General features: G+C 43.2%; 2 protein-coding genes across 3 annotated transcripts in view; one reads left to right on the forward strand and one right to left on the reverse strand.

The window, feature by feature from the left end:
- Positions 1–27,327: 27,327 nt before the first annotated feature.
- Positions 27,328–114,758, reverse strand: TAP46 (2A phosphatase associated protein of 46 kD). 2 transcript variants are annotated; one of them, XM_086492243.1, is made up of 9 exons: positions 114,180–114,758; positions 113,974–114,096; positions 29,380–29,466; positions 29,184–29,288; positions 28,939–29,100; positions 28,724–28,759; positions 28,576–28,623; positions 28,039–28,313; positions 27,328–27,961 (listed from the first exon to the last, which is right to left on the reverse strand). In XM_086492243.1, exons 1-9 carry the CDS (start codon positions 114,312–114,314, stop codon positions 27,727–27,729), a joined length of 1,206 nt encoding a protein of 401 aa, XP_086348369.1. In that variant the 5' UTR covers positions 114,315–114,758; the 3' UTR covers positions 27,328–27,726. The 2 variants fall into 2 exon arrangements, with proteins under 2 accessions (XP_086348369.1, XP_086348368.1); XM_086492242.1 differs by having other exon boundaries at positions 28,564–28,623; positions 114,180–114,756.
- Positions 114,759–143,876: 29,118 nt separating this feature from the next.
- POR (C-CAP/cofactor C-like domain-containing protein) overlaps positions 143,877–144,179 on the forward strand; it is a 1,331-nt gene continuing 1,028 nt past the window's right edge. Inside the window, exon 1 of the mRNA XM_086492244.1 lies at positions 143,877–144,179. This exon is cut by the window's right edge and continues 1,028 nt beyond it. Within this exon, the coding sequence (XP_086348370.1) occupies positions 143,960–144,179 (220 nt within the window). The 5' untranslated portion in view covers positions 143,877–143,959.

Consider the following 144,179-nt stretch of genomic DNA (forward strand, 5'->3'; position numbering starts at 1 on the left):
GATATACCTTGACTCGTGGCACTATATGGTGGTCTCGGACTGTTAGACTGCTCTTCTCTCTCACTTTGAGGGGTTGGGCTTGGTATACCTTCACTCTTAGCAGTATCTGGTAATGTTGTGTGTAATCAAGGGTTGGACTGAGATTAACTGTTTGACTTTGTGAGGATCCTTTCCAATGATTGATACATACAAAAGGTAAGCTATCTTATGGTGGTCTTGACTGGTTTTTTTGCCGACTGGTTTTTGCCGAATCTTGTCAATATCTGGTAGTGGTATAGTGATAGGGTGACTGGCTTTTCCGACTGGAGTACTGATGAATTTTACAAACTATTGCCTAGATTGAATGGATGGTGGTAAAAGGTTCTTCTTTCTGCTGATTATGGTCTCGGATCATGTTCGACTTTGTGAGGATCCTTGCCGACGACTGATATATGTAAAGGTAAGCTATCCTATGCTGGTCTAGACTATCTGATTATGTTCGATTGTGTGAGGATCCTTGCCGAGGGATGGGATATGTAAAGGTAAGATATTCTTTGCTGGTCTTGACTGTTTTTTGGGCCGATTGGTTTTTTCCGACTCTTGGCACTATCTTGTAGTGGTATATTGGATAGAATGACTGGCTTTTTCGACAATATTGCTGTGAATTAAACTGCCACCTAAACCGAATGGCTGGTGGTAAAAGGTTCTTCTTTCTGCTGATTATGGTCTCGCATCATGTTTGACTTTGTGAGGATCCTTGCCGATTGACTGATATATGCAAGGGTAAGCTATCCTATGCTGGTCTAGTCTATCTGATTATGTTCAACTTTGTGCGGATCCGTGCCAATGATTGATATATATAAAGGTAAGATATCCCTTTCTGGTCCTGCCTGGTCTTAAGGAGCATACCTTGGCTCTCCTTCCTCTCCTTGTGTGTGTGTGTGTGTGTGTGTGTGTGTGGGGGGCGGGGCAGAAAGAGAGAGAGAGGGAGAGAGTGGGTTTACCTCTTTTGCTCGAGCACCGAAACTCAAATCTGAGATCTGACTTTTTGGCGCTCTCGGTTTATTTTTTACCCCTATCGGCGTCGCTATGTAACAAAGAAAATAGCGACGCTCATAGCGATGCCGTGGATTTTCACTTTTGAGCGTCGGACTACGAGCATCGCTAATGTGAAGTACCTCTTGTAGTGAAACAACCACAACAAGAGCAAAGCCTTATAAAAAAAGTGAATATAGAAATGACCATAAGAACTAGCCCAGTACAACAAAGAGAATCAATCAAGGGGGCCATAGCATAGACCTACAAAACACTCCCACAAGCTTAGATGACCAATTGGCCGAGGTCCAGAGGGTCTATAAATAATAATCTCTATTTTTGCCCAATGTCAGAATCATTGATTTCATTAACATGATCACAAACACGCAAACATGTTAATAACGTTGAGTGATCAATTTCTAAAACAAGTTAAATATTCAGGTGACCTTCTTGTTAACTTGCAAAAACTACCAAAATTGGTAGACCGTCGAGCCTTTTTCATATCTCGACGGGCTACCTTTATAAATCAAAAGGCTGACATATTTAACCTTTTGGCAAGGCAGATCCCTAGTGTACCCTTGTGCCAGATAGAGTTATTTCTCCTTGTGAATTGACCTAAGGTTACTGACACAGGTTCTAATATGGGGCTAGACATGATTCTTAATATGGTAACCACGTCATAAAATATTAAAAACCTTGGCATAAGACAAAGGTATGATACAGTTGCCGTCCCGCCATAATATTTCGGTAAAAAGGAATATTTTTTCCTTGAACTTTTCGGCGAGTAATTTTTCTTCATGCACAATGGCTTCTCCTCATAACAGCGGCCTTACAAATGTGCGTTTTAATACAAAAAATTACAAGGGGTAAATCACGCTCCATATTTAACATTGCACATCATCACAGAGCCCAAGAGTGCATTTTACGAATTTTTGAGGTTGCAAACATACTATGATGGATATTGAAGCCTGATTGTTGTGATGGATATTTAAGTCTAACTATGAAAATGTTTTGGCCATTAGCCAAAGAGGTGGTAGAATTTTGGAGGTCACTCATCAGCCCAAGAGCGCATTTCACAAATTCTTGAGTATGGATCTGGAAGTGGAGCTAACATCGATATCAAGCACTTGGCTCAAAATTGAAGATATAAACGCTTGGCACCTGAGTTACAAGTTGTGCTATGGGTGTATGGTTTTTCTAATGAGCGAGGACTTTCCACAAAAAACCTACTTGTAGCCGTCCGTGTAGGTGTGGATGGCTACATGCAATTGTTAAGGTTCACGAACGTTTTTCTTTGAGTGCATGGTTTTCATTAGGGACCTACCTGTAGCTGTCCACGTCGGTGCGGATGGCTACAGGCAGTTGCATTTTGTAACAAAGACTTATGACCCTTTAATTCATATCATTCACATGACGACCAATGGATTGAATTTTTTTTAACGAAGTCTTTTCCTCGATATTTTTAGTAGGGTTTCTAATTATAGAATATTTTACCCATACACATCAAGGCATTTTACCATTTCTTGCGAATGAACATTTGAGCTACCCTTTTAAAAACACAAAAATGCTAATAAAGAACTCACAAAATTTTAAAAAATTGAAGGAAAATGGTACCCATAAAATATCAACTATCGTGATTCTCATGTACCTTGCTTATGCTCTAAAACTTGTTTGCACCAGATGGCATCAACATAGATGGCTAGAGACACAACATAATGGGCATCATTGCCATCATTGATGGTTATAAAACATAGCACTGAAGGGGATTATTATCACCCTCATTTTAATGACTTGAGTTAACCTACATAGATGGCTAGAGACACAACATAATGGTCATCATTGCCAGCATTGATGGTTATAAAACATTGTTTCTCAACTATGTTTTTCCACTGTAGATGCATGTATGCACTCTCTCTCTCTTTGCACACATTGACTACATGGAAAATGGAGATCTCCCCATGATGCATTAATAATGCAACATGCCATGTGATTGCACAAAACATAGAGTTGTATAATACATTGAGAAAAGGCATAACATTTGACAAGCCACTACTTCCACATATTGACAAGGTGCAAGTTTGTAAGTGCACTTCTATTTGTGATGCTCTCAAATTGCAAGGTATGAAAATATGACACACTCTCTTTCATACAAAACAAAATAGATAAGCAAAAGCAAATACTTGAAGAGACGACACTTGATGGGCATGCACCATTTTGACAAGGTGGTTGTTCATTCAATAATTTTGATTGAGTATTTGTTGTCTCATGTGTAGTATCATCTTTAAAAGAAATAGCTTGCTTACTATGAAAAAATTGCCCTTGTTTTGTTGCAAAGGCGATTCAATAGGTTGGGTGACAAAGTATTTTCATACATCGGACTTGTTGCTTAATATTTTTAGTATGGTTCTTCAACAATTTTCCTTTTGCTATCTTGATTGTTTGGGTGATTGCATTGAGGTAAAGTATGCTTGTACTTTTAATGGCAATTAAATCATATCAATCCTATTTTATAGATCATACATTGAGGAGGACAAAGATCGTTTAGATCCTTACATCTCAATAGAGTTAGGAGCCAACATGTTACCTATTCATGTGCTAGTAGATTCAGGTGCACATTTGAATACAATTAGTTGGGATCTATATCAAAAAATGCCAAAGTTGGTCCTACAACCATTGAAACAAAAGTTCACAGGATTCAATGGGACCATCGGCACTGCCCTAGGTTATGTGGGGCTCATGCTACACATCATAGGATTACCATGGCCCCATACTTTTTCATACTACCTCCAGACTCCCATGATAATCAGCTAGTATTGGGTGCACCATGGCATTGCAAAGGCGTTTATACATTGGGAGGAAATCCAAGTGTCTTTTGTAGTAGAAAGTTGAGTACAATAGATTGCATTTGCTTCCCTAGAAGATACCAAGTATCTCTTCAAGGATGGTGACAAATAAAAGAAGGATTCAAAGGATACCATCAATGCAATAGATGCACAACAAAACATTACAATTGTCATGCCCAAAATGACACCTATAGAATCCACTGACATCCATAACTATGCATTTGTAGTTGATCCACTCCCTTTAGTATAAACCCTTGAGACAAATCTACCTGCTACACATCCTCAGTCAATCATCAGACACTCAAGGATATTGAAATAGCCCACTCAAGTTAACCGTCCCAGACATATTTGGGTATCAAAGAAGAGACAGGACAAGGTCACACGAAGACAACACCAAACATTCTCAAGGAAGCAAATATGGATACCAAAGGATACCCCAAGAATTAATGCAAGCTTCATTTGGGTGCCAAAAGCCTAATTGCAAAGTTCTTCTCAGCACGGTCAAAGTCAACCACGGTATTCACCCAAAGCTACAAAGGAAAGTTGAGAAACCAAGTGTTATCCACCACCAGTCATCCATACTCCAAAGGTCAAGAAAACAAAAGTAGTCAAATACAAACAAGTATGGGTACCTAAGAAATTGGTTACCGCTTAGAAATCAACACACAGGCTGTGGGTTCTAAAATAACAGTCATATTCATCCCCCCATGGCGACCACAATCCCTGGAAGTGCTTCAAAGACATCACAATACTTGCCAAAATTAGAACCCACTATAATGGTGTGGCATCCTAAACTTCCCACACAAATTCAAGCTAAGAAACAATTTCAATCTTCATTGATTTTAGAGAATGATGCCGACTTACAACACTTGTTACATGGTACCGAGCATGGTACGTAGTCATTAATGTAGGACCAGGTCAAACTCGTCCTTGAATGCCCTTAAGTAACTAGCTTAAGACCCACCTCTTGCACATTATTAATTTTTTCATGCATTGATTGAGTATGCATACATAGGGCCACATTACAAGGCCTTGCATAAAGCACTGCTTTTTTATGTACCACTATCTTGATGCTTTCTTTAACCATACAAGCTCTTTCTCAACCTGCACACCCTTTTCTTCATACTTCTTTTGTTGAAGCATGTAAATATTCTCCTCCAAGTCTCCGTGAAAGAATGTCGTGTTTACATCCACAAGTCTTGAGCAACCACAAGGCCTAAAACAAGTCTAATGGAATTCATATTTACATGAGGAAAAAATATTTCATTAATATTAATAAGGAGAAAACTCCTTTACCACAAGCTTAAACTTGTATCTCTTTTTCCCATCTTCTTCCTCCTTCAACTTTTACACGATCTATTTTGTAAAGCTCGTTTACCTTTAGGCAAATCAACCAGTTCCCAAGTTTGATTTTGATACAATGAGTCCATCTTGCATGTTCTTTGTCCATCCTCTTTGGATTCATGCTGCATGGCTTCTTCATATGACTCTGGCTCTCCAAAATCTGTGACCAAGAGTGGTTGAAGAAATGAATCTCTCTGGAGGTCTACTAACTCTCGTAGACCTTGGGGGTATAGGTTGAGGTTCCTCATCTTGTTGGCATTGTTCCAAGTTGTCACCACTTGCACTCTTTGAGTTTTCATTGTCCTCAAGCTCCATGTACTCATCACCTGCATTCTCTATTTGTTTTCTTTCCAAGTAGTATCTGTATATATTATGTTCATTGAAAATAACATCTCTACTCTTAAAGATTTTATCATCTTCAGGATCTTATAGGCGATACCCAAAATCCGCTTCTCCATAGCTAATGAAAAAACATATTTTGGACTTTGCATCGAACTTAGTCCTTAGACTTCTATCTACGTGCATGAAGGTTTCACATCCAAATACTTTGAGAAATGCATAGTTCACCTTTTTACGTGTCCATGCATCTTCTAGAATTATCCATCCAATCCTTTTGAGGGTGGTCAATTTATGAAGTAGATGTATGTACTTACTACTTCTACCCAAAGCGCAAATGGAAAATTTGCATGTAGCCTCATGCTTCGTTCCATGATTGTCCTATTCATCCTTTTTGAAACTTTATTTTGTTGAGGTTTCCTTGGGGTTGTCATTTACCTGCAAATGCCATTGCTAGCACAAAAGCTTTCAAATGTTTGGCTACAATGCTCTCCTCCATTCTCAAATCTAAGCCATTTTAGCTTAGTGCTTGCTTCATTTTCCACAAAGGCTTTCCACCTTTGAAATATAGAAAACACATCGCTGTTTAATTTCATCGGGGATAAACCCATGTCCTCCTAGTTGCATCATCTATATATGTCACAAATACAATGATTCGCCAAGGGATGGTATACTAGCAAGCCCCAAACATCAGAATGAACTAATTCAAGATTTTGATTTCTCTTTCATTTCTAAAAGTTTAAGAAATTTTACCCTCCTTTGCTTTCCAAAAACACTGTCCTCACGAAACTCCAAGTCCACTCCTTCAAACCTGGTAGAAGTTATTTTGACACTCATGCCATACCGTACCATCAACTTTTGTAGAGGTTGCATAAATGGAAGATTGTGTGCTAAACGTACAGAACTAAAGCGTACCCACCTTGTCGTTCTTTCCAATGACCCAATATTCTTTTGAGACCTTGCATCGTGTGTTTTTGAATGCAATGCTATGGCCTTTGTCATCTAATTGAATTATGTTAACGAGCGCAGAGCATGAACCTACTCTATCTTAAGAGAGATGACAAGAGGCATGGCCGCATGGGAATGAAGGGGTGCGCATATCCTATATGAAGAGGGAATTGCCTCATGCTATGTATCACACAGTCAATAAATCAATTAGCTATGGCTTCTCTGTGTGTGTGTGTGTGTGTGTGTGTGTGTTCGAGCATGGACTTGTAGAGGGCGGCAACCCCGAGCCCTCTACACTTAGTGACCACTATCTACAAATCCCCTTTATGGTAACAAAGTCTCGATCCTTTCAAGCAAGGCACACAACTGTCGGGTATGCATACCTTTCATTTGTGATTTTGACCTGAGTGGAGTGTGTTATTCTTGTTCTTGTGCCGTCATAATTTCCACCAATTCTTGCTGTCATATTCTATGGTACAGTTTTTCAATGAAAGAAACTCTTGGTTCTATGAACAGTTACTTTTGCACAGCCTCGATGCACAGCCTGCCACTTTCGTACACCTATGCACTGCTGCTGTGTACCAAGACGATGGGGTGGATCTTGTTTGTTGTGTGGGGTTGTTGTTGGTTACCAAGTTTGGACCTAATCCCAATCTATTGAAACTTTCTGTACTGCTACAAGTTCTCTTGCATGTGCCAGCAGGTAGGTTGCCTAATTTCGTAGTTGTCATCAAATATTATCTTTGGTGAACCAGCAAGGCCTTAATTGCCTCTTGAGCTTCAATAGATAGCTACCTCATAAAAATAAAAGTGGATGTAAAAGGGGAGAAATTATCTAGGTTATGCATCCTTAGCCATAATACACGATCAAACCATAGGTTGTTCCTATCTATACAAAATTCCTTGTCATGCTAAGGGCCAAAGGCCAAGAGGGCAAATTTGAACTAAGCTCACGGGTGCCTATATAAGAGGCAGAGGTTGGGTGGAGAGATGGGTTCAGTACTCCCTATGGTCTTAGATTGGTATCAATGCTAAGCTTGGAAATGTAGGGCATGGAGCTAATTGGGGAAAAGTGGTGCATGAACTCTCTCTCTCTCTCTCTCTCTCTCTCTCTCTCTCTCTCTCTCTCTCTCTCTCTCTCTCTCTCTCTCTCTCTCTCGGAGGACACAATGTGGGCATGGTTGCTTAGAGGGGGAGGAGCAGCCTCTCAGCCTCTACCTAATTAGGGGATTTAGAAGGTGTGTGAGTAAGCCCAAGACTTAACATCTATCTGAGTTTAATGGGAACAACATTATCTAGTTGTAATGAGATAACATCCAAACTCTTTCTTGAAACCTATCATACCATCAAGACAAACACAATTTTGAGGAGCATTGATAGAAAAAATGTTTTTTTGATTGTAGAGAAAAATTTTCAAAGGTGCATCAGAAGGCCATGCAACATATAGTTATCGCACGCATGATCATTCTTAACATGCATGCCAAAGAAGCAAAATCCAAAACTCTACATGAGACTGTATATATCCATGGAGGGGTTCAAGAACCTAGTACAAACAAAATAGTAAGTGCTTCTCTTATTGCCAGAAAGGAGGGTCAATCTACCATTAGTATCTCTATAGGCTTGCACATAATTGATATACTAATTATTTAGCATTGTGCATACAAGCAAGGTAAAATCATGTCTGGCTCTATGTGGGGAAATAGAGGACTGTGAAAGGTGGATAGGGTAAGAAGATATGTTTGTAGGAGCATGGAAACTACCATAAGAGTCCACTGGTAAGGAAGCTTGTTGTTGCATATGGGGGGGAAATGTTGAATAAGTAGTCCTTTGTGGTATAGAAAATTCTCCCTCTTACCCTAGGGTCCTTATTGCGGTGTCATTTATGTCACTCTTGAACCTCCCATCATAGGAATTCTCCTTAATACGTAGAATGGCCATTCTAATGAATATTTCTACGTATGTGATTTTTCTAGAGGAAGGGGGGAGTTGACCAAAGAGGCCAAAGTGTTTGATGGCCTCTTGTAATATCTTCTGAGAACCAGCAAGGCCTTAATTGCCTCTTGAGCTATCTCATAAACATAATAGTGGATGTAAAAGGGGAGAAAGTATCTAGGTTATGCATCCTTAGCCATAATGCACGATCAAACCATAGGTTGTTCCTATCTATACAAATTTCCTTGTCAGGCCAAAGGCCAAGAGGCTAGTTTGAACTAAGCTTAGGGGTGCCTATATAAGAGGCAGAGGTTGGGTGGAGAGATGGGTTCAGTACTCCCTTTGGTCTTAGATAGTATCAAAGCTAAGCTTGGAAACGTAGGGCATGGAGTTAATTGGGGAAAAATGGTGTATGAATTGTAATGGAAATGGCCCATGAACTTTGAGAATAACGGAATTAGGAGAATTAAAGAGAGAATTTTGTGAGGCTACTTTGAGAACATAGAGGGTAAACTTAATTAGAGGTAGCAACATAGCCATTATACTTAATTAACTTGGCATTAACAATAATTTTGCAATAGAGAGAGAGAATTAGAGAACTTGACAATAGTTGAGGACCGGATTTATGTGGAGCCCATCCCCCCTCCAATAGGCTTTTGTATTATAGATTCTCCCATAAAGAGAGACTTGGTATAATACAATCTTTGTGTTCCTTGTGACCTTGGTGATGCTATGAAGATGGAAAGCTTCATGCATCACAGGTATAACATAAACTTTGTAAAAGCATTAACCATCCCCAGCCTCAGTCCCAAGGCCTCAAACACCTTCGATGGTGGAGAGAGATAGCGGGGAATGACGGTAGGGAAGAGGAAGAAGAATCATTCATAGGAGAAAGAAATAGTTTCTCACTTATCATCACTCTCGCTAGCATACATAATAGCATAGTAATGAATATGGAGAATATGGAAAGCTGAAGCATTGAAACATGGCTCTTGGTTGGATTTACATTCCATAGCCAAGAGTGTTGGTGTAGGCTCTCAACTTCTTAGCAAGCTTGGAGAAGGAGATGGAGTTCTTGCACTTTCACCAAGTGAGAATGTGTGAAAAATGAGTGTGTTAGAGAGTGTATACCCCCAAGCACACCCCTTCCTTGTAGCTCAAGCTTGAAGCTCATTGGACCCCTCTAAGCCTAGCCAATCACATGCATAATTGCATTTCAAGCAACATGGGTAGCATTAGGACAAGTGTCCTCCTTACCTCTTTGAGAGGGAGAACTTGAAAATATCTAGATATTTATTGAATTGAACTAGAAGCTCATTGGACTCCTCTTTATCCAAGCCAATACGATTCAAGCACACCATGTGGCTAAGCATAGGGAGAGCTTGACATGTGTCCATGTGCCCCTTGAAAAAGGGGGTGCCCTTTGGGTGAGTGGGAGGTTAAGTCAAAGATTCCCCTAGCTTTGGGGATTTCCTCTCCTTTGTAGGGTCTCTTTTTGACTCAAGCACCTTATCCCCCATGCATGGGAAGCTTCTCAAGCACCTTCCTCATCAAGCATCATGACAAGCACCTCAAGCACCTTAGTCAGCAAGCACGACAAGCACCTTACTCATCAAGCACGACAAGGACCTCAAGCACCTTAGTCACCAAGCATGACAAGCACCTCAAGAACCTTACTCAACAAGCATGACAAGCACCTCAAGCTTGGGTTGCGTTCCCACCTCAAGCTCTTGCCTAAGGTCTAAGGACTTTTAACACTAACCTTTGGAGGTCTTTCATGAACCTAACCCTAAGGTCTTTTAAGCTCCATTAGATGCACGCTGCTCTTTGGTAGACTATCTCCTTTTGGACCCCTATTGAGATGTAACCATCTCTCCTCTTTGTCCCCTGCTGAGATAAGTCTAGAAGCACTTATTATACATTGCTCTTTGGTAGACAATCTCCTTTTGGATCCCTATTAAGATGAAACCATCTCTCCTCTTGGTCCCCTGCTGAGATAAGCTAGAAGTTCTTATTACACATTGCTTTTTGTTGGTAGATAATCTCCTTTTGGACCCCTATTGAGATGTAACCATCTCTCCTCTTGGTCCCTTGTTGAGATAAGTCTAGGAGCATATATCTCTATTCTAACTCTTGTTCCCCTTTTATCTTCCTATATTAAATGACCCAAGAAAGCTAGCGGGTTGCTTAGGGGCTATACTCACCCACACATACTCACACATACTCTCATTGTGTGCTATGCAAGGTGCAAGAGCTCCATCTCCTTCTTCAAGCTCCTTGAGAAGTTGAGAGCCTACACCAAAACTCTTGGCTATGGAGTGCAAATCCAACCAAGAGCCATGATTCAATGCTTAAGCTTGCCATCTTCTCCATCTTCATTGCATCACCTAGGTCACAAGGAACACAAAGATTGTATTGTAACAAGTCTCTCTTAATGGGAGAAATCATAATACAAATGCCTATTGGAGGGGGGACCGGTTCCACCTAAATCTGGTCCTCAAATGTTGTCATGTTCTCTAAATTCTCTCTCTTGAAAAAGTATTGTTCATGCCAAGTTAACTAATTGCTATGTCTATGTTGTTATCTTCAATTATGTTCACCTACTATGCTCACAAAGTAATCTCTCAAAATTATTCTCATTGATTTCTGCTACTCTCAAGTTAAATAGGCCAATTCCATTACATACATTCTCTAAGCAATTCAAGCGTGGGAACATATTTTGTATAAGAAAGGTCATTTTTGGCAACAAAATAAGAAACCCGAAACAAATTTTTCATACTATCCTCCATGCCTTCGAGAATTTGTAGGTGGTAATTACGGAAAGGACTATGGATCTCTTTTCCTTATTTTCAAGTGTTGGGGGAAGGGGCCATCACTTGCAAGCGATAGTGCCCTACAATGTATTCAAAGGATTGTGCATGTGGTAGAAATTATTGTAGCTGACTTGGCATGTTTGGATTGGCTTGGTGACGATCGACCAAATTTTGGGTAGTGATGTGGCCAACATCAAGCGGCTCGTGGATGCAACATTCTTTGGCTAATGAATCGATAGAGATCAAGCAATATTTGTGGCTTTAACAAATGCTAAGCTGGCATGTTTTGGTTGGCAAACACTATGGAGTATTTTGGCTGCTGATGGAAATCTTGTTGTTGAATGGAGGGTTCTCTAAATTCTCTCTCTTGCAAAAGTATTGTTCATGCCAAGTTAACTAATTGCTATGTCTATGTTGTTATCTTCAATTATGTTCACCCACTATGCTCGCAAAGTAATCTCTCAAAAGTATTCTCATTGTCATTAATTTCCACTACTTTTAAGTTAAATAAGGCAATTCCATTACATTAGTATCAGAGCATTTGGTTTCTCTTTTCTTGTGTAAGAAAGGAGGTCCTTAAGTAGCCTATAAATGGTTGATGTTGTTAATTATATTAGGGTAAGTGGAAATCGGATCTATTATCGGTTTTGTTGAGCTTGCTATGTGGGATATGGTGCACACCTCGGGAGCTTTGGACTTAATAATGGAGTCTTTTTATACTTGCCTACGACTTTACCATTATTGAGCCATAAGAAGTCCGAAAGGAGCTAGCCCTCAGCAACTCTGCTATGTTAGACCTACTCCACTATAATTAACCACTTTGAGCCGTGGGTGTAGATACTTAAGAGCCAATTTTCAAAGGCTAAGAGGAGTAGCAACTAAAGTTTTGAATTGCCAAAGCATACACTAAGTACATGCATAAATTTTGTTAACATGGCTGACAATAATCAAGAGAGTAGAATGAACATTGATAGCTTTGATTTTACACATGAAGGTGCTAATGATGATGCCCCCATGTTTGTCAATTATCTCGTTACTAGGTTGCAGCAAGCTATGGGCAACCCTGCTTTGCAAGCCGAAGTTACTCAACAACTTTGTGCTTATGGAATTTTCCTTCCTCTCCAAGAGGAGAGAGAGCCTCTTGAAGAGACCCCCAAAAGAAGACTCTCTCCCATTCAAGAGGAGGAATCCAAAGAGCAAGAAAGCAATGAAACATTAAATTCCTCTGAAGATGTGGCTCCATGAAGATGGCGGTCTAGGCGATCGCCCACTCCTCCCAAGAGGAAAAGATCAACACACAGTCCTTCTCCTCGTCATTCTAAAAGGGAAGAGTAGAAACAAAGGAAGAAAAGGGCTAAAAAGAGGTCACCCTCTTCTCCTTCTTCTTCACCTTCCTCCTCTTGCGATGAAAGCTATGGCTATTCTCCTAGAGAATACAAGAGGGGAAGACATCGCAAATCATTCTCTGCATGGCGAAGGTCACAAAAGCTAAAGAAGTTCAAGGAGGGAGAAAAAAGTATCTCTTTTCTCACTTATGATGGCACCTATGGTGCTACCGACAAAGTGTTGGCCTTCATCCAGAAAGTTGATGCGGCCTTTGGAAACGAGGGCTTTACGGAGTCCTCCAAGCTACACCATGTAGCTATGCACTTTCAAAAATCAGCTCGACAATGGTGGGATAGCCTTTGTGGAAACACCCCAAAGACATGGAAAACTCTACGAGTTTCCATCATGAAGCAATTCCGTGCAAGCGATGCAAAGGACAAAGTGCTTACCGAATGGTGCAGTCTAAAGCTTCTCTCTCATGAGTCTATCCACAAGTATGTAGACAAGTTTTAGGATTTACATCTCAAGGCTACTGTCTTTCAAAAGATAGACTTTGCCGAGCAAAGATAGCAATTCTGTGTGGGATTAGCTGAAGACATGGCCAAATACATCAACTCTCAACGGCCTGGTACTATTAGCAAAGTAATCCATCACACCATGGTTGCTTATGCATCAATTTCCATCAAGGGGCTAGAAGGAATGTCAAGCCCATGGAAAACAAAGACAAAAATGATGCAAAGGGGAAAACCAATGCTCAAAATTCTTCACAAGGCACTACCAACAACAACAACAACAACAATCGGTCCAAGGAGAAGGGAGTTTACAAAGGCAAAAAAAAACTCTCCCCTGAAGATCGTGAAGCTTTTCGCAAGGACCATAAGAGTTTCAAGTGTGGGGAGCAAGGACATGGCTATTGTTCTTGCCCCAAAAATAATTCTCGCAATGAGACTCCTAGGGCGTCCACCATCAAAGCTCCAAAAGAGGATCCTCATTGCAAAGGATCATCACTTTCCTATGCTTGGGGAAGGTAAGAGAGCATGATGCCTTCATCTTGTTTGACCCTGGCTCTACTCACAACTTCATATCAATGGAGTTGGCCACCAAGTTGGGCATTCAAGCTTTCGAGATGGGAGATATGGTAATGGCTGACACAGATTTCAAGGGATAGCAAGCCTTCGTTAGTCCCTTGATTGGGAAGTTGAAGCTTCGTCCAAAGCTATGTCGACAAAGAAGACTTCTTCATCTCTCCTCTCCAACATGAGGATGCTATCTTAGGGGCACCATGGTTTGATCGCATGGCTGCCAATATGAAGTTCCCTGAAAAGAGAATCTACTTCACCTACAGGGGAAAGAACATGTATATAGATGCTAGCGATCATAGTTGCACTATCCCACTTGTAAATCCTCCTGCTTTTGATAAGTCAATGAAGAGCTCAGTTTTTGTGTACATGATTTTTGTCAAAGAGTCTCTAAAAGATCCTAATGTTTCATCAAATGTAAATGGTAGGAATCAAGAAGAGTTAGACTTGTCTAATTTTCTAAAAGGATTCCAAGATGTGTTCATCAATGATATCCCTATCGACTTACCTCCAAAACGAGGGGATGATGGCCATCGTATTGAGCTCCTTCTAAGAAGCTCACCACCTAACAAGCCTCCTTATCGAGTCTCACAAGCTCAACAAGAGGAGATCATGAGGCAAGTACAAGAATTGGTAGACAAAGGGATGGTGAGGCCTAGGTCCTCTCCCTTTTGTTCTCTAGTCCTTTTAGTGCAAAAGAAAGATGGTACATACCGTATGTGTGGGGACTATCGAGCAATGAACCATATCACTATCAAAAATAAATTTCCCGTGCCTCGGGTAGAAGATCTGTTCGATAAGCTACAAGGATCTACCTACGTCAGTGGGATTGACCTTAAAAGTGGCTATCATCAAATAAGGATAGTGGATGAAGATATCCTAAAGACCGCGTTTTGCACAACGTTTGGTCTTTATGAATATCTAGCATGCCTTTTGGCTTGACTAATGCACCAGCTACGTTCAATCATCTAATGTATAAATTTTTTAGACCTTATCGTAAATTCACTAGAGTGTTTTTTAATGATATCATCATCTACTTTAAGTCTTTCGAGGAATATAAGCAACATCTCTATGTGATTTTTCAAGCATTGAGGGAAAACAAGCTTTTTCTCCACCAAAAGAAAAGCAAATTTTTCCTTCAAGAGATTCAATACCTAGGTCATATTATCTCTCAAGATGGTATCCGTATGGATCCATCAAAGTTTGAGTTAATAAAAGCATGGCCTAATCCAAGGAATCTAAATGAGCTAAGAAGCTTTATTGGTATGTGCGCATATTGTAGACGCTTTATAGCAAAATTCTCTCAAATAGCAGGACCACTATATGACTAAACTAAGAAGAACGTTAAGTATGTATGGACTGCTAAGGAGAAAAAATCTTTTGATAAGCTCAAGAAGAAACTTATCTCGCAACCAGTCCTCATGCTTCCGGATCTCTCAAAGCCATTTGAGGTTCAATGTGATGCTTGTGGTGATTGCCTTGGAGCAGTTTTGCTTCAAGAAGGGCATGCCATAGCATATGAGAGCCGAAGGCTCAATACAGATGAACGAGTCTTGGGCATTTATGAAAAAGAGCTTTTAGCTATTCTACATGCCCTAGACACATGGAAGCACTACCTATTGGGGACTCCATTTATCCTACGAACCAACCACCAAAGTCTCAAGTATTTCATGACGCAAACCAAGCTTTCCGACAAACAAATGAGGTGGGAAAATTTTCTTTCGCAATTAAATTTCCATATTGCTCACATTGCTGGTAAGCACAATCAAGTGGCCGATGCACTTTCACGACGACCAAAAGTTAATGCGACATCTATAGCTACTCACAATGATCTATCTTCTATGATAGATGAGTATGCTTGCTGACCCTGACTTTAGAGACATAATGTCAACCATTGCTTTGGGGAAGAAAGAGGAACCATTCACCTTGCAGGATAGTTATCTTCTTCACGGCAATAGGCTATGTGTTACACATTCTCTTCGTGAGAAAGTTAGGTATGAATCCCATGCTCCTCCCTATGCGGGGCATAGAGGTATTCAACCTACTCTTCAAGGAGTAGAGACGTATGTCTATTGGCCTACCATGAAAGTGGACATACAAGAGTATGTTCCAAAATGTGTAGTATGCCAAAAGACCAAGTATGATAGAGGGAAGCAACTTGGATTACTCTAGCCATTGCCTATCCCAAATTCACCATGGGAGAGTATATCCATGGATTTCATCTTTGGATTGCCCAAGTCTATCCATCGGAATACGGAAATATGGACAATAGTCGACAGGTTTATCAAGCAAGCACACTTTATTCCTGTCAAAAAGACTATTAAGGCACACCACAAATGGCAACTCTCTTCATATCTCAGATTTTCAAACACCGTGGATTACCCACATCCATCGTGCAAGATAGAGATCCTAGAATGTCAATAATTTCTGGAAAGGTCTCTTTGAAAATCTAGGAATAAGATTGAATTTCCCTTCAGCCTATCACCCACAAACGGATGGCCAAAGTGAGATAGCCAATCTTCCGATACTCGATCTACTCAAGACTTATGTTATCAAAGTAGATCAACGCTCACAATGGGAAAAGTACTTACTTCTTGTGAAGTATGTCTACAATAATAATGTACATACTTCTACAAGAAAAGCACCTTTCGAGATCATTGAGGGAAGACCTAAAAGTCCCTTGCTACTCAAAGTACATGGGAAGATCTTCGCCGCCGATGAGTACAGCCGTGACCTACAAGAATCTTTTCAAGAGATTAAGAAGGCTATATCCATCTCTCAACAAAGGCAAAAAGCTGCTACTGACAAGCACAGAAGGGCCTTAACATTCAAAGAAAATGATTGGGTTTTACTTAAGGTTCCTAAGGCTCGATAAAGGCAAACGACGAGCAAAAATCCTACGGGCCATCAAAATCATTTCCAAATTTTGAAGCCTATCATTGAGACGGCCTACCAACTCAAATTGCTCAACCATTGGCTCATCCACAATGCTTTCCAAATGAGCCTACTCAAGCCCTACAAAGGAGAACCACCAAGTGAACCAACTATTTGAAGACCCTCCCGAAGTTGAAGACCAAGAAGAGGTGCTACAAACCGAAGCTATCCTTCGGCATGAAGACAAGGTACTATGACATGGTAAGATTATCCAATGGTATCTTATTAAGTTCAAAAATTATCCTTTTGAAGATGCTAGATGGATGCAAGGAATACAACTTAAGGATAGAATGAACCTTGTCAATGCTTACAATTCTACATTAGAGTAAGTAAATGTACAAATTTCTTTTAAATGACCCATGTTTTTGTCTTATAAGACTAGTTCTCCCCTTTTTTAATTGTGCACAAATTTAAATAGTATGCATGCTTAGAATCATGTTTGTGATGACTCAAACACCAAGTAGAATTTGTCACTCTACTTTGGGAGAATGAAATGGACTAAAGAGCAGACATGCTTGTGGCAGCTATGTCTCCCAAGCACCAGATGGATTAGTCATCCATCTTGGAAAGATGTCGCAGGGTAAAAAGGGATCCTCTACCCGCTAAGTACGATTGACTAATGACTAAGGCTTTATCTCTTCTACCTCATAGTCGAGGACGACTATGATTTCAAGAGAGAGGTAATGTCATAAAATCTAATATCTAACCAGCCCAAATGATTTTCTCATATTAAACTGATCACTTAATGTGGGAGAATAAACGGGAACAAGGGTTAAGATATAGACATGTGCTTACAGATCTATCTCAACACGGGGCCAATGGTAAAGGGGCCCAAATGAGAGATGGTCTATCAAAGAGCAAGGCTAACCAATGGAGCATAAGACCTTAGGGTTAGCTTCATTGCAGACCTCCAATAGTTATTGTAAAAGTCCTTTGACCTTAGGTAACCTAGGGTTGAGGTTGAGGTGGGAACCCGACCCAAACTTGAGGTGCTTGAGGTGGGAAACAAAATTTATGGTGTTCCTAAGTTATCTCAAACCAAGCTAGGTAGTAACGCCTTCTGTAACTCCACAAAATCCATCTCATGAGGCTTCTTCCTCTTCGACATCTCCACAACTTGATAAGGCTCCTAGGGGTATTATTATGTCTTCCTGCATTTCTTGAAGAGATTATATTCTTCTTGTTTTTCTCATGACACAAATTGAGGAGAATTTTTCACCTCTTGGGCTATAAGTATGTGAGTGGACCAAAGCGATTGAGAACCAAGAAATAGTATTGGTTTCTAATGGGTGCTTTTTTTTCTCTGGCAAAACTCACAATGGTGAGTGGATTATATTAGAAAAACCAATAAACTACAAATTCCAGTCATGCTCGTGATGAGACATGAATTCTCCTAGCTACTACAAATGTATTGCTTGATAGGGGGGCCACCCCAAAACACTGATATAGGCATCAGAAAGAGTCTAAGCTGGCCATTCCTCAAACGAAAGAGGATTCATCAACTAACTAGTCGTTGCGGCATCAATCATCATGTTTCATTCATCAAGTTTTGTTTGTTTCTCAATGGTAAGCAATCGCTTCTCTGCTTTATTGAATAATCTATGAAAAACTAGTTGTTTTCCAGGCTTTCTCAAAGATCTGACAGTTTTTGGTCTTTCACATGTGTTTAAGGTAACAATATCTAACAATTTGTGTCTCGATAAGTAATGCTTGACTTTTGAATACCTTTCCACCCAACAATAGATCATTCTTAAAGAACCCTACCTTCCAAGTCTTTTGAATCCACTTGCATACCTTCCATGTCAGGCCGCAAATAGTCGGGTACTATTTGAACAAGTGAAGGAGGTCCTCACTAGACATACTGCATTGTGAGCACCTATTGGACCAATACAACTGTTTAGGATCTTCACACTAGTAGGCAAGGCTCCCCAAAGGACCTTCCACAAAAAAAATTCCATCCCTAGTGGCCTTTGTGGATACCAATTGTTCTTCACAATCGACCTCCATCTTGATTCCGGCCATTTCTTACCCCACTATATTTTCAAGGGAATAAACCAATATGATCATAAGGGTGTTATATACGTCCTTGGTTTGTGATTTTAGAAAATGTTTGCTCATGGGCCACCACCATGCTTTCCACTCGAAATTGGAATCGCAATCAGGCAGCCAACATCTATCAAGCCTTTCTAAAACTCTATTAGTCAGCAATCTTTTAGTTCCATTGAGGTGAAATTGTAAGGCCAGTTGGTCTATTCCTTTCCAGCTTCTACTGCTTCTATCCCAGAATTGGTGAAGTCATTGTAGTCCTTTGTTATTGATCTTTCTAGCCATTTCCCTCCAGAAAGGGTTTAGGACACTCCCTGCCTAAGATAGCCAAGGGGATCATTGAGTTATTGAGTTGATAATGGGTGCTAACTTCAACATAATTACCTTGCGAAAAGGGAACCTGAATGATCAAATGTTGTTCAAGGGCCTTTGATCAAAGAGTCCTATGTAGTGCTCGCATGTCCTAGTTTGGAGTGAGAACTTCTCAATTGAAATTGGAAGAGTTATGCTATAATTTCTATTTGGAGTATATATTCAAGATCAAATTTTTGGCATTCTTGTTATATCTCATGGTAAATTGCTTTGTCGAAATCAAAGTTTTTGAACTAGCGAACCTAGAAGACCAAAGGCTGAGAAAGAAACTTTCTTTGAGGATTGCAATGTCACCATCATGCTCGAGGAGCAGAGCATCTACACCCTCCATTCAACAAGATTTCCATCAGCAACCAAAATACTCCATAGTGTTTCCCAACCAAAACATGCCAGCTTAGCATTTGTTAAAGCCACAAATCTTGCTTGATCTCTATCGATTCATTAGCCAAAGAATGTTGCATCCACGAGCCACTTGATGTTGGTCACATCACTAACCAAAATTTGGTCGATCATCACCAAGACAATCCAAACATGCCAAGTCAGCTACAATAATTTCTACCACATGCACAATACTTTGAATACATTGTACGGCACTATCGCTTGCAAGTGATGGCCCCTTCCCCCAACGCTTGAAAATAAGGAAAAGAGATCCATAGTCCTTTTCGTAATTACCATCTACAAATTCTCAAAGGCATGGAGGATAGTATGAAAAATTTGTTTCGGGTTTCTTATTTTGTTGCCAAAAATGACCTTTCTTATACAAAATATGTTCCCACGCTTAAATTGCTTAGAGAATGTATGTAATGGAATTGGCCTATTTAACTTGAGAGTAGCGGAAATTAATGAGCATACTTTTGAGAGATTACTTTGTGAGCATAGCGGGTGAACATATTTGCAGATAAGAACATAGACATAGCAATTAGTTAACTTGGCATGAACAATACTTTTGCAAGAGAGAGAGTTTAGAGAACATGACAACAGTTGAGGACCGGATTTAGGTGGAGCCGGTCCCTCCTCCAATAGGCATTTGTATTATGATTTCTCCCATTAAGAGAGACTTGTTACAATACAATCTTTGTGTTCCTTGTGACCTAGGTGTTGAAATGAAGATGGAGAAGATGGAAAGCTTAAGCATTGAAGCATGGCTCTTGGTTGGATTTGCACTCCATAGCCAAGAGTGTTGGCGTAGGCTCTCAACTTCTCATGCAGCTTGGAAAAGGAGATGGAGCTCTTGCACCTTGCATAGCACAGAATGAGAGTGTGTGTGAGTGTGTGTGGGTGAGTATACCACCTAAGCAACCCCCTAGCTTACTTGGGTCGACCCCCCTTGTAGCTCACGCTTGAAGCTCATTGGACCCCTCCAGGCCTAGCCAATCACAAGCAGGAGGCATTACAAGCAACAAGGGTAGCCTTGGGACAAGTATCCCCCTTTCCCCTTTGAGAGAGAGGACTCAATAAATACAAAGACAATTAATTAATTCTCCTAAATTATCATTGGACCCCTTGGGTGGCCAACCAATAGGCTTCAGGCACACCATAAGGGTAGCATGACGAGGAACTTGACAAGTGTCCCCTTTGCTTTCTTTGTACTAGGCATGCCTTGTGTGAGTGTGTATGTGTTGTCTCTCATCCCCCCTCATGTAGGGCTCACCCCCTCCTTGTAGGGATTAGATATTTGACTTTTGACACCTTAAGCCCCTCAAGTCTAGGCCCAGTTCCCACCACAAGCTTGGCCCTTAAGCACTTCAAGCTTGGGCTGGGTTCTCACCTCAAGTACAGCCCTAGCATCTCAGGCATGTCAAGCACCTCAAGCATCTCAATCATCAAGCACCTTAAGCTTGGGTGGGGTTCCCACCTCAAGCACCTCAAGCTTGGGTCGGGTTCCCACCTCAACCTCAGCTCTAGCTTACCTAAGGTCAAAGGACTTTTTAACTATTGGAGGTATTCAATGAAGCTAACCCTAAGGTCTTATGCTCCATTGGTTAGCCTTGCTCTTTGATAGACCATCTCTCATTTGGGCCCCTTTACCATTGGCCCCGTGTTGAGATAGATCTATAAGCACATTGGTTAGCCTTGCTCTTTGATATACCATCTCTCATTTGGGTCCCTTTACCATTTGCCCCGTGTTCAGATAGATCTATAAGCTCATGTCTATATCTTAACCCTTGTTCCCGTTTAATCTCCCACATTAAGTGATCAGTTTAATATGAGAAAATCATTTGGGTTGGTTAGATATTAGATTTTATGACAATGTAACACTTTGAACATCCCAGAGACCATGTATAACAATGATAAGGCATGTGCTTCTTTTGTGCACTACATTGGGAAGGGACTTGAGTTAGAGTATTTGGCTCATGTTCGTGAGTCTCCATGTTTTGGTATCATGATAGACAAATCAACCAATATTTCAATAGATGAATATTTGATTGTTTATGTTTCTTGATCTTTTGGAGGTACATGATCAAATATCTATTGGATTATTTACCTCATTGAAATATTGTTGTTAGATTTTGGCTTAACTGAAAAAAAATTAGTAAGCTTTGGTTCAGATGGGGCAGCCGTAATGATTGGCAAAAAATCAGGGGTAGCACAAGGTTGAAAGGTGCATATCCTTTTTTTGACTTCCATACATCGTGTGGCTCATCGCACTAATTTATGTGCTAGTAACACCATACGTGAATTTCCATTTGCAGTGTATGTTGATGCTACATGGAATGAAGTGGCTACTCATTTTAGAAAATGTGTAGCTCGCTTAGAAAAGTTAAGATCTTTACAAGACGAATTTGATCTACCTTTTCTTGATAGAGGGCATACATACAATTCACTGGTTGAGTAGGCATAAAGTCCTTATGAAATTTTGCTTGAACCATTGCTTGACTATTTCAAAAAGGAAAAACAAAGCATTTTTGCTAAAATCTCTTCATTTGCATTTGTGTATGTTGCACATTACTTGGGTGACTTATTCTCTCATTTGACAAGTCTTAGTAAGCTCTTTCAGTGCACTTATGTTGATGTGACTGCTATCTCTGGCATAGTGGATGCCAAAATTGTGGCAATGGAGAGTGAATTTGTGATGAGACCTAGTCTTGATCTCAATTCCTTAGAGTTAGATGGCTATGGATATCCTATAATTCCTGATTATGGGCCATCCAAAGGACTTTTATATGAACTAAGATCGTCAATGCGAGGCTCAAATTTTAGAAGTATTGAACTCACTCGAAAAAAAGATTGCTCTGATCTTGAAAATGCAATAGTCTTTCAAAAATCTTTCACAAACCATATAATTGAGAATTTGAAAGAGAGATTTGAGGATACCTCTATTTTGAGCCATTTTAAACTTTTATCTCCTTCTTGCTATCCTCCCACAAAAGATTTAAAAAACTTTGGTGGTGATGGGATAGAGGAAGTTATAAAGTTCTATGGTCAAAGTCAAAGGTTGAAAGGGAAGGGGGGGGGGAACTTATTGAGTCTTTCATTGTATTTTTTTGTTGAGGAAAGAATTGCAAACTTTTAAATACCAAGCATACAATGAGTGGAAGGGGTGGAACTTCAAAAATACATGGTGCGATATTGGTAGCAATGAAACTTTGAGGGAAAAGTATGCATCATTACTATTGCTTGCTCAAACACATTGGTACAATGTTGTAGTACGGCTATTTGTGAGCGTGGCTTTAGTGTTCAAAATATTATCAAATCAAAGCTTAGGAATTCTCTTACTACTAAGAGCATGTGTACTTTGATGAAAATTTCTCTTGAAGGGCCTCCATTGGAGGAATTAAATTTTGATAAGGCGATTGGATTATGGTGGGATGATACAAAGACATCAAGACATGCATTTAGCTCCATTGAGAACTAGATTGTAAGTTTTTATATCTTGTAAAGTTTAATATTTTGAATTAAATTTCTAAATTTCTTTATAATAATTTGTCTTTATGTTTTTTGTCGAAGAAGAATGGATCAAATTTTGTTGTTTCATCTTTGAGATCGATGAAAAGATTCCTCTTTCTATGAGTTTTCATATGAAGCTCTCCCTTGCCAATAGACATTTTGGTGCCTCTCTTTCTAATAAAAAATGGATCAAATTTTGTTCTTTCATTTTTAAGATAAGAGAAAATCTTCTCTTGCTATGAGTTTCATATGTAACTCTCCTTTGCCAATAGGCACTTTGTTACCTTGTTTTGTAATCAATTTGATTCAAATTAATGAAATTTTGCTCTCTCAAAAGTTATTGTTTATTTGAATGTCATGTAATTTTTTATTTGTTACTTTTTTTGTTTATTAGCTCTCTCGCTTGCCAATATACATTTTGTTGTTTCTCTTTGTACTCAATTTTATTCAAATAAGGAAATTTCTCTCAAAAATTACTTTCTAATTCTCCATGCCAACAAAAATTTTATTGGCTCTCTGTATGGTTTAAGTATTGCTCAATTTAGAAATAATCTAATCATCTCAAAACTTAAATGTTATTCACAATAGGAGTAAATCTACAAAAAAAATATCATTTTCTTTCTTCTCGCTTTGGAAAATTTAGAGAAGTAGGTTTTTTAAGTATAAAAGTTTGGGGTAAACTTAATTCACCCATGTCTATAGGTTTTCTACTTTTTTTACTCAAGACACTAGAAGAAAACCTACTTCCTTCAATAGTTGTAGGTTTTATAAGACTAAAAAATAAGGTTTTTTTCAAGCACTGCTCCCAGCCTCTACCAGTCGTCATGCAGTTGCACTAATTATAGGAAAAGGACTGTGAGCATCATGTCCCTACATCATCAAGGTCGGGGGTCGGGAGGCTAAGCATCCTAGCCCTCCATCTACTATCACTTCTGAGTAGGAATCCCAACATGCAATCAATGGGTGTCTAGAGGCTAAGCATCCTAGCCATCCATCTACTATCAATTTTGAGTTAGAATCCCAGCATGCAATCAATGGGTGGCCACCACATAAGCACCCGAAATTTTTATAGCTTGTAAGACAATCATGCCACTCTAGGTCAATGCACAAAATGCAACGGGGTGCAGACACCTCACGATCGGGAACGTTGTCCTGCAAGACAATGATGATCGTCTAAATCAACGCACGGAATTCACATATGGAGGTGTCTTGCATGAAAGCCTCCCACATCAATAGCAATTGGGATGATGTGCACTATGGCTACTGACCTTCGCCGATCGCATGCAATCACGGTGATTTGGGAGAAAGGATGTTCACACCATCATCTCTGTGAGTATTATACACACTTGACTATATTGGATTGTAGGCTTTGTAAGGTCTATATTATAAAACATGTAAGATCTCTTCCCTCATACGTTTCTTGGTAGACTAGAAAAGACTTCAAAACTTTTAAGCATGTCAATTGTTCTTGTAACCCTACATAAATACCCCGGGTTAATATCTTGAGTCAACATAATTTCTAATGCCTACAGAAATACTGCATAGGCTGATGTAGCACAATTCTACCGTTTCATCAATCTTTGTTGACTTCAACTTCTTATTTCTTGTACAATTTTCACCATGGACTTCATCACCATGGCAAAGGAGCCAATTACTATCTTCATATTTTGCATGCCTTTTAAGCTATTTATCACATGCCTTTAAACTTGATCTCACTTCATGGACAGACTCTATGATACAAGTTTTAGGCATCAAAATAAAACGGTTGATGAAATGCAGCAAGTCACCTGCCAACAACACTATGCATATTTCAGTTGCCAAGAGATTAAAATAGCTTAGGATCGTGGGAAGAGTCATATAATTCGAAGAAACCTTTGAGGTTGATTTGAAGGTAAGGACGTCTAAATTGAAGGTTCTTCTAATAGACATATATACAATATTTGTAGTCATAGTTTAATATCACGCTAGCTTGAGATGGAAAGGTATCAAATTCCACATAAATTTTGAACCCTTGTCATGGCCTAGGACATTCCTCAACATAAAGTATTTAAAATATCTCTCGTACGTCCCCAAAGAGTCGGTCTAACGGTAAGGCTTTGGCCTCTCAACCTACGAGTTGTGGGTTCAAATCCCCCATTGGGTCACACTCTAGAGGGACACCTTGCTCATTTGGTGTTCATGTTGCTAGGGCTCTTGCCCTTGGACACTCGAGTGCATCCTCCTCCTCTGGTGGGTCACCCGAGGAGGAGGTTCCTAGCTGGTTGCTACGAGTCTCTCCATCGTTCCCAACACGTGGTGCATCAATTAGGTGGCCATGGTGATACCTACGCATGGCTTTTGCCCGATGGTACGTGGCCCTTGCCAAATCATGTAACATGGCTAATGTTTGGAAGGGATAAGCACCTCTTCCTGTGGGCCCTCTGGTGTGTCGAAAAAAAAATCTCTCCTACACACACTTACATATGATAGAGAGCACATATATTAAAATTCAATTAGGGATGTAAGTGTGATATGTAGATTATTTCTCTCAAAGGGGCTTTTTTCGATTTTTTACAAGTTTTAACAAGCCCTTGCATTACTTGTCAAGAAGTAAGTGCTCATAAACTTGCTTTTAATTATCATTAGTGCATAAAAATCTATGAAGCCCATAACTTTTTGAGAAGGGTGATCATAAACTTGCTTTTCATTATCATTAGTGCATAAAAATCTACAAGGTCCATAACTTTTTGAAAAGGGTGATCAAGAGGCATGCTACGTGTTGCAGGTCTTTACTAAAAGTAACCTTCAAATCCATCTAAGGTTAATTATAGATTACTTTAGGACTACTAATTTTGATAATCCTTTTTGAGAGGGATCTCTTTGTTTAAAAAATTCAACCCAAGGGAAATAACTAAGAGAGAACATGTTCCTTGTAAGACTTTCCAAGCTATAACTTCTTAGCATTTGCTTACAACTTTTCTTTATTCTAGTCTTGAAAAGTGTTGTTCGAATTAGAAAAGACAGTATTTTTTTATTAAAAAAAAGTAAAGTTTCACCTATAGACCTTGAGCCACCAAGGAAGTGTACCATATTATGCGGTAATGATACGTGCACGGATGAGAAGAGTCAATGATATTGAGAGCCCATAACCAAGGAAGATGCTTTTTGTCATCAAATGACAAGTACAAATGGTTGAATTGTAGCAAAAGTCTTCCTCTATTACTAGAGATATGATTTGTGATACAGAACAAGGAGGAGGGCACAAGAATTTTAAAGTCCAAGTTTTTCATCCCTTCATTGAAGAGCCTTAAGACTTCCTTTTCAACTTTTGTTTTAAAAAGATGTATCTTATTTCTTAAGTGGCTTGGTGATCATAAAACTTAATGTTTGATCTTTCACTAATACTTGTTTGAGGTGTCTTTGATGGTAATCTAATTTTTGCAATGATGATTCATAAGGTTATAAATACATTTAAATTGATGCTATGATTTGTATTGAACCAATAATGATAAGATCTTAACAAAAACTTTCCAAGAGGGATCGCCGACGTATCAAATAGGATTGCATTGTGGTGTGTCATTGCTAATGGGAGGGTATATCAACATGACATAAGGATAATACTTGGACCTATTTGTAATTCTTTGTTATTCATGTGTTGATGTTGCATGCCTATCATTGTTAAAAACCAGCCAAATGTGAAGCACAATCTTCTCGAGTCGGGCAAGAGGTCAGTTTCCATCCAACGCTTTTTTAGTTATGACGACGGATATCGCAAAGGGAAAGTTTTGGTTTGTTTAGTATCCAACTTGATGTTGAAGGGCAAAGATGCTTAAGCCATTTGTTTAACTTAGTATACACATTTTTGTTTCTCTCAATATTTCTTAATGGGCAAGGCACATGTGTTTATTGCTATTAGAAATCCATCTAGGGAGATCGCTTACTAATACCCAACCTATCACTTCCTAAGCAAAAGACAGATTTTTTCTGTGTTTAAACCTCCCTGCTTTATTACTCTTTTGGTAATGAGCTGGGACCGGAGATTTTAATTGTATGATTTCTACCATTGACAAAATTGTCCTTTAAAGAAGTGTTCAAGCCATTAATTGATAGAGGCTTTCATACAACTGTGACCATCCGAACCAAGCTCGCAACATCCACAACATGCACAATCTCCACACTAGCAAACTGAAATTTCAGCATGCTATGTCAAATCTTCAATGGAAAATAAACAAGGTGAAGGCTCACATTAACATTTTAAAACAAAGTGGGATTAAAAGAGAGTGGAAAAGCAGCCCTTGAGACCCTTAATTGAAGAGACATTTTACAAGCTAAACAAAGGCCCATTTAAAACAAAAAGTTGAGATGGAAGTCATGAGGCCCTTGAATGAAGGGTCCCATTCAGTGTGTATCAACAACTTTCTTAGATGTCACATCACTCTTGTTTCCAACCAAAAGTTCGTTCACATTTTCGCGAGGATAATGATCAATTTCATTCAACCACTGACTGCTTTACATTGTTGAAGCTTTCCTACAAACAAAAGAAAGGCATTCAAGAATTTGTACGCCTTTCTCCTTTCCTCGAAGAAATGTTTTAACAGGCCAATATAAGCACATCAATATTGTCTGTATGATTGTCCTCAAATCACTTACACAAGTTGAACTTCATTCCATCTGATCATACCCATTCTGTCTAAGAAAAGCACCTTTCTTCCGTTAGTACATGACGACATTCAGTAAGACATTGCATCTACATCATCAACCAGGAAACCTTAGGTTCAATAATGTCAACCAAGGCATCTTGATGGACAACATTGTCGTCCGGATGTAAGCATTGTCGTAAACGCCTTGCATGTTTAAACAGAGAAGAAATATTTAGCCACAGGGTGTAAGCTTCTTGTTTCCAGATCCCTTGGGATTTTCATCCTTCCAATCATCCCATGCCCTCGCCTTGTACTCAGCAGCCTCATCATCACTCTCATTATCCTTCTTTGTTTCCCTTGCCCATGATGAGTTTGCCTCCTCTTGGAGTTTTGCATTCCTCTCTGTCCATTCCTTCATTATTTTCATTTCTGTCAACCCTGCTTCCTCAATGCTCATGGTTGGCAGCCTGCAATAGACGAGTCTTCCAATCAATATGAAATTCCTAGCATTGTGGCACTAATAATATTAAAAAATGAAACAAACCTGTGACTCGGTTGGAACACTTGAGCTGCCATTCTTTGCCTCTCTGTTGAAATGTCCCCAACAAGACTGGCTGGACCAAACAACGGTTGATGCCGGTGATCGTGACCTTGCCCTATACTGGCTCGTCCTTCAATCACATCTTGAGCAAAAGTGGCACAGGTAATTGGCTGAGGTGGTTTTGCCGTCCTTGCTCTCGAAGCTGCATCTTTATGCCAAGCCTCAGCCTTGGATGCCCTCTCCTCTAATGTAGCCCGAGTAGGAGTATCCTGTTCATTCTGAAGCAAAGGCAAAATCACCCCTTCTGTTCAACTGACTTTCTGGTCTCTGACACACACACACGAGCACGCACACCCACATGCACACGGTCAACAACCCCCCCCCCCCCCCCCCCCCCCCCCCCCCCCCCCCCCCCCCGGCGAACCGTGCATAGCCAGATGCACCTGTGGTTGCATGCTCACCACCCCACGTGCGCATGCACGAAGGCAGAAACATGCATGCGCACACACACTCCTGCAAAAAACAAACCTCATGACGTACAGCTAGTAGCTCTGCCTCTAGTTTCAGCATCTCTAGGAGGTCCAATGCCTGCCAAAGAGTTCATCAAAAAACTCAGTCTCTTCACCTCTCTTGACAAAAAAGAGAAAGAGAGAGCTAGCTGCCTTCAGAGTTATCGCATAAAACTCACCTTGCATAAAGAAAGAGCTATCTGTGCCAACCAAGCCTGCAGAAGGGACAACAAAATGAAACTTGCTGATCTCAAAAAGTGATGATTGAGCCTAGAGTGCGTCCAACATTGCAAATAAAGGCATTGAATACAAAAATAATTAACATTTGTCCATTTCAATGTCACCTACTAAATACTGCATGTCATGTCCGCCACAATATCTTGTGTTCACATACCTCACGTTCTTCTTCCTCAAACTCGTCTTCAGTATGATCCTCCCCGTGATCTGTTACGGAACCTTTTGCAGCAGCCCCTCTTGAACGGCCTCGTCTCTCTCGCCTCTCTTTGATATCTTGAAGCTTAGATTCTGCTGCCTTCACACGCTTGAAACGTGCTATCTGAGCAAAACCAAGCAAACCAACTGATTTCAGGAAGAGCATTCCTCCATGAGAAAAACTTCATGCAGGCAACATATCCTCACTTTGGTTGCCCTTCGCCTTTCCGCTGTCATTGGAGCCTCTTGGTTAAAAGCACTCATCTCTGCATCAGGTACAAGATCCAACCTCTCACACGAGGAAATAAACATCTGGGCACCAAAAGATTAAAAAAATTCTGGCATGACATGAAGAATCAGAGAGACTACATAGACTCTTTTTCTACTCAATAAAAAGCTAGACCTTTAAATATATGCTTGCTGATTTGATACCCTGCAAACGATCTGAACTTCCAGCTCTCTCTAAAAATTCTGCTTTGAAGTAAGGCACCTGCAACGGTCAAGGGCAAGAATAAAACATCCAACTCTGGAGTACAACAATATTGCAGTCGAACAAACACAAAAGAGTATTGTCACTTAAACAAATCCAACATGAAAGCATCCAGCTGTGGATGAAAGACAATTGCAGCCGTGAAAAACACACAAAAATGTTGTCAACATTAAAAGAAAGTTTCGGTGGTATCATCCAGGTGACTACATCAAAATTTAAATGTGAATCCTCGACATCAGAATGTTGATGCTTATAGTAGGTGCGCGCGCGCGTGTGTGTATGTGTGTGTGTGTGTGTGTGTGTGTGTGTGAGAGAGAGAGAGAGAGAGAGAGAGAGAGAGAGAGAGAGAGAGAGAGAGAGAGAGAGAGAGAGACTTGGACACCCCAAGCCGAAGATCAACTGCAACACATGAGAGAAACTGCAAATAACTTGACTAGAGAGAGAGACAGAGAGAGAGAGAGAGAGAGAGAGAGAGAGAGAGAGAGAGAGAGACGGCACGGCATAGTTCCGTGCACAGATACACTGGCCCCAAAGGCTAGCGCCCCTTCTCTCGGTATTTCTTTATTTTATGCTTCATAAAGTACAACGTCCGAGGGTCTCCTCTCTGGTGATGTTCCCAAGAGAGGCAAATCCCACCGCAAAAGACGGGCGCCCGTACAGCCTGTCACGTCCGCACTTCATGCGATTTTGGGGTCCTAGCTTTATTTTTTAATGGTTTAGGCCCTCGACCAGGTTCCAAAAGTTGGGAGGGGTAGGCTTTTAATCCCTAACCCTCTGGGCCACTCAATAAGAGCCTGTAAATTGGAACAACTTTTGGTGCTTCATTTCATTGGACCCCTCGGTTGGGCTCTGTCCTCTAGGCCATGCCACGTCAGCGCTTTGTGACATACCCCCCTCTTGAAAAAATTGTAATCGCCCTCGATTACACCTACAAAATAGACATAGGAGTTCAATAGACAGTGACTCTGAAGTATTAACGTGCTAGACCACACATATCCAACACTTGCACGCAGACGACGGTCACTAAGCATTCACATCACTATCCCCGTCGAGATCTTAGGTGAGAAGCATGATCATTGTAACTTATTTGGCAATCACATCCAGACCGCACTGATCTTTTCACGGATGTCTAGATCTACTAAATCTCGTCACCACATCACCCCTCGGCCCACCAAGACAAAATGTTGTTGTCGTTTCGTCTTTCAAACACGTCCTCAAACAATCCACACATGAGAGAGCACATGTAACAAATTTATGTTAGAAATTCCCATTTAAAGTACTTTTTTACATATAGTCATTCAGCAGAATACTCTCAGCCTGTCATTATCCCTGAAATCTCAAAAAAAATTAGTGACTTTGTTCCCATCGAGGTAACCTATGACAAAGGAGCGGAGTAACACCCCTCTTGTGCAATCCGCACCACATCAGATTCAACCTGCGGATTCATCGGTCACTCTTGGAATAGTTGGTGCTAAACCAAAAGCCTCAAGGTAAAGCTCTAGTATCCGAGGAGTATCTGCTAGGTCCTCCTCCTCCATCCTGACCAAATACCGTGGTGTCAACGTACCCTTCGCTTTCCCTTCCTTGTGATCTAGAACCTGTTCGAAAATGAGTATCTCTTCCGTCTCTTCCACTTTTGGTTGCTTGTCTGGCTCCCTCTCCACTAGCACTTCACCTTTGAAAGGTCTTAATAGACTCACATAAAATGCATTGCTTCCAAGTATCTGGTAACCTCAGTCTGAAGGATACATCATTTATCTTTTCTTGTATTCGGAAAGGTCCATAGTATCACATACTTAGCTTTGGAAAAAGCCTCTCTTTACCCTTCCACTTCGGTGATCGTGCTTTCTCAAATGTAGCACCCACTCATCTTCCTTCAACTGCAAGTCACGTCGATGCTTGTCTATTGCCTTCTTATGCCATGCTTGAGACTTCTCCAAAGCCTCCCGTACCTTAGCAAAAGCAGTGTCCATATCCTGTGTATACTCATCTGCTTCAAAAATATTTTCTTTGGTGCTCAGAATGGGTGGAACCTTTCTCACATCCTTGATAATCTCAAATGGTGCCTTCCTCGTAGACGTGTTGTTATGTCCCGCTTACAGGAGAGGGGATCTAGCCCAGATGCCGTCGAGATGGGCGTCCAATGTCCGGGCGGTCGTAGTGTGAACACGGCCAGTGTGGCCGGCCATTATTATAAAAGGGAGGCCAAGGCCTCATTTGCAGTTATCGACCCCCATTGGCAGCGTGCCAGTGGTTAGCCCGCGAGGCTAGGAGTGTGCGAGGTCACCTCGAAGAGGTGAGGCCGGGTGGTATGGGACGCTCGGTCTTACAGGTACACGCCTACGTCCTCAGACGCTGGCCCCAGCACGGGGGAGCTACCGGATGGTGGCTATGGTCGGGTGGTATGTCCTACGCGTCTGTAGGTGGTTCGTGTGGCCGAGAGATCCATTCTTCTCATTCGTTTCACGTGTGAACTGTGTTGTTATAAGCAAACTCCACTAAGGGCAATAACTTTTCCCATTGAGTCTTCTGGTCAAAGATGTAGGACTTCAACAAGTCTAAAACCACTAAATTGGCTATCTCAGACAACCTATCTCTCTGTGGATGAAACGAGGACGAGAATTTAAGTCGTGTACCTAAATTCTCCCATATTGCTCTCCAAAACAAACTCGTGAACCAAAGGGTTAGGACTCCCTAAACCTAACCCTAGCCAACCCGCAAATCCCGACCGTGGGGCCTAAACCCTAGCAAGAGGAGCAAAAACAGAGCAATAACCAACTTATGAAGTGCGGCCGAGTGAATCCGAATAATAATTGGGTTAGGATTTTTAATCCTAACCCCCAACAACTTAAAGAACCTTTGTCGAGGGGCCTAAGGTCATAAAATAAAGCAAAACTCACACACAGATTGCGTGGGAGATGATGACATGGTAGCTGTATGGATAGTCCGCGTCTTGGGCAAGTACCTGATGACGTGGCAGCATGTACAGATCAACCCTATGGACGTTGGCTTTAGGACACAGAGCTTTTAGAAGTGTTGCATTTCATGTAATTACTTTTAATACGCCAAGGGCCTTTGAATATGAATTGAGGGCTCTCTCTCTCTCTGGCATTCTACCGGGAGGTGAGGCAAAGCAGACATAGTTACCGGGGAACGCCCCCTAGCCCCCGTTCCGGCGTTCCGCGGGGCAGTTCCCTTCCCGAACGTTCCGGAACGTCCCGGAATGTCTGACGTTCCGGGTGGCCAATGCAAACCGGAACGGCCGTTCCGGAACGTTCCGAAACGCCCCCGGACCGTTCCGGAATGCCCCTGGAACGGCCAACGGCTACAAACAAATTTGGCAAAAATTGAAAAAATTGAAGTAAATGTTTGGGCTTCTTTTGAAAGTGTGCAAGGCCTCCAGGACTCATAAAATGCACCCCCCTCCCCCTTTCTCTTCAGTAGCTAATCCTCAAGGCTCAAGCTCTCTCCCTCTCACTCTCAAGATCTCTCCCTCTCAAGACTCACTCTCTCAAGCCTCAAGGCTTCAAGCCTTCAAGCTCTCTTCCTCTCCCTCCCACTCTCTCAAATCTCTCCCTCTCTCTCTCTCTCTCTCTCTCTCTCATCATCTAGTCATAGCAAGGTTGAATGGTCTTCAAAACGAGTTTTTTGTGAGTATTAGAGTCAAAGCACTCTAATACTCCTTGTATTTAAACACAAGGAGCTAAAAATTGCACTATTTGGGTGTTTTTTATACCTCCCGTTCCGCGACGTTCCCGTTCCAGACCCCTAGCCGTTCCCTCGTTCCGCGGGGATCCCGTTGCCGTTCCTGTTCCGCATTCCGGGTAACTATGAAAGCAGAGCCACAAAGAGTTATACCTTGTTGAAGCAATATAGAGAAATACCGAAAGGAGCGCCACAGTTTGGGGCCAATGCAATTTGGGGGTGAAACTATGCCACTCCGTGTCTAGTGTGGATTCTCTCTTTCTTTCCGTTCAATTGTTTCACGTGCTAAACGTCTATCTCGGTCTATTCTTTCAGTTGCCGCGTGGTGTCATCCCGTTACAGTGGTATCAGAGCTTGCTTCTCTAAAAGCATGCCGGTCCCTAAAGAGCAGATAGAGCAAGATGGTGCTTTCAGAATCTCGAGAGAAAACCGGACCTACATGAACCTACAGATGGAAGCTATGGGGTTGGATAAAGAAGAAACGACAAGAGAAAAAGGAGATGAAAGAGGAGTTCGTTTTTGCCCTAAAAAGCACAAAAAACATGCTTTTCTATTTTGCAAAGGTCTATACAAATATCTTCAATGGTTAATAATTTGGATATGCAACAAAAGTCAAAGTTGATCCTCTTGACGAGCCCTACCCCTTAACGAGAGCGGATTTTGATTCCAACCATTATGAAAAAACAAAATAGGATTAACGCGTCAGCAATAAATTAGGGTTTCAGCAAAAAAAAAAATCAACATGTAAAAAATTAATGTTTTTAGAAGCTCTTGTTATTTGAGCGTAGAAAACAAGTTTTAGGAGCGACGAATAAGCACTTGGGAGCATGAAGCCACTCTATTGTAAATAAAGAGAAGCATCTCTTTGAAACTTTGCTTCAAAAGTTGTTTGAAAATACTGTTTGGAAATAGAAATGAGCTGTTTTGGTGCCGATTTCAGAATGCTTAGTTTTTGATGCACTCTTTTCAATATCTTTGGCTCAAGCTTTCTTAAGAGGAGTGTTCATGTTTGATATGGAACCTTTGAACGACGCAGACCGGTGGTCTGGGGAGCGCTTAGTTGTACTCTGGAAAACCTCTGAATGACGCAGGCTGGTGGTTTGGGAGCTGATTGTATTTGGAGCCTCCAAGCGACGCAGGCTGCGGTTTGGGGAGCATTTGGTTATCTTGTAAGCTCGTGGCTTGGACCTTTTTAGGTTATTTGCGGGGAAGTGAGGAGGTAGTCGTTGAGCATCTTCATGCCTAAGACCGTCTACCTAGGAGGAGTGTTTAGCAACGACGTTTGTTTTTATGCCTTGTAACATGCATATGTAAGCATCTATGTTGCATCGTGATATGTCAAACCACTAAATATTCCTAATCGGGTGAGATTGCCTAGGTATGTAACTTTAGTGCATCGAGACACCCCTTTAAAGATCAGCGCAATCTCGGGGTGATGGCTAATTTTGCTACACCACCATATCAAGAGCTCCCATACGGAATGAGAAAAGTGAATGATCGACCCTCAGAGTGACCCTCAGATATTTGCCACTTAAGATTAAGAGGGTTAGGACTTCCTGAGCCTAACCCTAGCCAAAACCTAGCAAAAGGAGAGAATTACCAACTTATGAAGTGCGGTCGAGTTGACCCGTCACCCAAATAATAATTGGCTTTCGATTAAAAATCCTAACCCGCAACAACTTGATGAACCTTTGCCGAGGGGCCCAAGACTATAAAATAAAGTACAACTAACACACGATCGCGTGGGAGGAGATGACGTGGAAGCTGTACAGACAGCCTACGTTTTGTTGAAGTACCTAATGACATGGCAACGTGTATGGATCAGTCCTATGGGCGCTCGCTTTTAGAAGTGATGTTTTTCATGTGACTGCTTTTAGATAGGCTGAGGGCCTTTAAATATGAACTGTGGGCCCTCTCTCTGGCATTCTACCGGGAGGTGAAGCAAAGCAGCGCTATAAAGAGTTGTACCTTGTTGAAGCAATATAAAGAAAAACCAAAAGGGACGCCAGACTTTGAGGCCAATGCAGTCTGGGGATGGAACTATGTCACTCCGTGTCTCGTGTGGATTCTCTCTTTCTTTCTGTTCAGTTGTTTGAAGTGCTAAACGTCTATATAAATCTGTTCTTTCAGTTGGCACTGTTAGAGTTCTGATTCTTGTTCGATGGTGGCTCAAATATCTCCCACGAGCAGTTTAGGGAGTGAGGCCTGTTTTGTGCCTGTGCTCGGCCGTACTTAAGGTAGACGTACCTGTTCACGGCAATGCACTTCACGGTGTTGCTCACCCGGTAGGCTGGCATGAAGCGGAACCCCGTTCCTAGGGTTTCCCGAGGTCAACATTTTAGGCCATTTATCTCGAATCATGGGGTTTTGCAGAAGGTAGGGCAAATCTGGGATTTGCCTATATATGCAACCCCTCCGCTTGTACTTTTGGCATGGGTTATGCAGTGCAGAGATCCAGTGTTTGGACACTCTTTTTGCAGTTTGCTATCGTTTTGTGTGTCACATTCTCTCTCTAGCATTTTCTCTCTCCACCATCAATCTCTCTCTGGCGTTTTTCCTCAACGATCCAACTGACGCTCCCTCTCCCTTGCCGTGTTCACACCCTTGCATTTGTTGTGCAGTGTAGAGATCCAACGTTTGGACACACTTTTTTGCAATTTGCTATCGTTTTGTCACATTCTCTCTCTAGCGTTTTCTCTCTCCAACATCAATCTCTCTCTCTCTAGCGTTTTTTTCTCAACGATCCCTCGTTCTACAACAAGGCAATTTTAACATGGATGGTTTTTCCAACCTGCACGCACATATGGCACCAGTGACGCAAAATGTCAATGGTCAAGGGGCGTCGATGATCCCTATTACAATACCCATGTTGCAAAACAATTCCCTATGAGAATTTGGGAGCTACTAGAAAAGCCAAAAGCCTACAAAGAAGGTGGTGCAGCTGTCAAGTTTGAAACTTTCAGTGGCTTTGAGGATAAGGCAAAGGCTCTTGCTTTCCTCCAGCGGGTTGATACAGCTTATGCACGGGGGAATTTTACAGAGGCCTCCAAGGTTAGGAAAGCTGCCACTTTCTTAAAAGGCAATCCGCTTACATGGTGGACGACATTGTTGATGCAAGGACAAGCACCCACCACATGGATATACTTCAAGCAAATGTTTTCATCTGCATGGCTGTCAAATGAATTCGAGGCCGATGTCATGGCGGATTGGCACCAACTCACTGCGACTACTTGCAAGAGCCTACAGGAGTGCAATCAGAGGTTTTGTAAAGTGCTGCTCTCAGTAACCTCCTACAGGTTTGTGCCACTGATAGTGCAGATTGAGAAGTATTGTTGTCGGCTGCCTAAAGGGCTTCGAGATTACTGTACAAAGAACAAAGTGGCTACCCTCATTCAATTGATGAAAGTTGCCAACACCGGTCTTGCCTTGTTGAAGGGAGAGGACAATGGGTTTCAAGGCAACCTAAAAGGGGGTCATTAAAAGAAAAATTCAACAAAGAAGCCCGTTGTAAAAGTGACTCCTGAAGCGTCCCAAGTGTGAGAGAGAGTTTTCTTTCCGGATCAAAACTTTTAGACCACTGTATGCCAAAAAACATATCACATCCAGACAGAGGAGAAACGACAAACTTAAGGCAAAACCCTATGTTTTGGACTCATACTGTCACCATTATGACATTTATGCATGAGGAGTGCATGCCAGAAGCAAATCCAGATATCACAATGGGATCCACTGAAATAGCTTCTAACAGTGCACTCTTCACAAGAGAATCACTAATCACATCATGAATACTGCCAGAATAAAAAAAGATCACAATACGCTGACCATTCACATGATCATAACACTCATGAGAGACTCATCTAGATGATCATTAGAAACTTAAGGCACATTAGTTTTCTCATGTATGACACTAACATAAGATGTGGGTTCTGTGGGTTCGTTTGTGGATTCTTTGGGTGCGTTCTGAGGACAATCTCTTTTCATGTGACCTTTAGGGTGACACTAAAAACTCGGTTTGTTCTTCAAGACTTAACCAACCTCCTACTATTCCTTGAGCAGATTTTTCATCAAGTGTCAACTTAGGAATTTCCTATAGTTTAGCCTTTCCTTTATTATCACTGTTAGGTGACGAGTGTTGTGCTCTAGGTTTAGTAGAAGACTCGGAAGAAAAAGAATTACCATTGTCCTTACCATTCTGTTAGTTCTGAGGGGTATTTAACTTGTTCTCTTTCGGCTTACCTTTGTTGTGCTTCATTTCCTGCGCAAGAGCGATTCTGACGGTGTGAAGAACACGCTTACTATGTGTGTTTATTCATACTTAGACTTCGACGAAACTTAACTCTGAACAGAACTTGAGAACAAGAGACTCAGAGACTGAATGTGTTTGATTGATTCAAATGTGTTACAATGGCATTCTTATATAGAATCTGAAGAGACACGATAAAGAGACATGACCATAGGTCCAAAGACATGACTCTAGGACAATAGTCGTATGTTGCTCAATTGGCTTTATCTGACAAGAAAATAATTATCAATGAATTATTGGATTTATAAGTGAGGGTTTTCTCGCTTGGAACACCAAGAAAAATAATTCTAAATGAATTATTGGAATTTTAAGAAAGAGGGTTTTTCTTACTGGCGACATCCGAGTACAAAGTATCCCTAGTGCGTCATTCAAGGTAATGACGGGAGCACTTAGAACGGGAATATCTGTATGGCCACCGAAACGGGTACTTCTGATGCATCACATCGGATGGGTAACAAGGAGCATCGGACAACTCTGATGCATCATAGGATGGGCGACATAGAGCATTACGAAGGAGATTGTACCGTAAGTTCGGTAGCAAGTGACTAGGTGATGGGTATTCCTGATGCGTCACAAGGTGGGTGACGAGTGCATCGGAAAGGGGATATGCATAGTCGAAAGGAAATTCCGAATTGTGTTGGAATTGTGCAGAAGGAAAAGCAAACACCTGAATGAAGATGGACTTTGAGGAAAAAACGGATGCTTTCTAAGAAAGCGGGTTGCTTTTCGGGAAAGAAGATGCTTTCTCACGAGGAAGTCTATGTCTGCATTGCAATTGTGCATGTGATTGCATCCAGGGACGCCTGGGAAGTAATGTGAAAGCATCATTTTTAACTTACAAGGTTTTAATGAGTTTTTGGGCAGATTCAGACCATTTTTTAAGGTGACCAGCCGCCCACTTAATAAGTGGGCAACCTATGGTTAAATAAAAAAGTAAAAACCAGCCAACAATTTTTCTCTATCTTTTTCTGGCAGAACAGCACCACATAAATTCAAAAAAAATTTAAAAAAAATACGGCCGCGATCTCTACACAAGCAGCCAATGCTCTGCTATCTTTGCCATGGCCAGGGAGCCATAAAAGCATCACACTCTCTCTCTCACAGAGGAGATCAGTTCTTGCAAGAAGAAGATGCTACTGCAGATTTCATCCGCAAAGAAGACGTTGCTGGTGATGCCTATGGCTGCCCCAAGTGTACCAGATGTCGCCAAGACCCAGTGCGCGAGTTCCCTCGCGAAGAAGTACCTACGGAGCATGTTTCCATCGCAACAAGTTGCTGTTTTTCTCTGTTTTCAGCCCATAAACATCGTAGACGGGGCTGATTTACGAGAAAGAACCCAAGAACACACCTCTTTTGTGTGTAGGATTGGAAGAGAGGATTTTCTATGTAGAAATCTTTTGGGGAATTGCTTTTTCAAGAACCGAGTTGCGTTTCGAGCGTCGAGACTTTGAAGGTAACGATTTTCATGTTATGATCTCTAAGTATTTGTTTGCAGGTGTACTTCCTCTTAGTTAGGGAGTAGGAGCACATGAAGGCATGAGCCTCTCCAAGAGAAAAGCGCTCTGAGAAACTAGAGCCAGATCAGCCCAAGGGTTTCGTACCCAAGTTTGGGAAGTAGATCCTACGAATCGGAGAGAGGTAGTCTCTCGAGTTGTGATCCGAAAGTTGGGATTCCCAAGAAGGACTTCGTGTTCGGGAAAGCAAAGTTGTTCTGTGGGAAGATGTCACCAAGTGATGACGTGGCGGACGGCAGAAACCCTAATTTCTGTCAAAAACCCTAAAATTCCTGCAAACCCTAATTTTTGCCAGAAACCCTAATTTTCGAAAATCGCGAAGGCTGAATAAAAAATAAAAAATTTAATGACGAGCGACGTGAATCTTGCTTTTTCTCTACGCCATGAGAAAGAGAGAGAACTTGCTTTTTTTTTAAAAAAAAGAGACTCTCTAAGAGAGAGAGAGAGAGAGAACTGATGCTTCTTTTATTTTTAAAGGCTTTTGGGGCTCTGCTTTTGGGCATCCCTTGTAACCTTTAAATTAGTGGTGAGGGCCTCACTTCTCACAGCATCTGGACCGGAGTCTGAGAGTGAAACCCTAGCCACTCTCTTGTAATTTGAACCGATTAATATAAAAAGAAATACCGAAAGGGGCGCCAGTCTTTGGGGCCAATATCTCTAGGCACGGAACTCCGCCCGGCCAGTGCAAATCTATTGTAATCTGTGAATTGTTTTGAAGTGGTTATTTGGTGCTGTCGCGATTGATTTTTGACTTGGAGTGTCCAAGTCTGTTACAATGGTATCAGAGCACGGCCGATTTCTCTTCTACAGGAAATCCGATCCCCGAAATATTTTTTTTTTTTCCACGGCACCTATGGCTTCAGGCAATTATCAGTCGACTCCCTCTGCATCTGGAGATGCGGGCTGCGATCACAACGAAGATTCAGACAGAGAGTATGGCCCGCCTCGGCCTACTCAGGCGGAGCAACGAGAGATGGAGCGTCGTCAATTGATTGGCGATGCAACACAGATGATGCTCAATTTTGTCAAGGACTCGAAGATGGCAAAATATATGAACCAGACCTCTTTGGAAGAGGTATAGATGGAGTGGCAAAGAACCACAACACCACTCCCGAAACCCGCTCTCAAGAAACCTTCTGCCTCCAAGAAATATACGGAGAAGGAACTGGAGAACGTGGTTGATGCACGGATTGCTCAACTTTTCGACGTGCAAAAGAAAGGCAAAAAGCACGGCAAAAGGCAGAAGAAAGGCACTGACTTCCCCGGATATTTGGGTTGTTGGTCGACATTTGACAAGGGAAAGAAATTGAAGAAGCGCGTCAAGTTTGAAGACCTACCCAGTTCTTCTTCTTCTTCTTCTGACAGTTCTTCTAGCTCTTCAGACTCGAGCGAAGAAGACAGGAAAAGCAAAAAGCGAAGAAACAACGCTTCGGAAAAGGCAAGAAAAAGGCAAGGAAGTCTAAGTCTCGCCCAGTGAGTGACACTTCTACAGAGGACTCGTCTACGGACAGTTCAGACTCTGATAACGGAAACTTTTATGCGAACAAGAAGAATTTTTACAAAGCCAACCAGTATGACTTTCTCGAAGATAAAAGCAAGAAAGTCCGAGAGTTTAAGGAAGGTGGCCACTCGATCAAGTTTGATACTTTTTCAGGATACTAAGATGCTTCGAAGGCTTTGTCTTTTATACAACAGTTTGAAATCGCTTTCGCAGGAGGACGCTACGGAGAGCTACCTCTTACTTTAAGAGGAATGCTCGTACTTGGTGGTCCACTCTTCTTTTAAACAAGATTACGCCAGTTAAATGGCTGAAATTTAAGGAGCTTTTTATTTCTTCTTGGTTAACGCAAGAATATGAATGAGATATACGAGCTGCTTGGAACCATCTTCGGATGACCAAGGAAGACACAATCAATGCTTATTGTAAAAGATTCTGGAGCTCTTTTCTACCCGCCTCTTCATTCACGAAGATCTCGTTCAGAGAACAGATTGAGCAGTTTACCTTGGGTCTACCTACAGAGATCCGAGATCACTGCTTAGAACAGAAGTCAGCTTCTATTCAAGAGTTGATGAGTCATGCGAAGCAGGGCTTTGCCATTCACTCTGGCAGTCTGACCTACCCCACAGATGAGGCCATGACACAACGAGCCGAGCAGACTTCTGGGAATGAAAGTAGAAAGAATAAGAGCAACCCAGAGAAAAAGGATGCACAACCCAAGCTTACTCCTGAGGAGAGAGCTCGCTTCATCAGAGAGGGGAAGTGCTTTGGATGCGGGGAACATGGACATATCTCGATGAAGTGCCCTAAAAAGCCACAGAAAGAATAGAATGATAAAGACGACGACAGACCTGAGAGTTCGAGAGCAGCTGAGGAACGTGGCAGAAAAGGCAGATAGAAAAACAGAACTGGTACCACATGGCGTGGAACCTGCACCGAATGTAATGAATGAAAGTACAAACTTTGCCGCTTTTAGGGCAAAGTGAAGGATCAGGAAGCTCTTTTGAAGGAGCCAAGGCCAACTTCTTTTCACTTGCAATTGGCGGCTTGATTTGGAATTACGCCCGACAGACTGACGCCACAGGCGGAGGTAGTTCGACTGGCACCCGGATGGGATGTTGCCATTACACCGAGCATTGGCAAACTTCGCTTGCAATGAAAGGGGTGTTCAGGGCACGCGAGTGACGTTCTACTCGGGATCCCTTGGTACCACAAGAACTACGCCGTGGTTGACTACCGGGCCGAGAAAGCGACTTTGATAAATGAAGGGCTTAGAGATTGTACTTGATGAACTTCAGTTTCTTACTCATTCTTTTGGGAGAGAACTGAACGATGGATAAAGGTTGAATATGTTTTAACCTGATCAAAAGAATGCCAAGATTTTTCTCCACACTCATGCCGATTGCTTTTCAGAGGGCCTGAAGATCAAACCATTGATCTGATACTTGGAAGCACGCAACCGAATCGGCCACCTTACCGTGTGAGCCGAGTACAGAATGAAAAGATTATGAACCAAGTGAAAGACCTCTTGGAAAAGGGTCTTGTCCAGCCTAGTACTTCACCGTATTGCTCTCCAGTGTTGTTGGTTTTGAAGAAAGACGGATCTTGGAGAATGTGCATCGATTATAGCAATCTCAACGAAATCACCATCAAGAACAGATTTCCGATTCCTAGGATCGATGATATACTCGATAGGTTGCAGGGATCCTCGTGCTTTAGCAGGATTGACTTGAAGAGTGGATATCATCAGATCAGGATAGCGTCGCGAGACGTCTACAAGACAGCTTTTCGGACGACTTTTGGGTTATTTGAGTTTTTGGTGATGCCTTTTGGCTTAACCAATGCTCCTGCGACATTTAACCGGATGATGGACAGGATTTTTCGAGGGTACAAGCTATTTGTTGGCACTTTCTTTGACGACATCATTGTTTTCTCCAAGAATGAGGTAGAACACAGAGATCATCTGCTTCAAGTCTTTCAGGCATTACGAGATCACACGTTAGTGATTAATGCAAAGAAAAGTGACTTTTTCCTACCAGAGATACACTTTTTGGGACACATTGTGTCAGCAGCAGGAGTGCAAATGGACCCGGCCAAGATAGAGACTATCCGTGATTGGCCCGATTTGAAGAATGTCCATGAAGTTAGAAGCTTCTTGGAACTGTGTTCGTACTACAAGCGGTTCATACGAAAGTTTGCAAAGGTTACTTCCCCTTTGCATACCTTGACACAGAAAGGAGTACCTTTTTCGTGGGGACCCACAGAGGTGACTGCCTTTCGGACATTGAAAGAGAAATTGACTACGGGACCTATTTTGACTTTGCCGGATTTGCAGAAGTCATTTGAAGTATATTGTGATGCTTGTGGTCGTAGTCTGGGTACGATCTTGATGCAAGAAGGCCATGTCATAGCTTACAAGAGCCGTTTGTTCTCTACGCCGCAGACGACAGCACAGATTTATGAGAAAGAGCTTTTGGCAGTTATCCATGCTCTTACTCAGTGGCGGCACTACCTACTCGGAGCGGATTTTACTGTCTTTACAGACCATCAGAGTTTGCGCTACTTCTTGTCACAGAAGCAGCTTTCGGAAAAGCAGATGCGATGGGCGAACATCTTGTCACAGTTCCACTTCCAGATTGTACATGTGTAGGGACAAAAGAATGTGGTGGCAGATGCTTTGTCTCCCAAACTGTTGGTTCTGGCTATTTCCGCAATACATCATAGGAGCTTCGAGGATATGGTCGATCAATATGCCACAGATACAGATTTTGCAGATATTTCCACACGGATACGGGATGGGGAGACAGTAGCGGGATACTCCGTTCGGGAAGGCTACTTGATGAGAAAGACTATGTTGTGCGTTACACAGCCGTTGAGGGATAAGGTTATGACTGAATGCCACTGTCCACCTTTTACAGGTCACCGCGGCATTGCTACCACCATGAAAGGGGTAGAGAGATACTTCTTTTGGCCGTGACTCAAAAAGGACGTGGAAGAGTTGTGCGCAGTATGCCAGAAGGTCAAGTTTGACAAGCATAAGACACAAGAATTGTTACAGCCTTTACCCATACCCACCCGTCCATGGGAAAATATTGAAATGGATTTCATTTTTTATCTCCCGAGAACAAAGAATGATCACGATGATTTTCCGATTACATGGCACGTCTGAGACGATTGTCTCAGACAGAGACCCCAAATTTATGAATTTGTTTTGGAAGGCAATTTGGGCGAACATTGACACACGGTTGCAGTTCTAGTCATCGTTCCACTTGCAGACTGACGGGCAATTAAAGATTGCCAATTCAGTGATTTTAGATTTATTGAAGTCTTGTATCTCGGATCAGAAGACTCAATGGGAATAGAACTTACCTTTGGTGGAATTTGCCTACAATAACACGATACACTCTTCGACGAGGAAGACGCCATGTGAGATTGTTGAAAGTGCTACGAAGGTTCCATCCTTCCTGAGGACGAAAGATTAGATTTTTGAAGCGGATGAATATTCACGAGATTTGGATACGGCTTTTGCCAAGGTTCGCGAGACTTTGCAGGAGTCTCAAGAACGACAGAAAAAGGCAGCGGATCGCCATCGTCGCGACTTGAAATTGAAGGAGGATGATTGGGTGCTCTTACTTTTGAGAAGGCACGCCTACGAAAGAAAAAGGGAAAGGAGAGGCTTTTTCCAAAGCTTAGTATGCGATACTACGGACCTTTCCAGATTACTGAAAAGATAAATGATGTCTCCTTCCGATTGAAACTGCAAGATACTTGGAGGATTCATAATGCATTGCATGTGAGTCTCTTGAACCCGGTTAAGGGTGATGTGCCTGATGATGGGGAGCCTGATGAGCAACCCGAAGTGGAAGAAAACGAGGAGATCCTTGTTCCTGAACAGATTTTGGCACATAACGATCCAAAGAAAGGTAAAGTCCGAAGGCGGTTCTTGGTTTAGTTCAAGAACTTTCCTGCATTTGATGCGAAGTGGATCGAGGAGGAGGACCTAGCAGATACTCCTCGGATTGTGAAACTTTACCTCGATGTTTTGGTTTAGCATAGTCTACTCCAAACGGAACCCAGAAACTCAGCTTGGCCGAAGATCTTGTGCAGTGGGATGCACAAGAGGGGAGTAACTCCACTCCTTTGTCAACAGATGCCTCGATTTTGATACTAAAGTCACTGATGTCTCTTTGAGCTTCATGGATACTGAGAGCTGACAATATTCTGCTGAAGGACTTTATGAAATGGAATTCCTGATTATGATACTGATTTGTTCTTCACTTCTTGTGAGTGCAGGAACTGATAGACGAAATGACTACAGCATTTTGGTCTGATTGATCTCGAATAGACATGGTTGCAATAGGGGTTAGTCAATCGGACATCGATGAGGTCCCGATTGGACCTAGATGTGATTGCTAGCTACATTACCGATAAATCATGGTCTAAGATCCGAATGAATGTTGAATGTCATGTGATGTCCTGTGATGTCTGGTGATGTCCTATGATGTCGTGTGATGTGACTGTCGATTTTGTACATGTGCTAGATGGGTGTTCCTACTACGTAGGTACTAACAGTCAGTGTCTGCTAAGACGGTTTATGGCTTTTGTCGGTTTTGCACGCGTAATCGCGGTCGATTACAATGCTTTCAAGAGGGGGGTATGTCACAAAGCGATGACGTGGCGGACAACAGAAACCTTAATTTCCGGAAATTAATGACAAGCGACACGAATCTTGCTTTTTCTCTACGCCATGAGAAAGAGAGAACTTGCTGTTTTTTTAAAAAAAAGAGACTCTCTAAGAGAGAGAGAGAGAGAGAGAGAGAGAGAGAGAGAGAGAGAGAACTGATGCTTTTTTTATTTTTAAAAGCTTTTGGGGCTTTGCTTTTGGGCATCCCTTGTAACCTTTAAATTAGTGGTGAGGGCCTCACTTCTCAGAGCATCTGGACGCAAAGTCTGAGAGTGAAACCCTAGCCACTCTCTTGTACTTTGAACTGATTCATATAAAAAGAAATACCGAAAGGGGCGCCAGTCTTTGGGGCCAATATCTCTAGGCACGGAACTCCGCCGGGCCAGTGCAAATCTATTGTGATCTGTGAATTGTTTTGAAGTGGTTATTTGGTGCTGTCGCGATTGATTTTTGACTTGGAGTGTCCAAGTCTGTTACAGAAGAGGACTCTGGAAACAGAGTGGGAAAAGAGAGTTGCAGGGATGCCACGCCCTGAGTCTGGAAGGTCAGATCCAAAGGCGAGAACCTTGATTCTCGAGGATTTGGAATAAGGAACGGAAGTTTCTTGGAACAGGGTTTTGCCCTAGGAATAGGAAGCCGAGGCTTCCAGGAACCATCAAATCTTACTCTAGAATGAACGTGGTAATACGTTTGGTTCAAGTGCTTGTATAGACTTCTCCTAGTAACAAAGATACTATTACAAGGGGAGACCAACCCATCTTCTGGTCCCCAATACTGTGTCGATCTTCTCTCTCTCTCTCTCTCTCTCTCTCTCTCTCTCTCTCTCTCTCTCTCTCTCTCTCTCTCTCTCTATTTCTCTGTACATCCGTTGGCTCAATAATACGTGATAAATCCTATTTATCCGAATGTATATTATATTATATTGCTATGCGCTCTCGTTTGTGACAATGGTATCAAAGCATGGTCTCCTCTCTTTCTCTGTAAAGGACGACGACTCTAGGAAGATACAGGAAGAAGCCATGACAAGCCAAGAGAGAAGTAAGCAGGCGGAACCCTAAGTCCTGCAAGGAAAAGCTCGCAGAGTTAGAAAAAAAAAATCTGTAAGAAGTCGACACAAGACTTGGGATTCTCTGAGAAGGCGACAAGAGCATGATACTCAAGAACCTAGAGAATCCAAGAAGCGGAATGCTCAAGATCCTTCAAAACCCAGAAGATATCCATGAACATCAATCCAGAACCATAGCCAAGAAATCCCGTCATTTCGGGAAGGATATGAAGAAGGTCTTTAGACCTCAGAACCCTCCGGTCAAGTTTGATACTCTTGACGGAAGGGAAGATGTCCCAAAAGCTACCGCTTTCATTCGACAGTATGATTGCCTTTGCAAATGGCAATTTCTGAGAAGCGTCGAAGATGAGGCATGTGACCAAACACCTCAAGGGGATTGCAAGTACTTGGTGGTATACCAAAGCTCTACAAGGAACTTACAACAAGACTTGGATTCAATTCGAGGCTGAATTTTCCGACAAATTTTTTTCCTCTACGCTTTGAGGAAGGCATCCAAGAAGATTGGGATCGGTTTGCCCAATAGGAACACAAATGAGTCAAAGCAAGTAGTGGTTCACTCTTGCCAAGGTAGCTCCACTCTTGATCCTCTCTGAGGAAGGAAAGATAAAGAAATTTAACGAAGGACTTTTGCCCGAATTTAGTAGACGCATCTGCAAGATACTTTGCAGCAGATGGTAAAGTCAGCAACAAAAGCTGAAAGTGTACACCTTAGTGACAAGTGTACATAGAATCTAATCCCCGCAATGAGACGGGAACCATTGAACACAGAAACATCAAATTTTTTTCATCCCTCCTCAACAGATATGTGGCTATCCGAAGAACGTATTAGAGTAAGGGCATTCAAATTGACTCCTAAGATTTTGAACAGAAGACCCTCGAACTTTAAGTGAGAGGGCAAGTCTTTGATCAAAGTTAAATCTTTGAAGAACTAATAAACAACATATTTCTTTTATGCACAAGATATGTATGTGTCTAACCAGGACAATCACTCTCGAGTATTTATGAGAGCTGAACTGAGTTGAAACATTGCTTTATGCGATGAATTGGTTTGCTCAACCACCGGAAGGTTACTGATTGAATTAGTATCCAATAGTTTCCTAGCAGATTACCTGCTATTGCGGGTACAACGGCAGAAAGGAAGGAACCATTCCGAGATTTCAACCAAGAAAAGCTTTCATTAAGCTTGAGTACTCTTTAAGCCCACACCCCGTACCCGGTAAGGGACGATATGGTAGTGCTTTTTGCACAAGTGAAGGAATACTCTCTTTATGAGGAAAGAAGCAAGAGACGGCCTTGGCCTATGCTCGTAGAATTCCACATTTGAAATCCAAGTTTATTTGATGAGCGGGTTTTGCTCTAGAACCAAATCGAGGAATCATACGGTTGAGCGTCTTCGCTCTAAGGATCTTACGAAGGGAAGGTAATTTCCCAAGTTCACCAAAACTCTAATACAGCTTAAGAATTATGTACACCTTTGGGTACATGGATAACACACGAAGATGCAGACCTATGCCAAGGAACTGGACGGGAGTTTGTTATACTCTCTTGAGTGCCTTTTTGCACACTAGGATATTCAGACACGAGAATCTCTATTTGAGATGTGTTCGGTAGAAGGAGTTTGAGTTTCTCTACAGAGAAGAGGTTTTCTGATGGTCGTTGATCATTGAGTACGCTCTGTGCTTTTACCATTATAGTAGCAACTTTTGATTGCAATATATGTTTCTCCATAAGCAGGTCAAGTAGCATTTATACGCTGCTGGAATAAATTCGAACTATTATGTTCGTAAGAGTATAACACGCCAACCGTTTTAAAATGGTAAGAATTAAGGAAGTGCCGCAGTGCACAAGGAATCTTCGGATTGGAATCGTCCGCCTTCGTTGAGCGACGGTTAAGAACAAGAACCTTCTTTAAGGTGATCGCAGACTCTGTTTGTGAAAGAAAGACATCGAGATTAATACTCTATGATTTGGGCATTCCCTATGTCGGAGGACACAAGGGGTATAATACCCTCTAGACTAACAGCGCAGGATTATGCGCAAGGACTGATACCTAGATTGATTTCTAGGAGGATTATTCTTCTTGGAATTGAGAAGGTGGAATTGAGTTAACAGATTCTCGAATAAGGAAACTTCCGATCTGTTGGAAAGACGCGAACGACAAGTTCTTACATGGCTTGTAAGTTTGATGATTGGTGAAGGATATCCTCGAGGTACTACAGGAAGGACATGAACCGGTAAGGTAAGTATTGAAATTGTTGAATTTTTTTGTTTAATCTAATTTTTAAGTTCTCTTTAAAGAAAGGACCAGCTCAACTCACCATTGAGCAAGATTTTGAATTTTTCCGGTTTCTCTTCCGCAGTTTAGTTGGATCTCTCAGTTGAGGACAATTGTTTATAAGTGAGAGGGATGTTGCTAAATTGGCTTTATCTGACAAGAATATAATTCTCAATGAATTATTGGATTTAGTGAGAGGGTTTTCTCGCTTGGAACACCAAGAAAAATAATTCTAAATAAACCATTGGAATTTTAAGTGAGAGGGTTTTCCTCACTGGAGACATCCGAGTACAGAGTATCCATAGTGCGTCATTCATAGTAATGACGGGAGCACTGAGAACAAGAATATTTGTAAGCCCACCAGGAACGGGTAATTCTGATGCGTCACATCCGATGGATGACAAGGAGCATCCGGAAGACGTATCCGACCATTCGGGAACGGACAACTTTGATGCGTCATAGGATGGGTGACATAGAGTATCGCGAAGGAGATTGCACCGTAAGTTCGGTAGGAAGTGACTAGAAAATGGGTATTCCTGATGCGTCACAAGGTGGGTGACGGGTGCATCGGAAAGGGGATATGCATAGTCGAGAAGAAATTCCGAACTCTGTTGGAATTGTGCACAAGGAAAAGCAAGCACTTGAATGAAGATGGGTCAGAGGAAACTTTGAGGAAAAACGGATGCTTTCTGAGAAAGCGGGTTGCTTTTCGGAAAAGAAGATGCTTTCTCGAGATGAAGTCTATGTCTGCATTGCAATTGTGCATGTGATTGCATCCAAGGACGCCTGGGAAGTAATGTGAAAGCATCGTTTTACCTTATAAGGTTTTATTGAGTTTTTGGACAGATTCATACCATTTTTAAAGGTGACCGGCCGCCCACTTAATAAGTGGGCAGCCTATGGTTAGCCAACGATTTCTCTCTCTTTTTCAAGCAGAACAGCGCCACACGGGGGGGGGGGGGGGAAACCCGACCCTGATCTCTATGCAAGCAACCAATGCTCTGCTATCTTTGTCGTGGCCAGGGAGCTATAAAAGCATCACACTCCCTCTCTGAGAGAGGAGATCAGTTCTTGCAAGAAGAAGATGCTACTGCAGATTTCATCCGCAAAGAAGACGTTGTCGGTGATGCCTATGGCTGCCCCAAGTGTACCAGATGTCGCCAAGACCCAGTGCGCGACTTCCCTCGCGAAGAAGTGCCTACGGAGCGTGTTTCCATCTCAACAAGTTGCTGTTTTTCTCTGTTTTCAGCCCATAAACATCATAGACCAGGCTGATTTACGAGAAGGAACCCAAGAACACACTTTTTTGTGTGTAGGATTGGAACAGAGGATTTTCTATGTAGTGATCTCTTCTGGGGAATTGCTTTTTCGAGAACCGAGTTGCATTTCGAGCGTCGAGACTTTGAAGGTAATGATTTTCATGTTATGATCTCTAAGTATTTGTTTGCAGGTGTACTTCCTCTTAGTGAGGGAGTAGGAGAAGAGGAAGGCATGAGCCTCTGCAGGAGAAAAGCACTTTGAGAAACTAGAGCCAGATCAGCCCAAGGGTATCGTACCCAAGTTTGGAAAGTAGACCCACAGATTGCAGAGAGGTAGTCTCTCGAGTTGTGATCCGGAAGTTGGGATTCCCAAGAAGTACTTCGTGTTCGGGAAAGCAGAGTTGTTCTGCAGGAAGAGGACTCAGGAAACAGAGTGGGAAAAGAGAGTTGCAAGGATGCCATGCCCTGAGTCTAGAAGGTGAGATCCAGAGGCGACAACCTTGATTCTCGAGGATTTCGAATAAAGGATAGAAGTTCCTTGGAATAGGGTTTTGCCCTAGGAATAGGAAGCCGAGGCTTCCGGGATCAAGTGCTTGTATAGACTTCTCCTCAATAATAAAGATACTGTTGCGGAGGGGGGACCGGCCCATCTTCTGGTCCCCAATACTGTGTCGATCTTCTCACTCTCTATCGCTCTCTCTCTATCTATTTCTCTCTATATCCTCTGGCTCAATAATAAGTGATAAATCCTATTTATCCGAATGTATTTTATATTGCTATGCGCTCCCGTTTGTGACAGTCGTGTCCCTCTGCTGTAGAGTCGTGACCATTTGGTGTAGAGGTGCAGCCAATCGCTGAAGCGGCATGGCTATTCGCCGAATAGGTGCGACTCTTGGGCGAAGAGACACTGTCACGTGACACATCCAACCCTATGTGTCCGTGGACAAGCTACAGCATGATCAGGGTTCAGTCAGTCCAAAACGTCTAGATTAGAAGTGATCTGGCACTTTTGTGAGTCTGTTTGCAAACCGTGCATGCCCAGTCACTTAGTGTAGATGCATATCCTCTGGTTGCACACAGCATGATCATAAGCATTCCCATCAGACTCCGTCAGGGGAATTTTCCAGTGCATTTAGCCTATTTTACCTATTTTAGACATTTTTCACTTATTATTTGTAAGTGACTTTTGTTGGAAAGTAGGTAGGGCATTTTGCTAAGTTTGTATATAAGCAAACCAGAGCTAGCACTTTTTGGCAGAAGAAGCAGCACGAGCACCTTGCCCAACCAGCAACTTCTCAGCAAGACCAACCCCCGTGACAACTCTGGCGTTTTCTCTCAACAGAAGGCCTAGCGTTTTTGCACCAGATCAGCCAGCGTTTTAGCACTTGCAGATTCCCGGCGATAGTAGACAGTAGATCAGCCCTAGTGTTAGCAGATTCCCACAGCGACACAACAGATTTCCTAGCGTTAGCAGATTTCCCCGCAAGGTCAGTTTTCAGCCCCAGCGTTTTTGGTTTGCAGATCAACCTCAACGTTTTTGCAGATCATCGCGACAGAATCAGCCTAGAACCAGCGTTTTTAGTTTTCAGCAGTCAGACATTGCAGAAGAAGTCCCGCTCTCGCAGATCTCACCTTCCCGCAGCAGATCCTCTCTGCACGATCGAATCTCGCGTAGTTTGCAGATTCAGCCCGGAAAACGCAGATTTCAGCATCTGCGTTTTCAGCGATCCTCGTCCTACCGTCGTCATCGACATCGTCACCGATATAGAGTCAGAATTCAGCAGATAGAAGATTTGCAGATTTCAGCCCTTAGCATTTTCAGATTTCAGCCCGTCTCGTCGTCGACATCGTCAGCAAGTCCAAGCATTGTACAGATTTGTGCAATCATAAGTAGACCGCTCTCGCCATAGAGAGTGGGGCCTTCGGAGGAGGGTTCTACGTCATCTCTAGTGTCATATCTCTCTTCTCTCTCTATCTCTCAGTCTCATACACTTTCATGCACAGTGTCCATTCACTTTATTTGTGTTCATTGCACTATCTCATTAAGAACGGAAGGCTCTCCCTACCATAAGAACAAAAGGAACCTTCAGCACAGTTCGGAACACTCATCTTGAGAAAGAACAACATTCATTCCGCTGCACCTTACATTGGTATCAGAGCTTTGGCAGTGTTCTGTATCACTCAAGGAAAGAACCACAAGAATCACAAAAAAAAATTTTGCTTGTTGCGGTCGCACGAACCCAAGTTCGCTTGGGCGTGTCGATTCCTAATCGTGTTTTTGAAGAGTGACAAGAATCCCAAGAAAGAAGGGCTTGTCTAGCCTCCCCTTGTGTCTCTTTTCACTCATTGAGAGCGGACCGTGCACTTAGCGGCCGGCCAATCGACGTGAGGTGGGAAAAAGCAACCTTGGTGTGAGCGCAAGGCCGCCAAGGGGTGCGCCCGCGGAAAGGAGTAGAACTCGGGTGAAGAGAAGATCCTTCTCAAACACAGATTGCAAGCGAAAGAACACCTCAAGAACCTCAAGACCCTCAAGAACCCCAGAACCAAGACCCCCAAGAACCCAAGTTCCTCGTAAACTTAAGAACCCGAGATCACAAGAACCCACAAGTACCCACGACTTCGGAAATGTCATCACTCGAAGTGGAATGAATACTTCGCTAAGAGGTGATGAGCATGAGAGAGGCGACGAAGAATTTAGGAGGTTTTTCTAACCCTCCCCCTTCCCCATCTACGTCAAGGATTGCACTAACTCCTATGGAGGCCTTGGACCAGATGTTTATGGAAAGGAAGTTAGAACTCGATGTCACCAGCGTGTGACTACTATCTATCCTTTTTGTTGATTTCTTTCTTATTATCTATTTACTTTCACTTTTTGGAAACACCCCTCGGGAAATCTAACTGCCCTGCATTGCATAGCTAGTGTGGAACTGTCCAGAGGGAGTCCAGGCCTGAGGGCAAGAGAGCACTAAAGTTGGACAAGGACTATTATGGTTAGCCAAGATGGGTCATTGACTAGCCAAAGCGAATCCTTTGCTACAGAGGCTACAATTCAGTTCTGGATGTGGCCACAGTGTACAAAGAGGGTCAGATGACCTAGAAAGATACAATGGCAACATCTCCTAAAATTTAGGGAATTGCTATTTTGGGACCTGAAAATGTGTTTGCGTCATTACCTCCGGAATGACAAGGAGAACATTTTCTTACTCTACCGTGAAGTCAACTGGGCAACCGGTTGGGAGATTTTTAGGCGGCAACCCTGAAACGGGAAAATGCTTGTAAATGCGCCAAGTGGCACATTCTGGTGCACTTTCCTCATGCAGAAAAATGGGCGCTGATTTTTAAGCTGGGAGAGGCTCATTTTCAGATTTTGTCACAGGTTAAGAGCTATGGAGTGCTTGCTTTCCCTCCTATGTACAGTGCGGTGCCACGAGTGATGCCCTGCACGCTACGCACTGCCCTCTCTCTCCCCTATGGCAGTATGTTATGCCCCTCTAGTGGGCTTTTCAACTGACCAATGTACAATTGTGTGGGTTCATGCGCGATTGCCGAGGCAAGAGCCTCTTGCACAGGTACTGGATTAGCTAGCGGCTAATCCCCCGCAGGTACAGGTAAATTCGGAGAGGTTTCACGCCAGAAATCTCGTCTAATTCATAGGGCAAGTAGCCCTACAGGTGCGGGAGCTCAAGGACTTGCTACGGATGCGACCGGCACGCGAAACGGAGCCCAAAACAGTAAATTACTGCCTGCTGTGTATTTTTGCAGGTTTAGGGTTTTGGCCCTAAACGGTCCCTAATACCCCCAGGAGGTTCGGGGACGCGAGGGGACCGCTGTACAGGTGATTTGGCGCATTTTCGGCGCTGAAAACAGAGAATTCAGCGTGCTGCAGATTCTCGCCAGGTTTTGCAAAGTGCTGGTATGCGTCGGGAAAATCATTCAATGCGTGGGAATACTGACTGTGAAGGATCCTAGTACAGTTATGCTGCCAAAATCGGGCTGGAACAGTTGAAATTCAGCCGAGCTTGTGCAGGGCAGCTTGTAGGGAACCACAGCGTTTATTCCCTCTTTTAAGCAATAAAGAAATACCGAAAGGGGCGCCTAAGTTAGGGGCCAATCTGGTCTCGGTCTACTCATACAGGTGCAATCTAGTAGCCTGTATCCCTCTCCCCTTTGTTGTGTCTTGAAAGTACAGGTAAAATAGACGACTAATAATGGGTGAAAGCTAAATCAAGGTTTGAAGTAAAGTCTACCGCCCTTTTTGGATTGAACAGGCTTGTTTCACGCGAAGCAACACATGCAGAAAGAAAAGCAGAAATGGATCGCAGACACGCAAAAAGAAAATCAGAAAAGGAGCACAAACACCAAGAAAGAATGGCAGCCATAGCGCGTGAGCGCGAGCAAGCACGCTTGGAAGCCAAAGAACGACAAGCCCAATTGGATCGTGACGCGTAGCAAGACAAGCAAAGAACAAAGAAAGAGAAGCAGAATTTGATCGCGAGAACAAAGCAAGAAAAGCAATGAACGACCGACACATGGAAGAGATGTTGCGACTTTTTTCTCAAGTGCAGGCTTACTTTGCACAGAATCAGGAAAAGGAGCCTCTCTCAGTCTCTACTTCTCCAAAGCATGACACACAGATTTGCATGATGATTGATAATGATGAGCATGATGATTTAATTGACAATGACAAGCATCATGATTTGCATGATCAAGATGTGATTTCTCACAAGCATGATGATTTGCATGAAGAAGATGTCATTGTTCACAAGGATGATGTGTTAGTGGATGCTTTTTCTAGCGAAGCTAACCTCGTTGTAGATTCGATCAATCAACACGAAGAACCGATCTTGGCTTCCGAGTCGAGGTCCAAAGAACCACCACACGACAATTCGATCACTCGAGAAGAATCGATCTTGGCTCTGAAGCCTAGGTCCACAGAACCCTCACAGGAAGTATTATGTGTTCGCATGATTGATACGCATGCATTCTTCGAGTGTTTCATTCGAGATCGTTTCCTGTGTTTTAGTCAGTGTCTTTATCTGATCCCTTTTATTAGGCATGACATATTGTACGTCGAGCACGTTTCACTCATGAATGAGCACGAATGTATGCGGATTGTTCATGAAAAGCTGGAAAGTATGCATTCAAGGAAGTCACATTCCGTGTCTCTTCCTTGGCATGACACAGTTGTAGAAAGAGCACATGACAGTATGATCACCAAGCATGGGCATTTCCATTGTGTTTTGCCATAATTCATTACTTTAGATCAGAAGAGAAAGAATTGATCTCATTGTTTGCGTGTATGTGGTGAATGGTTTGGCACTACGTCTCTTTGTTCATCCACATTGCATGCACAGTCTTTCAAGAAGACAAGATTTTTTCCACTCACTTTACATGGGATATGTATGTTCATGGTTTTGTGTTGGAAATGGTTTCAGGAATTTTCAGCCATGGAGATTCTTGAAGAGGAAAGAAGCAGGACTCTAGACGAAGTTGAAGCATCAAAGGAGCCACAGAAGACTGTGTCGTTTTCGACACGGCCCAAAGAAGCAAGCGTTGCAGATCTTTATGAAGTTCAAGTACCGCAAGACCCACACATCACAGTGGGCCGGCGAAGAGTCCCTTCTAGGATTCCGGATGTTGTTGGCGATCTCCCTCGACGCCATACAGTTCGGTATCAATACCTCACTTTGAAAAGGAGGGGATGTCACGTGACACATCCAACCCTATGTGTCCATGGACAAGCTACAGCATGATCAGTGTTCAGTCAGTCCAGTCAGTCTAGATTAGAAGAGATCTGGCACTTTTGTGAGTCTGTTCGCAGACCGTGCATACCCAGTCACTTACTGTAGATGCATATCCTCTGGTTGCACACAACACGATCATAAGCATTCTTTTACCTCTTTTTGACATTTTTCACTTATTATTTGTAAGTGACTTTTGTTGGAAAGTAGGTAGCGCAATTTTGCTAATGTCACGTGACACATCCCAACCCTATGTGTCCGTGGACAAGCTACACCATAGCAGGGTTTCCGTCAAGTCCACTCAAGTTAGATTAGAAGTGATCTGACACTTTTGTGCGTCTATTCGTAGACCGTGCATGCCCAGTCACTCTGTGTAGATGTATATCCTCTGGTTGCACACTGCATAAGCATAAGCATTTCCATCAGATTCCATCAGAGTCAGTTTGGGGATTTTTCAGAGGACTTTATCCCATTTTTCCCTACTTTTTACATTTTTCACTTATTTATCAAGTGACTTTTGTTGGGTACTCAGTAGGGCAAATTGGGTAAGTTAATATATAAGCAAACCCAAGTTAGTACAAATTGGCAGATGAGCAAAGACACAGCAGGCTTCCCCAAGCAACAGGTGTCCCACCCTCTCTCAGCAAGACCCTCTCCATTCCCTTGGAGAGGCCACTCCCACCAAAGCCAGCGTTTTCACCATAGCCTGCCTCTCCCTTCCTGGGCGTTTTTCGAGAACCTGCCATCGCCACCCAAGGCCACACTTGCCTAACGTTTTACCCCCATCTGGCAACAGCACCCTCAAGAATTACTAACGCTAGCATTTGCTTGCAGATCTGCAGCGATTTCAGCCTTTACTAAACGCCAGGCAACACCTCAATAGGATCAGCGTTTTCATCATCAGTTGCAGCAGAATAACCGCAGCCGGTAAGGGTTTACTAACACTTGCAAAACAGTCATTTTCAGCAAGAAGGTATCTGCTGTCACAGCGTTTTTCAGCCAAGAGCTTCTCTCCAAAAACGAAGACAAAGAGCAGATTACATCAGCGTTTTTGATCATCATCTCAGCCCGACAAAGACAGTAATTTTCAGCCATGAAACCAGCCCGAACAGTCATTTTCAGCCACCAAGAAGATCACAGATTTCAGCCTAAGTCGCCGTCGTCATCATTGTCGTCGTCATCGGCATAGTCCCATTGCATCAGTCCATTGCATTAGCATTGTACACCTTTGTGCAATCAAAGTAGACCACTCTCGCCGATGAGAGTGGGGCCTTCGGAGGAGGGTTTTACAACCTCTCGGTGTCGTATCTCTTCTCTCTCTTTCTCTCATTCTCATTCACTTGCACGCACAATATCCACTCACTTTGTTCGTGATCATAGCACTCTCCACAAGACGGAAAGCTCTCTCTTTCCCTAAGAACTAAAAGGAACCTTGAGCAATAAAGATCACTAATCTTGAGAAATACAACATTCATTCCGCTGCACCTTACATTGGTATCAAAGCTTTCAAAGTGTTCTGCATTACTCAAGGTAAGAACCACAAGAACCACAAGAATTTTTTTGCTTATCGAGATCGCACGAACCCAAGTTTACTTGGGCGTGGCGATTGCTAATCTTGAAGAGTGACAGGAATCCCAAGAAAGAAGGGCTTGTCCAGCCTCCCCTTGTGTCTCTTTTCACTCATTAAGAGAGGACCATGCACTTAGCAGCCGGCCAATCGACGTGAGGTGGGAAAAAGCAACCTTGGTGTGAGCGCAAGGCCGCCAAGGGGTGTGCCTGTAGCAAAGGGTAGAACTCGGGTGAAGAGAAGATCCTTCTCAACCGCGATTTGCAAGCAAAAGAAGACCTCAAGACCCTCAAGAACCAAGTTCCTCGTGAACTTAAGAACCAAAGATCCTAGTGCATGGTCGTCACCCGAAGCGGCATGGATACTTCACATTCAAGTGATGAGCATGAGAGAGGCGACGAAGGATTCTCCCCACCAGGAGATTTTTCCAACCCTCCCCCTTCGCCATCTACGCCACGAGTTGTCCTCACTCCTATGGAGATGATGGTCAAGTCGATGTTGGACATGATGGCACAACAACAAGAAACGAATCGAGTTGCATTGGCACAACTCGCAAGCAAAGCAAAAGCACAAGAAGCCAAGGACCGCGAGCGCGATGAAAGAAACGCCACACTTGCCGCAAAACAAGAAGAAAATCGCCGTGCTGAGGAACGTGAACGCCTTGCTCTTGCCGCAAAACAAGAAGAAAATTGACTTACTTTTGAGCACGAGCGCGATGAACGAGAAGCTCAAAGGGAGATTCGCCATCAAGAATTTTTTTCCCACCTCGAGACCGAACCACCCAAAGATCGTGGGAGTTCCTCTAGTGGTGCAAGCCACGATGCAGATTCCAACAACCCTGTCACCGAAAAGTTGACTTTCAGTAAGTATGATGGTAAGATGGATGCTATGGTGATTCATTCTTGGTTGCATCAATTTAATGCTTATTTTGCCACAACTAAGAAAACACGAAATAGCAAAGTTTTGACGACAGCTATGTACCTTGCCAGTGATGCCATAAATTGGTACCATGCATGGCAAGAGACACAACTAGCCGCGCACCTAGAGGCAGCCGACGATTTCACGCCCCTCTCTTTTAGTTGGGCTGATTTCCAAGACAAGCTCAACGCGCGGTTTATGCCACCTCAGTACCTTGCACAATTGAAAGAGGACTGGCGTAATCTCAAGCAACATGGTATGTCAGTCATGTCTTTTTCTAACCGTGTTTTGCAGCTAGGCACTCAATTACGCAAGTCGGATGATGAGCGCAAAGAGGCTTTTCTCTCTGGGTTAGACGAATACATCAAGTTTGATGTTGAAGTCTTTGACCCCGCGGATCTCAACAAGGCGGTAGCAATCGCTCTCGCCCAAGAGATGAAGCACAACAAGGGAAAGCCTAAGGGGAACAAGTCTTCTCAAGGAACATCTCAGAATTCTCAGAATACACAGAATGGTAAGAATGGTAAGGATGGAAATACTTCTAGCCCTTCTTCCTCTAATTCCTCGGAAAAGAACTCTAACAATGAATCTAACGGTAAAGCTAAAACACCTGCAAAACCTAAGCTAACCCCTGATGAAAAAGCTTCTCAAGGAATTATAGGAGGATACATCACGGCGGAAGAACAAGTGATTTATGCTAAAGAAGATAGATGTTTTCAACGTCATATCAAGGGTCGCATTAAGAAGGCCTGTCCTAAGACAGTCCCACCTAAAGAACCAAAGGCACCCACAACTACCACAAACTCTCACAACACAACCTGCATCTTCTCATGACTCTGACACACACATTGATGACTCTCTCATGAAGTGTTATGGTCGTGTAAAAGGACAGCGTTTTATCATATTGTTTGATCCAAGCAGTATGCATGATGTTATTAGTCCCCCTCTTGTTGAGAGAGCCCGCCTAGAGGTTAGTCAGAAATCTCCTAGCGAGGTTTCTGGCTTCGCTCCTGAGATGGACTCTCTCATCACGAAGGAGTGCCTTGATGTGATGTTTACCGTTCAGCAAGCTTCTTTTCCTTGTGTCTCCTCTCTCAGAATGTGATATGATTTTAGGCATGAAATGGTTTCGTGAATTGAACCCTCTCGTTGATTGGGAGGCTCTCACTCTCACTTTGCATGCCAAAACAGATTCCCCCTCATCATTCGTGCTGAGGAGGGCTTGCATTCTTTGCCTCTCATCTCGCATGTGCAGGTAAAGCATGAATTACGACGAGGAGCACAAGCGGCATTCATCTATGCTGCCCATGTTTCCCAGAGCATTCAGGCTCCAGGTAAGTATTCGGAGTTGTTTACAAAATTTAAACATCTCTTTTTGCAGGATGATGTTCCACCTCGTCTCCCACCGGAGGAGCCGGAGGACCATCGCATCGAGCTTATGGAGGGAGCGGGAGCGCAGCCTGTCAATAAGGCTCCCTATCGTGTGAACAAGTCACAGGAGGAAGAGTTAGAGCGACAACTCACGGAGTTGGTGGCTAGAGGATTCATACGTCCTAGTGTAAGTCCTTTTGCTGCCACTATTTTGTTCGTTCACAAGAAGGATGGTTCGTCTCGTTTGTGTGTTGATTACAGGGCATTAAACAAGATGACCGTCAAGAACAAGTTTCCGATGCCTGGCATTGAGTATATCTTGGATAGGCTCAATGGGGCAAAGGTTTTCAGCAAGGTCGATCTCAAAAGTGGATACCATCAGGTACGGGTATTCAAAGGCGAGATTTTCAAGACCACCTTTAGCACCGAGCGAGGACAATGGGAGTATATTGTTATGCCTTTTGGATTGACACGAGCCGTGGGTACGTTCAATCGTCTCATGGTAGGTCGTTTCGGCGATATGGTAGGTGTATGTGTGTTCATCTTTTCAAATGATATTCTCATTTTTTCTGCATCGTGGGAGCAACATGAATTAGATGTTGAAAGGGTACTAACTCGGTTGGATGAGTGTCAGTTGTATATTGCAGCTAAGAAGTCGGAATTTTTTCTTACTGAAGTCACTTATCTGGGTTATATCATTTCTGCAGAAGGCGTCAAGTTGGACCCCGCGAAGGTGGAACAGGTTCGTAATTGGGATTTGCCCAAAACTGCATATGATGTCCGTTCTTTCTTGGTTTATGTCAAGCATATAGTTCGCACATAGAGAATTTTGCACACATTGCTGCACCTATGACTGATGTTTTGAAAGGGGTTAAGACTCGCCGTCAGCGCGTAGACTTGCCTGAGGCAGCCATTGAGGCTTTCGCAGCTCTCAAGGTTGCGGTGACAAAAGCACCATGTCTTATCCTTGCCTCTTGGGATGATCCCTTTGAGGTATGGACGGATGCGAGCAATGTCGCCATAGGCGTTGTGCTCCAGCAGCATGGTCGCCCAGTAGCTTTCCTTAGCCGGAAGCTCAATAGTGCGGAAAAGAATTATTCAGTTTATGATAAAGAACTTTTGTCTGTCATTCACTCTCTTAAGCATTGGAAGCATTTTTTGTATGTTAGAGAGTTTACAGTGCGCATAGATCATCGAGCCCTCAAGTGGCTACAGTCTATGCCTAGTGCACATTGGAGTGATCGCAAAGCGCGGTGGTCACAATTTTTTGAGCAATTTGGCAGTTTGATTGAGTATGTACCTGGAAAAGCTAACCCTGTTGGCAGATGCGTTGAGTCGCAAAAGGACAGATTTTGGCTCTTGAATCAAGAACCACATTTTCCATACAGGGTGAGTCTTTCGACTGCATGAAGAATCAATATGCAGATTCGGAGTTTGGTAAGTATTGGTTGCAGGCTCTTGCTTCCCAAGGGCCTAGCAACTATCTCATTCGTGATGGATTGTTATTTTTTCGTCAACGTCTATGTGTGTTGCCCTCTCTCAAGCAAGCCATATTGCATGATGCACATGACTCTCTCACGGGTGGGCACAGGGGTATGAACACCACATTGGAAAAGATTGAACAATTTTTCTATTGGCCTAAAATGCGAAAAGATGTGTTTAGTTATGTCACACATTGCACTATATGTCAAAAAGTAAAAGCTCCTCCAGGTAAGCAGCAAGGCCTCTTGCTTCCGTTGCCTATTCCTGAGGGACCTTTCCAGGATATCTCTATGGATTTTGTGACTAAATTACCACCAAGTCAACATTCAAGGATCAGCCCCGGCGTCATCACGACACAGCAGATCAGCCTAGCGTTTTTGCATTTGCAAAACCCCGGCGATAGAAGGACCAATTTCAGCCCCTTGAGCAATAAAGATCACTAATCTTGAGAAAATACAACATTCATTCCGTTGCACCTAACATTGGTATCAGAGCTTTGGAAGTGTTCTGCATTACTCAAGGAAAGAACAACAAGAACCACAAGAATTTCTTTTGCTTGTTGCCATCGCACGAACCCAAGTTTACTTGGGCGTGGCGATTCCTAATCGTGTTTTGTTGAAGAGTGACAGGAATCCCAAGAAAGAAGGGCTTGTCCAGCCTCCCCTTGTGTCTCTTTTCACTCATTGAGAGCGGACCGTGCACTTAGCGGCCGGCCAATCGACATGAGGTGGGAAAAAGCAACCTTGGTGTGAGCGCAAGGCCGCCAAGGGGTGCGCCCGCAGAAAAGGGTATAACTCGGGTGAAGAGAAGATCCTTCTCCAACGCGATTTGCAAGCGAAAGAACACCTCAAGAACCCTAGATTCTCACGAATCAAGGACCTCAAGAACCTCAAGAACCCAAGTTCCTCGTGAACTTAAGAACCCAAGACCCCCAAGAACCCAAGTTCCTCGTGAACTTAAGAACCCAAGAACCCACGACTTCAAAATGGTCATCACTTGAAGCGGAATGGATACTTCGCTTGGAGGTGATGAGCATGAGAGAGGCGAAGAAGAATTTTCCCCATCGGGAGGTTTTTCCGACCCTTCCCCATCTACGACAAAGATTGCACGAACTCCTATGGAGGAGTTGGACCAAGAAAGAGAAGCAGAAAGAAAAGCCTACGAAGAAGATATGGCAGCCATCGAGCGTAATTACCAAGAAAGAAGGGCAGCCATAGAAGCAGAATTTTATCGCGAGAACAAAGCACAAATGCAAGAGTTATTGCGACTCTTTTCTCAAGCTCAGGCACAGACGCAACAGAATCGGAAAAAGGAGACTCTCTCAATCTCTTCTTCTCCAAAGCAGGATACACAGGATTTGCATGATTGTTTGAAGCATGATGATGATTTGAATGATATTGCTAAGCATGATGATTTGAATGACAATGATAAGCATGATGATTTGGATGCCAATGATTTGCATAATGATTTGGATAACAATGACAAGCATGATGATTTGCATGATCAAGATGTGATTTCTCACAAGCATGATGATTTGCATGATAAAGATGTGATTTCTCACAAGCATGATGAGTTGCATAAAGAAGATGTGATTGTACACCAGGATGATGTGTTAGTGGATGCTTTTTCTAGCGAAACTAACCTCGTTGTAGATTCGATCAATCACGAAGAATCGATCTTGGCTTTCAAGTCGAGGTCCACAGATCCCCCACAAGAAGATTCGATAGATCCCGAAGAAGCGATCTTGGCTATCGAGCCTTGGTCCAAAGAACCCTCAAAGGAAGTATTATGTGTTCGCATGATTGATACGCATGCATTGCTCGAGTGTTTCATTCGCGACGGTTTCCTGTATTTTAGTCAGCATCGTTATGTGATCCCTTTTACTAGGCATGACATATTGTATGTTGAGCACGTTTCTCTCATGGATGAGCACAAATGTATGCGAATTGTTCATGAAAAGCTGAAAAGTTTGTATGTAAGGAAGTCCAATTCCATGTCTCTTCCTTGGCATGACATAGTTTCCGAACGAGCACATAATAATATGAGCACCAAGCATGGGCATTTCCATTGTGATTTGCCACAGTTGAATGATTTTGATCAAACAGAAAAGATTCGAGCGCATTGTTTGCATGTATTTGATGAACGGGTTGTCACTCCGTCTCTATGTTCATCTACATTGCATACACAGTCTTTAGAGAAGACAATATTTTTTTCCTTCACTTTACATGGAATGGGTATGTTCATGGTTTTGTGTTGGAGATGGTTTCAGGAATTTTCAGCCATGGAGATTCTTGAAGACGAAAGAAGCAGGACTCTAGACGAAGTTGACGCAAGAAAGGAGATTCAGAAGACTTTGTGTCGCTTTCGGCGCGGCCCAAAGAAGCAAGCGTTGCAGACCTTTATGAAGTTCAAGTACCGCACAACCCACACCTCAGAGTGGGCCGGCGAAGAGTCCCTTCCAGGATTCCGAATGCTGTTGGCGATCTCCCTCGACGCCATATCGTTCGGTACCAGTACCGAACTTTGAAAAGGAGGGGATGTCACGTGACAAATCCCAACCCTATGTCTCCGTGGACAAGCTACACCACAGCAGGGTTCCGTCAGTCCGATCAAGTTAGATTAGCAGTGATCTGGCACTTTTGTGAGTCTATTCGTAGACCGTGCATGCCCAGTCACTTAGCATAGATGCATATCCTCCGGTTGCACACAGCATGATCATCGGAATTCCCATCAGAATCCATTAGCATCAGTTAGGGGAATTTTCCAGGGCATTTAGCCTATTTTCCTATTTATTGGTATTTTCACTTATTATTTTTAAGTGACTTTCCAACAAAAGTAGGTAGGGCAATTTTGCTAAGTTAATATATAAGCAAATCAAAGTTCACACTTTCTGGCAGAAGAGGCAGCAGGAGCACCTTGCTCAACAGGCAACTTCTCAGCAAGACCAACCCCCGCGACTACTTTGGCGTTTTCTCCACAAAAGACCTAGCGTTTTTGCATCAGATCAGCCATGGTGATTTGTGCACAGCAGATCAGCCCCGACGTCATCATGACACAACAGATCAGCCTAGCGTTTTTGCATTTGCAGAACCCCGGCAACAGAAGGACCAATTTCAGCCCTGGCGTTTTTGGATTTCAGCAACAAATTAATATCGGCATTATTTACCTAAAGTGTAGCAGATTCAGCCCGTAAGGACCATCAGTTTTCAGCCCTAAGAAACCTCATTTTTCAGCCAAGAAAACGCAGCCAAAACAGTCATTTTCAGCCATCGAAACAATCCCGAAATTCAACGATAAGAAGATCTCAGATTTCAGCCGTCGTCATCGTCGTCGTTGTCGGCATAGACCAAATTGCATCAGTCCATTGCATACGCATTGTACACCTTTGTGCAATCAAAGAATAGACCACTCTCGCCGATGAGAGTGGGGCCTTCGGAGGAGGGTTTTACAAACCTCTCGGTGTCGTATCTCTTCTCTCTCCTTCTCTCAGTCTCATTCACTTGCACGCACAATATCCACTCACTTTGTTCGTGATCATAGCACTCTCCATAAGACGGAAAGCTCGCTCTTTCCCTAAGAACTAAAAGGAACCTTGAGCAATAAAGATCACTAATCTTGAAAAAATACAACATTCATTCCGCTGCACCTAACACTCAATGTTTAACTATTGTTGATCGTTTCAGCAAATTCTGCATCTTGATTCCTTGTAAGGCAACAGTTACTGCACAAGATGTTGCACGATTGTTCATAAAGCATTGGTACCCCCTCTGTGGTTTGCCAAAGTCAATTGTTTCAGATAGAGATGTTAAGTTTACGTCCAACTATTGGCATGCACTCTTTGAAAATTTTGGAACAAAGTTGAATTTCTTATCCGCTTTTCATCCACAGTCAGATGGTCAAATGGAAATTTATAATCAATTGGCTTTTGATGTGTTGAAGTCTTATGTTCATGATCAGCAGTCTCAATGGGAGCTCTATCTCCCATTAGTTCAGGCAATTCTCAATGATTCCTTCTCTTTTGCTATTGGTCGAACTCCGTATGAGGCAGCTTTTGGCCGCCGATTCCAGTCACTGTTGACTCGATCGGTCAGTCAAATGCCTGATGCCAATGCTGAGAGTCAATCATTGGATGAGATTTTTGAGAGTGTGAAGCTTCGGCTAAGCAAGGCTCAGGAATCTTATTCTCGACAGGCTAACAAGCATCGTCAGGAGGTCTCGATCAAGGAAAGAGATTGGGTGTATCTACGAATTATGAAACAGCATCTTCAGCAAGTTGGAAAGAAATGTCCTAAGTTATCTTTTCGTATGTATGGTCCATTTCCAGTCATCAAAAAGATTAATGAGGTTTCAATGAAATTGAAGTTGCCTAACTCATGGTCAATGCACAACGTTTTCCATGTTTCTTGGTTGAAAGTGTTTCAGGAAACACCTCCAAAGGACGTTTCGGAAGAAAAAGAACCGGAGATCATAGATGAAGCAAAAGTCATGGAGCCGGAGCAAGTTTTGTTGCATCGGTTTCGCAATGGTTCGAAGAAACAAGTACGACAATATTTTTTGAAGTTCAAAGATCGAGGAACCCATGAAGCGGTGTGCGTAGACGAAGAGTTCTTCAAGGATTATCCAAAGTTGTTGGCAGACTACAAGGAAGCCATGCAGCTCGGTACCAGTACCTCACTTTAAAAAGGAGGGGATGTCACGTGACACATCCCAACCCTATGTGTCCGTGGACAAGCTACACCATAGCAAGGTTTCCGTCAAGTCCAATCAAGTTAGATTAGAAGTGATCTGGCACTTTCGTGAGTCTATTCGTAGGCCGTGCATGCCCAGTCACTCTGTGTAGATGCATATGCATAAGCATAAGCATTTCACTCAGATTCCATCAGAGTCAGTTTGGGGATTTTTCAGAGGACTTTATCCCATTTTTCCCTATTTTTTACATTTTTCACTTATTTATTAAGTGACTTTTGTTGGGTACTCAGTAGGGCAAATTGGGTAAGTTAATATATAAGCAAACTCAAGTTAGCACAAATTGGCACATGAGCAAAGACACAGCAGGCTTCCCCAAGCAACAGGTGTCCCACCCTCTCTCAGCAAGACCCTCTCCATTCCCTTGGCGAGGCCACTCCCACCAAAGCCAGCGTTTTCACCACAGCCTGCCTCTCCCTTCCTGGGCGTTTTTCCAGAACCTGCCATCGCCACCCAAGGCCACACTTGCCTGGCGTTTTACCCCCATCTGGCAGCAGCACCCTCAAGAATTACTAATGCTAGCATTTGCTTGCAGATCTGCAGCGATTTCAGCCTTTACTAAACGCCAGGAAACACCTCAGTAGGATCAACGTTTTCATCATCAGTTGCAACAGAATAACCGCAGCCGGTAAGGGTTTACTAACACTTGCAAAACAGTCATTTTCAGCAACAAGGTGTCTGCTGTCACAGCGTTTTTCAGCCAAGAGCTTCTCACCAAAAACGCAGCCAAAGAGCAGATTACATCAGCGTTTTTTATCATCATCTCAGCCCAACAAAGACAGTAATTCTCAGCCATGAAACCAGCCCGAACAGTCATTTTCAGCCACCAAGAAGATCACAGATTTCAGCCTAAGTCGCCGTCGTCATCATCGTCGTCGTCATCGGCATAGTCCCATTGCATCAGTCCATTGTATTAGCATTGTACACCTTTGTGCAATCAAAATAGACCACTCTCGCCGACGAGAGTGGGGCCTTCGGAGGAGGGTTTTACAACCTCTCGGTGTCGTATCTCTTCTCTCTCTTTCTGTCAGTCTCATTCACTTGCACGCACAATATCCACTCACTTTGTTCGTGATCATAGCACTCTCCACAAGACGGAAAGCTCTCTGTTTCCCTAAGAACTAAAAGTAACCTTGAGCAACAAAGATCACTAATCTTGAGAAATACAACATTCATTCCGCTGCACCTTACAGCTAAGTTTGTATATAAGCAAACCAGAGCTAGCACTTTCTGGCAGAAGAGGCAATAGGAGCACCTTGCTCAACAGGCAACTTCTCAGCAAGACCAACCCCCACGACAACTCTGGCGTTTTCTCTCAACAGAAGGCCTAGCATTTTTGCACCAGATCAGCCAGCGTTTTTGCACTTGCAGATTCCCGGCGACAGTAGACAGTAGATCAGCCCTAGCGTTAGCAGATTCCCCTAGCGTTAGCAGATTTTCCCGCAAGGTCAGTTTTCAGCCCTAGCGTTTTTGGTTTGCAGATCAACCTCAGCGTTTTTGCAGATCATCGTGACAGAATCAGCCTAGAACCAGCGTTTGCAGTTTTCAGCAGTCAGACATCGCAGAAGAAGTCCCGAACCTCACAGATCTCACCTTCCCGCAGCAGATCCTCGCCCCACGGTCAGATCCCGCATAGTTTGTAGATTCAGCCCGGAAAACGCAGATTTCAGCATTTGCGTTTTCAGCGCGTCGTCGTCCATTCGCTTTGTTTGTGTTCATTGCACTCTCTCATTAAGACGGAAGGCTCTCCCTTCCATAAGAACAAAAGGAACCTTGAGCACAGTTCGGAACACTCATCTTGAGAAAGAACAACATTTATTCCGTTGCACCTTACACGTTCTTTCGAGAACAGGGGTCTCTGATCAGGTACGCCTTCGTATCTGCAAGAGAACCAAGCGAGAAAGGTAATACAAACATAAAGAATACGTCACAATCGTGACATTCCCTCCCATTTAAAGTGTATTGTATTATAGACATTCGTTTATCAAAGAACTATTGTAGAAGCTGAGGGTATTGTTGAATCTCTTCGTTGTTTGCCATGTAGAATCTGATTCATCAAGATCCATCCACTTGACTAGGAGTTATGTACTAATCTTCCGTCTCGTCTCCTTCTGACAAACATCAAGAATAAGTTATGGAACTAGAATCAAATGTTCTTCTTCTATTTCTGGAACATAGGATGAGACATCTGGAATAATAAAATCTCTTAGAATATATTCTTAAGCCAAGAAATATGAAATGTTGGATGAATCTTTCCCCATGCTAGTGAAGGTTCAAGTCTGTAACTGACTGTAGAATACTTCTTCAAAATCTTGTAATATTTGGGCCGTAACTTTGGAAAGACAGACTTCATTGACTTCATTGCTCCACCAATGGCAAATATTCTTCCCAAGAATTAAGTCGAATCTGTACATAATGTCGTAACATTTCCTCCAATATTTGATTCGCTCATTCAATTTACCCATCAGTCTGTGGATGATGAGCTGAACTGAATAAAAGATTCGTTCCCAATGGTTTGAATAAGGAGGTCCAAAAATGTCCTATAAACTTTGAATCTTTATCTCAAATGATTGATTTTGGTAATCCATGGATTCAAAATATATGCTGCACAAAATGAAGCAATATCTGGTATTGAAGCAGTAACTCTGCAAGGTATGAAATGTGTCACAAACTGGTGACGTGGCAACAGGCCCTCGGACAAGCACACTACTGACGTGGCAACAGTCTCAATAAAACGCGTCGACAGGCTAACGTGGCAGGTTGTATGGACGCCCGCATTTTACGTTGTTGGGCTGCCGTACGGAATCTCCGCAATTTGTGGCGCAAAAAGCGAACTGTACGAATTTTTGGAAATAGCACTGGCTGATTTTAGCAACTTTTGGGCCTATTGCTTTTAAGATTAAAAGCTTTTGAGCTTAAGTGATTTTGGGGCTCTGCTTTTGGGGCATCCCTTGTACTTATAAATTAGTGTGTATTGCCTCCCTTCTCCGAGAATCTAGACGCAGAGTCTGAGAGTGAGCACCTACCCACTCTCTTGTACTTTGAACACAGATTAATACAAAAAGAAATACTGAAAGGGGCGCCAGTCTTTGGGGCCAATACCTCTTGGCACGGAACTACGTCGGGCCGTGTCGACCTAATTGTGAGTTGTTAACTGTTTTGAAGTGAATCTTTGTTGTGTCGCGGTAGAATCTTAACTTGGTGTGTCCAAAGTTTGTTACAGTGGTATCAGAGCACGGCCAATTTCTCTTCTCCCGGGAAATCCAATCCTTTCTCGCGACACTTATGGATTCCAACAAAAATCAGTCAACTTCTTCTAATGCGGGAGGAGATCACGGCGAGGATTCTCATGAGCAATCAAAGGAAGAGTACGGCCCACCTTAGCCTACTCAGTTCGAGATAGAGGAGATTGAACGTCGACAATCGGTTGACAAGGCAACAAAGCCAATGATTAAAATTGCGAAGGATCCAAAATTTGCAATATTTTTGACTCAGCAATCCCTTGCAGAAGTACACCCAGTGGCAGAAAGCCACAGAACCACCTATCAAACCGGCAATTAAGATACCTCCTTCTTCGAGGATGTTTACAAAGCAATGATTACAAGAAGTGGTTCAGACACAGATTAGCATGAGAAAAAGCATAAGAAAGGAACTGACTTCCCGGGTTATTTGGGTCGTCAATCTTCTTCTGCATCCGCGAGAAAGCAAAAGAAGCGTGTACGAAGCATTTTTTTAAAGCCAACCAATACGACTTCCTCGAAGATAAAAGCAAGAAAGTAAGAGAATACAAAGAAGGTGGACAATCAATTAAGTTTGACTCTTTTTCTGGATTTCGAGATGCTCCAAGGGCTTTGGCCTTCATACAACAGTTTGACATAGCTTTTTTTGGAGGGCATTATTCAGAGCACTCCAAGATTCGGAGGGCTACATCTTTCTTCAAGGAAAATGCTTGAACATGGTGGTCCACCCTTTACTGAGAAAGGAAGCTCCAGTTTAATGGTTGAAATTCAAAAGGCTTTTTATTTCTACTTGACTGACTCGAGAGAACTGCTTGAAATCATCTTCGGATGACCAAGGGAGATCTTCTGGACGCTTATTGTGAGAGATTTTGGAGCTCTTTTCTACTAGCCTCTTCAATTAAGAAGGTCTCGTTTAAAGAACAGATTGAGCGGTTTTGTTGCGGACTTCCTACAGAGATCCGAGACTACTACTTAGAACAAAAATCAAATTCTATTCAAGAATTGATGGGTCATGCGAAACGGGATACATTCAGGCAATCTGACTCACCCCACTGATGAGATCTTGACTCAAAGAACCCAACAGACTTCTAATAATGAAAGTAGAAAGAGAAAGAATTCCCAAGAAAAGAAAGACAAGGATTCACGACCCCGGCTCACTCTTCGAGAGAGGGCCAACTACATCAAAGAGGGGAAGTGTTTCGGATGCGGGGAACATGGGCACGTCTCCGCGAAGTGCCCTTAAAAGGCACAACAAGAACAGAATGAAGACATGCCAAAAAGTTCAAGAGCAGCTGAGGAACATGGCAGAAAAGGCAAGATGAAAGCATGACTGGTTCCAGATTGCATGGATATTGACCCAAGCACGAGTTAATGAAAGTACAAAACTTTACGAGGCTTGGGACAAAGTGAAAGATCAAGAAGCCCTGATTTTCTTTGATGGAGGAGCCAAGGCCAACTTCATTTCACCTGAATTGGCGGCACGGCTCGAGATTACACCCGATTGGATGGGACCACAAGCAGAGGCAGTTCTAGCGGCACCCAGACGTGACGTAGCCATTACACCTGTCATTCGCAAACTTCGGTTGCATTATCAGGGGTATTTGGGGCACAAGGACTTCTACATAATGCCCTTGGAAGGTTGTGACGTCCTCCTTGGAGTCCCTTGGTACCATAAGAACAACGTCGTGGTTGATTATCGCGTGAAGAAAGTGACATTAACAAATGAAAAGGGCCGAAAAACTATACTTGATGTGAAATTGAAGGGCGAGTCTGTCCCTATTGTATCGGCTTCAACCGTTTCGAAATTAATGAAATCCAGTCTGTTTGTTTACTCGATCTATTTGAAAGAGTTAAATGATGAACACGGGACAAATATGTTTGAACTTGATAAAAAACGCCAAGATTTCCTCCACACTCATGCATATTGCTTTTCTGAGGGCCTACGAGGCGAGTTGCCACCAGCTCGTCCTGAGGATCATACTATTGATCTGATACCAAGAAGCACACCACCGAACCGGCCACCTTATCGTGTGAGCCGAGCCCAAAATGAAGAGATTATGAACCAAGTGAAAGACCTTTTGAGAAAGGGTCTTATCCAACGGAGTACTTCACCCTACTACTCTCTGGTGGTGTTGGTTTTAAAGAAAGACGGACCTTGGAGGATGTGCATCGATTATAGAGCTCTCAATAAAATAACCATCAAGAACAGATTTACGATTCCGAGGATCGATGATAATCTTGATAGACTACAGGGATCCTCTTGTTTCAACACGATCAAATTGAAAAGCGGATATCATCAAAGCCAAATCGCGACAAGAGATGTCTACAAGACAGCTTTTTGGACGAGCTTCGGTTGACATGAATTTTTAGTGATGCCTTTTGGCCTTACCAATGCTCCAGCGATTTTTAACCGACGATGGACAAGACTTTCAGTGAGTACAGATCTTGTAACAGACTTGGACACTCCAAGTCAAGAATCTACCGCGACGGCACCAAATAACCACTTCAAAACAGTTCACACTTCACAATTTATTCAACACTGGCCCGACGAAGTTCCGTGCCTAGAGTTATTGGCCCCAAAGACTGGCGCCCCTTTCCGAAATTCTTTTTGTATTAATCTGAGTTCACAATACAAGAGTGCGAGCAGACGCTCACACTCAGACTCTGCGTCCAGATGCTCTGAGTGTTGGGTTAAAGGCCCAAATGACCCCTTTTGTGTATAGTTTTTAAAGGTTACCTTTGGCCAAGTTCACATTGAACTTGGCCACTAACTTAAAAATGGTCCTATACTTTAATAAAGGGAATGAGAGCCGAATTCACTCTCAACTTATTCCCCTTCCAAGAATCGTGCAGCCTCTCTCTCTCCTACTTCGACCTCTCACGCCCCCATCCCTGCACACCAACGCCTCCTCTCCAAGGCTCAAGTCTTGCACATCTCCTCGTGCTCTATCACTTGCACAGATTGCTGCGCACTCATCAAATTTAGGGTTTGCTTCCAAACCTGCAGACACTGATTTTCAGCCAAGGAGGTCAACTTTCACGCGTGGTTTTGCAATTTTATCGCCAAAGGACTCGTCCCCGGACACTATAGGGCTCCCAGCTAGTCAAATTGACCTAAAACAAGCTGAAATTAGGTCAAAATCAGTAAATTACAGGTTATGACAGGAAAATACAGGTTTTGCAAATCATGTATTAAAGTGCGGGAACATCTTTACTAAGTCCTTGCTACCCGAAAACAAAGAAATTGTTGAAAAACAGGTCCCAAAACAGGTATTTTCAGCAAATTTCAGATTTATGCAGGTTTTTGCAGGTTTATTTTTTATGCATCTGCATTAAGGAAAGTGCAAATTGATGCATTTTATGCACATTTAACAAGCTTTGGCTATCTATGACCATTTGTGGCTCAATTTTCTGCAATTTGATGCTACAAATTGGGGCTTTTGCTCTTACATGCTTCTAAAGACTGTGCATTAGCCTTATGTATGTCCTGTGAGGCTAAAAAAAACTAAAATTATTGTTTTTGAGCACAAATTCACTTGCTGAAATTTCCTGCGCAGAAATTTTATAAATTGTTTTTTGTGCCTAAATTGACCCATTTTGCCCCAAACTGCTCCTGTGACCATTTGGAGCTGTAGTGCACACTTCTGTGAGGTTATACTCCGGTTTTGGTGCATTTTGCCCAAAAATTCAGCGTATTAGCCCTCTTATTCGTGCATCTATGGCCTCATCTTCTTCGGATGTGAAGAATCTCAAGAGGTTCGATGGACTAGGTTCGACCTTTGGAAAGACACGATCCAGGGAATCCTATGTCTTAAGGATTGTGAAGGGACACTTGAACAGATAAAGCCACAGGATATGTCGGATGAAGCATGGGTTAGCCTGAACAAGAAGGCAGTTACATACATCAAAATGACCATGACCGATGAGACAATCATTGATTTGAAAGGTCTCACAAATGCTTTTGATGTGTGGGAGAAGTTAAAGGCGATGTATGAGAATACAACGCCTGTCAACCAAGTCCATTTGATGCGAAAACTTGTTGGCATGCAGCTAGATGAGTCCAAGAGCGCTGCAGAGCACTTGTCGTTGTTTACAGGTACTTTGTCGCAGTTATTACAAGATTCAAGTTTGCCTCCTTTTGATGATAAGCTGAAAGCTATCTTCTTGCTTATGACCTTACCTGATTCATGGGAAACATTGGTAGTTTCATTGTCGAATAACCCCAATTTGACCTTTGATGGTGTTAGGGGTTCTATCTTGAATGAGGAAATCAGGAGGAAAGCAGGTGGAGAGGGAGGCAGCTCTGCCAACAAGGTTAGAAGCAAGACAGTGAAGAAGAATGTCTATGCACAAAGGAGTAAGAGTAAGAGTAAGGAAAGGGGAAATGCCAGCAAAGGCAAGGGTGATGTGACTTGCTATTAGTGTGGCAGGAAAGGTCACAAGAACCCGATTGCAGGTACTACAAAGCCGAGTTAGAACGGAAAAAGAATGGCGGAGACAAAAAGAAAGAGAAGAAGGAAGTCAAGACAGATGCACACGACAGCTCAAAGGACAAACAGAAGGCTAATGTGGCTTCTAGTGTTGTGATTGAGGAGCTGTCAGATGTAGAGGACATCTTGTGTGCCCCTTTGTCAGATGATGATGCTTATGACCTTGATGCCTCTCTTAATGTTCATTCACAGGACATGCAGATCACCAAGAGTGATCTTATTGATGCTTTGTTGACTGTCAATGATGCATTATCCCAGACATGGATAGTTGATTACGGTGCTTCATTTCATGTGACTCCTATCAAGGAGTGTTTCTCTACTTTTGATGCAGGCAAGCATGGCCATGTATACCTTGGAAACAATCATGCATGTTCATTGAGGGTATTGGCACTGTGCATCTCTCCATAGATGGCACAAATGAGCTTGTCTTGCATGATGTTAGATATGTGCCGAGAATCAAGAAGAATCTGCTTTCTGTTGGTAATACGGATATGCATGGTTATAGCATCTTGTTTGAGAGAGGATCATGGAAAATGACTAAAGGCTCAAGGTTGATTGTAAAGGGCACAAAGAAAGGGACACTTTACTGCATGCATGGAAAGGCCATGTTGGGCGAGTTTATTGCATTGGCTGAAATTAACTCTCACATGGAGTTATGGCACAAAAGGCTTGGCCATATGAGCCAAAAGTGCCTTTCTAAGCTTTGTACTTCGAACAAGCTTGATGCTCAAGGCACAAAGCTTGACTTTTGTAATAAATGTCAATATGGCAAGAGTAAAGTGTTCTTATTACTCCGGTGTCTCTCGTAAATCTTGTGTGCTTGATCTTGTACATTCTGATGTATGTAGCATTCCTACTAAGTCTATGGGAGGTGCATGCTATTTTGTCTACTGTGTTGATGATCATTCTAGGAAAATTTGGGTTTATTTGCTTAAATCTAAGGATGAAGCCTTCGCTGCGTTTAAGAAATTTCATGCATTTGTGACCATCCAAACAGGTAGAAAGCTGAAATGCTTGCGTACGGACAATGGAGGAGAGTTCACAAGTGCTGAATTTAACAAATTTTGTGAAAATTTGGGCATTAAGAGGGAGCTTACTGTGCCAAACAGCCCCTCTTCTAATGGTGTGGCTGAAAGATTCAATAGGACACTTTGTGAGAGGGTGAGATGCATGCTGTCCACAATTAATCTCTCTCATGGATTTTGGGGAGAAGCTTTGAAAACTGCAGTGCATATATGCAATCGATCCCCTCACATGTCTTTGAAAGGTGACATCCCTGAAGAGGTTTGGTCTGGCAAGCCTGCTTCATATAATCACTTACGCATTTTTGGTTGCGAAGCTTTTGTGCATATTAGACCTAAGTTGAGATGCCAAGTCCATTAAAGGCCTCTTCATGGGATATGGTGAAGAAGGCGAAATAGGTTACAAGATTTGGTTACGTTAGCTCAAAAGGGTTGTACGCAGCCGGGATGTTGTTTTTAATGAGACAAGGCTGCTTCAAAACAATTGTACCTCAAAGCATGACCATAAAAGGGTCAAATTTCAGCATGACCAGCCACCTGTTAGGCCAATTCTTCACCCTCAAGATGCACCACAAATGATGTTAGGCAGCAAATTGAGGCTCCTGAAGGGCATTTGCAACCACAAATAAATACTGAAAATGGTGCTGAAAATGATGTACAGCAGCCCATTGTTGATGATTTTATCATGCCACCTGATGTAGACCCATTACCGGATAATGTGGATCATTGGGTGAGGCGGCCTACTCGTCCAAGACGGACTGTGAGTAGATATGATCCCTCTTTGCATTACATTATGTTGACACATGAGGGAGAGCCTCTTACGTATAAAGAGGCAAAGACATGTAAGCACAGCGACAAGTGGGAGTGCTATGCGGGAAGAGATTAAAACTTTGCATGCTAATCATACTTGGGATTTGGTGGAATTGCCCAAAGGTAGGAAGGCTATTCCTAACAAATGGGTGTATAAAATCAAGACAGTTGATGCAAAACCCAAGTATAAGGCAAGGTTGGTTGCAAAAGGATATGTTCAAACCAAGGGCAAAGACTTTAGTGTTCTCTCATGTAATGAAGATGACCACTTTGCGTGTATTGTTTGCCATAGTGGCTGCCCTTGATTTGGAATTGGACCAAATGGATGTACATACCGCTTTCTTGCATGGTGATGTGGAGGAAGAGCTTTACATGAAGCAACCCGAGGGTTTTGTTATTCCTGGCAAGGAACATTTGGTATGTATGCTCAATAGAAGCTTGTATGGGCTGAAACAATCACGTAGACAATGGTACAAGAAGTTTGATCGCTTCATGCTCAAACATGGTTACAAAAGAAGCCATGCAGACCATTGTTTGTATACCAAACGTGATGAGGATGGCAGCCCTATCATTCTTATGCTCTATGTGGATGATAGGTTGATAGCTGCAAAGAAAAGAAGCATTGTTGATGCTCTTAAAGAGCAGCTGAAATCTGTATTTTCAATGAAAGACCTTGGGGCAACTGAACATATACTTGGAGTGAGGGTTAGAAGGCAAAGGGACCAGCGCATATTGTATTTGTCGCAAGTAAAGTACATTGAAAAGGTGTTGGACAGATTTAACATGGCTGAAGCAAAGCCTCTTGGCGTGCCATTACAGCCATATGTCAAATATCCAAGGATGATTGCCCCAAGTCAAAGGAAGAAGCCAACGACATGCAAAGTGTGCCTTACGCTTCAGCTTGTAGTTCACTTATGTATGCTATGGTTGCTACTAGGCCTGACATAGCCCATGCAGTGGGAGTTGTGAGCCGGTCTATGGCTAATCTAGGCAGGTTGCATTGGGATGCAGTGAAGTCCATTATGAGGTACTTGAAAGGGACTAAAAACAAATGCCTCTGCTATGGTAAAGGACCGTTGGAGTTGAAGGGATTTTGTGACTCTGACATGGCTGGTGATGTGGATACACGGAAATCCACAAGTGGTTATGTGTTTACTCTTGCAGGAGGTGCTGTTTCATGGTGTTCTAGATTGCAAAAGATAGTTGAATTGTCTGCTACAAAGGCTAATATATATTTCAGCCACTGAGGCTTCCAAAGAAGCCATTTGGTTAGCACGTCTATGCAGTGATTTTGGTTTGCCTGACAAGGCACCTATGCTTGGTTGTGATAGCCAGAGTGCCATATGTCTGGCAACGAATGCCATGTTTCATGCACGCACAAAGCATATTGATGTGCGGTATCACTTCATTCGAGAAGTGCTTCAGGATGGCCTTATTACATTGGTTAAGGTCCATACATCACAAAATCCAACAGATGCTCTCACTAAGTGCTTACCCAAAGCACAACATCAGATATGCATACACATGGTGGGAGTCACGTAGCTTAAAGGCGCCATTTATGCCTTTAAGTGGGAGGTTGTTGGGTTAAAGGCCCAAATGGCCAGCCCAAATGACCCCTTTTGTGTATAGTTTTTTAAGGTTACTAACCTTTGGCCAAGTTCACATTGAACTTGGCCACTAACTTAAAAATGGTCCTATACTTTAATAAAGGGAATGAGAGCCCAATTCACTCTCAACTTATTCCCCTTACAAGAATCGAGCAGCCTCTCTCTCTCTCCTACTTCGACCTCTCATGCCCCCATCTCTTCACACCAACGCCTCCTCTCCAAGGCTCAAGTCTTGCACATCTCCTCGTGCTCTATCACTTACACACATTGTTGCGCACTCATCACTGAGTTGTGAGTGGCCTACCCACTTATTTAAAGAGTACAAGGGATGCCAAAAGCAAAGCCCCAAAAGCTGAAAATCAAAAGCCTAAAAATAAGGCAAAGGCTCTTTCTCTCAAAAGCTCTCTTGAGCAAAGAGAAAATAAAGCAAAAGCTTCTCTCTCTCCCCCAATCCTTTGCGAAGGAAAAAGCAACACCCAAAAGCTGTCCAAAAAAAATTGCCGTTGGTTTTGTCCTGCTGCCGGAAATCATGCCGCAAATCGCAGGCTGCCACGTCAGCAGTTGTGCGGACTATCCACGTCAGCTTTTCAGCCCGGCACAGGGGTGTGTGCACTAGGCAGCCATGTCAGCATTTCCACGGATTTTTCAGAGGACTGTCCATGCTAAAAGGGTGTGTGTGTGTGTGTGTGTGTGTGTGCAGTCACCTCACCAGTTTGTGACATACCCCCCTCTTGAAAGCATTGTAATCGCCCTCGATTACGCCTACAAAACAGACAGAAGCCATAAACTCTCTTAGCAGACACTGACTGTTAGTATCTACGCACTAGAAACACACATCTAGCACATGTACCAATCGACAGTCACATCACACGACATCACAGGATATCACATGACATTTTACATTCATTCGGATCTTAGACCTTGATTTATCGACAATGCAATTAGCAATCGTATCTAGATCCACTCAGGACCTCATAGATGCTCGATCTACTAATCCCTATTGCAACCATGTCTATTCGAGATCATTCAGACCAAAAATGTTGCAATCATCTCGTCTATCATTTCCTGCACTTAAACAAGTCAAGAACAAATTAGTTTCATATTTTCTGGAATTCCATTTCATAAAGTCATTCAGCAGAATACTGTCAGCTCTCAGTATCCCTAAAGCTCAAAGAGACATCGGTAACTCTAGTTATTCAAAAATCGAGCATCTGTTGACAAAGGAGCAGAGTAACTCCCCTCTTGTGAAAATCCACTGCACAAGATCTCCGGCCAAGCTGATTTCTGGGTTCCATTTGGAATAGACTATGCTAAACCCAAAGCTTCAAGGTAAAGATTCACATTCCGAGGAATATCTGCTAGGTCTTCCTCCTCCCTTCGCTTCGCATCCATTGCGAAGTAGGCCTTGAATTTAACCAAGAACCGTCAGTTCACTTTACCTTCTTTCTTTCTTTCTGTGCCAATTTCTGTTCTGGAACGAGCATCTACTCGTTTTCGTTCAATTCGGGTTACACATCTAGCTTCCCATCATCAGGCACATCGCCTTCAAAAGGCTTTAAGAGACTCACATGAAAAACATTGTGAATCCTCCAAGTATTTTGGCAGCTTCAGTCCAAAGGAGATATCATTTATCTTTACGGAAAATCTAAAAAGGTCCACACTATCTCATGCTAAGCTTTCAAAGAAGCCGCTCCTTTCCCTTGTTTTTTCTTTTCTCGGGCGTGCCTTTCCATAATGTAAGAGCACCCAATCATTCTCCTTCAATTTCAAATCGCGACAATGGCGATTTACTGCCTTTTTCTGTCTTTCTTGAAATTTCTGCAAAGCCTTCCGGACCAAGTCCCTCGTGAACTGGTCGGCTTCAAAGAAAAATCTTATCTTTCGTGCTAAGGAAGGGTGAATGTCACAACGTGATGACGTGGCGGTCAGCAGAAACCCTAATTTCTGTCAGAAACCCTAATTTCGGTCAAAAACCCTAAAATTCCTGCAAACCCTAATTTCTGCCAAAAACCCTAATTTCCGGAAATCGCAGAGGCGGATTATTAAAATAAAATAAAAAAAATTGGAAAATGATGAGCGACGCTAATTTCGCTTTTTCTCTACTTAAATGAGAAAGAGAGAGAGAATGCTTTTGCTTTCATGTTTTGACTCTCTGTGAGAGAGAGAGAGAGAGAGAGCAATTGCTTTTGATTTTAAAAGCTTTTGGGGCTCTGCTTTTGGGCATCCCTTGTAACCTTTAAATTAGTGGTGAGGGCCTCACTTCTCAGGGCATTTGGACGCAGAGTCTGAGAGTGAAACCCTAACCGCTCTCTTGTACTTTGATGATTGATTAATACAAAAAGAAATACCGAAAGGGGCGCCAGTCTTTGGGGCCAATATCTCTAGGCACGGAACTCCGCCGGGCCAGTGCAAATCTATTGTGATCTGTGAATTGTTTTGAAGTGGTTATTTGGTGTTGTCGCGGTTGATTGTTGACTTGGAGTGTCCAAGTTTGCTACAGTGGTATCAGAGCCCGGCCGATTTCTCTTCTACGGGAAACCCGATCCCCGAATTTTTTTCCCACGGCACCTATGGCTTCAGGCAATGATCAGTCGACTCCCTCTGCATCTGGAGATGCGGGCTGGGATCACAACGAAGATTCAAACAGAGAGTATGGCTCGCCTCGGCCTACTCAGGCGGAGCAAAGAGAGATGGAACGTCGTCAATTGATAGGCGATGCAACAAAGATGATGCTCAATTTTGCCAAGGATCCGAAGATGGCAAAATATATGAACCAGACCTCTTTGGAAGAGGTACAGATGGAGTGGCAGAGAACCACAACACCACTCCCGAAACCCGCTCTCAAGAAACCTTCTGCCTCCAAGAAATATACGGAGAAGGAACTGGAGAACGTGGTTGATGCACGGATCGCTCAGCTTTTTGACACGCAAAAGAAAGCCAAAAAAGCACGGCAAAAAGCAGAAGAAAGGCACTGACTTCCCGGGATATTTGGGTCGTCGGTCGACATTTGACAAGGCAAAGAAATTGAAGAAGCGCGTCAAGTTTGAAGACCTACCCAATTCTTCTTCTTCTTCTTCTTCTGACAGTTCTTCTAGCTCCTCGGATTCGAGCGAAGAAGACAGAAAAGGTAAAAAGCGAAGCAAGAAGCAACGCTTTGGAAAGGGCAAGAAAAAGGCAAAGAAGGCTACATCTCGCCCAGAGACTGACAGTTCTACTGAGGACTCGTCTACAGACAGCTCAGATTCCGATGACAGAAAGTTTTATGTGAACAAGAAGAATTTTTACAAAGCCAACCAGTATGACTTTCTCGAAGATAAAAGCAAGAAAGTCCGAGAGTTTAAGGAAGGTGGCCACTCGATCAAGTTTGATACTTTTCAGGATACTCAGATGCTTCGAAGGCTTTGTCTTTTATACAGCAATTTGACATCGCTTTCGCGGGAGGACGCTATTCAGAGCACTCCAAGATTCGGAGAGCTGCCTCTTACTTTAAGGGGAATGCTCGTACTTGGTGGTCCACGCTTCTATTAAGCAAGACTGTGCCAGTTACATGGCTGAAATTCAAGAGGCTTTTTATTTCTTCTTGGTTGACTCAAGAGTTGGAGCGAGATATACGAGCTGCTTGGAACCATCTCCGGATGACCAAGAGCGATACAGTGAATTCTTATTGTGAAAGATTCTGGAGCTCTTTTCTACCCGCCTCTTCATTCAAGAAGATCTCGTTCAGAGAACAGATTGAGCGGTTTACCTTGGGTCTACCTACAGAGATCCGAGATCACTGCTTAGAACAGAAGTCAGCTTCTATTCAAGAGTTGATGAGTCATGCGAAGCAGGGCTTTGCCATTCACTCTGGCAATCTGACCTACCCCACAGATGAGGCCATGACACAACGAGCCGAGCAGACTTCTGGGAATGAAAGTAGAAAGAATAAGAGCAACCCAGAGAAAAAGGATGCACAACCCAAGCTTACTCCTGAGGAGAGAGCTCGCTACATCAGGGAGGGGAAGTGCTTTGGATGCGGGGAAACTGGACATATCTCCGCGAAGTGCCCTGATAAGGCACAGAAAGAACAGAATGATAAAGACGACGACAGGTCTGAGAGTTCGAGAGCAGCTGAGGAATGTGGCAGAAAAGGCAGATAGAAAAACAGAACTAGTACCACATGGCGTAGAACCTGCACCGAATCTAATGAATGAAAGTACAAACTTTGCCGCTCTCGGGGCAAAGTGAAGGATTAGAAAGCTCTTTTGAAGGAGCCAAGGCCAACTTCTTTTCACTTGGAATTGGCAACTCGATTTGGAACTACGCCCGACAGACTGACGCCACAGGCGGAGGTAGTTCGACAAGCACCCGGATGGGATGTTGCCATTACACCGAGCATTGGCAAACTTCGTTTGCAATGACAGGGGTGTTCAGGGCACGCGGGTGACGTTCTACTCGGGATCCCTTGGTACCACAAGAACTACGTCGTGGTTGACTACCGGGCCGAGAAAGCGACTTTGATAAATGAAGGGCTTAGAGATTGTACTTGATGAACTTCAGTTTTCTTACTCATTCTTTTGGGAGAACTGAACGATGGATAAAAGTTGAAAATGTTTTGACCTGAAGAAAAGAACGCCAAGATTTTTTTTCTCCACGCTCATGCCGATTGCTTTTGAGAGGGCCTGAAGATCATACCATTGATCTGATATCTGGAAGCACGCCACCGAATCGGCCACCTTATCGTGTGAGCCGAGTACAAAATGAAAAGATTATGAACTCAATGAAAGACCTCTTGGAAAAGGGTCTTGTCCAGCCTAGTACTTCACCGTATTGCTCTCCAGTGTTGTTGGTTTTGAAGAAAGACGGATCTTGGAGAATGTGCATCGATTATAGCACTCTAAACGAAATCACCATCAAGAACAGATTTCCGATTCCTAGGATCGATGATATACTCGACAGGTTACAGGGATCCTCGTGCTTTACCAGGATTGACTTGAAGAGTGGATATCATCAGATCAGGATAGCGCCAGGAGATGTCTACAAGACAGTTTTTCGGACGACTTTTGGGTTATTTGAGTTTTTGGTGATGCCTCTTAACCAATGCTCCTGCGACATTTAACCGGATGATGGATAGGATTTTTTCGAGAGTACAGGCTATTTGTTGGCACTTTCTTTGACGACATCATTGTTTTCTCCAAGAATGAGGCAGAACACAGAGATCATCTGCTTCAAGTCTTTCAGGCATTACGAGATCACACGTTAGTGATTAATGCAAAGAAAAGTGAATTTTTCCTACTAGACATACACTTTTTGGGACACATTGTGTCAGCAGCAGGAGTGCGAATGGACCCGGCCAAGATAGAGGCTATCAGTGATTGGCCCGATTTGAGGAATGTCCATGAAGTTAGAAGCTTCTTGGAACTGTGTTCGTACTACAGGCGGTTCATACGAAAGTTTGAAGAGGTTGCTTCCCCTTTGCATACCTTGACACAGAAAGGAGTACCTTTTTCGTGGGGACCCACAGAGGTGACTGCCTTTCCGACATTGAAAGAGAAATTGACTACGGGACCTATTTTGACTTTGCCGGACTTGCAGAAGTCATTTGAAGTATATTGTGATGCTTGTGGTCGTAGTCTGGGTACAGTCTTGATGCAAGAAGGCCATGTCATAGCTTACAAGAGCCGTTTCTTCTCTAGGCCGGAGATGACAGCACAGATCTATGGGAAAGAGCTTTTGGCGGTTATCCATGCTCTTACTCAGTGGCGGCATTATCTACTCGGAGTGGATTTTACTGTCTTTACAGACCATCAGAGTTTGGGCTACTTCTTGTCACAGAAGCAGCTTTCGGAAAAGCACATGCGGTGGGTGAACATCTTGTCACAGTTCCACTTCCAGATTGTCCATGTGCAGGGACAGAAGAATGTGGTGGCAGATGCTTTGTCTCGGAAACCGTTGGTTCTGGCTATTTCCGCGATACATCATAGGAGCTTCGAGGATATGGTCGATCAATGTGCCACAGATACAGATTTTGCAGATATGTTCACACGAATACGGGATGGGGAGACAGTAGCTGGATACTCCCTTCGGGAAGGCTACTTGATGAAAAAGACTATGTTGTGCGTTACACAGCTGTTGAGGGAAAAGGTTATGACTGATTGCCACTGTCCACCTTTTACGGGTCACCGCGGCATTGCTACCACCATGAAAGGGGTAGAGAGAGATTTCTTTTGGCGGAGACTGAAGAAGGATGTGGAAGAGTTTGTGCACAGTTGCTTGGTATGCCAGAAGGTCAAGTTTGATAGGCATAAGGCACAGGGATTGTTACAGCCTTTACCCATACCCACCCGCCCCTAGGAAAATATTGAAATGGATTTCTTTTTTTTTTTATCTCCCGAGAATACAGAATGATCACGATGATTTTCCGATTACATGGCACGCCTGAGACGATTGTCTCCGACAGAGACCCCAGATTTATGAGTTTGTTTTGGAAGGCAATTTGGGAGAACATTGGCACGCGGTTGCAGTTCTTGTCATCGTTCCACTTGCAGACTGACGGGCAATTTGAGATTGCCAATTCAGTGATTTTAGATTTATTGAAGTCTTGTATCTCGCATCAGAAGACTCAATGGGAAAAGAACTTACCTTTGGTGGAATTTGCCTACAATAACACGATACACTCTTCGACGGGGAAGACGCCATGAGAGATTGTTGAAACTGCTGCGAAGGTTCCATCCTTCCTGAGCACGAAAGATTAGAAATTTGAAGCGGATGAATATTCGCGAGATTTGGATACGGCTTTTGCTAAGGTTCGCGAGACTTTGCAGGAGTCTCAAGAACGACAAAAAAAGGCAGCGGATCGCCATCGTCGCGACTGGAAACTGAAGGAGGATGATTGGGTGCTCTTACTTTTGAGAAGGCACGCCTAAGAAAGAAAAAGGGAAAGGAGAGGCTTTTTCCAAAGCTTAGTATGTGATACTACGGACCTTTCCAGATTACTGACAAGATAAATGATGTCTCCTTCCGATTGAAACTGCCAAATACTTGGAGGATTCACAATGCATTTCATGTGAATCTCTTGAAACCTTTTAAAGGTGATGTGTCTGATGATGGGGAGCTTGATGAGCAACCCGAAGTGGAAGAAAACGAGGAGATCCTTGTTCCTGAACAGATTTTGGCACATAATGATACGAAGAAAGGTAAAGTCCGAAGGCGGTTCTTGGTTAAGTTCAAGAACTTTCCTACATTTGATGCGAAGTGGATGGAGGAGGAGGACCTAGCAGATACTCCTCGGATTGTGAAACTTTACCTCGATGTTTTGGTTTAGCGTAGTCTACTCCAAACGGAACCTAGAATTCAGCTTGGCCGAAGATCTGGTGCAGTGGGATGCACAAGAGGGGAGTCACTCCACTCCTTTGTCAACAGATGCCTCGATTTTGATACTAAAGTCACTGATGTCTCTTTGAGCTTCAGGGATACTGAGAGCTGACAGTATTCTGCTGGATGACTTTATGAAATGGAATTCCTGATTATGATACTGATTTGTTCTTGACTTCTTGTGAGTGCAGGAACTGATAGCCGAAATGACTGCAGCATTTTGGTCTGATTGATCTCGAATAGACATGGTTGCAATAGGGGTTAGTCAATCGGACATCGATGAGGTCCCGATTGGACCTAGATGTGATTGCTAGCTACATTGCCGATAAATCATGGTCTAAGATCCGAATGAATGTTGAATGTCATGTGATGTCCTGTGATGTCTCGTGATGTCCTGTGATGTCGTGTGATGTGACTGTCGATTTTGTACATGTGCTAGATGTGCGTTCCTAGTACGTAGGTACTAACAGTCAGTGTCTGCTAAGACGGTTTATGGCTTTTGTCGGTTTTGCAGGCATAATCGCGGTCGATTACAATGCTTTCAAGAGGGGGGTATGTCACAAAGTGATGACGTGGCGGACAGCAGAAACCCTAATTTCTGTCAGAAACCCTAAAATTCCTGCAAACCCTAATTTCTGCCAAAAACCCTAATTTCCGAAAATCGCGGAGGCGGATTATTAAAAAGAAAAAAAATTTGGAAAATGATGAGCGACGCTAATTTCGCTTTTTCTCTACTTAAATGAGAAAGAGAGAGAGAATGATTTTGCTTTCATGTTTTGACTCTCTGTGAGAGAGAGAGAGAGAGAGAGAGAGAGAGAGAGAGAGAGAGCAATTGCTTTTGATTTTAAAAGCTTTTGGGGCTCTGCTTTTGGGCATCCCTTGTAACCTTTAAATTAGTGGTGAGAGCCTCACTTCTCAGGGCGTCTGGACGCAGAGTCTGAGAGTGAAACCCTAACCGCTCTCTTGTACTTTGATGATTGATTAATACAAAAAGAAATACCGAAAGGGGCGCCAGTCTTTGGGGCCAATATCTCTAGGCACGGAACTCCGCCGGGCCAGTGCAAATCTATTGTGATCTGTGAATTGTTTTGAAGTGGTTATTGGGTGTTGTCGCGGTTGATTCTTGACTTGGAGTGTCCAAGTTTGTTACAGTGAAACCTTCGTAGCAAATTCAAGAATCTCAAATGGCACCTTCCCCATCAAAGAGTTAATCGTGTTTCAGTGAATTAGCAATCATTGAATGCCCGTCAGTCTGCGGGTGGAACGATGACGAGAACTGCAATCGTGTGCCTATGTTCTCCCAAATAGCCGTCCGAAACAAACTCGTGAACCTGGGGTCCCTGTCGGAGACAATCGTCTCAGGCATGCCATGTAATCTGAAGACCTGGGCAATAAACAATCGTGCCCACGACGTTGTGTTCTCGGGAGATAAATCCATTGTAATACTTTCCCATGGCGAGTGGCTATGGGCAAAGGCTGTAACAATCCCTGTGCTTTATGCATGTCAAACTTAACCTTCTGGCATACCAAGCACCTACGCACAAACTCGTCCACATCCTTCTTGAGTCTCCGCCAAAAGAAGTAACTCTCTACCCCTTTCAAGATGGTAGCAATGCCGCGGTGACCTGTAAAAGGCGGACAGTGACATTCGGTTAGAACCTTTTCCCTCAACGGTTGTGTAACGCACAACATGGTTTTCTTGATCAAGTAGCCATCCCGGATGGAATAGTCCGCTACTATCTCCCTTTTCTGTATTCAACTAAATACATCTGCAAAATCTGTATCAATGGCGTACTGACCGAACATATCCTCAAAGTTCCTATGGTGTATCACGGAAATAGCATGAACCAACGACTTTCGGGACAAAGTATTTGCCACCAATTTCTTATGTCCTTGCGCATGGACAATCCGGAAGTAAACTGTGACAAGATGTTTGCCCACCGCATCTGCTTTTTTCCGATCACTACTTCCGTGACAAGAAGTAATGTCTGAAAGACTTGAAGCAGATGATTTCTATGTTCTACCTCATCCTTGGAGAAAACAATGATGTCGTCAAAGAAAGTGCCAACAAATAGTCTATACTCTCGAAAAACCATGTCCATCATCCGGTTAAATGTCGCAGGAGCATTGGTTAAGCCAAAAGGCATCACCAAAAACTCAAATAACCCAAAAGTTGTCCGAAAGGCTGTCTTGAATTGTCTTCCGGCGCGATTCGGATCTGATGATATCCACTCTTCAAATCAATCCTGCTAAAACATGAGGATCCCTATAATCTGTCGAGTATATCATCGATCCTAGGAATCGGAAATCTGTTCTTGATGGTGATTTTGTTGAGAGCTCTATAATCGATGCACATTCTCCAAGATCCGTCTTTCTTCAAAACCAACAACACTGGAGAGCAACACAGTGAAGTATTAGGCTGGACAAGACCCTTTTCCAAGAGGTCTTTCACTTGGTTCATAATCTCTTCGTTCTGAGCTCGGCTCACACGGTAAGGTGGCCCGTTCGGTGGTGTGCTTCCAAGTATCAGATCAATGGTATGATCTTCAGAATGAGCAGGTGGTAACTCGCCTGGCAGGCCCTCTGAGAAGCAATCGGCATGAGAGTGGAGAAAATCTAGGCGTTCTTTTGTTCACGTCAAAACATATTCGACCTTCATCCATCGTTCAGTTCTCTCCCAAAAAAGTGAGTAAAGAAACTGAAGTTTATCGAGTACAATCTCTGAGCCCTTTATTTGTCAAAGTCGCTTTCTTGGCCCCGTAGTCAACCATGGCGTTGTTCTTGTGGTACCAAGGGATTCCGAGTAGCACGTCACAACCTTCCAAGGCAAATACGTAAAACTCCTCGTGCCCTAAACACCCCTGTCATTGCAAACGAAGTTTGCCAATGCTCGGTGTAATGGCAACATCTCGTCTGGGTGCCACTCGAACTACCTACGCCTGTGGCCTCAACCTGTCGGGCGTAATTCCAAATCGAGCCGCCAATTCACAAGAAGTTGGCCTTGGCTCCTTCAAAAGAGCTTCCTGATCTTTCCTTTTGCCCTAAAAACGGCAAAGTTTGTACTTTCATTTAATTAATTCGGTTCGGGTCCCACGCAATGTGGTACCAGTGCTGCTTTTTATCTGTCTTTTTTGCCACGTCCCTCAGCTGCTTTAGAACTTTCTCGAATTTCTTCATCCTGTTCATTCGGTGCCTTTTTAGGGCACTTCGCGGAGATATGTCCAGTTTCCCCGCATCCAAAGCACTTCCCTTCCCTGATGTAGCGAGCTCTCTCCTGAGGAGTGAGCTTGGGTTGTGCATCCTTCTTTTCTGGGTTGCTCTTTCTCTTTCTACTTTCATTTGTCGAAGTCTGTTCGGCTCTTTGTGTCATGATCTCATCGGTGGGGTAGGTCAAACTGCCCGAGTGAATGACAAAACCCCGTTTCGCATGACTCATCAACTCCTGAATAAAAGTTGGCTTTTGTTCCAAGCAGTGATCTCGGATCTCTATAGGTAGACCCAAGGTAAACCGCTCAATCTGTTCCTTGAACGAGATCTTCTTAAATGAAGAGGCGGGTAGAAAAGAGCTCCAGAATCTCTCGCAATAAGCATCCATTGTACCCTTCTTGGTCATCCGCAGGTGGTTCCAAGCAGTTCGTATATCGCGTTCATACTCTCGAGTCAGCAAAGAAGAAATAAAAAGCCTCTTGAATTTCAACCATTTAACTGGCGCAGTCTTGCTTAAGAGAAGTGTGGACCACCAAGTTCGAGCATTCCCCTTAAGGTAAGAGACAGCTCTCCGAATCTTAAAGTGCTCTGAGTAACGCCCTCCCGCAAAAGCGATGTCAAACTGTTGTACAAAAGACAAAGCCTTCGAAGCATCTCTATATCCAAAAAAGTGTCAAATTTAATTGACTGTCCACGTTCCTTAAACTCTCGGACTTTCTTGCTTTTGTCTTCCAAAAAGTCATATTGGTTGGCTTTGTAAAAATTCTTCTTCTTTCCATAAAAGTTGTTGTCATCAGAGTCCGAATTGTCTGTAGACGAGTCCTCTGTACAACTGTCAATCACGGGGCGAGATTTGGACTTCTTTGCCTTTTTCTTGCCCTTTCGGAAGCGTTGCTTCTTGCTTCACGTTTTGCCTTTTCGGTCTACTTCGCTCGAGTCAGATGAGCTAGAAGAACTGTCAGAAGAAGAAGAAGAAGAACAATTGGGTACTCTTTCAAATCGAACACGCTTCTTCTGCTTTCTTGCTTTTTCAAAGGTAGACTGACGACCCAAATAACCCTGGAAGTCAACACCTTTCTTCTGCGTTTTGCCGTGCTTTTCAGCTTTGTTTTGCGTGTCAAAAAGCTAAGCAATTCATGAATCAACCACCTCTTCTAATTCCTTCTCTCTATACTTCTTGGGAGCAAGAGGTTTCTTGAGAGCGGGTTTTGGGTGTGGTGTTGTGGTTTTCTGCCATAGCGTATACACTTCCTCCAAAGAGGTCTTGCTCATATATTTTGCCATTGTCAGGTCCTTGGCAAAATTAAGCGTCATCTTTGTTGCGTCGCCGATCAATCGTTGACGCTCCATCTCTCGACACTCCGCTTGAGTAGGCCGAGGCGGGACATACTCCTTGTCTGAATAATCGTTGTGATCCCTTCCCGCATCTGCGGATGCAGAGGGAGTCGATTGATCCTTGCCTGAAGCCATAGGTGCCACGGAAACAAAATTGGGATCGGATTTCCCGTAGAAGAGAAATCGGTCGAGCTCTGATACCATTGTAACAGACTTGGACACTCCTAAGTCAAGAATCTATTGCGACAACACCAAATAACCACTTCAAAACAGTTCACAGTTCACAATTTATTCGACACTGGCTCGGCGGAGTTCCGTGCCTAGAGTTATTGGCCCCAAAGACTGGCGCTCCTCTCGGTATTTCATTTTGTATTAATATGAGTTCACAGTACAAGAGTGCGGGCAGGCGCTCACACTCAGACTCTGCGTCCAGATGCTCTGAGTTGTGAGTGGCCTACCCACTTATTTAAAAAGTACAAGGGATGCCAAAAGCAGAGCCCCAAAAGCTGAAAATCAAAAGCCCAAAAATAAAGCAAAGACTCTTTCTCTCACAAGCTCTCTTGAGCAAAGAGAAAATAAAGCAAAAGCTTCTCTCTCCCCCAATCCTTTGCGTTGGAAAAAGAAACACCCAAAAGCTATCCAAAAAAAAACTTCCGTTGGTTCTGCCCTGTTGCCGAAAATCACGCCGCAAATCGTGGGCTGCCACATCAGCAGTTGTGCGGACTGTCCACGTCAGCTTTTCAGCCCCACAGGGGTGTGTGCACTGGACAGCCACGTCAGCATTTCCAAGGGTTGCCCATACTGAAAGGGTGTGTGTGTGTGTGTGTGCAGCCACGTCACTAGTTTGTGGCACATCTTTTGTTGGCACTTTCTTTGATGACATTATAGTCTTCTCCAAGGATGAGGCAGAACATGACAACATCTGCTACACGTCTCAGGCATTGCGAGATCAAAAGTTGGTGATCAATGCCAAGAAGAGTGAATTTTTCTTATCGCAGATACACGTTTTGGGACACATCGTCTCAGCAGTAGGAGTACAGATGGACCCGGCCAAGTTTGAGACTTTACGTGATTGGCCGGATTTGAAGAATGTCCATGAAGTTAGAAGCTTTTGGGCTTATGTTCTTACTACCAGCGGTTCAATAGAAAATTTGCAAAGATTGCTTCCCCTTTGCATATCTTGCCACAGAAAGGAGTTCCTTTCTCGTGGGGACCCACAGAGGTGACTGCCTTTCAGACTTTGAAAGAGAAATTGACTACAAGACCGGTTTTGACTTTGCCGAATTTGCAAAAGTCATTCGAAGTATATTGTGATGCTTGTGGTCATAGTCTGGGTGCGGTCTTAATGCAAGAAGGCCATGTCATTGCCTGAGAGCCGACTGTTTTCAAGGCCAGAATTGACAGCACAAATTTATGAGAGAGAGCTTTTGGCGGTTATCCATGCTCTTACTCAGTGGCGACATTACCTACATAGTCTGGGTGCGGTCTTAATGCAATAAGGCCATGTCATTGCCTGAGAGCCGACTGTTTTAAAGGCCGGAATTGACAGCACAAATTTATGAGAAAGAGCTTTTGGCGGTTATCCGTGCTCTTACTCAGTGGCGACATTACCTACTCGGAGCCGATTTTACGGTTTTCACTGATCATCAAAGTTTACGTTACTTCTTGTCACAGAAGCAGCTGTCAGAAAAGCAGACGGGGTGGGCTAACATCTTGTCACAGTTTCACTTCCAGATTGTCCATGTACAGGGACAGAAGAACTTGGTGGCAGATGCTTTGTCCCAGAAGCCATTAGTCTTGGCTATTTCTGCAAATCATCATAGAAGCTTCGAGGACATGGTCGATCAGTACGCCATAGATCCAAATTTTTCAAATGTATTCAGTCGAATACAGAATGGGGAGGTAGTAGCGGGATATTCCATTCGGGATGGCTACTTGATCAAGAAAACGATGTTGTGCGTTACACAGCCATTGAGGGAAAAGGTTCTAACCGCATGCCACTGTCCACCATTTACGGGTCACCGCGGCATTGACACCACTTTGAAGGGTGTGGAGCGATACTTCTTTTGGTTGAGACTCAAGAAGGAAGTGGACGATTTTGTACGCAATTCCTTGGTATGCCAGAAGGTCAAGTTTGACATGCATAAAGCATAGGGATTGTTACAACCTTTACCCATTCCCACGCGCCCCTAGGAAAGTTTTGCTATGGATCTCATTTTTAATCTCCCGATAACACAGAGTGGGCACGATGGCATCTGAACTATTATTGACAGATTTAGCAAGCAGACTTATTTCATTCCAGTGAAGAAAACAGTCAAGCCGAATCATTTAGCGAGACAATTCATTGCCCAGATATTTAGATTACATGGCATGCCTGAGACAATAGTCTTTGACAGAGATCCCCGATTCACGAGTTTGTTTTGGAAGGCTATTTGGAAGAACATTGGCACGCGGTTGCAGTTCTCGTCCTCTTTCCACCCGCAGACAGATGGGCAATCTGAGATTGCAAATTCAGTCGTACTGGATTTATTGAGGTCTTACATTTCTCATGAGAAGACTCAATGGGAAAAGTTTTTGCCCTTGGTGGAATTTGCCTACAATAACACGATCCACTCTTCGACGGGGAAGGCACCATTTGAGATTATTCAAGGTGCTACGAAGGTTCCACCCTTCCTAAGCACGAAAGATAAGATTTTTATTTTGTTCTGAATGTTGTCTTATACTCATCACTTGCTTTGATTCTGATTTGATGATAACTAGACTTCAAGTCAATCTTCGCAAAGTTGGCCAAACAATTCATCGATCCATGGAAGAGGAAATTTGTTTTAAATCGTTAATTTGTTTAATGCGCGGTAGTCAATACACAAGCGCATTGAGCCATCTTTTTTCTTAACCAACAAGACTGGAGCACTAAAAGGACTTTGACTTGGACGAATGTGACCTTTATCTAGCAATTCTACCAGTTGTCTCTGAATTTCCTTAGATTCAGAATATGAGACGATACGGAGCTCGTGTAGACAAAGCACTACCAGGAATTAGACCAATCGGATGATCTACTGGTCTACGAGGAGGTCGGTAAGTCATTAAGAAAAAGATCCAAGTATGGTTTATAGAAAGGTTGCTCAAGGTAACCTGTTGGCTTTGGTGTTGGTTTGGATTGAACTGTATTGATGCGACATCTTCAATGCTATGTATCATTAAAAGTGTTGTGAAGTTATCGGATTTTCGTACCATCCGTTTAACTTGCAGCGCAAAAACGACAGTCACCGGTTGTACGCAAAATAAGCCATTCAAAGTAATAAGCTGACCATCTTTGCAAAGGGTTATAGTATGTTCTCAAAAGCTGATCAGAGGATCATATTGGTATAACCAGCATTGGCCAAGAATCATATCATAAGTGGATAATGGCATTACTTCGAAAGTAAGGATGTCCTGATAATCTTGAACATCAAAGGGCAACTGTTGAACAATTGTGATGCAGGTTAAAAATGAACCATCTGCTAGCTCAACATCGTATGCTTGAGTACTCTGGACAATAGACAATTGTAGTCGATGCACAATGTTGGTGCTCACAAAATTATTGGAACATCCCCTATCGACCAAAATGTTAAATTAGTTTGCCATAAATGAAGCCAAGGAGACTTAAGACTTGATTAGACAAGCTGCTCTGTATGGACATAGTATTCTTGGCAATTTTCATTAAAAATGTAGCCACCTTGAAAACGCGTATTGTGTTAACAACACGTTTGCCTCTGTCTTGCTGTGAAGTAGAATCTACTAATTGGTCAGAATTAAAAGGTAACATTGCAGATGTCTCTGCATTAGCGTTTCGTCGCAGATTAGACGGTTGAGACCGTTTATCACATTGGAACCATCAATGAGATCCACCGCAAAGTGTACATAATCCATCGCTGGACGGTTGGGAATTGGACTGTTGTGGAGGAGCGACAGAAGTTGACGCTTGATTTCCGTACAAAAGTCTATCATGATAAGAATTTTGTCGAAAAGATTGTCGGCCTCAACGACATCGATTGAAATTAGGCTGATCATTTTGAAAATTTGGTCTACTATTCTACGCTCTCGGACTCCAAACACTAGATCGAGACAAAGAACTAGCAGTTGATTGGGACTGTGAAACATTAGAACCATTGTGTGATCTATTGCCTGAATAAAAGACGTCATGCTGGTTTCAAAAAGAGGCGGCATCCGAGACCAAATGGACAATCACCGGCTCAACCAAGCGGAAAGTGGTCTCTACGAAAGTCTCCTAACGGTTCCACATATGAAATGGCATCCTCAACTGTAGGGGGGTTTGCCTTGTGTACACCATCGCGCAGGGTGGCCTCAAGTCCGTCGACAAAAAAGTGCAGTTTATCGTCGGGACTAATAGTCATTATCTCCAAGTTCAGTCGTTAGAACTGAGATATGTAAGCACCCACAGAGCATGTTTGCTTTAAGTGACGCAGCGCAGAACGAGCATGAAAATCAGTACTTGCTAGCACAAAGGCTTTGCACATTGCGCGCTTAAATTTTTCCCACGTCGGTGTTTGTTTCCCTAAGGCAATCCAATTTTGCCACTAAAGAAAGGCAATGTCTTTCAAGAGGCTAGCAGCTAAAGGTACCTTTTTTTGTTCCGTTATGTCCAAGTTATTGAAATAATTGTCCATTTTGAATATCCATTGATCAATCACCCGCTTATTGCGACGACCATCATAAGGTTTTATGTTGGTTTTATCTCCACTTTTTTTGTATTAGATTCTATGATTAATAGAAATAAATATTTTAGTTCAGGATTATTAACCTCATCACGTGGATCTGACATGGCTTGATCTTCGCCACGTACTAATGATGTAGAACTGACATCCTACTAAGTTGTCGGTTGTGTTAGGGCTTTGACTTCATTTGATAAGGACTGGAGGATGGACACGAATTGGACCTGTCGTGAAGATTGGGCCTCAAACTGTTGCTGAATAGCGGCCAAGAGTGCGACTCCGTCCACCTGTCCCTACTGTTATGAGAGTGCGCGTGTGCGGAAGAGAGAGTGTTAGGTGCAACGGAATGAATGTTGTATTTTCTCAAGATTAGTGATCTTTACTGCTCAAGGTTCCTTTTAGTTCTTATGGAAAGAGAGAGCTTTCCGTCTTATAGAGAGTGCGGTGATCACGAACAAAGTGAGTGGATCTAGTGCGTGCAAGCGAATGAGACTGAGAGAAGGAGAGAGAAAGTTACGACACCGAGAGCTTGTAAAACCCTCCTCTGAAGGCCCCACTCTCGTCGGCGAGAGTGGTCTACTTTGATTGCACGAAAGAGTACAATGCGAATGCAAAGGACTGATGTTGTTAAACTATGCCGATGACGACGATGGTGATGTCGACGGCTTCGTGGCTGAGATTGGGACTGTTTTTGTCGCTGAAAATAGACTGTTCTTGTGGGCTTATGGCTGAATCTGAGTGCTGGAAAAACGCTAGGTTTAGGGTCCCTTTTGGCTGCGTTTTTTGGGGGATAAAGTTGGCTGAGAAAATGCTGTTACAGCAGGGCTCTTGTCGCTGAAAATGGACTGTTTTGCAAGTGGGAAATCACCCTTACCGGCTGTGGTGTACTGCTGCGATTGTTTGATGAAAAACGCTGCTGCTGCTGACAGTTCCTCTTGCGTTTGTGGTGCTGTTTGCTGCAGATCTGCCCTGATCCCTAGCGTTAGTAAGTGCTGGTTACAGCTGCCAAGGATGGTCAAAAACGCTGGTTATGCTGAGGTTGCCTGGCGTTAGTAGCTTGGTGAAGACAACGCTGATTATGCTGAGGTTGCCTGGCGATAGCTCCAAGAGGGAAGGCCCTAGGCTCTGCAAGAGAAGAGGGCGACTCCAAGGGCTGAAGATGCGGGGGAATAGCCTCACCAAGGTAGGAGAGGTTCTTGCTAAGAGGGAGGGAACACCTGCTGCTTGGGGAAGCCTGTTGTGCTCTTTGCTCATCTACCAATTAATGCTAACTTGGGTTTGCTTATAAATTAACTTACCCAATTTGCCCTACTGACTACCCAACAAAAGTCACTTAGTAAATAAGTGAAAAATGTCAAAAATAGGGAAAAATGGGATAAAGTCATCTGAAAAATCCCCAGACTGACTCTGATGGAATCTGATAGAAATGCTTATGCTTATGCAAGGTGCAACCAGAGGATATGCATCTACACTGAGTGACAGGGCATGCACGGTCTACGAATAGACTCACAAAAGTGCCAGATCACTGCTAATCTAACTTGACTGGACTTGACGGAAACCCTGCTATGGTGTACCTTGTCCACGGACACATAGGGTTGGGATGTGTCACGTGAGAGAGAGAGAGAGAGAGAGAGAGAGAGAGACGCCAAAGATGGTGAAGCGGGGGCGACCAGCCCTCCATGACTACCATGAGCAGAAGACCCTCAGTACAAGCAGTATGATCTCTGTGTCATGAGAGATGTGGAAGTGGGTACCCCCCTGGCCCCATAAATAGGTGCTCAAGGGGAGGTAGGGCAAGGCTTGATAAAAACCCCCACGACCCAACGGAAAAATGATATATAGAAATATATGTGGACGCTCGGACAAAAGTGGACAGCTGGCCCCAAACTCGGGCGGCCAGACCAGGTACAACCTAGACTACGGGTGGCCAGCCCGGAGACATACTACTAGCCGTACAAGTATGCGCTGTGAATAATCTATGAGAAGAGGAAAGGCCAGACCAATCTGTGTGCACCGTCTTGCCTCTATCTCCTGCCTCCAATCCTCCGATGTCAACCAAAACGGAATCCGTGCCAACAATGCCACCAAACCGCAACTCGGTGTGGCTCTCAATGTGAATGAGTTGAGAGTGGCCTGCTACCCACGTCGAGGGATAAGTCTGCTGTAAGGTTATCCAGGGTGAGTGTAAGCAACTCTGAGGTAGCAAACCAAGTGATCGGGAGTGTAGAAGAGCAATTGCACTACCATCCAAGCCAAGCTCGGGGTGACTCCGGATGTAGTCGCACAATGCTGATCTCCCGCACCTCAAGGGAGAACTCTCCAAGAGAGTCCAAAGCACTGAAGTCCCACTCGAGTCTGTAGATCTAAGCAATGAACTTGTGCAAGAAGAGATCCAAGATCCTCTCCATAAGTCAAGTGATCTGACGTGTTGAGGTCAAGTGGTAAGTGTTTGTCCACCCAAGATGGTGGTGTCTTCTCTGGGAATTTTTGGAATCCCATATGCCATGAGCATGGCCATATCTCGTGTGAAATCCTCTGATGAGTATATATGAGTATATAGGTGTGTCCATAGCAAACCACAAGTCACCACCCCCTCTCGAGTGCGCAACCGCCGAATGATGGCTGGAATGAATGGATCTTGTCACCAGTGTGTGACTACTATCTATCCTTTTTGTTGATTTCTTTCTTATTATCTATTTACTTTCACTTTTTGGAAACACCCCTCGGGAAATCTAACTGCCCTGCATTGCATAGCTAGTGTGGAACTGTCCAGAGGGAGTCCAGGCCTGAGGGCAAGAGAGCACTAAGGTTGGACAAGGACTATGGTTAGCCAAGTGGGGTCATTGACTAGCCAAAGTGGAATCCTTTGCTACAGAGGCTACATTTCAATTCTGGATGTGGCCGCAGTGTACAAAGAGGGTCGGATGACCTAGAAAGATACAATGGTAGCATCTCCTAAAATTTAGGGAACTGCTATTTTGGGACCTGAAAATGTGTTGACGTCATTACCTCCGGAATGACAAAGGGAACATTTTCTTGCTCTGCTGCAAAGTCAACTGACGCACCAGTTGAGATATTTTTAGCCGGGAATGCCCAAAGTCGGAAAATGTGCCATGTGGCACTCTGTGAGCATTCTGCTACTCCTGGCCAGAGAGGGGGCGCCTAAAATGAGAGAGGAGGCTGATTTTCAGAATTTGTCACAGGTTAAGAGCTATGGAGTGCTTGCTTTCCCTCCTATGTACAGTGCGGTGCCAGGAGTGATGCCCTGCACGCTACGCACTGCCCTCTCTCTCCCCTTTGGCAGTATGTTATGCCCCACTAGGGGGCTCTTCATTTGACCAATGTACAGTTGTGTGGGTTCATGCGCGATTGCCGAGGCAAGAGCCTCTTGTGTAGGTACTGGATTAGCTAGCGGCTAATCCCCCCGCAGGTACAGGTGAATTCGGAGAGGTTTCACACCAGAAATCTCGTCCGATTCAAAGGGCAAGTAGCCCTACAAGTGCGGGAGCTCGAGGACTTGCTACGGATGCGACCGGCAGGCGAAACGGAGCCCGAAACAGTGAATTACAGCCTGCTGCGCATTTTTGCAGGTTTAGGGTTTTGGCCCTAAACGGACCCTAATACCCCCAGGAGGTTTGGGGACGCAAGGGGACCGCTGTACAGGCGATCTGGCGCATTTTCAGGGCTGAAAACAGAGAATTCAGCGTGCTGCAGATTCTCGCCAGGTTTTGCAAAGTGCCCGTATGCGTCGGGAAAGTCTTTTAATGCGTGGGAATACTGACCGTAAAGGGTTCTAGTACAGCTATGCTGCCGAAATCAGGCCAGAACAGTCAAAATTCAGCCAAGGTTGTGTGGGGCAGCTTGGAAAGAACCACAGCGTTTATTCCCTCTTTTAAACAATAAAAAAATACCGAAAGGGGCGCCTAAGTTAGGGGCCAATCTGGTGTCGGTCTTCTCATACAGGTGCATTCTAGCATCTGTATCCCATTCCCCTCTCTTGTGTCACTATAGCGCAGGAATAATAGACGACTAATAATGGGTGAAAGCTAAATCAAGGTTTGAAGTAAAGTCTACCGCCCTTTTTGGATTGAACAGGCCGGTTTCAGATCTCCCAAGGATTGTACGCCCGTAGATGATCAAGCGGATGTCGAAGATACTGTGTACTGCAGCAGTCACTGAGAGACCGCACGGACCACCACCAGATGGTGTCCTAGCAGGTAACTTCATCCTCTGTAAAAAACACAAGCCAAGAGGCTGCTGTCCACCCAAAAACGCAACTGCGAAGTGATGAAAACGCTGCTGTCCAGCGATTTTCAGCGTGCTCGTACAATCTCGGCAGGGTCCGGAGCGGTGCAGAGGGTGTAGGGAAGGGTGGTGAATCACTATCACTGCCTCAGATGGTCTGAAAACAGAGAAAACAGCAAGGGGTAATGGCTGAAATCTGTAGATTTGAAGAGGAACTTCGCCGGCAAGGCACCGGATGCCAAGGCTGGATAGGTGGTGGCGAAATCCGGAGTCCAGAAGCTGAGCGTTGCCCTCCTGTTGCAAAAACGCGGGTCAATTTGCAGTCCACTTGCTGCACTTTTGCGATGAAATGATCCCAGAAGTGAAGCGCTAGCAGCCTAATGCAAAAACACGGACCTGATCTGCAAAAACGCAGGTAGGGGGGGGATCCTCCGGGACGAAAAATACAGATCTCAACGCGCGCCTGGTTGTTTGCAAAACGCTGGCAGAATTTGCATGAAACGCTGGCTGATCCAGCCCTTGGGAGGAAAACCTGATGCGGATGATGCGCCTTGGACTCAACTGGCGTCTGATACCATGTAAGTGTGCACGTGTGCGGAAGCATGAGAGGAGAGAGAGAGAGAGAGAGTAGACACAAATGCAAGAGATGGTGAAGAGGGGGCGACCACTCCCCCCACGACTACCATGAGCAGAAGACCCTCAATACAAGCAGTATGATCTTTCTGTGATGAGAAATGTGGAAGTGGGTACCCCCCAAGGCCCATAAATAGGTGCCCAAGGGGAGGTAGGGCAAGGCCTGATAAAAACCCCCACGACCCAACGAAAATGATATATGGAAATATATGTGGGCACTCGGATAAAAGTGGGTGGCCAGCCCCAAACTTGGGCGGCCAGACCAGGTACAACCTAGACTATGGGTGGCTAGCCCGGGGACATACTACTAGCCGTACAATTATGCCCTAGACCTATGAAGCAGCAAAGTGGTGTAAGTCTAACAGTTGCGTCCCTGAGTCCGATATAACAAGCTCACAACTCGTAGTGAGGCGAGGCTAGAAAAGACCAACCTGTAGGCAAAGTAGGCGGTGTGTGTAGTGGCTCTGCAAACTCGGCAAATGCCAGGTTGTCCTCCGTGAAATCCTCGATCTCGTGGAGCTCTAGAGTCAGTGGGGTGTAATCTGGCACGACTTTCTCTGCGTGAAAAGGAACCAATGTGTGGGAAGTCTGGATCTCGGAGAGGTTATCCACGTAACATGTCGGAATGTGGTGTGCGAAGAATGGGAAACAAGTCAAAAGGAACTCGTAATGTGGTAACTTTGCCTGCTCCACCGAATGGTAATCCGCCAAACTGACCACCTCTGGAACCCGAAACGGCGTTGCAAGATGTGCACCAGGTACTCTCTTTCTAGAGGGTTAGGAGGTTCGGGAGAGTACGTGGGAGACGGAATCCCCACGAGTACTTTTCGGACTACCTGCTCTGGGACGGGTGCATGAATAGGTACGAGTGCAGGGATGTCTGCAATTTCTGGCTCTGGAGAATCCGTAATGAGTATGATGTCAAGTTCCGGCGAATCGGAGATGATGAGAATCTCGCGGGCGGCAAGAGGTCTTGGTGCAGGAGCCGGTAAAGGCAAAGCAAGATTCTCTGAAAGGATTTCTTCCGACAGATCGTCTACGTACGACAAATATGGAACGGGCATATCGTACGCGTCGTCATCCATGAGGAGGTGAAAGCTGTAACAAGCAAGCTCATTTCATTCCAATAAAGAAAACAGTCAAGCCGAATCACTTAGCGAAACTGTTTGTGGCCCAGATTTTCATATTACATGGCATGCCTGATACGATTGTCTCCAACAGGGACCCCAGATTCACGAGTTTGTTTTGGAAGGCAATTTGAAAGAACATTGGCACACGGTTGCAGTTCTCGTCATCTTTCCACCCGCAGACTGACAGGCAATCTAAGATTGCTAATTCAAGTGGTACTAGATTTATTGAAGTCTTACATCTCGGATCAGAAGACTCAATGGGAAAAGTACTTACCTTTGGTGGAATTTACCTACAACAACACGGTACACTCTTCGACGGGGAAGGCGCCATTTGAGACTATTGAAGGTGCTCCGAAGGTTCCACCCTTCCTAAGCACGAAAGATAAGATTTTTGAAGCCGATGAGTACACGCACGACTTGGCACGGCTTTTGCCAAGGTCCACGAGGCTTTGCAGAAATCTCAGAAAAGACAAAAAAAGGCAGCAGATTGCCATCATCGGGATTTGAAATTGAAGAAAAATGATTGGGTGCTCTTACGTTTTGAGAAGACACGCCTTAGAAAGAAGAAGAGAAAGGAGAGGCTTTTTCCAAAGCTTAGTATGCGATACTGCAGACCTTTCCAGATCTCCGAAAAGATAATTGATGTCTCCTTCCGACTGAAACTGCCCGACACTTGGAGGATTCACAATGCATTTCATGTGAGTCTCTTGAAACCTTTTAAAGGTGATGTGCCCGAAGATGGGGAGCCTGATGAGCAATCCGAAGTGGAAGAAAACAAGAAGATCCTTGTTCCTGAACAGATTTTGGCACATAAGGACAGAAAGAATAAGGGTAAAGTGAGAAGGTGGTTCTTGGTTAAATTCAAGAACTATCTTGCATTGGATGCGAAGTGGATGGAGGAGGAGGATTAAACCGGCCTGTTCAATCCAAAAAGGGCGGTACACTTTACTTTAAACCTTGATTTAGCTTTCACCCATTTAATTTGTCGTCCACTTTACCTGTACTTTCAAGACACAACAAAGGGGAGAGGGATACAGGCTGCTAGATTGCACCTGTATGAGTAGACCGACACCAGATTGGCCCCTAACTTAGGCGCCCCTTTCAGTATTTCTTTATTGTTCAACAGAGGGAATAAACGCTGTGGATCCCTACAAGCTGCCCCGCACAACCTTGGCTGAATTTTGACTGTTCTGGCTTGATTTCGGCAGCATAACTGTACTAGAACCCTTCACAATCAGTATTCCCACGCATTGACTGACTTTCCCGACGCATACGGGCACTTTGCAAAACCTGGCGAGAATCTGCAGCACGCTGAATTCTCTGTTTTCAGCCCTGAAAATGCACCAGATCGCCTATACAACGGTCCCCTTGCGTCCCCGAACCTCCTGGGGGTATTAGGGTCCGTTTAGGGCCAAAACCCTAAACCTGCAAAAATACACAGCAGGCAGTAATTTACTGTTTCGGGCTCCGTTTCGCATGCCGGTCGCATCCGTAGCAAGTCCTCGAGCTCCCGCCCCTGTAGGGCTACTTGCCCTTTGAATCGGACGAGATTTCTGGCGTGAAACCTCTCCGAATTCACCTGTACCTGCGGGGGATTAGCCGCTAGCTAATCCAGTACCTGTGCAAGAGGCTCTTGCCTCGGCAATCGCGCATGAACTCACACAACTGTGCATTGGTCAAATGAAAAGCCCACTAGAGGGGCATAACATACTGCCATAGGGGAGAGAGAGGGCAGTGCGTAGCGTGCAGGGCATCACTCCTGGCACCGCACTGTACATAGGAGGGAAAGCAAGCACTCCATAGCTCTTAACCTGTGACAAAATCTGAAAATGAGCCTCTCCCAGCTTAAAATTCAGCGCCCCCTTCTCTTGCATGAGGAAAGTGCACCAGAAGGTGCCACTTGGCACATTTATAAGCATTTTTCCGTTTCGGGGTTGCCGCCTAAAAATCTCCCAACCGGTCGCCCAGTTGACTTCACGGCAGAGAAAGAAAATGTTCTCCTTGTCATTCCGGAGGTAATGACGCAAACACATTTTCAAGTCCCAAAATAGCAGTTCCCTAAATTTTAGGAGATGCTGCCATTGTATCTTTCTAGGTCATCCGACCCTCTTTGTACACTGCAGCCACACCCAGAACTGAAATGTAGCCTCTGTAACAAAGGATTCCAGTATGGCTAGTCAATGACCCCACTTGGCTAACCATAATAGTCCTTGTCCAACTTTAGTGCTCTCTTGCCCTCAGGCCTGGACTCCCTCTGGACAGTTCCACACTAGCTATGCAATGCAGGACAGTTAGATTTCCCGAGGGGTGTTTCCAAAAAGTGAAAGTAACTAGATAATAAGAACGAAATCAACAAAAGGGATAGATAGTAGTCACACGCTGGTGACATACCCCCCTCTTGAAATCTCAAACGTCCTCGTTTGCATCTATGTCGTACATGCTCCTAGTCAACACTGATGTATTCAACACATGTCGACACATGTACGACACATACATGCTCATTGTCAACCCTGGTGTATTCAACACCTCGTCGACACATGTATAGCCTGCGTGTGAACCCTGTCCCAATGACATAGTGGTAGCTTCGCACTCTGCCATTGCTTTGAGTCACTAAGTTTCCAATGACAAAATGGTAGCTGCACATTTTGCCACTGTCTTATAGTACACGTTGGATCCCGTAACACTTTCGAGCATACCCAAACCGACAGTTTAAGAATGCAGTTACACATGTACTCTTTAATAGAAACAATTATTGTATCCTTGACAAACTGACAAGAAATACTCACTTCTATAGCACTAACCAAACTTTTGGACATTCCGTAAGAGCAATTGCCAAACTGACAATCTGTACAGCTCTAACATTCATGTAACAGGTATTTCATTTGAGCTCACTTTAAATACCATGTACATCATTTGTTTCAAAGGCCATTGTCACACTGACAATCCATGTAGCTCTGAAACTCAAGGGGTCAAGGTAGGTTGCAAATCGAAGGCTTCCAGGTAAAGTGATAACATAGTTGGTGACTCTGCAAGTTCACCTTCTTCCATCCACTTAGCATCCATTGGTGGATAGTTTATGAACTTTACCAAGTAACGCCTAGCAACCTTGCCTTTCACTTTCCTTTCTTTGTGTGCCAAAATCTGTTCGGGGACCAAGATCTCGTCAAGTTCCTCGACTTCCGGCTGATCTTCAGCTTGCATATCTTCTGGCACATCACCCACATAGGGTCTGAGAAGACTCACATGGAACGCATTGTGAATCTTCCAACTGTCAGGCAATTTCAGCCTATATGCAACATCACTGATTATGTCGCACACTTGAAAAGGCCCATAGTAACGCATGCTGAGCTTTGGAAACAGTCTTTCCTTGCCCTTCATCTTCTTTAACCTTGCCTTTTCAAAGCGTAGAAGCACCCAATCACCAAGTGAATATACCACTTCACGACGGTGACGATCAGCTGCTTTCTTTTGCTTTGCCTGAGTCTTTTCTAAGGCCACTTTGACCTTCTTGTACATTTCATCCATGTCCTGAACATACTTATCTGCTTCAAATATCTTGTCCTTTGTATGCACTATGGGAGGAACTTTCTTGCCACCTTCAACTATCTCAAAAGGTGCCTTGCCAGTTGATGAATGCATTGTATTATTGTATGCATACTCCACCAATGGCAAATACTGCTCCCACTTTCCTTTATGCTCTGACACATAGCACTTCAGTAGATCTAGGACAGTAGAATTTGCCTCTTCTGACTGCCCATCTATTTGAGGATGAAATGACGAAGAGAATTTGAGCGTTGTGCCCATATTCTCAAGCAAGCCTCTCCAGAACAAACTTGTCATGCGTGGATCACGGTCGCTAACAATCAACTGTGGCATGCCATGATACTTGAAAATATTGCTCATAAACAAGCGCCATCTGATCTGGCTTTATCTTCTTCCTGACAGGAATAAAATGAGCCTGCTTGCTGAATCTGCAAATAATAGTCCAAATACCATCGTTTCCTGTCTGCGTTCTCCGAAGATCAAAGATAAAATCCATAGCAATACTTTCCCATGGTTATCTGGAATAGGTAGTGGTTGCAATAACCCCGGTGCCTTTTGCCTGTCAAACTTGACCTTCTGGCAAATTAGGCATTCTCGCACAAAGGCATCCACATCTCTTCTCAATGTAGGCCAGTAGAAGAATGTCTCAACCGCTTTAACTGTAGCATCGATACCATGATGCCCTGCATACGGTGGGACATGACTCTCTTCCATAACTTTGCGTCGCAATGGCTTTGTGACACATAATCTGCCATGCATCATCATGAACCCATCTTTGAGAAGATAGTGTTCATGACGTTGTCCATCCATTAGCTGCTCAAAGACCCTTGCAAAATCTTCATCATTTGCATACTGTTCCCTCATATCATCAAGTTCATGATGATAAGGAATTGACACAGCTGAAATTTGTGGCTTCCTTGACAAGGCATCAACCACAACGTTCTTGCCTTCCACATGCACAATCTGAAAATGGAACATGGACAAGATATTTGCCCATCGCATATGCTTCTCAGATAACTTTGTCTGTGTCAAGAAGTATCGCAAGGTCTGATGGTCCGTTTGGACAACGAAATATGCACCTAGCAGGTAGTGTTTCCAACTTAAGAGCGCATGAATCACAGCCAGTAACTCTTTCTCATAGACCTGCATGGTCATCTCTGGCCCTTGCAAAATTCTGCTCTCATAGGCTACTACCCTGCCATCTTGCATTAGCACTGCACCAATGCTACTACCACAAGCATCGCACTGGACCACAAATGACTTCCTAAGATCTCGCAACACAATGACTTGATCCGAAGTCATCTTTTCCTTTAAGAGATTAAAAGCTGAAATCTCTTTCTGTGTCCATCTAAAGGTGACTGCCTTCTTTTGAAGAGCATGTAAAGGTGAAGCAATCTCAGCGAAATTTCGGATAAACCTTCTGTAATAGGAGCATAGTCCCAAGAAACTTCGGACATCGTGCACCGTCTTCAAATTTGGCCATGACTTGATCGCTTCAACTTTTGCAAGATCCATTCTGACACCATCCTTTGAGACAATGTGTCCCAGAAAGTGAATCTCTTCCAGAAAAAATTCACTTTTCTTTGCATTGACGAGCAACCTATGACTGCGTAGCTCTTTGAATACAATGGCCAAGTGATGCCTATGCTCCTCTTCATTCTTTGAGTAGACTATCATGTCATCAAAGAATGTACCAACAAACTGCTGGTGTGGACGGAAAATCCTGTCCATCATCCTATTGAACGTAGCAGGAGCATTTGTGAGACCAAAGGGCATCACTAAAAATTCGTAAAGGCCAAACGTTGTTCTAAAAGCAGTCTTGTGCACATCCTCTGATCTAATGCGGATCTGATGGTACCCACTCTTTAGATCTATCCTGCTAAACATAGCTGCTCCTTCTAATTTGTCTAGAATATCATCAATTCTAGGTATAGGGAACCTATTCTTGATGGTATTCTTGTTCAGTGCACGGTAGTCGATGCACATACGCCATGAGCCATCCTTTTTCTGCACCAACAACACTGGAGAACAGAATGGAAATGAACTGGGCTGAATCAGCCCCTTTTCTAACAGCTCCTGTACTTGGCCCATTATCTCTTTCTGCTAAGCCGCACTAACCCTGTACGGAGGCTTATTTGGTGGGCTACTGCCTGGCACCAAATCTATCGCATGGTCCTCGGGTCTCTCTGGCGGTAATTGAGACGGTAATGAATTGGAAAAACAGTCACTATACTGTTGTAAAAACATTGACCTTTCTTTATCTAGCACAGATAAATTTTATTCATCACAATCTGACACTTCACGTGCAAAAACCAAGTACGCAGAAAGATGCTTTTTCATTACAGAAGTAATAGCAGAAGCTGATACAGTGGGAATAGACTCCCCTATAAGCTTTACATCCAGAATGTGAGTCTTTCCCCTGCTCTGTACAGTGATCTTTTTGTTGTAGGCATCCATGATTCCCTGTACACGAAATAACCAAGGAATACCTAACAACACATCACATCCGTCCAGTGGCATGATGTAAAATTCTTCAGCATCTACATAGGACTGGATATGTAGGCGCAACTTTCCAATGATGGGTGTCACAGCCTCTGTATGGCCAGGACATGCCAAACCTGCCTCTGCTATATACCCCATCTCTTCAGGTCTGATTCCCAACTTTGAAGCCAATTCTGGGGAAATGAAGTTGGCTTTGGCACCTGGATCAAAGAAAATAAGCATTGTTTGATCCCTGACCTTTCCCCATGCTCTGCAAAGCTCACTTGCATCTGAATTTGGCTTGTTGCCCACCATATCTGGCACTAGACCAGCCATGGGCTTCTTTCCTTTCCTGTCCTCCTTGTCTTTAGAATCAGCTGGCCTTTTCTTTGTAGGACAATTGTAAGCAATGTGGCCAGGCTGCTCACAAATAAAGCATTTGTTCTCTGACCTCAGGACCTTCTTTTGCTCTTCAGACTTGCGAGGAAAACGTCTTTTCCATTTCTTCGCTAGTCCCTTTTCTGATTCAGCCGTAGCTTTGCCTTTCCCTGCGTTGGCCGACTCCTGAGTCACTTTTGGAGCCTCATTGGGAACGTGCTTCTTCGTTGAATTTTTCTTGGCTGATCCTTCCTTGACGCCAGTATTGAATTCACAATCTTCTCCCTTGAGCAAACCATTACCAGTGTTTGCTACCTCGATGAGCTGCGTCAAAGTAGTGACTTTGGTCTTCGTGCAGTACTTTCTCAATCCTTTAGGTAGGCCACAACAGTATTTTTCAATCTGTTCTGTCAATGGCACAAACCTATAGGAAGTTACTGGAAGTAGAGCTTTCCAAAACTTCCGATTGTAGTCATCCAGATTCTTGCAAGTAGCAGCATTAAGCTGGTGCCATTCTGTCATGACATCTGCTTCGAAATCATCAGATAACCATGCTGCTGCAAAAATCTGCTTGAAGTAAATCCATGTGGACGGAGCTTGCCCTTGAAGCAATAAAGTTGTCCACCATTGTCCCGCATTCCCTGTCAAGAAAGTGGCTGCCTTGCGGACCTTGGAAGCCTCTGTAAAGTTTCCCCCTGCATAGGCCTTGTCAAACTGCTGGAGGAATGAGAGAGCCTTCTTCCTGTCATCAAACCCTATAAAGGTCGTGAATGACACACCTTTGCCACCTTCTTTGTACGGAGTTGGCCTCTCCAGCGGCGTTAAATTGTCATATGGAAGTGACTGAAACATGGGAACATTGTTAGGGTTCATTTGTGTTCCCCGACCGCTATTAACTTGACCTGGAAACGCCATATTTGGCTGCTAATTTGTAATTCCAACCATACCAAAATTTGCCTGTGGCATCCCAAATTGGCCCTGAGTGCTCTAAAACCCTGGTAGCATGCCCGTGACACCATACATGGGGTTAGGCATCATCGTTTGAGCACCCCCGAACACTGTTCCTGGCGTGTAAAACTGATTTCCAGGTGCATGACCAGCCATGCTCTGGAATACCGATCCACCTCCAAAATAGCCAGGGTGTACTGAAGGTGGTGGGAAGATATGTTGCATAGCCTGTAGGTTGCTTCCCTGCCCATTAGAACCAGCTATAGGCAGCTGAAAGGTGGCGGGCTGAACTGATACAACTTGAAAGACTGGCATCTCAGCCACCTATTCTTGCACCTTAGGCACAGTTTGTGGAGACTGCATGTTCTCCGTCAAGTGTACAGGTGTTTCCATTGACTGTGCAGTATGAATCACCTGTGCTCGAGCCTTAACAGGCTTTTGAATATGATCCAGTGACCCAACTTGCTGAGACGGAACAGGAGGTTGCAGAAAGGCTAAAAACCTCGGGTTCTGCATTACTTGTGTGAACATAGCCACACCAGTAGCCAACTATGTCCTGAATATATCATCATCCGTCTGTGGTGGTCTTGAGGACTCACCCACTTCATGTGTCTATTGACCCTGTGAAGAGGAAACCTCTTCAGTCACATCATCTGGTCTGTCAGCCATAATTGCTATTTCCTGTGTCTGGTCTATGATCCCCTGTGTCTTCAAGCCCAACCTGACCAAGGCTCACTTCAATGGGAAAAAGTGATTTAATCCCGTCGATGGAACCATGAAACCGGCCTGTTCAATCCAAAAAGGGCGGTAGACTTTACTTTAAACCTTGATTTAACTTTCACCCATTTAATTTGTCGTCCACTTTACATGTACTTTCAAGACACAACAAAGGGGAGAGGGATACAGGCTGCTAGATTGCACCTGTATGAGTAGACTGACACCAGATTGGCCCCTAACTTAGGCGCCCCTTTCGGTATTTCTTTATTGTTCAACAGAGGGAATAAACGCTGTGGATCCCTACAAGCTGCCCCGCACAACCTTGGCTGAATTTTGACTGTTCTGGCCTGATTTCGGCAGCATAACTGTACTAGAACCCTTCACAGTCAGTATTCCCACGCATTGACTGACTTTCCCGACGCATACGGGCACTTTGCAAAACCTGGCGAGAATCTGCAGCACGCTGAATTCTCTGCTTTCCAGCCCTGAAAATGCGCCAGATCGCCTATACAACGGTCCCCTTGCGTCCCCGAACCTCCTGGGGGTATTAGGGTCCGTTTAGGGCCAAAACCCTAAACCTGCAAAAATACACAGCAGGCAGTAATTTACTGTTTCGGGCTCCGTTTCGCATGCCGGTCGCATCCGTAGCAAGTCCTCGAGCTCCCGCACCTGTAGGGCTACTTGCCCTTTGAATCGGACGAGATTTCTGGCGTGAAACCTCTCCGAATTCACCTGTACCTGCGGGGGATTAGCCGCTAGCTAATCCAGTACCTGTGCAAGAGGCTCTTGCCTCGGCAATCGCGCATGAACTCACACAACTGTGCATTGGTCAAATGAAAAGCCCACTAGAGGGGCATAACATTCTGCCATAGGGGGGAGAGAGGGCAGTGCGTAGCGTGCAGGGCATCACTCCTGGCACCGCACTGTACATAGGAGGGAAAGCAAGCACTCCATAGCTCTTAACCTGTGACAAAATCTGAAAATGAGCCTCTCCCAGCTTAAAATTCAGCGCCCCCTTCTCTTGCATGAGGAAAGTGCACCAGAAGGTGCCACTTGGCACATTTATAAGCATTTTCCCGTTTCGGGGTTGCCGCCTAAAAATCTCCCAACCGGTCGCCCAGTTGACTTCACGGCAGAGTAAGAAAATGTTCTCCTTGTCATTCCGGAGGTAATGACGCAAACACATTTTCAAGTCCCAAAATAGCAGTTCCCTAAATTTTAGGAGATGCTGCCATTGTATCTTTCTAGGTCATCCGACCCTCTTTGTACACTGCAACCACACCCAGAACTGAAATGTAGCCTCTGTAACAAAGGATTCCAGTATGGCTAGTCAATGACCCCACTTGGCTAACCATAATAGTCCTTGTCCAACTTTAGTGCTCTCTTGCCCTCAGGCCTGGACTCCCTCTGGACAGTTCCACACTAGCTATGCAATGCAGGGCAGTTAGATTTCCCGAGGGGTGTTTCCAAAAAGTGAAAGTAACTAGATAATAAGAACGAAATCAACAAAAAGGATAGATAGTAGTCACACGCTGGTGACAGAGGACCTAGCAGATACTCCTCAGATTGTGAACCTTTACCTTGAAGCTTTTGGTTTAGCATAGTCTACTCCAAATGGCACCCCGAATTCAGCTTGGCTGGAGATCAGGTGCAGTGGGTTTGCACAAGAGGGGAGTTACTCGGCTCCTTTGTCAACAGATGCCTTGATTTTAGAATACTAGAGTCACTGATGTCTCTTTGGGCTTCAGGGATACTGAGAGCTGACAGTATTCTATTGTATGACTTTATGAAATGGAATTCCGGATTATATGAAACTGATTTCTTCTTGACTTGTTTAAGTGCAAGAACTGATAGACGAAATGACTGTAGCATTTTGGTCTGAATGATCTCGATAGACATGGTTGCAATAAGGATTAGTCAATCAGGCATCTATGAGGTCTTGAGTGGATCTAGATGCGATTGCTAATTGCATTGCTGATAAATCATGGTCTAAGATCCGAATGAATGTTGAATGTGATTTGTCATGTGATGTCTGTGATGTCAATTGATGTCATGTGATGTGACTGTCGATTGGTACATGTGCTAGATGTGTGTTCCTAGTGCGTCGGTACTAACAGTCAGTGTCTGCTAAGACAGTTTATGGCTTCTGTCTGTTTTACAAGCATAATCGAGGGCGATTACAATGCTTTCAAGAGGGGGGTATGTCACAAACTGGTGACGTGGCTGCACAGTACACACACACCCTCTAGCCAAGATAGTGATGAAGTGGCTGCCCTGTGGGAACCCTCGGAGTGCCAATTGCTAACGTGGCTGCAGCTGACCGCAAAATGCTGACATGGCAAGGTTGTACGGCAGTCCCCCGGAAAAAGCGTTGCTGACACGTGGCAGGCCGTACGGACACCCGCTTTTTGCGGTGCTTTTTGGCGGACTGTTCTACGGCAGCTTTTGGGACAGATTTTGGCGCACATTTTGCTGCTTTATTTTACGCAAGGGGGGGGGGAGAGAGAGAGAGAGAGAGAGAGAGAGAGAGAGAGAGAGAGAGAGAGCGTTTTATTTAAGCCTTGCTTTATTCTCTTAAGAGAGAGAGCTAGTGAGAGAGAGACAGTTTTTGATTTTCAGCTTTTAGGCTCTGGTTTTAGCATCCCTTGTAAACATTTAAATATGTGGGAAGGGCCTCACAACTCAGAGCATCTAGACGTAGAGTCTGAGAGTGAGCGCCTGCCTACTCTCTTGTACTTTGAACACAGATTAATACAAAAAGAAGTACGAAAGGGGCGCCAGTCTTTGGGGCCAATATCTCTAGGCACGAAACTCCGTCGGGCAAGCGTCGAATCAATTGTGAACTATGAAATGTTTTGAAGTGATTATTTGTGGTGTCGCGGTTGATTCTCGACTTGGAATGTCCGAGTCTGTTACAGAGGGTGGAGAAATTGAAGCTGAGCTAGCCACGGGGCAAACTCAGAAAGTGGTATTGCTCATTGGTGCTCTTCCAGTGACTATACAAGATTATCATGGAAAAGCCGATTTCCACATTATGAAGTTGGGCAATTGCAACGTACTCTTGGGCATGCCCTGGCATGACAAGAATGATGCAACTCTCCAAGTTCGGAACCGAACCATCACCGTGATGCAGAAGGGAAAACCAATTGTCCTCAAAGTTCGGTTGTCCGAACAAAGCCTTGAATGACCTCTCTAGTTGTTTTCTAGGTAGATACTTTTGAACATTGTTTGAGAAAATATTGTTTAAAATTTGCTTGAAGTAGATGCTATCTGTTCTAAACCTGTCTTCGTGCCGATTTGAATTGTTTGACTCTGGTTTTAAATAATGGTTTCAATGATTGGTGATTTTTACCCGGGTGGAGAAGTGAGAAATACTGTTTTGGTATTATTTGAACCTCGAAACGACGCAGGCCGATGCCTAGGGAGCGCTTCGTTGTATGTCTGAAAACCTCGGAACGACTCGGGCCGATGTCTGGGGAGCGGTTCCATTGTATGCTAGAAAACCTCCGAACGACACAAGGCGATGCCTAGGGAGCGGTTCCGTTGTATGCTAGAAAACCTCCGAATGACACAAGGCGATGCCTGGGGAGCATTTGGTTATATGCTTGAACCTCCAAGCGACGCAGACTGCGGTCTGGGGAGCGTTTGGTTGTACAGTCCTTTGAGCTCATGGCCCGAACCTTTTTAGGTTATTTGCGGGAGGAGTGACGAGGTAGTCATTGAGTAGCTTCATACTGCAAAACGTTTGTCTCAGGGGAGTGCTCAACAGCGCTGTTTGTTGTGTCCTGTAACATGCATACGTAAGCTTTTGTGTTGCATTGTGATGTGCCAACTACTGAATATTCCTAACTGGATCGGATTGTCTGGGTATGTAATTTTAGTGCATCAAGACACCCGTGGAAGATCAGTGCGGTCTGGGTGTGATGGCTAATTTTACTACACCAGCATATCGAGAGTTCTGAACTGGACGAAAGAAGAAGCCAACTCCTTGATCAAAAGAGCCGAAAGGAGAAGCCAACTCCTTGATCAAATGAGCCGAAAGAGGAAGCCAAGTCCTTAACAAAAAAAATAGCAAACTGATTGTCCCTCGGAATAACCGTCACAAAATTTTTTAAGCTAACTTGAGTTTTGCAGATATGTTGTAATCGCGGACGAATACTCTCTTTCAAGAAGGGGAGATGTCACAAACTGCTGACGTGTCAAGTCAGTAAACAGCAAAGCCAACCTTCAGATCACGGCCGAGGGGCCTAAACCCTAAGAAAAACAAGCAACAACAAAAGAAGTCCTACCAACTTATGGGACCCTGTCCGATGGGGCCCAAGAGACATAAAGGATTCAAATAAAACAACACCCACCACACACAACCTAGATCTTTTGGTAATTGCTGACGTGGCAGAAGTGGCTGTGCAGAATTCCGTGTTTCACGTTGACAGTGCTGACATGGCAGATTTCCGCAAAACGCACTGACAGTGCTGACGTGGCAGTTGTACAGATTTTCGCAAATCGCGCTAGCAAATTTTGGCGCTTTTTGGACCAGTTGCTCTTGAGTTTGAAGCTTTTCACTATACCTGCTTTTCAGGCCAAGGCATACTTCCTGGAGAAGGTGCAGAGTCTGGAGTACCGGCTTGTACTGTGTTGATGCAATATAAAGAAATACCGAAAGGGACACCAAGGTTTCGGGGCAATACTCTCTGGGGTGGAATTCCGCCACTCCGTGTCACGTCGTCTCTCTCAGTTCAGTTGTTATTAAGTGTTAAAAGTCTGTTCAGTCTATTCTTTTCTATTGGCACGTGGTGCTCGTCTTGTGACAGCTGCTGTGGGGGAAGATTCATCGCGAAAAGTAGAAGGAAACTCTCTTTCTCTCACACCTAGCTGCTACAACTTCTCTATTTTCTGCCCCTAATCACCTCTATTAGAATGAATTTCAGCAAAGTACTCATAGAATCTAATTCTTCTCTACCTACACTGCGCGTACACAAAGTCTGGTGCAATTCCATCGCGAGAAGGTCTCTATTTCGGCATTGGAACGTGCTCAAGTAACATTTTCAAATTATGTGCAGAAAATTACAGCAAGCATGTCTGCGTGCATTTTGCGTATTTCTCCCTTGTTTTTCTTACGAGAGCTTCCCAAAATCTCACAGCAAAGGGAAAATCCTCTCAATAATCAAAGAGTAGTTTTCTCACTCTCTCAGTCAGAAGCAAGAAAGGAACAAAGAAAGAATAGAGGACGGGCTTTAGCCCCGTTCCTGTGCTTGTAAAGATTTCCCCTTTAAAATGAAGATATTCTCTTTAGGGGGGGAACCAGCCAATCTTCAAGTCCCCAATGATGTGTCAAGCTTTTTCTCTCTCCCAAATTCTCTCAAATATATGAATTGCATTTAACAGTTAGTTACGCTTCTATATTTTTGTGACAGAAGCCGTGGCCAAGAGTGAGTGGAAATAGTGGGGCTTCCTCTCATATGTGTCACACCATGGAGAGCTATCAAATTATATGTTGATCGGTTCACATTGGTGGCTATTCTACTTAGGCTATGGTTGGAGTTGGAAACATCTCTCTTAGAAATGTCGTCTTGCATGATGTGCTACATGTACCTAAGCTTTCAACTAACATCTTCCCCATCTCTAAAGCAACTTCTAAAGGTCTTGGGAGTCTGCTTTCAAGATGTAGTAGAAGAGATCTCTTTGTTGTGGCTCATGGTTATCAAGAAGGCGGCTTGTATCGTATACAATCTTTATAAATATCATCAACCCAAAGCGAACTAGACTTACTAGAGTTCCTTATTGCTCCAGAGCACATCCTTGCACATAAGGACAGGACTATGCCAGGCAAGGTGACCTGCAGATATTTGGTGAAGTTTAAGAATTACCCTTATATGGATACTCAACGGATAAAGCCTAAGGATTTGACAGATAATAAAGATCTTGTTCAGTTGAGACAGATTTTTCAGAACCTACTGTGGTGTCCACAGCTAGCTTCACATGATAAGACAGTTCACACTACCACCACAAGACACGATTGCATGTTCATGGAAGAGGGGGAGGAAATTTTGGTTCTAGAGCAGATCCTAGATGGGACTACATTGAGGCAAGATGACCTGAAAATATTTGGCGAAGTTTAAGAATTACCCTCGTACAGATGCTTCGTACATGCACCTGAAGGATCTGACAAATTATAAAGATCTTGTTCAATTGAGAAACATTTTTCGGACCCAACTGTGGATGTCATCCACGTGATTCCCACTACATACACATAAATGAGTGCTCATTCGAGTTATACTTGCTCTACTAAGGTCAGACGCTACCATACAAGTATCCTTAGACTCTAACAATGGGCGCATGTGATACCCAACAAACTTCTTTCATATACACATTACCAGGCTTTATGGCAATAACAAAACCAAGGGAGAGAAACACACCATTCCCCCCCCCCCCCCCCCCCCTTTTTTTTTTTAAAAACAGAAACAGAAACTAAAAAACCAAAAAAGGACCAAAAATACAACCAACAAAAAGTTCAGGTTAAGCACTTGCCAGGAGGTACTTTAAATCGCCTGTAGTAACGTCGTCCTTTTGTTCATTAGAGGAGAAAAGCGCAAGCTTGTCTATCAGGCTTTCGCACCGTTGAAGAAGCTCATAGCCTTCCCTAGCTTCATCCTACGATGACCCACAAGAAGCGATCGATTAAGAGCGGCGGGGCGGGGGTGGGGGGGGGTGGGGGGCGCAGAGAGGGAATTCACCTGAGTGATTTGAGGATCAAGGCTACGTGAGTGCAATTGCAGGGCTCTGTCGAACAAAGCAGGCAACGACATCTGCTCCAGCTGCTGTTCTTGACGTAGCCGTAATGTTGATGACTTTGCTGCCGACTCATCCATAGTTCTGTGCGCGCTTGCTTGTGCAATTTGTGTGTGTGTGTGTGTGTGTGTGTGTGTGTGTGTGTGTGTGGGGGGGGGGGGGGGGGGGGCGGAGAGTGTGTGTGGTATGTGGTTGTGTGTGTGTGTCGATTCTGAGTGTGTGTGGTTGTTGTCGGTCGAAGCTGTGGACGCGAACCCTAAACCTGCGCAGCCTGAAGAGACGCGAACCCTAAATCTGCGCAGTCTCCTCCTGCCCACAGGTGCGCGCGCTGCTGTGTGTAGGCCTGCTCGCGATCTTGGGCTCCTGCTGCTGCGCGGCAGTCTGCAGCCCTGCTCTCGTCAGTCTGCTCTGCGTGTGTAGGCGTGAAGCCCGGTCAAAATTTGAAGCTTTTGCCGGTAACTACACTAAAACTTGAGTAAATTTGCTTGTTTTCTCGAAGGCAAGCTCAAAATCTAACCAAGATTTTATAATTTCAACCGGTTAAAATACACTAGATCCCGGGTTTTTTTCTAACACTGCGTACCTCTCCTGCACTCTCAGTTGCACGAACCTCAATCCCCTGCAGGTTTGGTGCATTTTAGCCGCAGTTCAGTTTCAGTGAATAGGCTTGTGTACAGACACTTTTTATGGGGTACAATATTGTGGCAGTGTATAGAATTTGGTGTTTTTTTTGAAAGCAGAATTTGGTGTTTTGTTTGACTTCCAGTAGTAAGCAGTACATAAACGTTACGCTCTCAGTGTATGTTAGATTCCAGTGTGTCCTTTATCAGCTCATACAAACGCAAAAAACAAATGGCACCTGAGTCGGGTGAAATCCGAGCTTGTTTGTTAGAAGATTTTGAAGGTGCTCAAAATGCTTGGGTGGGGCAGGAACCTGATACTGAAGTGCTCATTCATGTCCAAGCTTTGATGGACCCAGTGGTGCAATATGCTTTGAATGCTGTTATTTTGTTCTTCCCGGGCAAGATGCTGACTGCACAGGATGTGGGTCAGTGGGTAGACTTCCTTCTTAAACGCTGGGCAGTTCGAGGTGTTTATTTTGGTGCCAGAGGATTTTATGAAGTTCTGTTAGCAGATACTGATGCCCGTAATATGTTGCTTGAGTTGTCTCCTTTGTTCTTCAGCTATACTCAGATGACACATGTAATGCCATGGGCCCTTACCAAGGACTATCAAAGTTTAATCCGTCATAAGTGCCCGGTATGGGTGGAAATCCCCGATTTCCCATGCACTTGGCGCCACTTTCTTCCTATGCTCGTCTCACGTCTGGGAAAAGTCATTTGTCTTCCCAAACTTGATGCCAATACAAATCGCTTTTGTGTGCTTTGGGATACGGATGTTCCCATTCCTGAAGGTATTACTGTCAATTCGGGAGACCCACTCATTGGGAAACGCCCTTTTAAGCTCAGATGGGGAAAATTTGCGACTTCATGTTTTCGTTGTGGGAAATGTGGACATATGCAATTTGAATGTTTTGAGCCTATTTTGCAACCCCCTCCTTCAGTTGTCCCGCAGCTTGTGGTTTCTATTGGGAGAGATGTCCCTAATCCCAGATCTGTCGTTGTTGCGGCTTCTGCAATGCCTGGTGCTTTATCAGTGGATAAAGGCAAGGCCAAATCTGTTGTTTCCCCCAATCCTCGTGGTAAAGGAAAGTTTGTGTCTACTCCTAAAACCAAAAACAAAGGGAAAAAGGTGGAGTCGGTGGATGGATCTCCTTGGGTGACTCCTAAGAAAACTATTAAAATGCGTTCGCAGATCTCTTCTCGTAATTATGTACCTCCTGAAGTAAAATTTGCGGGGCAAAAACCTCTTCCCTGTAATGATAATCGCACTCTTGCGGATGCATGGAACAAGGTGGTGCTCTCTTACAGAGATGCCGTGGTTCATGGGACTTCTCAATCGCTTGCAGGCCTTGTTGCCTCTGAGACAGGCATGTAGAATACTGTGGTTGAGTCGCGGGCTGGTGATGTTGATGTGCTTATGGGCACGTCAACCTAGTCCCTTTCTTACTTTGCCTCTGTACATATCTCTTGAATGCATAGTTCTGTTAAATGCATTTCATATAATGTGTGTGGGTTATGTAACCCTGACAAATGGAGATTAACCTGGCACTATGTACATACATGTAAGGTAGACATTGTGGTTTTGCAAGAGAATAATAAGCATGAATATGCTAGGCAATGCTCGTATTTTTGCAGGATTTTGGATAGCATATGCTAGTTTGTCGGGTTTTTCGGGTGTTCTCATTATGGTTAGGCATGAGTTGCAGCCAGTTTTGTCATATAATGATCCAAACGATCGTTGGATGGTGATCCAATGCATGATTAATGGCCTGATTTATGAATTTGGTGGTGTCTATGCGTATACGGCCTCGAGACAACGATTTGCTTTGTGGCGTGAGATATCTTCTTATCCATGGCTTTCTAATGCCCTGCTTTGTGGTGATTTTAACAATGCACCTACTTTATCGGATAACACCACAGGACACTCTCATATGCTGGACATAAAATTGCAGGCTTGGTCAGATCTTGTTGCATGCACACAGATGTTGGACGTGGACTTTATTGCATCCCAATGTTTCAGGGTACACATTTCAACATAATGCTTTTTCTACATATCATGCAAGATTAGATCGGTGGTACGTCCTCGGCATGCAACAATTTGATGAGTTTGCATGCGAAATGCTCATAGACCATTCTTTGCTTTTGTCTGATCATACTCACGTTGTGATGCTATTGCGCTATGGGCAACTACACTCTAATCATCTTTTTTCTAAGAAACGCCTGTTGCACATAAACAATGCTTATCTTTCACATGAAGCATTCCGCGAGATGATTTATGCCGTTATTCCCCCTTTGGTTGCACAAATGTATCTTGATCCTGATGTTGCTTGGGTGCGCTTTGTTCTACGCGTGCAGAGTGTAATTCAGGACTATGGTAAGCATTACATGTTTCAATTACGTGGCAATGTTGAGGACGCAAACATATGTATCAACAACTTCAAATCTTGGCTGACACACGTTTGTTGTTGGAAAGTGAACTGACAGCTCTTTGCCAGGGTCATGTGTGTTTGCAGCATAATGATCAACAAAAATTGGCTAAATGGCAGACTCGTGCTCGCCATCGAGCATTTATGGACAAGGGATGTGCCTCGAAACAGTTTTTTAAGCACTTGCATCATTCCAGGGCTTCTCAAACTATTAAGCGGGTTATGTTCCAACCTGGAGCCTGGACAACCTCAAAGCGCGAGCTTGCGGATGCCATGGTGTCACATTTTACGAATGTTTTCGCTGCCCCCCCTGCACCATCTGCTGGAATTATTTATGCACGCGAAATTGTGTTATCTATAGTGCATTCAATTGTCTTGCCTCATGATGCTTTGGCCATGGAGGCGGATTTTACAGAAAATGAATTGCACTCGGCATTGCTTGCTCTTGGAAGATGGCGTTCACCAGGCTGGGATGGGCTCATTGTGGAATTTTTCATCTCCTTCTGGGAGCCTTTGAAAGAACCTTTGCTTTACATGATGAACATTGCATGGGTGAAACAGTGTTTGCCACTGTCTTGGAAAGAGGGTTTGCTGAAATTATTGCCCAAGCAAGCACTTTGTGAGCAGTTATCGCATTGGTGGCCCATAACTCTTATGCCGGTTATATATAAAATCGTGGCTAAAATCATTGTGAATCGTATCAAGGAACCTCTTATGGTTGGTATCCATTCCGTGCAGTATGGTTGCATTCCTCGTCAGATTTTAGATAATCTGGCTAATGTATTGATTGGAATGGAATATGCAAAGTATACTCAGCAGGATGTTCTTGTGATGCAGGTAGACATTGAAAAGGCTTTCGTTACGGTACAATGGGATTTCATTGCTGCCACGATGCGGGCCCTTGGATTTGGTCCTAAGATGGTCAATGTGGTATACTTCTTGTATGCTCACAATATATCTTCAGGCCTTCTTGATGGAGAGCTGACAGAACCTTGGCCTCTTGGATGTTCTGTGAGACAGGGTTGCCCGCTTAGGGCCTTGTTGTATGCCATTGCCACTCACCCCTTGTTATTGTATTTGGATCATTTGACTTCGCTCGATCGCCTTCATGGGCTGAAACTACCTAATGGGGAAGATTTTGCAGGACAGGCCTATTCTGATGATTCGTTGTTCATGTCTCGCAATAACCAAGATGATGTGCGGAAATAATGCAGGCACTGGATACATTTGGCTTGGCTGCCGGCCTGAAGGTTAACTTTCACAAATCCAAACTCTTGCCTCTGAATGTTTGTGACTAGCATCAACTTCTATGTCCTGGCGAGATTCTTGATCCGCATGGGGTGGTCAGGCACTTAGGATACCCTATCGGCTGGCATGTAACTAATACACAGTAAATTGATTGGGTCATGCAACGCTTGAATGTCAAATTGCACTATTGGAAACTGTGTACATGGCCGCTACATGTTCGTCGTCGTACTGTGCAAAGTATCATGATGGCATATGTTCAATTTTACTTGCCATTGTTGCACTGGCCTCGCTCTCGTCTCTCATTGCTTATGTCTAATATTGTATCTCACTTGTGGCGCACTAGTTCTCATAAGAAAGGCCTCCGTTTGTTAGCAATGGAGAAACTTTGCACTCCGAAGTGTCTTGGGGGGCTGAATATTTTGGGCCTTCGATGGCATGCATTGGCGAGGAAGGCAATGTTATTGCTTACTCTTGCGCGGCAATCTCAGTCGTGGACAGTTATGGTTGTTGATCTATGTCGGCACGTTACCACTCCCGCTTTTGGTCGTTGGCAGACTTCCCTTTGGGAGATTGTGTTTGGCAAGATGGATGGCTATGTTCCTGGTTGCTTATTCACGTCTAGCATGCTCTCTGCTTGGAAAGAGGTTACGGATCGTCTCTACTGGCTGGGCAACCAGCAAACAAATGGGAATTTGTTACGTTTGGAAAGCATTCACTGGAGTAAGGTGTTCTCTCTTACCCTGGTTGATCAATCGCCTCGTCAAGCATACTTCCTCTTTGGTCGTGGCATATGCACAATGGATGATGTGGTGGATTCATCTGGGAATTTACTTACTTTTTCTCAGGCAGCAGCATGCTTTGGGTTGGCCATGCATTATCGTCAGATTTGGAGCCTGCTCGAGCATATGCTGGCTGCTTTCCTCCCCGTTCCACCGCTGAGACAAGTGGTTGTCATATGCAAGATTGGACTCTATGGGACACTCCTGTGAATGCCATTTATGCCCGACATATCTATGCTTCCCTTGTGAAAGACTCTTGGTTGGCTGATCACTGTAATGCGCTCTGGGCTTGCACAAATCTGAAAGATGGTGGAGACAGGCTTTCACTGTGATTTGGAAGTGTCGCTTGCCTCTTAAGGAGCGTCTGTTTCTTTGGCGTTGTTTGCTGGGAGTTCTTCCAGTAGGAACTCTCCTTGCAACGCGTCGCATTAGCTCCTCTCATTGTGTCAACTGCTCTGCTGTTGATGAGAATGTCAGACATCTCCTTTGGGATTGTCACTGCACCGGGACATTCCTTGGATGCGTTTCTGCTTGTACGTATCTTCGGTTTCCCTTGGCTGTTTGCCACAAACGTTTCTGGCTTTTTGGGATTCTTCCGACTTCCCTATAGCCATCTTCTTCGCTTGGGTCAGATTTTGGTTGATTTGGTCCATGTGGCATCATCGTAATCTCTGTATATTTCACCGACATGAGGTGGATCCTTTTCCTTCATTCAAGATTTCGTTGAGGCAATCGTTTCATTTTGCCTTTGACACTGGGGACGTATCCTTGGAAATCTTGCAACTCTTCTATGTTTGCTTCTAGCAATTTCACATCGCAGAACACAGTTGTGTTCTTCTCTTTGTATCTGACCTTTTTGGTGGGTTTTCCTCGTTTTGAGGTTTCCCACTTGTAAATTAATCAAATCAGATTTATAAAAAAAAAAGAAAAAGTGTGTGGGGCGGAGAAGTTTTTAAAGTCGTACGACATTTCTTTTGATTTCATCTCGAAGTTTGTTATTAAGGCTAGGTTCTCCTCTCTATATCACCAATTTTGAGTGGATCAAGGGTGGGGGTGCATTTGACGAGCATGGGCAAAATCGGGGCCGTGGATCTAGAGACCCAAATTTACTAATGTTGTTGAGCACCCGCATTTACCAAATTTTTTGAATTTACAACACGCATATCCAACGGCCCAATTTCACCTAGAGTCGTCAAATGCATCCTCACCCTTGATCCTCTCAATATTCTGGCGTGTCAAATAGAGAGGAGGTCACACAATGGTCAAATTTGAAGGCCAATTTGGCAAGATAAATTCGTCGTTGCCCATTCTTAGTGGTAATGGCGTGATCTTTGATAAGGAACTCGGGCACGTAAGAGCCGAGTGCCATTGTTGATTAGTGGGACTTATTTCTAAAAAGCAATTCACTCCTCTTCTAAGTTTCACATGGATTTTCAGCCAACAGATAAAAGCCTTCTTTAAGCAACAAGAAGATCATGTTGCACGTCATAACCTAATAGGAAGAAAAAGCTGTTTTGTAATACATGTAAAGCTGAAGAAAAAGGAGAGAAAAAGGCAGTATTACGAGTGCTACTATAGTTATGAGACTGTGTTCCCTTCACCCCAATTTCCTGCAGAACTACTCATTAGCGACGTCTAATTAATATTGCAAATGCCATTGATATTCAGCAGGACTGACTCTAAACCAAGCTGCAAGCAATCCGTCGGATGGGATGGGCCCTTTTCAAGTTTACTTTTTTGGTCCGAGTGTCCTTTTTCTCATGCTAGTTTTAGTGTTTTCTTCATAAGGGTCAAGAAAACTTGTATGAGTGTGTAGAGCACATGTCTCCCAAGGGGGAGGTCATGGATTCAAGCTTAAGGGGGCTTGCTTCCTTCTTCCTTTTTTGTCCAATTGCCTCGAGATTTTTATTGGCACGTGTGTTGCGTTGATCCCATGATTACACCTAGATTGCACTCACCATAATCACTATCCCCACACCCAAAATAAATTGGATTACACCCCTTACCAACCCAAATTGGCACGGTAACACCAACCAATATGAAGTTTCTTTCTTTGTTTCTATCCATTGCATCGTGTGGCAACATTAGAATTCATATACACGCTTTATCCAATGTTATCATGCTCGTTAACTCCACATCTAGCTCATTTGGTGGTGTGTTAAGCCCTATCCCTATACTTGCTCATCATTTGGTGGTGTTTAAAGCCCTATCCCTAGCTCATTGTTTTAAGCCAACTATCACCTTTTGAACAGCCAACGTGTAAAAATCTTGAGTATCATCCCCAACGCCACAAGCATGGACCATCACACCATTCAATTTTAATGTGGCAAAAGTACACCTTTAGCCAGGCACGATTGTTTGGAGCATAGATATGATGGATTGTGAAAAACTATGAAAAAGTAGTTTTTGTCACCTTTGGGTGGTAGAATAGGTTGGGAACTATGCCAAATGTTAGGAGCTTCAGATGACTGAAATACATAAGGTTTGTGAGGCTTGTCAGTTTGGAAGCAGGTAAAAGCATCATTCCTCATGACAAGCATGTAAGAAAAAATGTGTTGGAGATAGTGCATTTTGATATTGGGGTACAACAAATATTGCATTTATTGGAGGATGCAGGTTTTATGTTACCTTTGTTGATGACCATACAAGGAAGGTATGGGTGTTTTAGAATTTCAAGGTTATGGCTGAAAAACAAACAAGAAAATATGTACAACGCATGAGGTGAAATGGAGGAGGAGAGTACTTCTCCAATGACTTTAGCAGGTTTTTAGGTAGCATGGAATTTAGAGGTAATTTTCATGCAGGTGTACTCTATAGCAAAATAGTGTTTCTTAGTTGAAGAAGAGGCAAATTGCAAAAGTTGCAAGGGCAATGATGAATGAGAAGAACATGCCTCATTGTTATTGGGTTGAGGTAGTTTCTGTAGTTATATACATTAAGAACATGCCAACCAGTACTATTGTACATAATATGATGCCCCTAGATGACCTTATTGGCATAAAACTTGATTTAGGCATCTCAAAGTGTTTGGATGTATTTCTTATGTGCATGTTCCAAATGAGTTGCATGGATAAAAATTGACAAATGCTACAACACTGTCACACGTCAAGTGAGAGTGAGTTGAGATTATGTTTTTTATGAGTTAAAGAGATGGTATGCTGATGTAAAGGATGCTTTTGGGGCTTATGTAAAGGAGAATGTTGCTGCAAACAATGCAAGTGCATAGTTATAGGTTTTGAGTGGACCACAAGGGTCACCTGGCTCAAGTAATGAGTAATGCTGAGAATCCATGGAGTGGAAGGCTACATGAAAGAGGGCATGTAGCATTAATCTTGAGCACGTAGATGCGGAAGAGTGTATAATTTTGTGTAGAGATCGACTTATGATATTTAGGTGGCTCGCCATCATGCGTTTATAGCAAAGATTGTGCCCCGATTGTGCAAGATGTAGAGCCTACTTGTTTTGAAGATGTTGTTGGAGATCCAAAGTGAGAACAAGCTATAGATGAGGAGATGGTTGGCCTTGATGGTAATGAGACATAGAGTTAATGTCATTGCCATAAGAAAAGAATGTGATTGGATGTAATGGGTTTATAAGGTGAAACACAATGCATATGGCACAATGAGCAATTACAGGGCTAGATTAGTAGCAAAGTTATGCACATACTTATGGAATTGATTATTAGGAGACTTTTAACCCTATTGCTAAGACAGCTATTGTCCATACCATCATTGCAATAGGCGGAGAATGTGGCATCCTTGCAAATACATAAAATAGCATGCATACTAGGAACAAAACCATCAATTGTTCATAATTTGAAAATTTCATGTGCATGCAATCCAATGTTAAACACAATCGGAGAGAAATAGAGCGGCATGCGCACCTCCTAGCGGGGAGTCGTATGCATATACACAAAGAAGAGAGTGAGAGGAAAAAGAATGATGTCAGACATGGGCAAAGGGTTACCCCCCCCCCCCCCCCCCCCCCCAAAAAAAAAAAAAAAAACACACACACACACATGGTTCCCTCAATGGGCCCATGTTATTGTAGGATCAAGGTGGGTGCAAGAGAGTAGCATTCATTGTGTGTGTGTGTGTGTGTGTGTGCGTGCGCATGCGCGCATATGTGTAATGGAAAGAGAGAGAGGCTCAATGTAATCAAATGTGAAATGCTTGAACTTGAACACTTAAATGAGTGTGTACAATGCCTCTTATATAGGCATACAACAGATGATCTTATGGGTGACACCGTCAAATAATACATCATCTAATGCATCATTATCCTAGGTGGAAAGTGGCCACATGCAAGCCACATGGAACACACATGTCTAATGCCATGTAGATAAGTTTCACACAGAGAATTGTAAGTGTAGGCCAAAGTCCATAAATCTCAATAGCCCTCCCCTGGGGTTTTGGCTATGACAGATGGCACAATACAACTGGTAACACTCCAATCCAGGAGCACAATAATGTGACATCCCCAATCCAGGAGACACACTCCAATCCAAAAGAAAAAGAACATCTCCAATTCAGGAGATCGTCCCCAATACAGGGGACAACCATCTCTAATCCAAGAGACATTGCACACCTCCCCTCCAAAAAAATATAGAAAGACTGAGACCAAGCTAATCCAAGCTATCCCCAAACAAAATTTATAAAGACTAAGACCAAGATAACCCAAGCTATCTCCAAACAAAATACACTGAGAGGTAAAGGCAAAAATCATTTGCAAATACACCACTATCATGATCTTCGAGAAATTATTAATGCTTTTGACCTTTGCTCTTCCTTCTCTACCTTTATTTTCTTTTGTTGCATGGTGCCACTTTCCTCCTCTTGACGAGGATTAGCTTCGTCCTTTTATTGACTACAAATACAATGCCTAAGATCTCGATAACTAAGAACATGCGTAAAATCCCTCCCCTTAAAATACAATTCCTCATTTTTTGCAAACTCTCAACGTGCCTCAAAGCAATCTTTGTAATTGGGAGTTATCCCAATGCCAGAGTCTTGACTCCTTACAAGTACACATAAAGTCATCCTTAAGCATGATAGGTGTAGCAACATACATTGTTTGTGTGTTGAAGGGGGGAAGGGCCTCTGCAAGACAAAAGGAAAAAATCTTCTTAAATTTTATTTTGTTTTTTCTCTTACACTTCACTGACCATTGAAACAATGTGCATACTCCTAGATTTTACTGAGTTATGCATCAATTTTTATTGAGTTGTTGTCAACTTTGCAAGGCCGGTTTGGTGCTACCATGCATGGGGGAAAATGGCGCATTTCACACTTTTTGCTTGCTTGCAAAACCTGCGAGAGAGGTGATAGCGAGCATGGATGGAGCATGGGGCCATGGGCTTAACAACATGGGATATGGCATGGATAGCATAGAAGATTGGGGGAGGCAACAACTATGAAGATAACGTATGTGGGAATTTGTTGATGCAACGGTTGTGCAGGCAACAACAACAAATATTAGCGAAGTAGAGCCGAGATGAGTCAAGGTGACTATACCACAGCATTGCAGTACATACTTGACAAAGCAAACAAGCAATTGATTGCAAACAAGGCTTGCATTGACAAGCGGATTTTGAGTGATAGTGATTGAAGTTGTAGCTTGTAGAAACAATGCCAATTAGATAGAGTAGATGTTGAAAAATGTGCTACTTTGCCCAAATTTGTAGGTGCAACCAAGCTGGGTCCAAGCTTGAGAGCGAGCCAAAAAATAGGAGTGTGTGGTTAAATATGCTTGCTAATGTTGGAGTGGATGTGCTAGAGATGTCGACGTGTCAAGATAAGAGTACGCTGGTGAGACACTGCACTACATAGGGCACTTGGGTAGTGCCAAAAAAACAGTAGTAGTAGGCAAACTCTAGCATTGGATATGGCAAGCCTTTGGTGTTTCAAGCCTAGCTAAGCTTAGGCTAGCTATGGTGGCCTTGATATTGAGCTTGATTCAAGCTTAGAGCAGTACTGAAATATTGGGTGAACACTGACTATTGTTGAGCCTTGATAGATGCTCAAATGGCGAGCTTTAATAATGATGATGATGACGTTCCTCGTTTCCTGGAGCTCGGTGGAGTTTTCTCTTCACTCTCCCTCTACTCAAGTCTCCTGGGATTGCTCCCACAACATCAAACTCTCTTATCTTATTCTTCTTTTCCTCTTGCAAGCAGGTTGCCTTGAGTTGCCAAGGTTGCCTCCTGATTAAAGTTGGGCTTGTCTCACAAGCTTTCCACACAAGTTTTAACAAAACTTGTACTACGAGTAAAAGATAGAAAAAAAGCGAGCAAAATGAGTGCTAATGAAATACAATTAATTACAAGTGTCAGCCTCATGGATACTAATGCTCAATAAAGGATCTTATTAAGAGATTGCCAAAGTGCAAGTGCAAAAGATTGCTACACACATTGATCAATTAGAGACTTAATTAGACAATGAAGCAAGGGAGTGCTAATTAGCAAAATAAGTTCAAAATCATATAGGATCAAGGTGGGTGCAAGAGAGTGGCATTCATGGTGTGTGTGTGTGTTGTGTAATGGAAAGAGAGAGAGACTCAACGCAATTAGATGTAAAATGCTTGAACTTGAATGCTTAAAATGAGTGTGTACAATGCCTTTTACATTGGCATACAACAAATGACCTTATGGGTGACATCATCAGATAATACATCATATGCCATGTCAACAATCCTAAGTGGAAAGTGGCCACATGCCACCACATGGGATACACATGCCCAATGCCATGCATGAATTGTTACCATATACATGTGGTAGTGATGTGTGTGAAAACACTAGGATTGCCGGGGCATTTTTTCCCTCTTTAGGAGGTTCTTTCCCCTGTGCATTGTATATACGCCCATCACTCTAAGGCTATCTATCTTTCCATTGCACACTAAGTAAAACACTCTCTATTGTGTGCCTTGAGCTTCCTTTGTCTTCTCCAAGCTGTGTGCGTTTCTTTGCAACCCCAATTCAAACAATTGGTATCAGAGCAGGTTGCATCCTCCCGGGCTTAGTCGCCAGCAGCTCCAGCACACGGCTGCTCATTTTCTCCGATTTCAGTGAGGGCGAGCGTTTGTAGGTCGACAAAAAATTCGGGAAGGCTCATAGAGCTTAGTTGGCTCAGATTTCTGATTCGGGCTCATTTCGGTCTCCGTTTCCACTACAAAGAGTACTGCACAGGCTATTTTGTCATTCTGTGCATAATTTCTATCAGTGCCGTTTTCTGCATAACAGGTGCCTTACAATCTTCTACGGTTTGTGCTATATAGCATGTGTTGTTCTCGCTTCATTTCTCCTCTTTTCGGGCAGTTTTCACATCAGGTGCATCATTTACCATGGCTGACAACAACACAGATGTGTTCAAGATGTTTGCTGCTGAGGTCAGGTTGGATGGGGACAATTACCCTATGTGGGCTTATATGATGCAACACGTTCTTGTGTCAAAGGGCATCTGGAATATTGTGCAGGGCATTGATGTATGTCCTAGTTCTGAGGATATAGGCAATGTTGAGGATGTTGCAGGTCTTGCTGCAAGGATCGCTGCTATTAGAGTTGTTTTGCCTACAGCAGAACAAGCTCATTGGGATGTAAAGGATGCGCAGGCTCATGCATTGAATGCGTTGTCTGTGAAGCGCAGCATTGTTCCTCACATCCGTTCAACAAAATCTGCAAAACAGGCTTGGGATATTTTGGCTGGTCTTTATGCAAGCCGCAATGAGGCTAAAATTGCTTTGTTGCGTAAAGAGTTGGAGTCGAAGACTATGCATGAGGAAGATGATATGAACACTTTTCTTGCTAGTGTCAAGGATATCAATGAGCAACTTATTTCTGCAGGTGAAGTCATTTCAGATAGTTCCCTTGTGCAGACTGTTCTTGATGCCTTACCAGATTCCTACCAGACTTTTGCTAGTACTTGGAGACTTATGACCCAAGGAAATCCAGAAGTTGTCAAGTTTGATGCATTATGCACATTGTTGTTGCAAGAGTCACTTTGGAGAAAAAACAGGACTAGATAGCGTGCAGTTGAACAGGCTTTTATTGCTTCTCAAAGAAAGGGTGGTAACAGCAATGCATCCACTTCTTATGGTTCTGCTGCGAGTGGCAAAACTTTTGTTCCGCATGCTTCTGCTGGCAGCACTTCGTCTGGCAATTCTTGTGATAAGGGCAAAAAGAAGATGCGTTGCCATTACTTGATCAAGCTAATGATCACTTGATCAAGTAGTGTCCTAAGTTGAAGGCCAAAGAGGCTAAGAAGAAAGAGGGTGGTTCCACTACAAATGCAGCCATTGTTGAGGCTTCTATGAAAGGAGACTGTGATGCTGATGTGGATGCATAATGGGCTTTTAGTGCAGAGTGCACTGACAATCCTGTTGTACATGACGCATGCATGTCAGTTGCTGCAGATTCATATGTGTGGTATTTCAAAAGTGGTGCTACAAAGCACATTACCTCACATCGTGAATTGTTCACCTCTCTTGAGTCTATCCCTCATGGGAATTCAGTCACTTGTGCCAACAATGCCTCTTATCCGGTTCACGGAGTTGGAAAGATTGTGCTTACTACTGCAAATGGCAATTCTTTCACACTTGTTGCACTTTATGTACTTGGGATCAAGAAGAATTTTTTTCTTGTATCTGCACTTGCTAGACTTGGACTTGTAGTCAAATTTGTGGATGACAGATGTAGAGTTCATGATCTCAATTTTGGTGATGAAATTGTTGCATCTGGGCTTTTGTGCCATGGGTTGTATAAGCTCTCTTTGTATGACAAGTGTAGACAAAATTTTGCAAATGCAATTGCAGATTCAAGGGCTATTTCAGATGCAAAACTTTGGCATGCATGTTTTCGTCATCTGAATTTTGCTAGTTTACTACGTGTGCAAAAATCTGATATGGTTGCTTCTTTGCCGCCTCTTGAAGCACCTGTCAAACATATTTGTGAAGGCTGTATTTTGGGTAAGATGCAGCGTTCGAAGTTTCCAAAGGATGGTTTAGTTAGGGCCCACATGTAGGTTGCAGCTTGTGCATGGTGATGTTTATGGGCCCATGCAAACTCCGTCTTTGGGCAATTACCTTTACTTCGTGACTTTCATTGATGATTACTCTAGGAATGCATGAGTATTTTCGCTTAAAGCGAAGTCCGAAGTTTTTATGTGCTTCAAACAATTTCTGGCTATGGCTGAAAATGTCTCATAATGTACTATGGGCACCCTCCGTTCCGATCGAGGGGGGGAGTATATGTCTCATGAATTTAATGCATTTTTGGCTAGTCGTGGGATAAAACATCAATGTATAGTGCCTTATACACCTCAGCAAAATGGTGTTGCTGAGAGGAAAAACGGGTCACTTATGGAAATGGCACGATGTATGTCAAAAGTCAAGCTTTGCCGCATTCTTTTTGGCTTGAGGCCATCATGGGTGCCACTAATGTACTAACATGTGTCCTATAAAAGCTTTGTAGTCTATTACTCCATATGAAGCATGGCATGATAGAAAGCCTTCTATTGAGCACATGCATATTTTTGGTTGTTTGGCATATGCTTTGGTGCCACAAACACAGCGCAGAAAATTGGATGATAAGGCTGTCAAATGTATTTTTGTTGGTTATAGTGCTGAAAGCAAAGGTTACAGGTTGTATCATCCGCAAACAAAGCGTATTCTGGTTTCACGGGATGTAGTGTTTGTGGAAGATTCTGTTCAGCCCTTGTTGTCATGTACTAACGTAAAAATACGAATGTAAATTCCAATGAGGCAAATGTACAGCCTATGGGGGTTTCTGAAAATGTTATAGATCAGCCTATTACTGATGCAAATGTACATGATGTACTTGATGAGGAAAGGGCTGAAAATGAGCAGGCTAGAGGTATGCCAAAATGGCTGGTGCACACTTTGCGTGACAGTAAATTGGATGCACCTTTGTCTAGTCGTACTCGTTCAGGCTCTCGCCATGCATCAGGTTGTTATGCTTTGGCTGTGTCTAGCTTACATGATGTTGAGGAGCCTCTGTCTTTTGATGAAGCACAGAATTCAAAAAATTAGATGGGTGCCATGCAATCAGAATATGATGCACTTATAGAAAATGAAACATGGACTTTATGTGATTTGCCTCCTGGCAAAAAGGCCATTGGTACGAAGTGGGTTTACAAGTTGAAACGCAAGTCGGATGGTGAGATTGATAGCCATAAGGCTCGACTTGTTGCAAAGGGTTATGCACAGCAAAAAGGCATAGATTATGAAGAGACTTTTGCTCCCACTTGTCGTATGACTACTGTGCATTTTCTATGTGCACTGGCAGCTCATTTTGGTTGGGATGTACATCAATCAGACATTGTTACTGCTTTCTTGAATGGTGACATTTATGAGGAAGTTTATGTAACGCAGCCTCGCGGTTTTGTCATAAAAGGACAAGAGGACAAAGTGTGCAACTGTAAGAAGGCTTTGTATGGGTTGAAGCAATCTCCTCGTGCTTGGTATGAGAAAGCTGACACTCATTTGGTTAAACGAGGCTTTCGTAACAGTCCAATAGAAAGCACATTGTATGTAAAGCGTGAGGGTGATGTACTTATCATTGTGGTTCTTTATGTTGATGATTTGCTGATCACTGGACCAAATGAGAGACATATTGCTGAATTTAAGGTTGATTGGAATGCTACTTTCAAGATGAAATATTTGGGGATGTTGCATCACTACTTGGGTATACAATTTAAGCAGTGTGATGGTGGTATTGCCTTGTGTCAGAAAAGTTACATAGAGACATTGCTATGTAAGTTTGGACTTGAGGATTGCAAACCTATTGCCACTCCCATGGAAACAGGTTTGAAGTTGAGTCTACATGATGTTGGTGATCCTTCTAATGTCACTCTTTATCAAAATGCTATTGGCTACCTCATTTATGTATGCAACACAAGGCCGGATATTCAGTTTGCAGTGGGGAGAGAGTCTCTTTCTTGCTATTTGTCTTTCTTGAAAGCTCCTTTGACATTTGGACCTTAATATAAATATTCCACAAAACTTACAAACCAAAAACCATAGATATACAAATCCAAGATCTTAGAGCACAATAAAACTATAAACTATCCAAATGGAAATTCAACAAACTTGAGCATTTAAACAAATAATAAAACAATAAACTATCTACAAGTTGAGCACTTAGAACATACAATAAAACTAAAAACATTACAAGAAAATTTAAGAATCCAGAGCACTTACATCATACAATAGTCAAGTGAGGTATCTCTGTGTAAGGGAGTGCCAAGGCTCCCCCCCTTTTGTTCCTCTTTTTTGAAGAGTATCAATGAGCCTTTGATCAACCTTTGGTAGCACTCGAAGATAATCTTCATGGTTAACCACAAAAATATTTGAGCAATTGACAAGTTCATTTCTCAAGTGTGAAGTGACCAAAGAATGTGTGTTCATGCTAAAGAAAATTACAAAAAATGATGCAGCATACAAAAATGTACATATGATTTAACACACTTGGTTTATTATTGTACTCATAAGTTCATTCTTTGAAGACTTGTGAGCAAAGCAATCTTTGACACCCTTGTAGCATCAATGATCGTACACAAAACTCTACAATGCTTGTCTTTATTTGTAGAGTACATTTCTTTAATGGATGCTTGCAAAGCCACAATCCAATGGTTGCCTTCCCACACATAAAACATTTTGTGTGCAAGGGCTTCAAATTGAGGGTGTGCAACAACTTCTTCCTCAAACTCTAAATTGACTTGTTTCCATATTGTGTCCACCCATCCACAATTGCATCTTATCAAACAATAAATATACTTTTACTATTGATTATCAAAAGAAATGGTTAAAATTGAAAATTAGAAAGCATACCTGTGACCAAAGTTTTGTTACCATATACATGTGGTAGTGATGTGTGTGAACACACTAGGACCGTCGGGGCATTTTTTCCCTCTTTAGGAGGTTTTTCCCTCTGAGCATTGTATATACGCCCATCACTCTAGGGCTATCTATCTTTCCATTGCATACTAAGTAACACACTCTCTATTCTGTGCCTTGAGCTTCCTTCGTCTTCTCCAAGCTTAGTCGCCAGTTGCTCTAGCACACGCCTGCTCACTTTCTCCGATTTCAGTGAGCTTTGGCAAGCATTCGCAGGTCGAATTTTTTTTTGGGTGTGCTCGAAAAGCAAGAGCTTAGTCTGCTCAGATTTTTTATTCGGGCTCATTTTGGCCTCCGTTTCTACTACAGGCAGTGTTGCACAGGCTATTTCGTCATTTTGTGCAGAGTTTCTTTCAATGCCGTTTTTTGCATAATAGGTGCCTTATAGTCTTCTACGGTTTGTGCTATATAGCACGTGTTGTTCTCGCTCTGTTTCTCCTATTTTTGGGCAGTTTTCACATCAGGTGCAACATTTACCATGGCTGACAACAACAACACAGATGTGTTCAAGATATTTGATGTTGAGGTCAGGTTGGATGGGGACAATTACCCTATGTGGGCTTATATGATGCAACACGTTCTTGTGTCAAAGGGCGTCTAGAATATTGTGCAGGGCATTGATGTATGTCCTAGTTCTGAGGATGTAGGCAATGTTGAGGATGTTGCAGGTCTTGCTGCAAGGATTGCTGCTATTAGAGTTGTTTTGCCTACAACAAAACAAGCTCGTTGGGATGTAAAGGATGCGCAGGCTCATGCATTGAATGCGTTGTCTGTGAAGCGCACCATTTTTCCTCACATCCGTTCAGCAAAATCTGCAAAACAGGCTTGGGATATTTTGGCTGGTCTTTATGCAAGCCGCAATGAGGCTAAAATTGCTTTGTTGCGTAAAGAGTTGGAGTAGAAGACTATGCATGAGGAAGATGATATGAACACTTTTCTTGCTAGTGTCAAGGATATCAATGAGCAACTTATTTCTGCAGGTGAAGTCATTTCAGACAGTTCCCTTGTGCAGACTGTTCTTGATGCCTTACCAGATTCCTACCAGACTTTTGCTAGTACTTGGAGACTTGTGACCCAAGGAAATCCAGAAGTTGTCAAGTTTGATGCATTATGCACATTGTTGTTGCAAGAGTCACTTTCGAGAAAAAACACGACTAGATAGCGTGCATTTGAACATGCTTTTATTGCTTCTCAAAGAAAGGGTGGTAACAACAATGCATCCAATTCTTATGGTTCTGCAGCGGAGTGGCAAAACTTATGTTCCTAATGCTTCTGCTGGCAGCACTTCATCTAGCAATCTGGTGATAAGGGCAAAAAGAAGATGCGTTGCCATTATTGTAAAGCTAATGATCACTTGATCAAGCAGTGTCCTAAGTTGAAGGCCAAAGAGGCTAAGAAGAAAGAGGGTGGTTCCACTTCAAATGCTGGTTCCACTACAAATGCAGCCAATGTTGAGTCTTCTGTGAAAGGAGACTATGATGCTGATGTCGATGCAGAATGGGCTTTTAGTGCAGAGTGCACTTACAATCCTGCTGTCCATGATGCATGCTTGTCAGTTGCTGCCGGTTCACATGTGTGGTATTTCAATGGTGGTGCTACAAAGCATATTACCTCACATCGTGAATTGTTCACCTCTCTCGAGTCTGTCCCTCATGGAAATTCTGTCACTTGTGCCAACAATACCTCTTATCCAGTTCAGGGAGTTGGAAAGATTGTGCTTACTGCTGCTAATGGCAGTTCCGTCACACTTGTTGATGCACTTTATGTACCTAGGATCAAGAAGAATCTCTTGTCTGTATCCACACTTGCTAGACTTGGACTTGTAGTCAAATTTGTGGATGACAGATGTACAGTTCATGATCTCAGTTTTGGTGATGAAATTGTTGCATCTGGGCTTTTGTGTCGTGGGCTGTATAAGCTCACTTTGTATGACAAGTGTGGACAAAATTTTACAAATGCTGTTGCAGATTCAAGGGCTATTTCAGATGCAAAACTTGGGCATGCACTTTTTGGTCATCTGAATTTTGCCAGTTTGTTGCGTTTGCAGAAATCTGATATGGTTGCTTCTTTGCCGCCTCTTGAAGCACCTGTCAAACATGTTTGTGAAGGTTGTATTTTAGGTAAGATGTAGCGTTCTAAGTTTCCAAAGGATGGTTCAGTTCAGGCCACATGCAGGTTGCAGCTTGTGCATAGTGATGTTTGTGGGCCCATGAAAACTCCGTCCTTGGGCAATCACTTATACTTCGTCACTTTCATTGATGATTACTCCAGGCATGCATGGGTATTTCCGCTTAAAGCGAAGTCCGAAGTTTTTATGTGCTTCAAACAATTTATGGCTATGGCTGAAAATGTCTCAAAATGTACTATGGGCACCCTCCGTTCCGATAGAGGGGGGGAGTATATGTCTAATGAATTTAATGCATTTCTGGCTAGTCATGGGATAAAACACCAATGTAGAGTGCCTTATACACCTCAGCAAAATGGTGTTGCTGAGAGGAAAAACAGGTCACCGACGGAAATGGCACGATGTATGGTCAAAAGTCAAGCTTTGCTGCATTCTTTTTGGCTTGAGGCCATCATGTGTGCCACTTATGTACTTAACAGGTGTCCTACGAAAGCTTTGCATTCTATTACTCCATATGAAGCATGGCATGATAGAAAGCCTTCTAGTGAGCACATGCGTGTTTTTGGTTGTTTGGCATATGCTTTGGTGCCACAAGCACAGCGCAAAAAATTGGATGATAAGGCTGTCAAATGTATTTTTGTTGGTTATAGTGCTGAAAGCAAAGGTTACAGGTTGTATCATCCGCAAACAAAACGTATTCTGGTTTCACGGGATGTAGTGTTTGTGGAAGATTCTGTTCAGCCCTGGCTGTCATGTACTAGAGACAGTAATGTAAGCTCATAGGACATTTATGACACTTTGTTGCCTCTTTTCAGTGGTGGAAATACGAATGTAATTTCCAATGAGGCAAATGTAGAGCCTATGGGGGTTTCTGAAAATGTTATAGATCAGCCTATTACTGATGCAGATGTACATGATGTACTTGATGAGGAAAGGGTTGAAAATGAGCAGGCTAGAGGTATGCCAAAATGGTTGGTGCACACTTTGCGGGACAGTAAATTGGATGCACCTTTGTCTAGTCGTACTCATTCAGGATCTTGCCATGCATCTTATGCATCACATTGTTATGCTTTGGCTGTGTCTAGCTTACATGATGTTGAGGAGCCTTTGTCTTTTGATGAAGCACAGAATTCAGAAAATTAGATGGGTGCCATGCAATCAGAATATGATGCACTTATAGAAAATGAAACATGGACTTTATGTGATTTGCCTACTGGCAAAAAGGCCATTGGTACGAAGTGGGTTTACAAGTTGAAACCCAAGTCGGATGGTGAGATTGATCGCCATAAGGCTTGACTTGTTACAAAGGGTTATGCACAGCAAAAAGGCATAGATTATGAAGAGACTTTTGCTCCCACTTGTCGTATGACTACTGTGCGTTTTCTATGTGCATTGGCATCTCATTTTGGTTGGGATGTACATCAATCAGACATTGTTACTGCTTTCTTGAATGGTGACATATTTGAGGAAGTTTATGTAACGCAGCCTCGCGGTTTTGTCATAAAAGGACAAGAGGACAAAGTGTGCAACTGTAAGAAGGCTTTGTATGGGTTGAAGCAATCTCCTCGTGCTTGGTATGAGAAAGCTGACACTCATTTAGTTAAACGAGGCTTTCGTAACAGTCCAACAGAAAGCACATTGTATGTAAAGCGTGAGGGTGATGTACTTCTCATTGTGGTTCTTTATGTTGATGATTTGTTGATCACTGGACCAAATGAGAGACATATTGCTGAATTTAAGGCTGATTTGAATGCTACTTTCAAGATGAAAGATTTGGGGATGTTGCATCACTACTTGGGTATACAATTTAAGCAGTGTGATGGTGGTATTGCCTTGTGTCAGAAAAGTTACATATAGACATTGCTATGTAAGTTTGGACTTGAGGATCGCAAACCTATTGTCAATCCCATGGAAACAGGTTTGAAGTTGAGTCTACATGATGCTGGCGATCCTGCTAATGTCACTCTTTATCAAAATGTTGTTGGCTACCTCATTTATGTATGCAACACAAGGCCGGATATTCAGTTTGCAGTCTCACAGGTCAATAGATTTATGCATAGCCCAGGGTCTAAGCATTGGCAGGCTGTCAAGAGGATTTTCCGCTACCTTAGTGGCACTTTACATCTTGGCTTGTTTTATCCCAAGGGGGGATCATTGCCGCCAGACTTACATGCTTTTTCGGACTCAGATTGGGCTGGTCGTTTTGACACGCGAGTGTCCACAAGTGGTTTTTGTTTCATGCTTGGCAGTTCATGTATATTATGGTTGTGCAAGAAGCTACCTAGTGTGGCCACTTCGAGTTGTGAGGCTGAGTACATGACAGTCTTCACAGCTTCGGTTGAGTGTGTATGGCTCAGACGCCTTATGGCTGATTTGGGTGTTGGACAGGACACTGCCAACACTATCTACACTGAAAATCAGAGCGCATTGGCAGTTGCGAGGAACCCAGTTCTTCATGCTCGCTCAAAGCACATTTAGGTGCATTACCAGTATGTCAGGGAGAGGCTCTCAGCAGGAGAGATCAACTTGGCTTATGTGCCAACACAGGACAACCTTGCAGATCTTTTCACAAAGGCATTATCTCATGAGAAGCTTGAAGCTTTTCGCAAAGCTTTGGGCTTACTCCCCTTTGTTGGCTCATCATGTCCTCAGGGCATGGCACTTCCCTTTACTCATGTGCCAGCTCTCGTCCACCGCATCACCCCAGGGGGGATTTGTTACCATATACATGTGGCAGTGAGGTGTGTGAACACACTAGGACCGCCGGGGCATTATTTCCTTCTTTAGGAGGTTTCCCCCCCGAGCATTGTATATACGCCCATTACTCTAGGGCTATCTATCTTTCCATTGCATACTAAGTAACACACTTTCTATTGTGTGCCTTGAGCTTCCTTCGTCTTCTCCAAGCTGTGTGCGTTTCTCTGCAACCCTAATTCCAACAAGTTTCTTCCCTTTTGACGCGTAGACAATGACACTATAAATGCACCCTTCTCTTTGATATATCCTTCTCTAGCAAATGCAGACTTCGAGCCCCTGACATTTGATCTTAAACCACCGTACTTTAGCATGTGGGATAAGCCTACAAAGTGGAATGGAGGGCATTTAAAGCAACGAAAACGCTTGTTTTACTAAGGACGTTCTCTCCCCTATCCTGCAATGTGCTATCATCGTCATCTACAACAGTTAAACGTATTTCAGGTCCCATGCTAAATGGCACTATTTGCATGGTAGCTTCAACTGTAGCTATTCTTGGTCTACATCATGCAAAGAGCCTAAACCAATGTCATCACTGCCACCATTATCTGACAACTCTATCTTAGCAATCAAACTCACTTGATCACTACAAATAGGTTTTGGAGTTTTTGCCACTTCTTTTAGGACCTCCCCTACAAAAAACGGACTACATAAAAAAAAAAGTCAACAACAAACCAAAAGCAAACTTCTTAATCCCAAACAATCTTTCAATAATATTAACACAATTCACTAAAAAATAATTTTTCATTCTTACAAATGATTAAAACATTAAAATATAGACACCAAATATTTGATGAAATTTAAACATTATGATGGCAACTCTCAATCTTGTGGCTTAATCATGTCACCAATGGAAATAGCCATAACCTGTGCCACATCAATGCGGGACAACTTATAATAGTGTCCCGTAAAGCATTTAGGAGAAGAGGATAAGCCTCTTTACCTATTTAATGCCTGAAACTTTGTATATATTTCACTCCAAATTTCACACCCACATAAGCAAATTAATCAACATTGACCATCAAGTTATTTTTTTAAAAAAATGCTTACATTTCAGAGGACTTCCAGTACCATGAGATCGAAGCATTTTTTATGGTGGGAAGGGTTTCAGATGTCTGCTAGGTAGGGGCCCTAATCCATCTTGAAAATGACTCTTAACTATCTTGCACCGATGCAAAGTCATTAAGGGTAGTGTCTCATCCCCTTGAGATAAATCATTCCCAATTTCATGAATTCTAAACTAGACTTGTGCATGTCCACTAACCATCTCACGTCAGTGCGGAAGCATTTAGGGCAATTTCCCAAATGCATCAAGATTAAAAAATTTCATGAAACATGCAATAAACTTGCAATGTCCACATACCGTTTGCACTCATACATGGTCCTAAGCTATACCACGCCAGTGCGGAAGGCTTTAGAGTATAGTTCGGAGAGTTCTAGAACTGTCAATATATGGCCTTTCATTATGAAATTTTCACTTTTTTAAGCTTGGCTAGCAGACTCATGTGAATTATAAAATTTAATGAGTCAAGTCAACAAGCTATAACTGCTCTTAAAAAGCTAAACAAAGAATCCCCCTATCCCCTCACTCAGACCTTGTTTATGGCATGCCCCTTACCACGGCATCGGGGGATGCCTAAGGCACGTTTTTTTTGTCTACAGCCTTCTAGGGGTGGTGCAGTATTGCGAGAGGCTATTTGATAAACTTGAACCTGCATGCAATGATACTAATGAATTGATTTACATATTAGATCATGAATATTCACAGTTTTACAAAGTTCTTTGCAATGAACAGCCATCGTCAACATTGTTTGGCTCAAAAGAATCTCCACTCATGGTAGAAGATGGCACTATATGCATCAAAAGTGTACTCGATGTTATTCACTCTCTTCCTTTGCAGACAAAATCTATATATTACTCTCTCCTCTGTTCAAAGTGTGATCAAGGATCATGAACTTCTTGCTTTTTATGATCGATATGTTGCGTATGAGCTTCCTCAGACTCTCATGCTTTCATTGTCGCCAAATTCCAGAGTGCATTAACACTTGTGCAACAATTATATATTATTGTATTTCTGCTGAAAAGATCAGTGTTACTAGATGTGTATTGCACTTGGGTTTTCACAAACACCCTGTTGCTGAGGGGAAGAGTAGAAGTGCATACAAATCAATTTTTGAAGTCCTGATGGATAGAGCTACCTTTAATACTCTAACAACTGCCAAACAGCTTGAAATAAATACTGCAGAAGAACTCGTTATGGATAGGCTTGTTTCTCAAGCAACTGTTGTTGACTCACCAATGACAGATGGAGAGTTCTCCAACTTTCTTGACTCTAGAATACCTTTGTCATATAAGCGACATGTACAAAGGACCTTGGAGTCAGCAAAAAGAGCAAAAGGAATTACCTTTATTGGTTTGGAGTCTATCTTGACTTTAAAGGCAAAATCAAGATATCCTTTTCTTCATAATGTTCTCTTTCTTGGACCTAGACAATAACCTCATATATTTAAGATGTCCACAATGGGGCCAGGGAGTGGTGCTGATTTAGTAAACCGTATGCACCCAGGAGGGAATTTGAAAAATATGTGGGTGCGCTTTTATCATGTGCATCGCATAGACGATTGGCCTACTATGTTGGCACATGTTTACGATCCATTTGTAAGAGAGCTACTAACATTGGTGATATGTGAGTTGAATGTAAAAGAAAAGCACACCGAGATAGAGTTTTGGAAAATGCTTAACAAGGTGGTTATTGATCGTGGTTATGTGGAGACGAGGCAAACGCAAACTAGATTGAAGTTTGTACTGTTTACTTTGATGGAGCAAAAAAAAAAAAGATGCCTCATAAAGAGAGATCATGTGTTTTTCAATGGGAACAAAGCATGGTTAAGCACACCGCTAAGTGTATATGTTCCTGATTTCAAGAAGAGCATAAAATACTATGTCTAAAATGGTTGCATGCACCATTAGAACATGTAGCTCAAGTGTGCAAGGATGAACTCAAACAATTCTGGAGAACGGGACATGCTATTTTGGATGAGATTTGAGCATTGGAAACTTGGTTGTCATGGTGCGATGTTAGAGTGCCACAGTGGGGAGACATATTTGTTGCTCAAGATGAATCAAGAGCTTTTTTCCCAAGAAAAAATCTTTCCAAGGCTAAACATGCAAATATATGTGCTTCAATTGTTTATTAAACAAACATTGGCCTTGATGAAGTTACGTGTGTAGATATGTCACTAGCAGTTCTTCAAAGTGTATGTTACAATGCTTACTTGATGGGCATGCAATCATCAACAGGACCAATGATGGCATACCTACCAGCGAGTCTTATGAGCAATCAACTGGTTTGTGCATCATAAATCTGGCAGACCTACTAGCCAGATTTATGAGCAATCAACTGGTTTGTGCATCAAATAGAAATCTTGTTGATGTAACTCAATGAGCAGTTCTAGAAATGAAAATACCAAGTCCAAAGATGAACATAAATACAGTACGAGAAAAGAGTGTGCGAAAATCAAGGCCAATATTTGTTGACCCTGGAAAACTCTTGAAGATGACTGTCAGACCAGAGTTTATTACTACTACTACACTAGTTTAACTGTACCACATCCCAAGCAAAATGCTTCTGCCTCACCAAGTCTCTAGCCAGAGAAGAAGGTGCCTAAAACGATATGGGAAATTAGACAAATAGAACCTCACAGAAAAATGATGTGTCGTGGTATTCTTCATGGAGATAAATTACGTTGTGGTAGGTTCATAAACAACAATTTTGAAAATGTGCAAAATGGTGTTCGTGCACCTTGCTTTTGAGGAAGAAGAAATTATCCAGCTATGGGTGCCAGGCCAGGTGGCATTGTGGAAGGGTTCGTATGGTTTTGCAATGATAAAAACACTCATGCATGGAATATTGATGAGATGATTATTGGACCTCCTAGACCAGCCTCGGGGATGAAAATTGTGAACGAGGGAACCTGTCTGCTTCCATGGGAAGTTGAGATGCTGCAAAAAAATGATTTTGTGCTACAAGGTAAAAAAGCGACATCACAATCGAACAATCGCACTACTGGGCAATGTGGAACACAACCTAGGTATTTCGGTGCTAAATTCAGAGATGGAAAGCGTGTTAGATGGAGGTCAAAACTAACCAAAGACTTCAATGAGAGGATAGCATTAGGCCGAAACATGCAAGCACATCTAGTGAGAGAGGTTATATTGGTGCCTAATGCGTCATATGTTTTTCATGTTAGCACTCCCAGCTATGTTCAAAAGTGGGTGGCATCTGCTGTGACCATTGCATACTTCCCTTTGATGTACTTGTGAAAATTTTCAAAAAAGAGACTCTTAGCGGCTCATATACATGCCTTGCAAACACATGTACTTTGTGTAATTTTTGTGTCCTTGGGTTGGACTCTGCAACCCATGAGTTTGTGCATCAAGCGGCACTAACAAAAGTTGACTTGTTCCAAGGATTAGGAGGGGCTAGAGTTTCAGCATAGCATTGGCTTTACGAGCTAAGTTCTATAGTCCTCTTTGGATCGACCATTTTTTTGGATTCCCTGCAATTGCATGGAGTTTTGATAGCTTATATTACTTAATCAAGTATAAATTTATATTGTAGCAGTGATCACCTTCATGCATTGGAGTTTTAAATCCTCTATTGATTGACCATTTTGTTGGACTTCCTCTACTTGACATTATGGGAGGGCTCAATCTAAAAAGCAATTTGTGCTAGAATTCTCTTTACTTTCGCTCGAAAAAATGACACACTAGGTTTTTTTTTCTCGGTGTATGGATTTGCCCCAAATTACACTTCCAAGTTTTTCACCAATGCAAGTTTTGGTTAACTTTAAAGTAGTAGGTTCGACCTACAAAAAAATGCACAAATAAAGAGTAAACATGACTTGTCACTTGTCCTTATTGTAAATGGACTTAAACTTGTTTTGCACTTGGAAAAGGCAGTCGCAAAACTTGTAGTGGCTTTTGCCATCAAACAATCATGTGTAGATGCTAAATGAGTGAAAATAGTAGAAGATGCTTTGTAAAAATGACTTATCATTGTATATGATGTGTTTTGCATGCTACGAAACAAGGTCATAAAGTATGCTATGAATCACAACTTCAAGTTTTTTACCAATGCAAGTTTTGATAGACTTTAATGAAGAGGGATATCTTAAATAAGCATGTGCATGCTTGATGGGTCAATGCCACAGTCCATAGCATAATGTTGCTTTCTTGCTTGATCTTGAGTATCGTAACATGAACTGTGATGAATTGAACGACGAGGTGATTGAATTTTTTAATGACATAGTCAGTAATTTCTATAGCAATGCAGATAATCAAGCTCAAGCCATTTCTGACCTGACAATTTTTTTGTTAAAGGATAGTCTTTTTGGTTCTGAATTTGTTCAAAACCTTGTATCAGAATAGCCAACATGGAGGTGGTGGCTCATGAACGGTGCTTCAGTCCCTATGTTACAAAAATTGGCTATTGATGTGCTTGCATAATGTGCTTCCAACTCTAGCTCTGAGCGAAATTGGAGTACCTATAGCTATGTGTAATTGACTATTCATAATCGCCTTCTAAGAAATCATGCCAAAAAAATGGTATACTTGTATTGCAATCACAGGCTTTGCATCAACATTCAATTAGAAGAGTATGAAGAGGAGAGACCACAGTGGACTGTGGATAACATTGAAGATGACAAAGAGCTAGGGGAAGAGATTACATCCGAAGAACTCAAGTTTCATGAGTTGGGTGGATGTAGTTTGTTTGAATTGGATGTGAATCTTGAGGTGGATGATTGTCCAGAAAACTATTGCAGAATAGGGATATGGACATAGATAGCATTGTAGCCTAACATTATGGTGGAGTGCAGCAAGTAGTTAGATCTAAGCAGACTAAAATGACTGAAGTAAAGCAATCCTAAAGTTGTTTTAGAGCATCTTTACACAACCAGACCTAAGTGCCTTCATAAGGATAGCTCTTAGCGACCAAACCAAAAGTCGCTAACCCTAAGGAGATAGTCCTAAGCGGCTAGCCCTAAGCGAATTGAAATGGCCAAAAACCACCCTAACCCAATTAAAGCGGCCAAACTTAAACGGCTTTACACGGAAAAACCTAAGCAATCAAACATGCACGGACCACCAACTATTAGCGGCCAAACCAAAAGCCGCTAACCTTAAACCGCTAACCCTTAAAACGGATTGACAAACCAATGCGACCAAAAGCCAATTTAGAGCGGCTAACTTTAGCTAGCTTCACACGGCCAACTCCTAACAGTCAAACTATAAGATGGCCAAACCCTAGTAATCTAACCTAAACGGCAAGTTCTAAACGGATTAAGATGGCCAAACCCTAATAATCTAAAACGTCAAGTTTTAAAAAGACGAAGATGGTCAAATTAAGCCACAACACTACAACCTAAACCTATATCGATCTCTAATCTAAAACATCCTAATACTAACATTTACAACCACTTTACATTTGGTAACCATAAGTCTCTAACATAATTAACAAGTTGACCTACGACATGTCACAACTTAAAAGTACCATGTAAACTTAAGATAAAATTGCATAAATATAAAATAAATTATAATTAAATCTAAACCAAAACAACTCAACAAAATTTCTTTTTTTGACTAAGTGTTTATGATCAACAACTTTGAATATATTAGTTTGTTATAGTAACCAAAATAAAAAACTGGCAAATTTAATTAAAATTTTTAATTAATTCAAACATTTTATTTGAAAATGTGTGTGTGCACATGTAGTATGATCCCTTTATCTTCCCATTTTAAATGGCCAGTTTAATATGAGAAAATCGTTTGGGAAAGTTAGATATTAGATTTTATGACAACCCCCCTCTGTGAAGCAGAAGAAGGTGCACTAGTAATGGTTGCTGTGCGGCTTCACATACCATATTTCGACTGCCGTGTTCTTTCGAACTCATGTGCCATTGGCAAAAGCTGTAATGTAGTTAATGGCATACATTGCCATGGATGTTAGATCCTCCCGCTTTTTCCAATTGCTTCATGGCTTGGTGGCAAGGAACAAAAAATGGAATTTCACATTGAAAGCCAATGCTGTAATGCAAGGTTCACTACCAAGAGTGCCAAGCCTAGGGCACTAGCAATTATAGCTTCATGCATTGCTAGTTGGGCTGAAAATTGGCACAAAAGATATCCTCAGTCAAGATGTTTCCAATAAGATAGTGAGAAGTGTAGGGGCAGCCCGCAACATGCAACACCAAGAAAGTCACAGAGGTGAGAGAGACGTATACTGGGAGATAAGAATTGTAGGAGCTTCAAGGAAAGGGACTTGCAAGAGAGTGAGTATTCGGAACATAGATACATATGGCGAGAGGGAGCCTCACTTTAGTGCAACCTGCATGCCATGAAGCAATAGGGTTGGTGTCAATATGAAGTAGCAAACAACTGGAGTCACACACACAATAGAAGTGAAAGAAGGTACGGGCCTGCCTTAGCTGAGTGGAGCTCCTTTTTGAACTGGATACAGGAAAGCGGGGTTTTTTTCCAATTGAATTTGAAATGTCCCGTGTCCATGTCATTTGCTCTACCACATCCAATCACCGATGCATGCTCATAGCAGCATCGCGTATCGGAATGCAAAAATTTGGCTGGGCGGCCTTTCAATGCTGAGTAGACTGTCTCGGTTTCAAGCCTTACTCTGGTGTCTAGTTTCAAGCCCTACTCTGGTGTCAAACCTGTGGGAACATACGCCTGTAACATGCAGCTACATCTCCAGTCTTATGTGGAGCCGATCCCTTCCTTCTTCCGTCTTGGGTGCGGGCTCGATTCCTGGCAGGAACTCCTCTCTCTCTCTCTCTCTCTCTCTCTCTCATGGCGAACGTCGACATAGCAGAACGCGACCAAACTAAAGAAGACAATGGCGATGCAGCATTGCACCAGAAACATGCCGCCATGCTGCAGCGGCTGGCTATCAAAGAAGATGCTCGTCTTCAAAAGTCTGCAGCTCGCCGCGCGGGCTCCCTGGCCTCTGAAAACCCCAACGAGTCCACAGATCGCTTCGTGGACGCTTTCTCCACATCAGCCAAGCAGC

The sequence above is a fragment of the Adiantum capillus-veneris genome, chromosome 20 (assembly GCF_014529385.1).
Source record: "Adiantum capillus-veneris isolate H3 chromosome 20, ASM1452938v2, whole genome shotgun sequence".
Taxonomy (NCBI): Eukaryota; Viridiplantae; Streptophyta; class Polypodiopsida; order Polypodiales; family Pteridaceae; genus Adiantum; species Adiantum capillus-veneris.

What these genes read in the sequence shown, in the direction of transcription:
- TAP46 (XM_086492242.1), bottom strand. Translation starts at nt 114,314, where the DNA reads ATGGATGAGTCGGCAGCAAAGTCATCAACATTACGGCTACGTCAAGAA. An exon ending in CAGCAAGCATATATTTAAAG is followed by an intron (nt 29,289 to 29,379) that starts GTCTAGCTTTTT and finishes TTTGGTGCCCAG; the next exon opens with ATGTTTATTTCCTCGTGTGA. An exon ending in GTGTTCCAACCGAGTCACAG is followed by an intron (nt 27,962 to 28,038) that starts GTTTGTTTCATT and finishes CGTCTATTGCAG; the next exon opens with GCTGCCAACCATGAGCATTG.